At 39.0% G+C, this 144179-nt stretch overlaps 5 protein-coding genes and 3 pseudogenes across 12 annotated transcripts; 5 read left to right on the top strand and 3 right to left on the bottom strand.

Moving 5' to 3' along the window:
* The window catches only part of LOC140851739 (uncharacterized), a 28388-nt pseudogene extending 1275 nt beyond the window's left edge, over positions 1 to 27113 (top strand).
* A 7843-nt stretch (positions 27114 to 34956) lies between these two features.
* On the bottom strand, positions 34957 to 57028 carry LOC105051844 (zinc finger transcription factor YY1). 5 transcript variants are annotated; one of them, XM_073243288.1, is made up of 7 exons: positions 56565 to 57028; positions 56464 to 56487; positions 56324 to 56382; positions 39904 to 40138; positions 39194 to 39283; positions 37333 to 37476; positions 34957 to 35931 (listed from the first exon to the last, which is right to left on the bottom strand). In XM_073243288.1, exons 1-7 carry the CDS (start codon positions 56577 to 56579, stop codon positions 35401 to 35403), a joined length of 1098 nt encoding a protein of 365 aa, XP_073099389.1. In that variant the 5' UTR covers positions 56580 to 57028; the 3' UTR covers positions 34957 to 35400. The 5 variants fall into 5 exon arrangements, with proteins under 5 accessions (XP_073099389.1, XP_073099391.1, XP_073099390.1 ...); XM_073243290.1 differs by having other exon boundaries at positions 39904 to 40103; positions 56565 to 57026; XM_073243289.1 differs by lacking the exon at positions 56464 to 56487 and having other exon boundaries at positions 56565 to 57027.
* Positions 41419 to 48354, bottom strand: LOC140851558 (uncharacterized; annotated as a pseudogene).
* LOC105051843 (heterodimeric geranylgeranyl pyrophosphate synthase large subunit 1, chloroplastic-like) lies at positions 49358 to 51064 on the top strand (annotated as a pseudogene).
* A 2465-nt stretch (positions 57029 to 59493) lies between the features above and the next one.
* Positions 59494 to 73767, top strand: LOC105051907 (ATP-dependent DNA helicase Q-like 4A). The gene is given in 29 exon segments (XM_073243774.1): positions 59494 to 59687; positions 60973 to 61064; positions 61237 to 61389; positions 62046 to 62103; positions 62366 to 62381; positions 62384 to 62811; positions 62918 to 63091; positions 63175 to 63305; positions 63410 to 63782; positions 63862 to 63993; positions 64335 to 64421; positions 64499 to 64626; positions 65392 to 65512; positions 65600 to 65751; positions 65819 to 65954; positions 67659 to 67782; positions 67868 to 67938; positions 68024 to 68092; positions 68194 to 68322; positions 68408 to 68471; positions 68474 to 68565; positions 68688 to 68768; positions 68855 to 69016; positions 69148 to 69203; positions 72337 to 72469; positions 72545 to 72639; positions 72752 to 72829; positions 72902 to 73287; positions 73352 to 73767. Coding segments are annotated over 28 exon segments (3750 nt in total). The 5' UTR covers positions 59494 to 59687; positions 60973 to 61041; the 3' UTR covers positions 73450 to 73767.
* An 11558-nt stretch (positions 73768 to 85325) lies between these two features.
* On the top strand, positions 85326 to 91173 carry LOC105051845 (uncharacterized). The gene is given in 6 exon segments (XM_010932478.4): positions 85326 to 85912; positions 85915 to 86087; positions 86578 to 87045; positions 87199 to 87576; positions 87666 to 87733; positions 90586 to 91173. Coding segments are annotated over 6 exon segments (1740 nt in total). The 5' UTR covers positions 85326 to 85470; the 3' UTR covers positions 90797 to 91173.
* Positions 91174 to 91991: 818 nt separating this feature from the next.
* LOC105051846 (DEAD-box ATP-dependent RNA helicase FANCM) lies at positions 91992 to 124094 on the bottom strand. Of its 3 annotated transcripts, none has more exons than XM_073243435.1 (22): positions 123871 to 124094; positions 123446 to 123791; positions 122836 to 122922; positions 121113 to 121195; positions 120872 to 120986; positions 111298 to 111389; positions 111078 to 111132; positions 110879 to 111000; positions 110611 to 110724; positions 107798 to 107991; positions 105632 to 105762; positions 102983 to 103043; positions 98192 to 98262; positions 97983 to 98032; positions 97743 to 97908; positions 97504 to 97631; positions 97077 to 97412; positions 96934 to 96994; positions 94985 to 96187; positions 94689 to 94743; positions 94460 to 94603; positions 91992 to 93128 (listed from the first exon to the last, which is right to left on the bottom strand). In XM_073243435.1, the coding sequence occupies exons 1-22, from the start codon at positions 123910 to 123912 to the stop codon at positions 92519 to 92521; spliced, it is 4266 nt and encodes a 1421-aa protein (XP_073099536.1). In that variant the 5' UTR covers positions 123913 to 124094; the 3' UTR covers positions 91992 to 92518. The 3 variants fall into 3 exon arrangements, with proteins under 3 accessions (XP_073099536.1, XP_010930781.2, XP_019708189.2); XM_010932479.4 differs by having other exon boundaries at positions 122779 to 122922; positions 123871 to 124093; XM_019852630.3 differs by lacking the exons at positions 122836 to 122922; positions 123446 to 123791; positions 123871 to 124094 and adding an exon at positions 122779 to 122835 and having other exon boundaries at positions 120872 to 120964.
* A 7085-nt stretch (positions 124095 to 131179) lies between these two features.
* On the top strand, positions 131180 to 142384 carry LOC105051847 (protein-tyrosine-phosphatase PTP1). 2 transcript variants are annotated; one of them, XR_833282.3, is made up of 9 exons: positions 131180 to 131550; positions 134918 to 135014; positions 135162 to 135244; positions 135406 to 135543; positions 139547 to 139684; positions 140562 to 140710; positions 140811 to 140947; positions 141425 to 141512; positions 141759 to 141871. XR_833282.3 is itself a non-coding variant. In XM_010932480.3 (9 exons), the coding sequence occupies exons 1-8, from the start codon at positions 131326 to 131328 to the stop codon at positions 141494 to 141496; spliced, it is 1044 nt and encodes a 347-aa protein (XP_010930782.2). In that variant the 5' UTR covers positions 131180 to 131325; the 3' UTR covers positions 141497 to 141512; positions 141759 to 142384. The 2 variants fall into 2 exon arrangements, 1 of the variants encoding a protein (XP_010930782.2); XM_010932480.3 differs by having other exon boundaries at positions 140806 to 140947; positions 141759 to 142384.
* Positions 142385 to 144179: the final 1795 nt, after the last annotated feature.

The following is a 144179-nucleotide window of genomic DNA, read 5'->3' as shown; positions in this document are numbered from 1 at the left end:
AATGAATTTTGGTTTGACTTGGCAGATACTCTGGGACAAATTGAAAAGGGTATTCAGCAACCAGGAAGGTTTTGTCGCTTCTAGACAGGTGGAAATACTTATCCATTCATGGCTGTCATATGCATTGACAAAAAGATCCGTGCCCTGCGGGAGGGAAATGCATTGAAAGCTGTGAATAGTGCAACAGTTATGCTTACAGGGAATGCACATATGATCTTGGCAGAAAAGGGGTAGGCAGAGTTCAAGATAACCTTGGAAACCCGATTCACATTTATTGTGCAGATCAAAAAGGAGTCTTCTGCCAAATCCCATGCCTGCTGACAAGTCCAAGGTGCAAGAAGGTTTATGCATTCAACAAGTATCTGTTACACAAAGTTGTCATGTTTTGAGAAAACAAGCATAAATATCGTCGAGCCAAGCATAAACCTTGTTGTGGTGCAGATGTACAAAACAGAAGCCTTAGAACCATCACCAAGCACATAGGCAAGGGGTTTCATGATTCTAAGGGTTTCATGGCATTATTCTGAGGCTGCAAGTATTCAATAAAAAACAAATCAATTATGCAGTAACCGTAAGTCAAGTCAGAGAAAATCATGCATATCTGTTCCCATAAGTTTTGCAGAAAATATTCTTTATGCAAAAAATCAACTCAGCGGAATCAAAAACACAGGCACCTCATTCTCCTAGATCAGCGGAAGATGCTTGTTTGAATAAATCTGTTGATCTTCAGCTGAAAGAAGGTGGCTTATCTTTGATCATGTCGGGAAGTTGCTTGTGGGGAATCAACCTTGTGGGGAAACAACAATTGACAAGCAGATGCCAGTTGTTAAACATAGAGAGAAGAGTGCATATCAAGGAAGGGATGGGGTCTGTACGAAAGTGGAACTTGCTCATGAGGATACGTGGGATAGTTTTGTGAAAAAAGTTGATCAACAAGAGAAATTGGGGTCTTCTGTTTTTCTTGGTGGCAGTGTCAGAAAACGTTTTAGTTGGGAAGAAAGTGACAGGAATGGAGGTGCTTTGGATTGTCCAACCATTTGTGAGAAAATATGCACATCAGTTCAGGAAAAGAAGTTACATGGAGTGACACAAAACAAGAATTCCTCTGAAGACTCCTGGAGCTTACTGACCCAAAAAGCCAAGAAGTCCTCTGGAGACTCTGGAACTTATTCATAGTAAACCGGGCTTCTCAACATCCGATGCCAGAGCAACAAGTCTTATATCTTTATCCCCAAGAGGGAACTCCATGTTTTAGTATGGATGATAGGTGTAGGCAACAGCTGTTTACTTGTGTAAGCATGCCTGAGGCCATGGAAAGAATTAATATGCAGCAGCAAATGCAATCTTCAGTCTATCAATTGAGCCTCACTGGAGGACATTTTCGTTTTGGCTTAGATGGAAGTACTGCACAAAATGTGAACATTCCAATACAGTGTGTGGAACTCAATCCAGCCCCCAAACAAAGCCCCAGCTTAGCTGAAAAAGTAGTTCAAACAATCTGTGTAAAGGATTCTGAGTTTCACAAGGAGGATAATGCCAGAAGCTCAGGAACTTCAGACTCTCAAATGAGGCAAACTTCTGCATCTGTTTCAATTGAAATGGCGGGCAACAAGTCTAAGAAGATTTCAGAAGTTGAAGCAGTCAAAGTAACTGACATTAATGTTGGAGCAAAGCCAACTAATAGAAATTGCATAGAGTTGCTTGGTCTTGATATTGATGGTAAGGTCCAGAATCATCTGTTTCCAGTTAACCAGATAGAGAATTCTGTATTGAGATTGGAATCAACTTCTGAATGCTTAAAGAACTCAGACTGCCTTGAAAAGCAGTGTGGTGATACTTCAAAAATTGGGGTAGGGCATACACCTGCGGTACGTGAAGATGGTTCAGCAAAAAAGATATGTAAAAAGCCCCCAAAATCGGAAATCAAGGCAGGCAGGCAAAATAACAAAGACAAAAAGTTCGATCCAATGATGTCTTTGGAGGATGAATCTGGAGGCATTTTGTCAAAAGTAAAAACAGATAATAAGATAGCTGGTGTTCAATCAACAACTTGCAAGGATAATGCAGTAGAGGCAAGCTCCGAGATGTCCACCTCTATCATGTTATCCCATTCTACATATGGTGAAAGTGTAGAATTGATGAATATGTTAGATAATAACAAGCTTCCTTCAGAACATTTTGGTGAGGAGAAGTCTGATGAAGATTTACGTTTTGCTAATGGTGAGTCTACAGATGTTGGGGACAACCAAGGTGTTATCAAGGCAAAGAAATCTGAAGTCCGTAGGGAAAATGGGCATAAGAGATGGAGGGTTTCCCAAGTTGATGATGATGATGATCTTCTGATGGCTATTATCATAAATAAATATTACAGGTCTAGCAGTAGGAATTCTGCTTCCAAAGCCAGGTTGTTGAAGTCAAATGCTTTGAGAAAGTTCAAAAGTCGAAAGGGTGGTCATAAATTACTTCCACAAACTGCTGGAAAAGGTGGAAAACACTTTGCTGACGGGAAGCGATTATTCTTAGGAGCAAGAACAGTGTTTTGCAGGTTGATTGAGATGGGTGTCATATCGATAAACAATGTCATCCAATATCGGAATCCAAAGAACAATACAGTGGTAAAGGATGGGCGAGTTACTAGGGATGGAATTCTCTGTAAATGCTGCGGCAAGATCCTCTCTGTATCTGACTTTAAGTTTCATTCAGGTTTCAAGCTACGAAGACCCTCCTTGAATCTTTTCATGGGCTCTGGTAAGCCATACACCCTTTGTCAGCTGCAAGCTTGGTCTATTGAGTACAAGTCTAGGAAAGATAATATGCAAACAATGGAAGCTGTGGAGCTGGATGAAAGCGATGATAGTTGTGTGCTTTGTGGTGATGGTGGTGAACTAATATGCTGTGATAATTGCCCCTCTACCTATCATCAAGCATGCTTGCCCTCACAGGTTTGTTGTATGCCAGTATGTGCATTTGATTAAATTTATTTCATAGTAAAATATTTTATTTGTAACTGTTTTTAATGCTGATTAGGAAGCCATTATTGACTAGCAGTTAATGTATGTCTCCACTTTCCATCATTCAGTTCTGTTAAAAGCATGGTTTAAAGTACTAGTGTATACTGGCTATACCATATTGTATCAGTACTGGTATGCCGTTCGTTACCATACCATGCTGACACATGGTACAACATCTCAGACCTGCTGTGCCAGCACCAGCAGGCATACCATGTGTCTGTAATATCATTCTCGTAGTTTCAACCTCATGTCCTCTATGTTGATTTCAAAACCATTGAATGTGGGACTACACAACCTGTAGATTTGAGGATCATGATTAAATAATTCTGTCAGAATGATAAGTTAATGCATTATCACAGGAACAAGAGGCAATGTTGAATCATCAAATGAAGTGAATGAGCACACTAACTTGATATCGAGAACTATTTAATGAATTGAATGTTGTAGTGGATGACTTTTTTGGTAATATTTCATTGACAAACTAGTGAAGAGAGACATGCCTATGTTGTTCCTCCTGTTGCACATTCATGATTGGTATGAATGTCATCCCTGTCAATGTTATCCTTGATTTGCCTCTATTATTCATTTTATTTGTTGAGAGAGAAGCAACCATCATCATATGTTATCAGTTAGCAGCAGGCCTATATGCAGACCAATCTGCTTTAATCTATTCTTGAATATCTTTAGTTCATACTCTAGTTGATTTCTAAACCATTATTTATTTATGTATTTGTCTGGAACTTCTTAATGGGGCCAGAGAAGTTACCTGAGGTGACATCTTGCTTGAATATTGATTGTTAATTTTTATCGTGACAACTCCAGATATGGCTGAAGTTTTGAAACATGCTCTTCCAAGACCCATTTGAAATGTGTTTTATGAAAAAAAAAGACCCATGTCAGTAAACAGACTTTCTTAGATTTCAGCTCCTAGCCACCCTTAATCCTGTTTCCGAGCATCAATCATGTACCTCTAGTGCAAAGCATTATGTTGCAGAACAAGCTTTAGGTGCTTGCTTCCCTTATGGCAATTGAGTCAGTTAATTTGTTTTGTTCTTATCCATCAGATTGCATAAATGTCTAATTTGCTACCCCTTTTGCCATTTATATCACCTGATGATATCCACCACTCAAGCAATATTTTCGTCCAAACTAAACATAATGCAAACCCCATGAGGCAGTGGAAGAAGTTCTTTCATGCCATGAGGCTGGTTACCTCTAATAAATTAAAAAGAATAGTGGTAACTGGGAAGCACCCAAGACAGCTCTCTCTCTCTCTCTCTCTCTACAAAAACTTGAGGTATGCTATCCACCCACAATCATCTATTATTGCAGCTCTCCACATCAAACCTCCTAGTTCAATTCTGCATGTACCTGTGTTCCACTTTATGACTTATTCTATTACATGGTTTTTGTTTTACTTTTACATATTATTGGTGATAGCTTAATATATTAGGCTAAGTATGCGTTATATTGCAGGGGCTCCTTAGACTCCATTGTATGAAATTTGATCTGTTGAATTCTCCATGTTTTAGGTGTGATTGATTTATTATTATATCTCTTTATGTCTTACTTCAGGAGCTTCCAGAAGGCAGCTGGTATTGCCCTAACTGCAGTTGTGAGATATGCGGGGATGTGGTGAATGCTATGGAGAACTCAAACACCGTGGCTGCTTTAGAATGCTCACTATGTGAATGTAGATGTAAAATGCTTTAACCTTTGGTCTAGTAATTCTTTTATTGAGTATGAACTATACTATTAATTTTTAAACTAATTATATTCTGGATTTTTTAGTAGATGTGTCCATCTTTCCTTCGGTAAAGACATGACCTTATCCAAAATTTGTTGTAATATAAGCAATATGAAGTAAGAAGTGGTTTTGCTGATTTGACTCCAGATATAATATGGTGGCAGTTATTAGTGTATCAACTCAAACTAATTGCTACAATTCATCTCTCCTTATTCAGGTAGCACTCCTGAATATTTACCAACAAAAGTATAACAGGCATGAAATCCTTTTAAGTATAGCATCTTCCATGTTTGAAGTGCCTTCTTTGTTGGCTTGTCTATACAATTTATGCAACATTTCTGACAACTCACCTTCTCCTTAATTGGTTTCCTTCTTTGTTTGATAGCTCACCCAGACAAGCATGTAGGTGTTTCTGTAGGAATCACATGGCATGTGATGCAAGCAGTGCTTATGGCAAGAATGAAACAATAATGTGAGGAGGAGGACACATATGTTGTCGCCTGAGACATTTATGACTCATGCAGGGCCCATCTTATGATGAATTTTGCTCATGAGACCTGCAAGTGGATCAACAGTTCATTTGGGTGATTTGGAGGTAAAACTCGTGAGCATTTGGAAGTTTAGAAGGGAATTATTCTTTATGGGATATTTACATGGACTCTGTTTTAGGGTCACGATAACAGAATCAGATTTATACTGTCTTGGAAGATAAGTTGGTTTTAGTCTAGGATTGAGATTGCGTGTAAAGCTTTATATCAGGTAAAGGGTTAAGATAAATGAAACCTTTGAGAAGGGTAACTTTGACTGGGCAGTAATTCTTTCTGGTGCTAGTAATATGGTTAGATACTTAGATTTCTCCAGCAAGGAGAGTATGATGTAGGGGTGCAATTGAGCCAATTCGAGTCAAGTAGCTGAAAACTCAAGCTCGACTCCACTCAAAATATTCAGGCTCAAAATTCGGCTCAAGATCGGCTGAGCCTTAGTCTTAGTATCCCAAGCTCGAGCTCGGCTTGATGAAAAATAGATAAAACTCAGGATCGAGTTGATCCGACTCGAATATCAATCGAGCCATACTCGAGCTCGAGTTCAAACTCGAAATTGAGCCTTAGCTTATTAATAATATATGTATTAATATATATAGAGAGAGAGTCAGACTAAAATCAGATTGATCGGATTTGGACTCAGATCCGGTCAGGTCAAACTCTATAATAGAGGTTTTACATCAATGATCCAAGCCGTTGAATATGATTTACTACCTCAAAACTATTTACACATAAAAAATCATATGATTTGGAGATCCCTAGCCTATGCATCAAGTAGTCAAAAGTTGGATAGTTGAAATAAAATTGAATTAGATGTATTTTTTGATCACTTGATGTATAGACTAGGGGTCTTCAAATCATATGATTTTTTATATACAAGCAGTTTTGAGGTAGCAAATCACATCTAATAGCTTGGATCATCGATGTAGGACCTCCATTATTTAATTTTGATCTGACCGGATCTGAGCCCAAATTTGGTCGATCTTACCCAAATCTCTCCCTATATATATATATATATATATATATATATATATATATATATATATATATATATATATATATATATATATATATATATATATATATATATAATATATAAATTCGAATAGGCTCATGAGCTTTGAAGTTGAGTATTCTGCACTCAAGCTCGGCTTGAAAAACTATTCGAGTTACTTGAGCTCGATAATAACCGAGTTGATTCGAGCTTGGACTTGAGTCAAGCTTGAGTAGTTCACGAGCAACTCAACTTATTTGCACCTCTCTATGATGTTATAGTATTTTTAACTCAATTTTCTCTATATTTTTAAGGATGCCTTTGTGGCTTCAATGTTCTGATGATTCTCAAAAACTATGTTTAGTGGGTTTGGCTTTTTGGGTCTCCATCTTTGCTTGGTTTCGCCCTGATTTATTGAAATTACTAGTGGCATGCTCTCATATTAGATCCAAAAAAATATGAGAATGCAATATGATCTGGTTGTGGAGTCTCGGCAAGATTTCATCAAAAAGAAGAGTCTTGGCAAGATTAAGTTTGTAAAATCTTAAACGAAGCACAAAATAAAAATTGAAAACATGTTATGGTGAGGATACGGCCATGTAATAAGTTGACAAATTTTGTAAGGGCTATAAAGTATAAATAGATTGAGCAGGACTTGCTGGTTCCAGGTTCTTCATGTTTGTTAAAGCGAGGGGACTGGGCTTGCATCATGATATAAATGTAGGGCTTTGCACCTAACATGATGAGACATGAAGAATTGGGATATAAGGATTTAAAATGAGGCCACTAGGTTCTACGAGGTCTTCTGGATTCCTAATCTTATAGATAGCATTTATTAATTATGTTCCAGCATTTCTATACACATTTTGGTACGTCACTTGAAGTAGCAAAGTGGTTAAAGATTATCCGGGAGAGGTTATGTAGATAGGATCTCTTTGAGATTGATTTATCTCTTCATCAAAGGTGTGTTTTATTTGGATGTGGTACCTTTTATTTATTCATGATTGTTTATTTAATGTAGTTGAATATGACTTTGTTGTGATACATTGAAGATAGCAATTTTTCTTTTAGCAGTCAGAATTTTTTATTGGGTTAGGGAGAACAGTCACTTGAAACTTATCTTCTGTTGATCCTCAGCAAGACGGAAATCCTGGCTATCCTTTAGACTTGTAAGACTTTGTTGATAACCAAGCCTATCAATTACTTATAATGCTATACCAAAAAGTAAGGTTTGCTATACCAGTATGTACTACCCTATATGGCGTGTACCATACCATACCGGTATTGAACCGATGCTCGGTATGGGAGGCATGATGAGACTCGGTACACTGAACCAACTTGCATACTGGATGTACCGGCACTATATCAACATGGTACCAGTATGGAGTCTGATACTAAGATGATGAACCTTACTAAAATATTTTCTTGCAAATATTGGTAGATTTTTTTAGTGACTCCATGGTATAACAGATTAGATTCCTTTTAACATTACATTTTTCATCATGATTTCAATAATTTAGTACTATCATTGCAGATCATACCAAATGCATAAAGGAAATGATTACATATAAAGGGGAAGTGGAATCTGATGCTTGGTTTTGTCGACAAAGTTGCCAACAGGTATGTTTCAGTTAATATTTGAATCTTTTGCTTTCTGAATCATGATAGATAATCAAAAAAAAAAAAAAAAGATCTGAATTTTGTAGACAAGAAAAAGAATTATGATGGAGAGCATTACTAAAACTAGACTATAATTCTCAGAATATAGATACATGCATGTTTCATTTTATATATAACTGAGTCATGATTAATTATAAATATATTAACTCAAATCGAGGTAATACGGTAATCATTTCATCATGCCAAATTGAACATGGGAGTGATATATGATGGTCCACTGTTGGAATGCTGATAAATTTTTGGTCTTAGAAACAAGGATGTTTCAATCATACAATGTTTCAGAAGGAAAAATAAAATAAACTTGGAAGAACATTGTTTCAAATGCATTGGGCATAGCCATGCATAAATATTTGCTCAGATCGACTTGCATGCAGATGCTGCAATCAGGCATGCTGAATGAGCATTCCATGTAGAAATTGTTTAGATCTAAGAAATAACTAGATCAACCAAATGAGCAAGAAGTAGATTATAACTAGGGAAGAAGACAGTTTGGATCTTCGTTGAGCATATAGGTATATGTTGTGTCATCTCTAGAAGCTAGAGGTGGCCTTAAAGATCTGGGTAGTTGAGTAGGAAATAGTGTGAATGACTGTACAATCTTGCAGAAGAACTTAAAGTGCAGGAGTAAATGGAAAAGCAAGGTGGGCACTAGCTGGTATAGGAGGATGAATTCTAAAATGGAGTAACATAGGAAACAGTCACATCCCATACAATAAAAGCATATTGTACATGACCTGCTTAAACAAAAAGGACATACAATTATTCATAACTAAAAGTGGTGATAGTGCAATACAACTATATGATGTCTTACTTGGATGCCGATGAGGCTTCAACTAAGGTCGGAGATTGAATGAGTTGGGTCAAGGAGATCAGTACAAGCCCAACCATGGACCTTCAGACCTCTTCCCCGAATCTAACCAACATAACCTTTAACCCGAGCTCCTCAAGCCAAACCCAACCCAGCCTCAATTTTTTGAGCATGGGTTCAAAATGGGTTGATTCAGATTGGGTCATGTCAGCTGGATCAGTTGGTCAAGTCATCTGTAAATGCTCCCATGCCATATCAATAATTTCTAAAAGTAAAATAAAATGAACTAGGGATGGGAGTATATGAGTATAATGTGGATCTCAGTTTTATATAATTAAACAACACTAGCGAGATCTTGAAAAATGAAGCCGTGTTTAAAATATGTATCTTATATATTTATGTGTTTGGGTTGGGTTTGGTTGCCCGATATCACAGCTCAAACCTAACCCCTTTTGTTTTTTTTTTTTGGAGTCAGGTTGGGATTTTCTATTTTCAACCCGAACTCAACCCAGGTTGGGCCTAAACATGCCTAATACTGTCCTCTTTTTGGTTGGGCTTGATTTGTATTCAGGTTGACCTGCCTAGTTTCCACCCCTAGCTTCAAACAAAAACCAGTTAATGTGCCTCATAAAGACATGCAGCAGATTGCTAAACAACCTGTAGGATTAAAGTTAGTGTTTTAATAATTCTAATGATTTGCTATGCCGGGAAGTGGCAAGCAGATGATTTGAGAAGACTAAGCAAAAAATCTAAAATCAAAAATACTATGTTATACCAAACTTATTCAAATGGAATGCACCCCAACTGACTTTCTATTGACCATACACGATTGCAGCTGCAAGCAGCATGACTGTTCTTTTTGTTGACTGTCTAAAGGTAGTTTGGTTTAGTGACTTATTTTTGATGAAAACATATAATAGTATAATTGTTTTCTTGGAGCAATTTGAGGAGGCTCTGGAAATTTACATATATATAACTCAATCAGGACACACCAAAGGTTAGATTTTAGAAGATAATCTTTCTTGCCCGGTGGTTGTACTTCAATTCGGCTTATGTGGCAGTTCTCTTTTATTTTAGGATGTAGCAGATATTGTCATCCTTCTGGCTGTATCTCCTGGTCCACATTATTTCATGTTGATTCTGTGCTTCTGTTTTCTGCATGTACCTGTCAATGTTTAACATCATCACTTATTTTTGGTTTACAGAGCCTTCTTTCTTTCTTCTTGGTCTTTTCTTTTTCTAAATTGAAGCATATTTTATTCTTGGCGGTGCTGGCAGGTTCATGTGGGCTTACGTTCTCGTGTTGGAGTGACAAACTGTCTTGATAATGGATTCTCTTGGATGATTCTTAGATGTAGTCATGGTGACCATAAAGTTCAGTCGGCACAAAAAATTGCACTGATGGCAGAATGCAACATAAAATTAGCAATTGCCTTGACTATTATGGAGGAGTGCTTTCTACCGATGGTAGATCCAAGAACAGGCATAGACATAATCCCTCATGTCTTGTACAACAGGGGGTGAGATTCTCTTTTCTTCCTTTCCAAGTTATACAATTTATTATTTAGTTTATTTTTTGAACCTGCAACATCTCTATGAGGTTACCTACCTGTCTTGTCAGAATTCATTAAATTTTTTAAGCAATCCAAACGGAATGAGCAGAAAAGATGAAAAATAGAACAGTTCAAATTCTATTTACATGGTACCATAATGCCCTGTGCTTGTCGGACTTTTTTTTTCCTCATCAGAGAAAGCTACAGATCCTTTTTTTTGAGTGGACAGTGTCCTATGTATGCCATAGTGTTAATGGCATCCTGAACCCTTCCACTAAGCATGGAGCTGATTGAGGGAAAGTTTTTGTAGGCAGGTTTCATCCTTTTTTACATTGATTGTCTTATTGACCTTTGTGGGTACTATCCTTTTAATGGATTACCATTATAATTTTGGAAAAGAAGTATGCCACATTTTCTGGACTCGCTCTACATACTGTGAGTGTTTCACCTCAAAAGGATGGCTTAATGATAAACAGATGGTTTAATGTCATGGGAAAATAAAGGATGCAAACACTCTGGGTTATTATGGTGCACTGATACTGCCTAAGAACTAAAGGTACTTTACTAAAAATTGGAGATCATGGTGTATGTGTAGACATGGATATTCATGTGGAAATGAAAGATAGGAGGACCTGGGACAGGTATCTGGTTCTATCATTTGAGGGAATGGAGTCACATGAGGATGCTTCAATCCTGACTTGGGGCCAAACAGCATGGATGAATGAGAGATGCTCCTTAATTGGGAGAATATTTAGGCATAACTGCCATTTATTCAGGGTAATCAGTGTTAGGATTTGATGCCTCGAGATTCGATCCACATTGAGCTCACAGTGAGGTTCGCGACGAAAAACGGAGTCCAACGAGATCAAGATCATCCTAAACGGAGCTCGGACGGAGAAGATACGTGCTTTCGAAGTCGGCACGAGATCCGAGGCAGTAGAGGACCGTCGGTGGCCGGCGGCGCAGCCGCAGGCGGCGGGACGCCGCCAAACGCACGGCAACGCCGGGCCAGGCGCGCAGGGTGCGGCCCGGTCCAAGCGCACAACCCAGCCTAGGCGAGCGCACGGGGCGTTGCCCAGGCCCAGGCGCCCGACGCGGGTGCGGCCCAGGCCCGTGCGCGGACCGGCCCAGGCCCAGGTGTTGCTGGGGCTTGGTTTTCCCAGTCCACGGTTGGGTCTGTGGACCGCGTGGGCGTTTCCAACGCGTTTCGCGCGGTCCACGGCACTATTCCGTGGACCGGCACGCGATCGGAGGGCATGGGTGGCTTGCGGTCTTGATCTAACGATTTGGGAGTTATTTGGATTGGTTTAGGACTCCTAATCGCGATCTAATTGGGTTTAAGCCTTATAAAAAGACCCTGATCAAGTGAAAAGCAGGCGGTGGCCTGGTTTCTCGTGGACACGGGCGTGGAAGGCTTCGTGCGGATACCAAAGACTCTGGGAAGAGAGAGGCGCGAAGCCGTTGAGAGAGGAGCAAGAGGCTCCTGGACAGCGAACGCCGGTCGTTTCAGAGGTTCAGGAGGGCTTTCTAAGAGAGAGAGCTTTTGTGAGGGTGAACTTTCTGTGAGGGAGAAATTAGGTGTACGAGGGTTGAGGGTGAGATCTCTTGTAAAATTTTTTTTTCATAGTTAAGTTTGCGTGCCCCGTGGAGACAAGTCCTTTTGTCGCTGATCCACGTATTTTGATTGTTTTTGTTTTGTTTCTTCTTTCTTCCTGCTGCATCGCGTAGTACCGAAAAGGTCTTGGGAGGGGTGTCCTGGTCAAACATCCACCCAACAAGTGGTATCAGAGCGAGACGGTACAATGACATAGATTGCAGCGGTGGTGAGCAAGACTGAAGATGGAGAAGACAGGAACAATCAAGATGGAGATCAACAAGTTTGATGGAAGGAGTAATTTCTCCTTGTGGCAGGCAAAGGTGAAAGACGTGCTCATCCAACAGAGGTTGATCGAAGCTTTCTTGTGCGAGAAGCCGACCACCATGGAGGTGCGGGATTGGAAACGACTACAAATACAGGCGGTGAGTATCATCCGCATGTACCTGGTGGATGAGATGGTGATCCATGTGCTGAGCGAGACTTCCTCGACGGTGCTGTGGTCGAAACTCGAGGAGCTGTACATGGCGAAGTCTCTCACCAATACTCTTTTCCTCTGAAGGCAGTTCTACCAACTGCGGATGGCTGAGGGACAGTGTGCAGGAGCATCTTAGTTACTTTTAGAAGATTCTCACCGACCTCCTCAGTGTTGGTGATAATGTTGAGGAGAAGACCAGGGTGCTAGTTTTGCTAGCGTCGCTTCTTCCTGCGTACGAGTCCTTGGTGACTGCTCTAGTGGGGAAGAGCACCATCAAGATGGACGAGGTCACCGCGGCGATACTCCAGAACGAGGTTCTCAAGAGGGAGAATCCGGCTTCGAGCACAGGTGGCGGTAGCTCAGCTTTGGTGGCTTTTGGAGGAGCAGGAGGCGGTAGATGGAATGACAGAAGATCGCGACGAGGGCGGTCCAAGTCCAAGAGAGACTTGAGCAAAATTAGATGTTATCGGTGTGAGGAGTTGGGACATCTAGCCAGAGATTGTCCTCAACTCAAAAATCGGACGGTGGCTGCTATAGCGATGGCTGGCAGCAATTCAGATGGAGATGTCCTAAAGATATCTAACGAGGTATCTACTTCTTTTCAACAGTGGATATTAGATTCTGCATGCCCCTATCATGTATGTTGCAGAGAAGAGTAGTTTGACTCTCTGGAGTACAGTGAGGGCACTGTATATCCGTCGGATGGATCGAGCTGTGCGATCTGAGGCATCGGAACGGTCAGCTGGAGGACACGTGACGGTGCAGTGAGGAGATTGGAGGAGGTCCGATATATATCCGATTTCAGACGGAATCTTATCTCACTTAGCAGATTGAATTGGAGAGGCTACAGGATGGTAGCTGGTGGAGGAATCCTGAGGATGCTACGCGGCGATAAGATTGTGCTGGAGGGAAAGAAGAGGAGCAAAGGACATTATTACCTGACGGAGAGTCCAGTGCAAGATGGAGCTTCGGGAGCCAGGTGGAGCCCAGAGCGAGGTGGAGCTCCAGATGGAGGTGGATCGGGCACGAGACAGGAGACTCGGGAGGACGAGAGGCGACGTCGCAAGGTGAAATTCCTATTGCCGCAGGACAATGCCTCGAGCAGGTCTCAGATCAGGAGGAGCACAGCATACGACAGAGATGGGATCGAGCGGTCTGGCTCGACTCCCATATTTGTCCATCCATGATCAGCAGGCGATTGCCCTAGGGTATGGGGGCGAGGAGATCCAGAAGCTCTCGGAGTTAGGAGGAGGCCGAATATCGAGTCAAGGTGGAGATTGTTAAGATTTGACGCTTCGAGATTCAATCCACATTGAGCCTACAGCAAGGTTCGCGATGAAAAACGGAGTCCAACGAGACCAAGATCATCCCAAATGGAGCTCGAACGGAGAATATACGTGCTTTTGAAGTCGACATGAGATCCGAGGCAGCGGAGGACTGTCGGTGGCCGGCGACGGGCCGGCGGAGCGGCGGCGACGCGGTCGCAGGTGGCGGGACGCCGTCCACCGCGCGGACCAGGTGTGCAGGGTGCGGCTCGGTGCGGGGCGCACGGCCTAGGTGCCCGGCACGGGTGCGGCCCAGGCCCCCGCGCGCGGGCCAGCCCAGGCCCAGGCGCCGCTGGGGCTTGGTTTTCTCGGTCCACCGTGGATCGGGTGGTCCACAACCGGATCTGTGGATCGCATGGGCATTTCGCACGGTCCACGGCACTATTCCGTGGACCGACGCACGATCGGAGGGCATGGGTGGCTTGCGGTCTTGATCCAACGGCTTGGGAGTTATTTGGATTGATTTAGGACTCCTAATCGCGATCTAATTAGGTTTAAGCCTTATAAAAAAGCCCTGATCAAGTGAAAAGCAAGTGGTGGCCTGGTTTCTCGTGGACGCGGGCGTGGAAGGCTTTGCACAGATACCAAAGACCCCGTGAAGAGAGAGAGGCGCGAGGCCGCTGAGAGAGGAGTAGGAGGCTTCTGGATAGCGAACGCCGGTCGTTTAAGGGGTTCAGGAGGGCTTCCAAGAGAGAGCTTTTGTGAGGGAGAACTTTCTGTGAGGGAGAAATTGGGTGTACGAGGATTGAGGGTGAGATCTCTTGTAAAATTTTTTTTCATAGTGAAGTTTGCATGTCCTGTAGAGGCAAGCCCTTTTGTGGCTGATCTACGTATTTTGATTGTTTTTGTTTTGTTTCTTCTTTCTTCCTGCTGCATCACGTAGTACCGAAAAGGTCTTAGAAGGTGGTGTCCTGACCAGACATCCACCCAACAGCCAGAAGACCAGCTTTGTTAAGATTAAAATGTTGGGCACCAAAGAGAGCACATGAGCTTGGCAAATCGACAGTGTTAAGGTGATTTGTGCATGATGAAACAAAAAGTTTCAACTTTGAAGTGTATTCAACAGACAGATACTGAAGAAAGATGACCATTTGAGATGGTTGGGTTATGCCATACAGACGTGAGATTGCCCCGGTGAGGTGTGGATATAAGAATCAGATTGAAAACTAAGTAAAAAGAGTAAACTAAAGAAGGTACAAATGGAAGTTCTGCTTGATAAAAATCAAAGAAAATTTTAAGATTTAAAAAGCTGGCACGAGATGTTTTTGTAACTTATATATCTTAATGTGCTTTTATGTTTCTTGAATTTCTAAGATAATTAAGGAAGAAAGGTAAATATGATTTGTATTTTTCAATATAACCTCCCAGAAATGTTCCAGGTTATGTTATCAGCTCCAAAAGTTGATACTGGAGTAGATAAGAGGTAAGAGGTACTATTCTTCTAGGTTGAAACACTGCAGTGACAAAAATGAACTAACTAGTCCAGTTAGTTGTTCTAGATGCCATTGAGTAAACCCTAGTAATTTTTGTTTGGGTCAACGTTAATCATTCATTAGGGGTTTACTGATATAAATTTTCTGTGTATTTTCCATTAAGATGTATCCATCATTTTGATCTTTGATGATTTTTCTTGCATCAAATAGAAGCAAACATCCTTTCACATTTTTGATTATGCTTTGATGAAGCTGACTAGTTCCTTGTGACAAAGGGCTTTCTCAACTGTTGATGGAAGCATGAGGCATCTTGCTATGATTACTATAGTGGACTGCTATCTTATTAGGTTTTGGGTTTTACAATTTATATAATTTTGGCGGTATACCATAAATGCTGGCTTTTTGGAACTTTACAGTTTTGCTGGTGCACCTCTTCATGTATATTTTTTCTGTTAATAATTTTTTTCTTCTTGGTTGTTTAAACAAACGGTCCCACATTAAGTATTCTTTTAAGGTGAGATATCCATGGATACGCTTTCTAATTTATATCATGCTTGCCTTTTTTAACATTCTTTCTTCTTGTGAAAAATTTAACATTTACTGTGATATTGAATGTCAGGTCTGACAGTGCACGTTTGAATCATAAAGGGTTTTATACTGTAGTCTTGGAGAAGAATGATGAGCTTATTTCAGTAGCATGTATCAGGTATTAATTCAATTTATAGGACCAACATCCTTATTAAAGACTGTAGAGGGTTCTCTACAGATTTTGCTCATTGATTTTGGAGGTTGTAAATTGTTTATATAGTAGTTAGGTACTGTATTTTTTATCGAATGAGTGTTATCTACTTTAACAGGTTGCATGTTGCTTGTCTAGAGATAGTAACTATCTTATTATTGAACTAGGATGAGCTTCGAGAAATATTATATCGGTAAATAGAATTTCCATAACTTCTGGATCTGCTTTTTGAGTTTATGGTATCATTGCTTGCTTGCCAAGGAAAAAAAAAAACTACCAGAGTTACCATACAAGAGGATTAAAAGGTTCTATGGAAACCTTCATTAACAAACTTTCAGTTTATTTTCTGAGTAATACCTATTTATTATGCTTGCGACTCCGAAGACTTTGATTTGTGGTTCTTTACTCTTTATTCTGCAATTGATGACTCAATATGTAGAAAGTAACTAAGTTGAAGAGAGCATATTTCATTTTAGTTTCATACCATGACTGTTCTATCTTTCAACAAATGAAATGGTTCATTGCCTGTGTATTGAAGAATAGCTTCCTTGATTATGTGAAGCAGGTGCAGGTATGGGAGCCTATATGGGTACGGGCCAGAGAAGCAGATCTCCTAGATAAATTTAGAATTAGGAAGGCATCTAGGAAGCGGATCACAAAAGTGGTTGAGCACCCTAGGTAAGTAACATTGTCAGTGGGTTGTGGGCATTAAGGAGTAATCAGGTTCTTTGTATAGGGATTGAGCTTCGAAGAATCATGCAGAAGGCAAACCTTATTATAAATCACAATTTAAAGGATCAGAACAAAGTCTTTGTCTTTACATGTGATTAATCAAATAGTTTCAACTTATTCATTAAATTGTGCAATGGATGGAAGGTAGACTGCTCCTGGACCTTGAAAGGAGGAAAAAGACAGGTGGATCTGACCTGCAGATAAAAGGACTATAAGAATAAGTGATTGAAGGTCAAAGTCATGCGAAATGTTCCTTCAAAATTGCTTATGTAAAACATTTAGCTCTGTAAATGTATAATTTGGAAGTTAACGGTCAAAAGAGTTTGCAAGAAGCAGTTGTGGTATATATGGTTGTAAGATATTTATATCCATGTACAAATTGGGAATGTATGTCTTATGGTCCTGAGGAAGTATTAGAGACAATTGAGGAAGAAATGACAAGAGTTGCATCCTGGTTAGTAGAAGATCCAAGGCTGGATTGTGAAATGTCTTGCATTCAAAAGAAACATTCATGGTGATTATGGAAGAGTTGATGTATGTTCTAGCAAACCTTGCACGAAACTTAAAAGTTAAAACTGTATGGGAGATTCACTGCTACATTTGGTTTTTATTGCTAAGAATTTGGGGCGAAGCAGTGAGGAATTTTGTGCCATTGCTTGTGAAAGGAGGTTATTTAAATTGTTAAATAGTTAATTAAAGGGAGAATTAGGGGAAGTAATGTCATAACAGATCAATCTACTAAATTACTAATATAACATATGTGCATGACTGAAGTAAGCAAACTGAAATCCTGGGCAGTATTGAAGATGAATGAGGACTTTCCTTTTGAATTGGCTAGCAACGGATAATTTTTTTATGGATATGTTTTTGTTGGATGGATGTCTAGTCAGGACACCACCTCCCAAGATCTTTTCAGTACGGCGCGATGCAGCAGGAAGAAAAAAAAAAATAATCAAAATACGTGGATCAGTCAAAAAAGAGCTCGCCTCCATGGGGCATGCAAACTTCACTATGAAAAAGAAATTTTACAAGAGGAGATCTCATCCTCAACCCTCGTATACCTAATTTCTCTCTCACAAAAAGTTTCTCCTCACAAAAAACTCTCTCTAGAAAGACCTCCTGAACCCCTGAAGCGGCCGCTGTTCACTGTCCAAGAGCCTCCTGCTCCTTTCACAGCGTCACGCGTCTCCCCTTTTTTCTCCACGGGTTCGGTCTCCCTGAAGCCCGTGCGTGTCCACGGGATCACCAGCCACCACCTGGGTTCTTCCATGAAAAACCAAAACCACCACACAACCTCTCACTATTCCTAGGCCTTTATAGGCTTAAAAAACCCTTGTTAGATTAGTATTAGGAGTCCTAAACCAACCTAATTAAGGCCCCAAGCCATTAGATCATGATCGGGAGTCACCAGATCCATCCGATCGTGATCGGTCCACGAAATAGTACCATGGACCGCACAAAATGCGTGGGAAACGCCCACGCGGTCCACGTGCTGGGCCGTGGACCATCCGATCCATGGTGGATCGGGATATAGGCCCCAGGCGCGGCGCCTGCGCCTGGACCGGCCCGCGCACGCTGGAATGGGACGCGCCCGTGCCAGGTGCCTGAGCTCGGGCTGCGCCCCGCGCGCCTGGCCCGTGCTCTGTCGCACGCTAGGCGGCATCCTGCCTTTTGCGGCCGCACCACCGCTGACCGCCGGCGGTCCTCCGTCGTCTTGGATTTTGTGCAAGCTTCAAAAGCACGTATCTCGGCCATCCGGACTCCGTTTGAGGTGATCTTGATCTCGTTGGACTCCATTTTTCGTCGCGAACCTCGCTGTGGGCTCAATGTGGATCGAATCTTGAGGCATCAAATCCTAACAATCTTCACCTCGACTTGGTATTCGCCCTCCTAACTCTGAGAGCTTCTAGATCTCCTTGCCTCCATGTCTTGGGGCAATCGCCTGCTGATCATGGATGGGCAAACATGAGAGTCGAGCCAGGTCGCTCGATCCCATCTTCGTCGTATGCTGTGCTCCTGATCTGAGATCTATTCGGGGTATCATCCTGCGGCAATAGGAATCTCATCTTGCGACATCGCCTTTCATCCTCCCGAGTCTCTTGTCTCGTGCTCGATCCACGTCCACCTGAAGCTCCACCTCACTCTGGTTTCCACCTGACTCTCGAAGCTCTACCTCGCACTGGACTCCCTGTCAGGTAATAATGTCTTCTGCTCTCTTTCTTTCCCTCCAGCATAATTCTATCGCCGCGTAGCACCCTCAGGATTCCTCCATCAGTTACCGTCCTGCAGTCTCTCGAATCCAGTCTGCTAAGTGAGATAAGATTTCGTCTGAAATCGGATGTATCGGACCTCCAATCTTCTCACTGCACCATCATGTGTTCTCCAGCTGACCGTCTCGATGCCTCTGATCGCACAGCTCGATCCATCCGGCAGATATACAGTGCCCTCATTGTTCTTCAAGAAGTCAAACTACTCCTTTCTGCAACATATATGATGAATGCACGCAGAATATAATATCCACTGCTGGAAAGAAGTAGATACCTCGTCAGATATCTCCAAGATATCTCCCTCTGAATCACTGCTGGCCGTCGCCACGACAGCCACTGTCCGATTTTTGAGTTGAGGGCAATCTCTGGCTAGATGTCCCAACTCCTCACACCAGTAACATCTGGTCTTGCTCAAGTCCCTCCTGGACTTGGACCGCCTTCGTTGCGATCTCCTGTCGCTCCATCTACCGCCTCCTGCTTCTCCAGAAGCCATCAAAACTGAGCTATTGCCACCTGAGCTCGAAGCTGGATTCTCCCTCCTGAGAACATCGTTCTGGAGTATCGCCGCGGTGACCTCGTCTATCTTGATGATGCTTTTCTCCACTAGAAGTGCAGTCACCAAAGACTCATACGAAGGTGGAAGCGACGCTAGCAAAATCAGTGCCTTGATCTTCTCTTCAATATTCTCGCCAACGCTGAGGAGGTCGATGAGGATCTTCTGGAAGTGGCTTAGATGCTCCTGCACGCTCTGTCCCTCAGCCATCCGCAGTTGGTAAAACTGCCTCCAGAAGAAACGAGTGTTGGTGAGAGATTTCACCATGTACAACTTTTCGAGCTTCGATCACAGCACCGTCGGAGAAGTCTCACTCAGCACATGGATTACCACCTCATCCGTCAGGTACATACGGATGGTACTCACCGTCTGCATCTGTAGCCGTTTTTAATCCCGCACCTCCATAATGGTTGGCTTCTCCTCGCACAAGAGAGTATCGATCAACCCCTGTTGGATGAGCACGTCCTTCACCCTTGCCTACCACAAGAAGAAATTGCTCTTTCCATCAAACTTGTTAATCTCCATCTTGATTGTTCCTGTCTTCTCCATCTTTAGTCTTGCTCACCACCACTACAATTTACGTCCTTGTACCGCCTCGCTCTGATACCACTTGTTGGGTGGATGTCTGGCTAGGACACCACCTTCCAAGACTTTTTCGGTATGGCGCGATGCAACAGGAAGAAAGAAGAAATAAAACAAAAATAATCAAAATACGTGAATCAGCCAAAAAACGGCTCGCCTCCACAGAGCATGTAAACTTCACTATGAAAAAGAAATTTTACAAGAGGAGATCTCACCCTCAACCCTCGTACACCCAATTTTTCTCTCACAAAAACTTTCTCCTCACAAAAAACTCTCTCTAAAAAGACCCTCTGAACCCCTGAAGCGACCGTTGTTCGCTGTCCAGGAGCTTCCTGCTCCTCTCACAGCGTCACGCGTCTCCCACTTTTTCTCCACGGGTTCGGTCTCCCTAAAGCCTGTGCGTGTCCACGAGATCACCAGCCACCACCTGGGTTCTTCCATGAAAAACCAAAACCACCGCACAACACCTCTCTCACTGTTCCCAGGCCCTTATAGGCTTAAAAAACCCTTGTTAGATTAGTATTAGGAGTCCTAAACCAACCCAATTAAGGCCCCAAGCCATTGGATCATGATCGGGAGTCACCAGAGCCGTTCGATCGCGATTGGTCCACGGAATAGTACGTGGACCGCGCGAAATGCGTGGGAAATGCCCATGCGGTCCACGCACTGGGCCATGGACCACCCAGTCCATGGTGAATCGGCGTACAGGCCCCAGGCGCGGCGCCTGGGCCCGGGCCACGCCCCGCGCGCGCGCCTGGGCCACGCACCTGCACCGGGTGCCTGGACCTGGGCCGCACCCCGCGCGCCTGGGCCGCGCGCCCTGTGCGCCTGGCCCGCGCGCTGCCGCATGCTGGGCGGCGTCCCGCCTCCTATGGCCGCTCCGCCGTCGCTCCGTTGGCCCGCCACCGGTGGTCCTCCATCGTCTCGAATTCTGTGCAAGCTTCAAAAACACGTATCTCGGCCATCTGGATTCCGTTTGAGGTGATCTTGGTCTTGTTGGATTCTGTTTTTTCGTCGCGAACTTCGCTGTGAGCTCAATGTGGACCGAATCTCGAGGCGTCAAATCCTAACAGTTTTTATTCATTATAGCTGTCATGTCATCACATGAAAATATTTTTGCATCACTTCTGATGTAAACCTGCCACTAACGTGGTAAAGAAAAACCCTGTTAGAGCTCACATGAGAAGCTTGTTTCAGGCGTAATGGGGTGGCATTGGAATGATAAGCGCGATATGGCATTTGAGAATGATGATGATAGGTATACGGACTATTGCTAAAAGATCAAAAAGAAGTCTTCTTTAAATGATGGCAATGACAACTACTTTTAGGATGGATTTTTCCTACCTACCTGGAAAAATGTTGAAAAGCGTATTAACGTGCCATGGATCTACCGGAATAAATTTCAATTTTACAAATTTAGTTGCAAAAGGGGCTTGGCGATTGTTGAGGGAGGAAGGTAACCATTGGCACTAGCAACTAAAGATGGAGCTATGTTGTAACTTTTTGCTAACAGGTAGATGAAGAGTTGTCCTCAAAAGCCTACAGCAAACATGAGCGTGAGTAGTACATGAAATAGTTCAGAAAGAAAATAGATGGCTAGGAAAAACAAGTTAGATGCAATTTAGAGGCCAATGCTCACATAAAATCCAATCAATAGGTAACATTTAGAAGTAGAACCAACATTCTTTACAATTGCATCAATAAGTATGATTGTTGCTTTTTATCATGTGAACAAGGAGAGGGACATTTCTGCAAGATGTGGATCGGGAGTAAAAACCGTAGACATCTCAGGGAAATGAGAGAGAGATGTAGGTGAATGTAAAGGATGAAAGCACCTGAAAAGAAGTAAGACTGACGGTGAGAATAAAGGGAACGGATCATGGTTGGCAGAATCATCCTGAACTACCCAGTTCAGGGTGTGTCAAATCATACCAGTGGCGAACCAAGATAGTTTCGGCTGTTGAAATGAGACATCGGCAAGAACAAGGGGATGGAGAAGGAAAAAGAGGAAAAGAAAGGGGCAGGAAGGAGAGGGGAAGTTTGGAGAGGCCACCGAGGGCCACTAGGACCACCGGAGGGCCACTAAGATGGCTGCCTCTTCTAGATTGAAATAGGGGCACTCCTCCAGCCATCTGGGGGCCTCCACAGCCCTCCAGTAACCACCGCGGGCATCTCCATCTTCTCCCTCTCCTTCCCTCCTCTTTCTCTCCCCCTTCCCTCTCTCTTTTCCTCTCCCCGCTTCTCCCTATCCCCCACTCTCTTTGCTGTATCAGTTCAGGCTCGACAAGGGAGCATACCAAACTGTGCCACTGGCTAACTGGTATGGGCTTCGATATCTGCACAGCCAACCTTAGAGTGGATAGGTAGAAAAATATATGAGTATAAAACTTTCCCATGGTATGTGTAAAACGGAAAACCATTTCCAGGTTTTATTGTGCTAAGTGATTACATTTTGCTTTTAATGAGTAGATGGAACAATGGAACATATGCAATCAAAGATGTATTAAACTGTTGTCAAGTATAGCTTGTGATGGTGATGCTAAAAGGTGGAACATGGTAAGAAGAAGAGTAATCTTTGACGGTAAAGCCTATGTACACATGAGTCTGCATGCAAATCGTGGGTTATCAGATTGGAAAAGGTAAGGAACATGCAAAATCAAGAATATGACGAAATTGTCTTTTAGTAACTTAAATGCATACGAGTTGTGCAGAATATGTTGCAAGATATCACAAAAATCTTCCATAATCAGGACAATCTTGTCTGCACCATTGAAATGAAATCTTTGATGCAGACTGATTACTGCTTATACATTGTACTGGTGACGTCTATAAGCAGGTGGTAAGTTGGAAAAATCATTTGATTACAAAGTGAATCTTGTGTAATCGGCATATAAAGAGTATGGGCATTCCCCTTGGAAAAGCATGTATAAAATTTGAGGTACTGGAGTGCATCAGATCACCAGGTTATCATAGGTTTTTTGTGCTGGAAAATCTGCTGCATTTCAGTTATGCTGTCTTCAGATTATGCATAAACGTTACCAGACATTGCAAGTATGCTAGGTAATCAAGATTCGGAGTCAAAGCATACGAAGAAACTTTTCGCTTTATAATTTAGACATTAGTGCTTGAAACATATGACCAGCTCTACCAGGTCATAAACAACCTGAGAAGAACAAAAGGAAATCTGATTAGGAGTCATGAGGATGCTCAAGGTGATATAACCACTTTGAAGTCCTGCAGTTCTTTCCTGGACCTCCATGCCACATGATACACAAAAACAAAAGAAAAGATGTACGTTAGCCAGGTCAGCAAATTATCAAGTTGATATTGAAGTTGTAGATAAATGGAGAGCATAATGAACTTTGTATTTGCAAGCAACTGGAGGGCACTGCGATGAACCAACTTTTCCTGATATGTAAGTAGTAGTATCGGTAGTATTAGGAAGAAGTACCCGTATTTGTTAACCTTCATTGTTTATCAAATTCGTGCTCCCATCTTGATTTATGTTCTTCAAACTTCTCTCATTTTTCTTAGGAAAATCGTTCAAGTCATATTACAAATTGATTATTATTGGATTTACTGAAGCTCTGGAATTAGTATTTTAGAAGAAAGAAATGGAGGTTGTGGCGGTAGATGAACTCCATGGTGAATGAAGGAACGTTAAGATTGATATTTAGATCTTGTGATGAGGCAGCATGGGAATTCAGGCTTGGAGATTGCTGTTGAGAACCTACAGCAAGGTTTGAAATACCACGGTACAGGGACTTACTAGTCATATCATATCAGTATGGCACTCACTGTGAATTATCTGTTCCTATATCTACTCATGGTTTGCTGATACAAGGTGGTATGACATGATATGATCTGTGGTACAGTGGGTTTTCAAACCTGGACCTGCAGTAAGATGATTTGCCAGGAAAAACTGACTTAATGACCTCAGAATAAAAGGTGCATGATGAGACTGAACAGAATTGTCAAGCAGAAATACATTTTATGTAATTTTTTTTATCGATAATGATAATGATTTAATAAAATATGATGTACAATGGCGTATGATATATGTCCTCTCTATTGATGTAATTGAAATGTTGAGACCATCGAAGTACTTAATTGAAGCATTGTTTTATCATTCCAAGTTTAGTAATAGCATCAAGTCATCAATTTTCAACTGTACCATTCTGTTTTCCAGCAAGTTTCCTTTTATTTAGTAGATTCTTTTGTATTCTGTTAAACTAGTGTCAATGCAGAACATATTTGGCACACTGAAATTTTATTTTGTCTATGTCCAAAGCATATTTCTTGGCAGAGACGCCATCTTTTGCCAATGCAAACTTTACGTTTGTCATGCATCTGGGCTTATTTTTTCGTAAGAACGTCCTTCCAGCTTGTCGGACATAATTAACAACATAGCAGTTAAATGAATCCAGAGTTTCACCATAACCATGGTTATTCATTCAGAATACAAAACACTTCATGTGCACCTATATTTCTCGGCAGGGTGCATGGAGTCATGGTGGCAGAGATGCCTCTCATTGCAACTTGTACCGAGCACCGTCGGCAAGGAATGTGCAGGCGTCTTGTTGGTGTAATTGAAGAGGTATTTAGTTTCTTTCTCAGTTTTCATATATATATATATATATATATATATAGATATAGATATAGATATAGATATATATACATGTGTGTGTGTGTGTGTGTACTGCAACTCTTAACTCATCAGGATAACAATGAAAGAGAGAACATGCTTGGCAAATGTAATGCATCTATAAGTAGCTCTGTGAAATTGAAGCTTTATGAGCTGCCATTTAAGACATTGTGCTTAAACCGTGGCTATTAAATGCCTCCATAAACTATATCTGGATACTTCTGCACACCTTACAAATGTGTTGGACTGGTTTTGCCATGAAGCTGTAATTTGCATCTGTGAAAGACCTGATGGCTGTAGATTTTGTAGGTTTTGGAGTATAATGAATGACAAGTTTTTCACATAAGATCATTTAGAGAAACTCATTTGTATTGTCATGCTTCATAGAGAGCTCTATAGAACGTGCTAATTCATCCCATTATCCAGAACTTAGAGACTTCTGGTTTAACTTCTTCAAAAAACAACTTCCTCAGACTAATTTATCTGTAAAACATAGGCTAATTTCATATTATGTGAGGTCACACTTGCCATTCTTTTGTTCGAGCGATATCAGTTAAACAGTGAAACCTATATAGTTAAGACTATTTTAATTTCTAGTCATTTTCCAATGTGAGTTTACTGTTCTGCACTTGAACATAATCTAGAGATGTTTTTTAAATGCTTGTATCCTGACTTATATGACACTGCAAGAACAGATGCTGAAATCTCTGAAGGTTGAAATGCTGATTTTATCAGCAATTCCGGATTTAGTTGATACATGGACATCAGTTTTTGGTTTTGAACCCATTCAAGATGATGAGAAGAAGCAGCTGCATAATGTCAGCCTTATGACGTTTCCTGGAACTGTACTGTTAAAAAAGATTTTATGTCAAGATACAGCTAAAAAATCAGGTGTGCATTTTTATTTACTAAAAGCTTATGTCGTCTAGGGTTCCCTCCCTAACTCACATGTATCTTTTCTTTCAATAGGGCATTTTTTTTTTATTATTATTTTTCATGCCATGAACATTTCATGAAGTATTCCAATGACTCATGTCATAAGCTTTTCCGGCAATGCAGGGGAGATTAGAGAATTCTATTCGCATCAAGATCAAGCTCAGAATTTGGGGGCTTTTCATGAAAAAACTTTTTAGGAAAACTGCGCAAGTCTTCCAGATATGATGTAACTAATACAGAATGAGAATTGCTGCTACTGGTTTGCCTTGATCTGCCAGTACAAAAACAAGTAAATGGTCTGAAGAAAAATGTACTGGTATCATCTGTTAATAGCCCTTTCTCAACAGCTAGGGATTATGAATACAATGATGCAAGCAATATAAATTCCTGCATTCGAAGGATAAGAACTTTGAATATACATGAGATGGATCTGTATCTTTGACAGAACAAGGTGTTCATGCTCAGATGCCGGTTGCCAATGTTTCATCTCCCACCTATTCCAATTTTATTGCGTTCTGTTTTCCAGTTATGGATAATGAACATCCCCCCAACCCAAGCTTTGACAGAACTTAAGCAATCATAAGACATAGAAATACATCACGGCATGCCAATATTCATATCAAGGACAGTATTGCAGATGTCTCAAACAGAGGATGCACAGTGAATCACTGTGAAGGTGGTGATGGTGAACCTAAAAGCACTATTAAGTGACAGAAGTTACATATGGAACAGTGTGAGACTGGCTGAAAATTTCCTTCGTTGATACTGGGTGAGCTTGATAATACTGGAAGTCTGGAAGTTTTGTAGATGACTCCTCCAGCATATGCAAACATAAAATATGTGGTTCTTCTGGTGAAAGCCTTCCAGTTGCCATTGTATGCATCACAAGGAGCATCAATGTTGATGCTAATGCTGCAAGCCTTTATGCATCACCTCATCAAGAGCATGCAAGTGAGGATACCAATCAAGCAGGGAAAGTTTCATTATCAGGATGTGCTTCCAGATGTCAAACAATGTGTGATATCTGTGGAAAAGGATTTAAGCTTGGAGAAAGAAGTTTTCTAAACTTGTAGGGAGACTATGGAGCGAAATATCTAAGATTAATGAAAATAGTCTTGCAATTCTTGAAAGAATGATTGCATTGGACTCCACAGAAATGAAAGATCTCTCAGTTCTTTGCTGAAGAATAGCAGAAAACTGGTGGAGATTGTTTACCATATTGAGCTTCTTCAGCTGAGATTGTGAGCTTCGACAGAAATGGTTATTAAAAATGTAAATCTCCTGCCCATCTAGGTAAGCCGATGAGGAAATCTCTCAAAATGTAAAAATGCTATTCTTTTTTTTGGCTGGAGAAATATGATGCAAGAAAAGAATTACATGGCATAAATAGCTGCTTTGTACTGAACTAAGAAATTGTTGTTTGAATCTGCATTGTAAGCATTGCCAACATCAAGACAACCTGAGTATTCTGCTGCATTTGTCTTCTTTGTTTGCAAAGGACATTAGAGTTAGATGGTTTATAAGTGTAACAGTATTGACTTTCAGGTTGTTCCCAAGGAACATTCTCTGAATTAGATAATCAGCAACAGCATAATAATCGTGCAGTTTCCAACACTACTGTGAAAAGTTGTACAAGTTTGTGCAAGATTCATGCTATCTGTTGGGGGAGTGGGATGGTGGAGAATCAGTGAGAAAAGTTTGCTTCATTAGGCACTGCTTAATAAGTTTAGAACTAAAAAGGATAACAATGTTTTAAATTCCATTGGACAGAACTATCCTGGTTTTCTCATGGAAGAAGATGCACAGCGGTCCGATCCCATCTTGACACTTGTGATGGGGAATGTTCCAAGACATGTCAGATGGGATGCTAGGATCATGCCAGGATGGTCTGGACCTGGAACTTAGGATGGTACCCAGTTTTAGCATCTTGTAGGATGCCCCAATGGAGTTAAAACCATGATCAAGATTTTCTAAATTTAAAGGTACCTGGTTACACTTCCTTACTGCTGAGTTGGTACTACTGGTGTTATAACACCAGCTTAGCAAATGGATATGGGTTCTAGTGCAGTTTCGTAAATTTAGCAGACATGACAAATTAGAGCTGACCAAGGTACAACCAAATTGAATGGATGCATGACTTCATTAGTAGAATATATATATATATAGCAGACATGACAAATTAGAGCTGACCAAAGTACAACCAAATTGAATGGATGCATGACTTCATTAGTAGAATATATATATATATATATATATATATATATATATATATATAGATATATTTGATGTTAACTGATAAATCAGTTTTCTGATTATGATAGTTGCTTGCTTAGTTATGAATGAGTGGTCTTTCATGGTGTGGCAGGATATGTGAGTACTTTTATTAGAGCTGTTTTCTTTCCTATATAATGTCTCCAATCAGTTTCACATGCAAACACCATGATGGGTCTTGTTCCCTACCATTTTAGCAGCACATCTAGTAGATTGGTTGTATGTGAAATGGTAGGGGACAGGACCTTTCATTGGCTGATCTTGAAGGTTACAATATAAAAGGAAGACTTAAATTTGCGTTGGAATGGTACCCAAGATTGCTGTTGATAGAAATAATTGGTGCACGAAGATCTATAAAGCCGCACCCAAATAGTTGGAAAAAGGCTAGACGTTTGCGATTATGTGATATTTAATAAAGCATTAGTGGCCCAGAAGTTATGGGCAGAAGAAAAATATAAAAATCAAGATCAACCAATTAATTTTGTCAGCTAATTGCAATTAGACCAGCCATCCTCTAGGACAGAAAAATCATATACTTTGCAGGTACAACGACAAAAAAATCATGTAGTGAAATATTTTCAGTGCGTAGCCCGGGCTAGAAAAATCATAAACCGATAGGAGAAGCAACTCAGTTGCTATCATGAATTAAATGTAATGAAATATGACCGTAAAGTACTTCCAGGTATTCGAGTTATCTTCCAAAGTGAACATAGACAGTGATTTGGAGATTATTCACCATCTAAAGGCCATTTACCATGAAAACTTTCATAGGAATGTTCATTGTGGCTGTAGAAACTTTAAATAATCTAGTTGCTTTCGCATTTAGATTGGGGATCACAACAATGACTTAGAAGTCGATTTTGCTACTATACTATTTGAACGTCCATAGTAGCTAATGATTTTGTATTCACTTATTTGAATAGCTATTACTTGCACGATTCAGGATTGTCCGTTAAACCAAAAGATACATCAGATGTCCCGGAAGAGACGTCTCGAGCCAAAATTTGTTATTTATAGAAAACAAATGTGGTGAATTTCATTTAATGATCCAACTGGGTAAAATTATCAAAATAATACTAATTTTAAAATTAATTATCAAAATAATATTATTTTTAAATTATTTATCAAAGTACTGGATCATTGGATCATTAAATGATCCAAAGTACTAGCGGCCACATGAGACGATTCGAAAGTATCTTCATACCGCAGATTTTTATAGAGTATTTAGAGTTTGTAATGTACAACTTGATTAGACCCTCATCACAGCCATGATAGAGCAATGGCATCAGAAGACTCATACTTTTTACCTGCGCGTCGGGAAGGCGATGATCACTTTGCAGGATGTTAGTATTGCTAGTGTTGCTGCAGCTTTGGGTATGGAAGCATTTACATATCGACATCCAGATAGGGTACTCCCCAAGGTAAGAGCCTACTAGCCTGGCGGTGGGAGGTGTTGTAGTAGGAATGGCCCGTTAGATGAGGATGATGCTGGTTTTGAGGACCCAATTGACGGCATACAGTACGACCAGGCTGATCCACTAGGATGCGAGTATGTAACCAGTAACACTGATTTTATATAATAAATGACTATACATTTTTACACAATAATATAGTGATTTTGTTTTGGACAGGTGGAGGACTCGATTGACTGATGCTAGCAATTCGGTACCATACACAGTCATATACCATAGGGATCAATTTGACCAGCAGTACAACGATCAGATGGTGTGGGTGCCCTACACATCGAAGATATTGGCCGCATTGCCTGAGGTATACCGATCATAACAGCATGTATGGAGGACACGCATCCCTCTCATTTGTTTCGACATCGTGAAGATCTATTGTCTAAAGTCTGTAATACGACAGTTCGGCATGCATCAGGACGTCCCCCACCATGCGACACTCGTGATGTTCTCCACAGTTTGGATCGACGAGGGTGACATCGCCATGATTTGGTTCGAGAATATCGAGAGCATATTAACACATGAGAGCGGTGGGAGGATTTGATTGTGGTTAGTCCAACTATGCTCCCCATGATGGATTATTATTATCCATATCTGCAATGGTACAGAAGCATCACTAGGCGATTCATCTTGCCATTGATGAGTGAGCCGTCCAAGATGAGGTTCCGTCCTTTGGACAGCATGATAGACATTGTGGTAAATACATTTTGCTTTTGTCTCAGTTTGTTATATTGTTATTATTATACTTATGAATAATATTTATTTTCTTTTTCATACTGACAATTTCAGAGGATCATGTCGCTATACCATCAAGCAAAGAGCGGCTTCCACTTGGTCATTATTGAGTGCAAAGACCGAGCACTTGCTGATGTTATGGACGGTCTTGTCGATACTATGCAGTCATCTCAGAGGATAGATGAGTTCAGATCGTACTATCGACGGATGATCCACACCTCATCATATGCCCAGCACACCTCATATCCTGACTTTTCGGATTTCGACCTCTTCGTAGATGATGCATCTATATCACAAAGTATGAGCGAGCCCGAAGACACGCCGCATCGATCTGATGAGCAGCACTTCGATCAGCATGGGAGGGCCAGAGACAGAGGTTGTGTCACGCCCCAAACCCGAGACATAACACGGCCATGCTACCGAGGGATGGACCCACGATAACACGAAGCCAAAATTCATCTTCTTAAATATAATAACAGGTGTATCTCAAATAAATGTAATAATAAAGTTCAATTCAATTATTTAATTAAACCAAAATTGGTTCAGAGCATCTAAATCCAGAGATAAAATAATCCAAGTCTTAAAATTCATAATGACTACAATCCATAAACATAAACTGAATTCCTAGAGCAAAATTTCTAAACTTGCTTTGCTAATCTCCAAGTCTGGATTCTCTTTCCTTCGATCCTAGCCTTATTTCTCTGTACATGAAAGAGAAAACAAAAAGAATATGAGCTACACTAGCTCAGTAAGTAGACTTCCGCTTCCTTACCGGATCAAACATAAGTTTTCTATAATAATGCATCATTTAGCAAATAACAATTATTGCAAAAATAAATATTTCATAGAGCATATAATAAAACAAGTTATAAGCTCATCATGCATGCATAAATCATGTATATTTCATAATTATGAATCGTAAATCATTTTCATCATGTATTCATGTCATGTTTCAAAACATTGCTCACAGATATTCGTGCTAAGGTCACTATTATACCCGTGACAGGGCCATGTTTCTTAATCGACATAGTTCTTAATCATGTGCCAACTTTATACCCGCTGGCAGGGCCATGTTTCGTGTGGATGCTAGCTCCGGATGTCGATCTTTCCGAAGAGATTCATTCATAGCCATCTGAGAGCCTTTGAAATCATTATATCTTTTTCTTAAAGCATACATATACATAGATGGAAAAACAATGAAATTCATGCTTCATAATCATGCTATTTTCATAAGACATATTCATGAAATCAATGCTTACAATAAAACATGCTTTTTCATATCACATATGTCGATCCTTATTTTATGAAAAATTATGATTTCATCAATAGCAATTCTTTGCATAAAAACATGATCATTTAAAAATAAATAAGGAGCATAAGATCTACTTACCTCGTTCATCTTAGATCTTCAGACTTCGTTAGAAGAATCAGCTAATCCTATTTAAAATATCAAATCATCGTCAATTTTTATTCCATGCATATAATAAGATTAAATCGTAAGGAAAGAGAACTGTTGTCCGGATGTGTCGGACCATCCAGATACCAGGACAATTCAGGGTCTCTGATCTGAGGGTCAGATTTAAGTGACTTGATCAAGAAATCGTGAAGCACAGATCGAATTAAAGTCAAGATCAATCAATAGGGTTCTTTAATAATAAATTTGAAAGATCTTTGATACGATCAGATGAGGTGGACATATAGCACGGATATCAAAGCAATTTCGGATCATCTTGTTAGAGTCAATATGAACCCCTAAAAGATGAAGGTATGACTCGATATAGGATTCATAGACCCTCTTTTTTTTTAGAGAGAGAAAGTCGGTCATGAGAGAGAAAGTAGAGAGAGAAAGTGGAGAGAGAATCTTCATATCCTTCAAAAGTGGCAATCATGATTGAAATCATCAGAGGTTATATCAGGATGACTTAATATGGATTTACCATGATCTATGTTATCAATTTCGAAGAAGGATCGGATCAGGATCTAATCTACTGCACGAATTTTCGGAGCAGTCTCAGATCATCATATTTTCATCTCAAGTTTATCCTAGGGTCTGTGATGCAATCAGAGAGAGAATGATCCTAGAGAGACGAAATCCATAAAAAGAGATAAGAGGTCTAGAGAGAGAAAATAGGAAGAAAATCTAGAGAGAGAAGGTAGAGAGAGAAAGTTCAATTCTAGAGAGAGAAAGACTTAAGAGAGAAATGAGAGAAACTTTCTCTCACATGTATTTTATTATTATTATTATTATTATTATTATTATTATTATTATTATTTTATATATATATATATTATTTTTATTCTTATTATTTTATATATTTTTCTTTTCTTTTCTTTTTTCTTCTTTTCTTTTCTTTTTTATTATTATTATTATTATAATTATTATTATTTGACTATATTTTTTTTCTTTTCTTTTTCTTCTTCTTCTTCTTTCTTTTTCTTTTTCTTTTTCTTTTTCTTTTTTTTTCTTTTCCTTTTCTTTTTCTTTTCCTTTTTCTTTTCTTTTTCTTTTTCTTTTCCCTCCCGTGGCCTTCTTTGGCCGGAACAGGGGACCTAGAGGTCCCCGTTCCCCACATCGGCCGTTCACGGCCACCCCTTGCCCGGCGGTGGCCGGCGGCAAGGGAGGCCTTCCCTCGAGTTCGGAGGGCCTGTACCGGCGGTCGGGGATGACTGTCGGTGCCGGAAAATCGGAGAAAAGAGGAAACGAAAACAGGGGTTTTCTTTTCCAGCAAAATCCGGCGACCCCGTCGCCGGCAATCATGCCCACAGGCACGGGAAAGAAGGGAGAGAAGAGAGGGAGAGGAGGGAGACCTTACCACAACCTCCGGTGACCCCCAACGGCATGAAATCGCGGCGAGCACAGGTCGAGGGGCCGCGGCTTCAAACGAGAAAATCGGAGAAAAATCTCCGTCAATCGTCGGTGACTGAAGGATCTACCCATAGAGGAGAGAGGGGGTTCTTATAGAGTTCGTCCTAGGGTCTTTTAATGGCCCTAGGACTCCGATTTTTGATCGAAAATGGGGAAGAGGAAGACTCCGATTGGGAGTCTTCCTGCTCTGTTTTTTTTTTTTTTTTTTTTACAGGGCTTAGTGGGCCGGGCTTTCACAGGTTGACTAAGAGTTTTTTGAGGTAGATGCCGGGCACATATTGATAGGCCGAGTACGCCAGCACTTCCCTCCCTTCCGATCGATACCCTGTCGGAGCCATCACGACAACAATCAGAGGTGACATGCATTTACGAGAGACGGACATAGAGGAGACCCCAATATTTTGATATATACGTCTCTCGATAGTTGTAATACTTGTACATATTTTTTTTGCTAAAAAATTTTATAATTATCAACTATTAGATTTTATTATTTTAAAATTAATATTACAAAATTTTTTAATCTGAATGCACATGTTACAATTTTTGTTGGTTGTGCAAAAAATTAATTGTTGAGCTTGATATAGGTTATATGGTTGGATTTTGAGATTGTCCATCATTTCTAAGATATTTTGCTATGTTAATTATAAATAAGGTTGGAAAAATTTAAATTTGTATCTCAGAAAAGTCAAAAATTTTTAAATAGATAAAGATGATTGGAGAATGCCAAACTTAGCATTTCATCAAGTTGGAAATACAAACAATATTTTTTGGAAGTTTTGAAAATTAAATTGAGAGAAAATCAATTTTGGATACGAAGGGATGACCATTAGGTCGTTCTTTTTTGGATGGCACATTTGGCACGAATGTTTTAGAGCTGGCATGCAAAAGGAGACGATCCCTGCACTGGAGGACCACCCATGGGTCGACCTTTGCTGTACCTATGAAAATAAGCGATCGATCCATAGATTGATCCGTGCCAAGTTACCATTGTGTCAGTGGTTAGAGCAGAAGAACATATCAAAATTATTCTATAATAGAGCAACTCTATAAATCGTCTTATCATAAGGTAACTTATAGAATCGTCCTATCATAAAGCAACTCATATAGGCACCTTACGATAGGACGACTGATACTATCGTCCATCTATTTTTCAGCTGATGATGAGATTGATGAGTAAGCATATAAAATCGAGCGACTTTGGTTTAAATAATATTTTGATAAATAATTTAAAAAATATTATTTTAATAATTTTTAAAAAATTAATATTATTTCAGTAAAACATCCCTCTAATAGCCATTGGATTTGTTTCATCCCTCATGTCATTAAAAGCATGCTGGAGAATTATTGCAGATGTACCGGAACGGATGCAACTTTTGTCCTTTTGGCTCTCTGCTGCGCCGCACCTCTCGCTTGGCATGCACACCTAGTTTAAGTTGCAGGCACTTTTGCATTTGAGACATTGTCATTATATCAATTGCTGCGATTAGGCATAATTTTGATTAATTATTGAAGTTCTCTTCAATTAAAATACATGTAACTTTTGGCACGTATCATTTAGTCGTGGCCATGGGCACCAATAGGTCTAGATTGCCATTCGATTCATGAAAGCAAATTGGTCGTATTTGGAGTTCTACAGGATTATGTCTACTTATGGTGAGAAGATCTCCTTGGCAAACCACCACTCATGGCCCACATCCTTGTTCATGCATTTCACCAGGCTGACACGCTGCATCCTTGATGCTAATTGGTTAAAAGGCTTCCTTGTGAAACGAGATCCAAGGCACGAAAGCGTAATAGGGCGTAGCCGTGGGCGGTTAACATCCTCTTTATTGAAGGCCATAGGTTCAGATCCTTCCAAGTTAGCTTCCTCTTGCCCTCACCATTTATGGAGGGGATTAGATTCTTGATGATTTAGGACAACCTCATAACGAATGCATAAAACATTAAAATCCATGCAGCATATCAACTTCATCAAAAAATAGACAACCTCCTAACAAATACCTAAAACATTAAAACCCACTGCTTACATTGCATCACATTCATCACTTAAGAAGCCGTGATACATAACTCAGTTTAGAACTCCTGACTTGAAGGTGAGTCTGGTGTTGATAAAGAACATCAAGCCTCACAGCTGTTTCTGCATATCTTAGCAGAAGGGCCAGCATCTCACCTAAAAGCACGACAAGGACTGCAATTAATACACAAACACACCCAGTCTGCCTGGATATAACTTACACCTGCTATGAATGCTCCCAATCGGGCATCACATTCAACAAGATCTAACCAAAATTCAGTAATACCACAACAACAGTAATACCACAACAACATGACTATTGTGATGCTGCATGACACGAGGTATGGTGGACATCAACTACATCTCAACTGTGTGAACATTCAGAAACATGGCTGGTGTTCATGCAACATATCAGAGACTGCAGTCAAAGAGTTAATCTTCATCCTCTGTCTCCTCATCATCACCATTCACCCCTTGATACCTCCACCCATCCTCTTCAACATTGTCTCGATCTTCCTCTGTCTCTTCACTATCTTCCTCATAAACCTCTTTGCTTGCCCACTGCTTCTTGACAGTGCTAACGTTTGCAGGAGCCAAATTTGAGTCCTTCCGATTCGGCACCTTCGCAGGTGGCATCTTCTGTATGAGATTGGGCTTGCTTCTTTTGTTGTTCTTGCCACCACCACCCTTTGCAATATAAGCATCCTGATCGCTAGCTTCATCCATGGCATGGTCGGCAGCAGGTGCATGCTTGCCATTTTCTTCTGAATTGTGGCCAGGATGTTCCCTTCTCAGATGGAGGTTTAGTTTGTACTCATGAATGTAGGCTTTTCCACAGCCTTCATATGGACAAGCATAGGGACGGTCCGAGGATGCAGAACCATATGCCACCACAGGTGTCTTTGGGGTATTATGGAGCTTATCTGCTGGTGCTGTGTGCTTAATTCCATCAATCACCGAGTTCTGCAAACAGGAATTGGACATACCACGTTATTCCAACTACAGAAATGCAACATCAAAATGTACCATATCTATGTTACAATTGAACTGCATTCAAACACAATGTTCTCCCATGTATTCAATTGCTTCATGAAGTAAAAATCATATTTTTTAATCCTCAAGTCCAAAGAAATCAACATGTGCCCCATGTACAATCAGCTCCACATATGAAGATCGATTTATAGAAAATGATTGGCATTGCGAGGCAATGCAAAGAATTTTTATGATCTTGCTTAGTTGTTGATCAACTTCTACTACAGATCTCTCTCCTCCTAATTTCATGATGCACAAAATAGACAGCCTGTCTGTCAAAAATATGATGTTAATTTCATGATATTTTAACAAGAACATCATCTTCACAAAATTAATAGTATATCAGTATAATTTGATATAATCATGATGCATTTTCAGGTAACTTTTACGGAGTCATGTGAACTATCGTGAGAAAATCTTTGATGTAGTGAATGCTTTATATTGATAGCGGCCAAGCATATAGCAACCTTTGTACATGGACGTCAGTGAACAAAGAAAAATGAAAGCCAAAAAAGAAATGTCATGGATCCAAAAATGCAAGAGAGTATTAAGGCACAATGTAAAAGGTGACTCTTTTCTGATGGCAGAATGATCTAAAGACATTTAGATGATATTTTCCAAGAATAATAGTTGGCTTTGTGTGAATAATATTGATAAATAGATTCCAAGTCGGGCTTGATGGTTTTGCTGAAAGTAGGATAATAGAAGGTCAGAAAACAAGCAAGCAATCAATGCTCAACAGTTTGTCCACTTCAAAGGGGACAAGTTGAGATGGCTTGGCAATGATGGTTTGGAAAGTTTGCTGGTAGTGATACATATTGTTTGCGCTATTATTCCTGGCATACTAGGATTTGTCACTCCAAAGAGACTGAGGTTCAACAAGGCACCTCAATGTAGTAATCAGGACAAGCACATTTGCCATCTGAAAATGAAGGATCCACGAATGTCAAAGGTTGAATGGCATCTAGCAATTCCTACTTGACATTATGGAAGAGTGCATGAACATGTCAATATAACAGATTTATTATGTAGTCATTATTCATTTTACATTTTTTTTTTCATTTTCAGGATACAAAATCTATGAAAGTCAACACATCAATTAGAAGAGAGAATTCAAACAGAAAATCAGGTCAATCTTATGTGTATAAGGACAATGTTATTTTAGTCCAAAGAACCTAAACACTGATTCTTAACAGTTAACAGAATTACAAGGAGGCTTTAACAGCACATGACTATATCTGCAGAACTGTAGCACAAATGACCAAAACAACAAGTTGTAGCATGAGGCTGAAAATGACTAACAAAGAGCTCTCGGTGAAAAAGCAATCTTACCTTTTCATGGTGTGCCTTTATATGACTTTTTAATTTGCATTCATGTGTGTATTTTTTTCCACATTCTGGATAAGGGCAAATATGATAGTTCTCCAGTGAATGCGTTCGCATATGCGCCCTTAAATTAAAATCCAACGAGAAGGCCTGCAATTTACATCATGAGATTACACAAATGAGTTCAAAAGGCAACTTGCCACAGTTATCAATATTTGAGAAGCAAAGATAAAACATGAACCAAACTCAAGTCAAAAATATATTTAAAAACGTGCAAATGAATAAAATGCCAGAAGGATGTACAGTGTCTAAACTATGAGAAAGTTCCAAAATTTGGTGTTCCCAAAGAAATATCTTACCGCATTTAAAAGAATGTGTCTACATCCTTTTTGCAAAGTGCACACTTACGCGCATGCACACCCACCCTTGGAATTAGCTTAACCAATTATTTCCCTCTCCATTTCCATCTCATTGTGGAAGTACCTACTGCTCATGGTCAACAATAATCCTACAGGGAACAGCTCCACAAATAAAGACCCTTTATAGTGAACCCATGGCATGATTACTAGAAGCTATGCCACTGTCATCTTGCAAAATCAATGAATTTCTCTATGGGCCAAAATTTTTTGAAAAGCTACCATTGTATAGCAACTTTAGCATTTGCACAAGAGGAAATAATCAACAAAGTTTAAGAATGTTCTAATCTTGTTGTCAGTTTCAAATGAAGCTCCACTTGCAATTGCAGGTATAATTCTTAAAAGCTATAATTAAAAGCTTCCCCTAATGGAAAAGCATAGCACCTGCAAAATGCTATAATTCTTAAAAGCTTCAATAATATTTTCAATGGCTTCTAGTTATCCTTTTTCTGGTCGCATATTTCTCCTTCCATATACTAAATACTGCTGCCAGAATCACAATATCTACTAACTTTATTCCCCATGGAGAAAACGGAAAACAAAACATAATGCAAAGGTTTTTACAGACTTATGAATATCTGTGGTAGCAATAAGTTCCAAAGACAATTCCTTTATCCAATATAATGATTTAGGGAATTGTATGCTATTTTTTGGATGCATCACAGATTGTATGACTAAGAGCTTCAAGCACAAATTTTATTTTTACAGACTTATGAATATCTGTGGTCGCAATAAGTTCCAAAGACAATTCCTTTATCCAATATAATGATTTAGGAGATTGTAGTTATTTTTTTGGATGCATCACACATTGTATGACTAAGAGCTTCAAGCACAAATTTTCTATTATAGGACAACATTTGAAATTCAAATGTTATCTCCAAGACATTTACAATTCAAATATTATCTTATGTAAGAAATAATTTTTTAATACCACATTGCTCATTAAAACTTACCAAAACATAAATTGAGAAGTTTCAATGTGAGGTTGGCTCAGAACATCTTCATAAAACAAAATTTTAAAGCTTGGTTCCAGCCTTTCTCCTCTCATTTCAATATCATTTTAAATTAACTGGGATGACTTTCATTTGTTAAATCTACATCAAGTCACTTCTGGTCCTCTTTTTTGATCATTTTCTTCATACCGTGACCCAAAATATATATATATTTTTTTTAAAAAATCTAAACTGTTATGTGTTTACTCACTTTCTTATCCTCTCTTTCTTTTCTGATTTTGATATATTTCTTACTCTTCTTAAAAAAAAAAAATCGTCCATAAAACTGTTATTATGATGGTTAAATATGAAGAAAATATCAAATACTAACAGATGGTTAACCATCCCACTATCCAAAATAAGAAAAACCCAAGCAAGAAGCATGGCAAAAATGCAGTATGCATTTTGCACCGCAACAAAAAGAACATGAATAGCATATGGGAATGGACAAGAAACTACCTTACCACAGCCTTCATGAGGACATATAAAATCCCTTTCTCCTGTATGAATAAGAAAATGTCTTTTCAACTTGGAACTATCTAAGAATTTCTGCAAAGCACAAAAATGAATCTTAGAAAGAGTGTGATAATTGACTTGATTGATCATAGGCAATCTCACACTAACTCTTCAATAACAAATATTAGTATTGATTGGTAAAAAGGGGAAACTACAGCAACAAGATATAAGATACAGTAAACGGAAAATATCAAAGCACAAAATGCAAGGAAGTTTTAAAAAAAGAAAAAAATCTTGCATCCTTTGCAACCAATTAAACCACAAAAACAAAGAAGCAGAACATTATCAAACAATATTTGCAGAAAACAAGATTCAAACTTTTTTAAGTCTGAACAGGAGAAGAGAGGCATGTATATTCTTGATAGCTTTATCAAGAATATTGTATCATATTTGCTTGAAGCACCAAAGTAGCTTCATAAAACATATGAACCAAAAACAAAGCAGAGAACAAATACGGGGAGAACCAAAATATCCATATATGTGATTTACAAAAAATAATTCATCAGACATGATAAATTTTATACATTAATGATGAAACATTCAGCCTGCAGTTAGTTGAACTCTTTAACTCATTTGATATAGAGAATTGTGTTGAGTAATGCAAAATGCTTTATATTTCAAAAGTGACATTGAATAATGATGGTGCGCATTACCTTTCCACAGCCTTCAAAATGGCAAACATATTGCCTCTCTCCATGAATGTGAGCATGTTTCCTCAAAGCCCCTGCATCAATGAAAGTTTTCCCACAACCTTCATAGCTGCAAAGGAAAAGAACCTCTGTGGTTGGTTCTGGTTTTGGCTCTTCTGTCTGTGGTTCCTTAGACTTCTCTCTCAGAGCCTTCATCATATCCTCTAGCACATATATGAAAAAATAAAAAAACAGGAAACTAACAGATTTCAATCAAAGCAGTTAAGGCAAGATCGGCGAATGCAGATGCTTAAAAATATGTCTAATACTGTTCTGTTGCATATCGATTGTCAATGAAACAACAAACATGAATACAAGATGGGCAAAGTGTTGCCTTTGCAAAAACATCAACAAATATCTAGAAACACACACCATCAATCATTTTGTTGGCTTCTTATAGCTTATCATTGTCACGCACCAAATCCGGAACATAACACGGCCATGCTACCGAGGGATGGGCCCGTGATAACACAAAGCCAAAATTCATCTTCTTAAATATAATAACAGGTGCATCATAAATAAAGTTCAATTCAAATATTTAATTAAACCAAAACTGGTTTAGAGCATCTAAATCCAAAAATAATCCAAGCCTCAAAATTCATAATAGCTACAATCCATAAACATAAACTGAATTCCTAGTACAAAATTTCCAAGCTTGCTTTGCCGATCCCTAAGCCTGGATTCTCTTTTTACCAGTCCTAGCCTTATTTCTCTGTACATAAAAAAGAAAACAAAAAGAATATGAGCTTCACTAGCTCAGTAAGTAGACTTCCGCTTCCTTACCGAATCAAGCATAAAATTTCTTATGATAATGCATCATTTCACAAATAATAATTATTGTAAAAATAAACATTTCATAGAGCATGTAATAAAACAAGTTATAAGCTTATCATGCATGCATAAATCATGTATATTTCACAATCATGAATCATAAATCATTTTTGTCATGTATTCGTGTCATGTTTCAAAAAAAAAATTGCTCACAGATGTTCGTGCTAAGGTCACTATTATACCCGTGACAGGGCCATGTTTCTTAATCGACAAAGTTCTTAATTCATGTGCCAACTTTATACCAGCTGGTAGGGCCATGTTTCGTGTGGATGCTAGCTCCGGATGTCGACCTTCCCGAAGAAATTCATTCATAGCTATCTGAAAGCCTTTGAAATCTTTGTATCTTTTTCTTAAAACATATATATACATAGATGGAAAAAATAAAATCTCATGCTTCATAATCATGCAACTTTTTATAAAATACATTCATGCAATCAATGCTCATAATAAAACATGCTTTTTCATATCACATATGTTGATCCTTATTTTACGAAAAATATGACTTCATCAATAAGAGATCTTATGCATGAAAAATCATGGAGATTTAAAAATAAGAGGCGTAAGATCTACATACCTCGATCGTCCTAGACCTTTTAATCTTCCTTAAATGAATCAGACAGTCCTATTAAAAATATTAAATCATCATTAAATTTTATTTCATATATTTAATAAAATTACATAATATAAGAAGATGACCAACTTGATAATCAGTCTAATAAATGCCCCCTTCGGCTCTAAATCGATTTAAGATCATAGGTCCCTAGGAGTGGAGAAGATGGCCTAATAGGAAATCCATAGGGCTTCTTAGAGAGAGAAAATTTTTAGAGAGAGAAGGTAGAGAGAGAAAATCCAATTCTAGAGAGAGAAAATATTTAGATTTAAGAGAGAGAGAGATGAGAGAAACTTTCTCTCATAAGTATTATTATTTCTTTTTCTTTTTTTTTTCTTTTTCTTTTTTTTTTCCCGTGGCCTTCTTTGGCCGGAACAGGGGACCTAGAGGTCCTTTGCCTTTGATCGGTCGATCTCGGCCATACCTTGCCCGACGGTGGCCGACGACAAAGGGCGACCCTCCCAAGCTCGGAGAGGCCAAAGCCGGCGGTCGGCGGTGACCGTCGGTGCCAAAAATCAGGGGAAAGGGAGAGGCCGAACAGAGCTTCCTTTTCCGATGAAATCCGACGACTCCTGTCGCCGATAGTCATGCCTACAGGCATGGAAAAGAAGGGAGAGAAGAGAGGAAGAGGAAGAAGGACTTACCTCAGCCTCCGATGACCCCCGCCAGCGAGAAATCGCGGTGAGCACGAGTCGAGTGGCAGCAGCTTCAATCGAAAAAATCGAAGAGAAACACCGATGATCGTCGGTGATTGCTATGTCTTCTCTTAGAGGAGAGGGGAGTTCTTATAGGGCTCATCCTAGGGTCCTTCAATGGCCCTAGGACTTCGATTCCAATCGGAACCGGAGAAGGAGAAGACTCCGATAGAGACTCTTCTTCCCCTTTTTTTTTTCTCTTGGTGGGCTTAGTGGGCTTTAGGCCCAATGGGCCGGGTTATCACATTCTACCCCCCTTAAAAAAAAATTTCGTCCTCGAAATTTAACATACCTTCATTTTCAAATAAGTGTGGATATCTCGTCTTCATATCATCTTCAAGCTCCCAAGTAGCCTCTCTCTCTTCATGATTACTCCAATGAATCTTCACATATGGAATAATGCGCCGTCTTAGAACTTATTCTTTTCGATCAATAATTCGGAGGGAAAATTCTTCATAGGTTAAATCTTCATGAACTTGCAATGGCTCATACTTTATCACATTATTTGGATCAGGTACAAACTTTCTCAGTAATGAAACATGAAAGACATTGTGCACTTTGGATAAATCTGATGGTAAAGCTAATTCGTAAGCAACATCTCCTACTCGATTTAAAATTTTAAAAGGTCCAATATATCGCAGACTCAGCTTGCCATGTCTTCCAAATCTCATGACACCCTTAGTAGGTGATACTTTTAGAAAAACATGCTCACCAACCTGAAATTTTAATTCTCTTCTTTTTCTATCTGCCCAACTCTTCTGTCTATCCTGTGCTGCCTTGAGTCTTCTCTTGATCAGATAAATTTTGTCTCTAGCATCTTAACTAACTCGGGACCTATTAATTTCTTTTCACCCACTTCATCCCAATACAGAGGAGATCTACACTTTCTTCCATATAGGGCTTCATAGGGTGCCATCCGGATACTAGAATGAAAACTATTGTTATATGCAAATTCAATCAGTGTCACATGATTATCCCAATGTCCTCCGAAATCGAAAGCACAAGCTCTTAACATATCCTCAAGAGTTTGAATTGTCCTTTCAGATTGGCCATCGGTCTGGGGATGGAAAGCAGTACTAAGCCTCAATTCTGTCACCAAAGCATCTTGAAAATTTTTCCAAAATCTAGATACGAATCGTGGATCCGATCAGACACAATACTTATTGAAACACCATGTAGGCGTACAATTCCATCAATATACATCGGCTAACTTATCAAGTGGAGTACCAACTCGAAAAGATAGAAAGTGAGCTGATTTAGTAAGCCGATCAACAATCACCCACACTGCATCATTTTTCTTACTGTCCTTAGAAGTCCTGTAATGAAATCGTGATATGTTCTCATTTTCATTCTGGTATCTCTAATGATTTTAGCAAACCAGCAGGTCTTTGATGTTCGGCTTTCACTTGCTGGCATACCAAGCATTGAGATATAAACCGAGCTATCTCCTGCTTCATTCCGTTCCACCAGAAATGTTGTTTTAAATCTCTATACATCTTTGTACTACCGGATGAAAGGAGAAACGAGATTTATGGGCTTCTTCCAAAATTTTCTTCTTTAGTTCAAGATTTCTGATATACATAATCTGTTCCCAAAATAAAGAGTTCCATCTGTATGTAGCCTAAGCTCATTCGTAACCCTTTCTCCATGTCCTTCTTAAACTGACACAAACGAATATCATTCTGTTGGACCGCTTTTATCTGTTCGATCAATGCTGGTTGTACCATTAAATTGGCTAATACATTCTTAACATCGGTACAAGTACTTCAATTTGCAAATCTCAAGATCCCTCAGAATTTATTGCTGAAAGGATAGCAGAGTCATCATATTTGCTGAAACTTCCTACTAAGTGCATCTGCCACCACATTGACTTTTCCAAGATGATATTTAATATTTAGATCATAATCTTTTAATAGTTCAAGCCACCTCTTTGCCTCATATTCAGCTCTTTTTGAGTAAATAAGTATTTTAAGCTTTTATGATCAGTAAAGATTTCACAAGATTCTCCATATAAATAATGTCGTCAAATCTTTAAAGCAAAAATAATAGCTGCTAACTCCAAATCATGTGTCGGATAATTCTGCTCATAGATTTTTAGTTGTCGAGAAGCATAAACTATGACCTTATCGTTCTGCATCAATACACAACCTAATCCCTTCTTGGAAGCATCACTATAAATGCAAATCCTCCATTACTAGATGGTAAAGTAAGAACTGGGACAGATATCAATCGTTGCATCAGATCTTGAAAACTATGCTCATATTCACTGCTCCATTCAAATTTTATTCGTTTCTGAGTTAAGCGGGTTAGAGGAATTGCAATTTGAGAAAATCCTTGACGAATCTTCTATAATAACCAGCCAAGCCTAAAAAGCTTCTAACTTCCGTCACATTAGTCGGACGAGGCCAATTCACCACGGCTTCTATCTTCTTTGGATCGACTGAGATTCCTTCCTTAGATATTACATGGCCGAGAAAGACGACACTATCCAACCAGAACTCACACTTGCTAAGCTTGGCGAAGAGCTTCTCTTCTCTCAAGGTCTGAAACACAATCCTAAATGTCTCTCATGTTCCTCTATATTTTTAGAATAAACTAGGATATCATCAATAAAAACAACAAATTGATCCAGATACGGCTTGAAAATCCTGTTCATCATATCCATAAAAGCAGCCGGTGCATTGGTTAGTCCAAAAGGCATTACTAAAAATTCATAATGGCCATACCTATTCTAAATACAGTCTTAGGTACATCTTTATCTCTAATTCTTAGTTGATAATAGTCTGATCGTAAGTCAATTTTGGAGAAAACTTGTGCACCCTGAAGTTGATCAAATAAGTCATCTATTCGAGGAAGAGGATATTTATTCTTTATGGTTACCTTGTTCAACTCCCGATAGTCAATACATAAACGCATGCTCCCATCTTTCTTTTTCACAAATAACACAGGAGCTCCCCAGAGTGATGTACTTGGTCGGACAAACTTTTTATTCAAAAATTCTTACAGTTGATCCTTTAATTCTCATAATTCTACGGGGCCATCCGATAAGAGGTTTTGATATAGGTCCGGTCCTTGGTGTGATGTCAATTTTAAATTCAACCTCACGACCTGGAGGCAGTCCGGATAGTTCATCTGAAAAAATATCAGAAAATTCCTTGACAATTGGGATATCGTCCAACTTTATCTTTTCCTTCTCGACGTCCACTACATCGACCAAAAATGCTTTGCATCTTTCCTCAAAGCTTTTCTTGTGTTCATGATTGAGATAATACTCAAAGATTGTTTGGGTTCCATATTATGAACTTCGCCTTGAAAGAAGAATTGCGGTTTATCCGGAATTTGAAATACCACTCCTTTTCTAAAACAATCAATATGAGTATGGTACGAAGATAACCAGTTCATCCCAAGAATAATGTCAAAATCATGCATATTTAATTGAATCAAATCTGCTGCTAATTCTTTTTCTTCTATTTGGATTATGCAATTCTTAAAAATAATATTAGCAACAACAATATTTTTAAAAGTATACTAACATATAATGGTTCATTTAGTTTTCCAAGCACACAATTCAAAGAAGTAGCAAACTTGAGAGATATAAAAGAGTGAGAAGAGCCGGAATCGAATAGCACACGAGCATGAATAGAATTGACTGGGATAGTATCTGCACCACTTGATCACTTGCGTTGGCCTCCTGTTGGTTTAAAGCAAACACTCGTGTATTCCCTTTCTGTTTTTGATCGACTGGTTTGTTAGGTCTAGAGTCATCTTTTTTCTTATTTGGGCAATCACGAGCCATATGTCCTTTCTCGCCACATAAGAAGCATGCTCCTATCCTCTTGAGACAAGGTCCATTATGATTTTTTCCACAATAGGAGCAGGATATAGATTCTTTCTTCTTATCAGAGTTATTATTTTTAAAATTTTTCTACTGATTCTTTAGATTTCCTACTGATCTAGGTCTCTTCCTATCTCCTTTTCTAGATCAGCTCTTTTCAATTCAGACCACTTTCAAAGCTCGCTCCAGTACGTCCTTGTAGTTATTTAAAATATGAAAAGACAGACGGGACCGAATTCCATATCTTAGACCTTGTTCGAATCTGTTAGCTTTACTCCTTTCGAACTCCATATATTGGGGGCAGAAGCGGCCTAGCTCATTAAATTTGTTAGCATATTCTAACACTGTCATATCATCCTTTTGCTTTAAGGCTAGAAACTCATTTTCTTTTATCAATCTCATTGTTCCGGGGAAGTATTGATCATAAAATATCTCTTTGAACTCTTCCCAAGTGAGCTGATCATCATTATTCCCATAGGCAGCTTTTATTGCAGTCCACCAAAACTCAGCATTCCCTTTTAACATAGGAACGGCTAATCTGACCTTCACATTCTCAGGGTATTGCAGGGCATCAAACATCTTCTCCATCTCTCGAATTCATGTCTCTGCAGCCATAAGATCAGATCCACCCTCAAATAGAGGTGAGTTGAGCCTTCTGAATCTCTCGTAGTATGACTCCATAGATAATGTAGATCGAGCAGTTTGTGTCTGTTGCTGGATAAGCTGAGCCACCACTTGACATACACCAGCAATATCCGCCTGAGTGGCCGGTGCGTCAGGAGCCCGCTCAACTGGTTGATTGGCAGCTCTCCGTGACGTCAATCTTGCTCCTCTTGTCCTAGCAGCCATATTTGCCAAGATCTCGTCCTCCCTGTCGCTCATCGCTTCCTAATCAAATACTAATATTATTATATTTTTATAACAGAGCTATAGTACAATTAATAATTTAAGTCAGAGTCTAACTATACGTAACCTAACTACCCACTGTTAGGTTTTAAGTTCTACCCATGATTAAACCTATTGCTCTGATACCATAAAATGTCACGCCCCAAATTCGGAACATAACACGACCATGCTACCGAGGGATGGGCCCGCAATAACACGAAGCCAAAATTCATCTTCTTAAATATAATAACAGGTGCATCATAAATAAAGTTCAATTCAAATATTTAATTAAACCAAAACTGATTCAGAGCATCTAAATCCAAAAATAATCCAAGCCTCAAAATTCATAATAGCTACAATCCATAAACATAAAATGAATTCCTAGTACAAAATTTTCAAGCTTGCTTTGCCGATCCCCAAGCCTGGATTCCCTTTTTACCAATCCTAGTCTTATTTCTCTGTACATGAAAAAGAAAACAAAAAGAATATGAGCTTCACTAGGTCAGTAAGTAGACTTCCGCTTCCTTACCGGATCAAGCATAAAATTTTTTATGATAATGCATCATTTCGCAAATAACAATTATGGTGAAAATAAACATTTTATAGAGCATGTAATAAAACAAGTTATAAGCTCATCATGCATGCATAAATCATGTATATTTCACAATCATGAATCATAAATTATTTTTATCATGTATTCGTGTCATGTTTCAAAAAAAAAAATTTGCTCACAGATGTTCGTGCTAAGGTCACTATTATACCCGTGACAGGACCATGTTTCTTAATCGACAGAGTTCTTAATTCATGTGCCAACTTTATACCCGCTGACAGGACCATATTTCGTGTGGATGCTAGCTCCGGATGTCGACCTTCCCGAAGAAATTCATTCATAGCTATCTGAGAGCCTTTGAAATCTTTGTATCTTTTTCGTAAAATATATATATACATAGATGGAAAATAATAAAATCTCATGCTTCATAATCATATAATTTTTTATAAAATATATTCATGCAATCAATGCTCATAATAAAACATGCTTTTTCATATCACATATGCTGATCCTTATTTTACGAAAAATATGACTTCACCAATAAGAGATCTTATGCATGAAAAATCATGAAGATTTAAAAATAAATAAGGGACGTAAGATCTACATACCTCGATCGTCCTAGACCTTTTAATCTTCCTTAAATGAATCAGACAGTCCTATTAAAAATATTAAATCATCATTAAATTTTATTTCATATATTTAATAAAATTACATAATATAAGAAGATGACCGACTTGATAATCAGTCTAATAAATCCTCCCCTCTTCGGCTCTAAATCGATTTAAGATCATAGATCCCTAGGAGTGAAGAAGATGGCCTAATAGGAGATCCATTGGGCTTCTTAAAGAGAGAAAATTTTTAGAGAAGGTAGAGAGAGAAAGTCCAATTCTAGAGAGAGAAAATGATTTAGATTTAAGAGAGAGAGATGAAAAAAACTCTCTCATAAGTCTTTTTTTTTCTTTTCTTTTTCTTTTTCTTTTCTTTTTCTTTTCTTTTCTTTTTCTTTTTCTTTTTTTTTTCCCGTGGCCTTCTTTGGCCGAAACAGGGGACCTAATGGTCCTTTGCCTTTGATCGGCCAATCTCGGCCGTACCTCGCCCGGCAGTGGTCGACGGCAAGGGCCGACCCTCCCGAGCTCGGAGAGGCCAAAGCCGACGGTCGGCGGTGACCGTCAGTGCCAAAAATCAGGGGAAAGGGAGAGACCGAACAGAACTTCCTTTTCCAACGAAATCTGACGACTCCTATCGCCGGCAGTCGTGCCTACAGGCATGGGAAAGAAGAAAGAGAAGAGAGAAAGAGGAAGAAGGACTTACCTCAGCCTTCGATGATCCCCACCGACGAGAAATCACGACGAGCACGAGTCGAGGGGCCACGGCTTCAATCGAAAAAATCGGAGAGGAACACCGACGATCGTCGGTGATTGCTATGTCTTCTCTTAGAGGAAAGGAGGGGGTTCTTATAGGGCTCATCCTAGGGTCCTTCAATGGCCCTAGGACTTCTATTCCAATCGGAACCGGGGAAGGAGAAGACTCCGATCGGGAGTCTTCTCCTTTTTTTTTTTTCTCTCGGTGGGCTTAGTGGGCTTTAGGCCCAACGGGCCGGGTTATCACAATCATGGTTTGAATGCTTGAATAAAAATGGAAAATAAATAACAATAAGCAAGCAGTAATCTATAAACAGTAGAAATCATAGCTAAAACAACCAGAAGAATATATTTTCTTCTAATACTTCCTAAGTAAGGAAATTTGGAAACCATGACTCCATAATTTATCAAAATACTCGTGAGAAGCATAAAGTTAGCATCACCTTTTTTTTCCATTAGGCTTCAAATAAGCGACATTGATGGCTTTAACACACTTCAATTATTAATCCTACCATGTATACCGATAGATTTTAGGGGTTTTTAATGCCTTGTCCATTAGTGAACCGAACTTTAATTTTTAAGCCATATTAACTATTTTTATAACTTCCGATCCATCTTTAATAGGAGTTTAAGTTTCAACCCTTATGACACAAAATTGCCCCCAAATCAAATATGGGAATTAAATTCCAAACGAAACAAAGGAGAAGAAAGCAGCAGAATAAGAAAATGGCTTTCGTATCTCATCTCCTCTGCAATCCAATGGTGGACTCTTCGGCCCATCTCCCTAACCGCTCCTCCTCCCTCTCTCCGTTCCAGCCCCCACCCTCCACCTCCGCTGCCACCTATGGCCACCTAGCCCGCCCGCCCCGAGCGGCCATAAAGGTCCATGCCTCCACCACCGCCAAGCCGGTGGAGTTCGACTTTAAGAAGTACATGCTCCAGAAGGCCAATGTCATGCATCGGGCCCTGGATGCTGTCGTCCCCCTCGACCATCCTGAGCACATCCATAAGACGATGCGCTACTCCCTCCTCGTCGGCGGCAAGCGCATCCACCCCATCCTCTCCCTCACCACCTACGAGCTCATTGGCGGCCGCGAGCGCCAGGCCATCCCCCCCGCCATCGCCATCGAGATAGTCCAAACCAGGTCCCTCATTCACGACGACCTTCCCTACATGGACAACAATGACTTCCGTCATGGCAAGCCCTCCAACCACCGCGTCTTCGACGAGCCCATCGCCATCCTCGCCGGCGACGCCCTCCTCGCCTACGCCTCCTATCCAGCCGACGACCTCGTCCCACCTGCCTGCATCATCCATGCAGTCACCGAGCTCTCCCGTTCCATCGGGCCCAAGGGGTTGGTCGCCCGCCAGATGGTCGACATCAAGTCCATGGGACTGGCAGTCCCCTTTGACCTTGATCAGCTCGAATTCATCCACCTCCACAAGACCACCTTCCTGATGGGGGCCTCGACGATCATAGGAGCGATTGTCGATGGGGGCTCCAATGACTAGATCGAGTTGCAGTGGCAATATGCTAGGCATATTAGAGTGCTGTTGTAAGTGGTGGATGACATCCTCGATGTAACCCAATCATTGAAGGAGTTGGAGAAGACGACCGGAAAGGATCATGTATACATAACTATGCACAATAGCAAATTAATTGTGTATCATATTTATTTAACTATGTAGTAATAAATTAACTATATACCATATTTAGTTAACTATGTATCATGTTAATTAACTGTGCAGTGATAATTTAACTATGTACCATGCATGTATAACTATGTACAATAGCAAATTAACTGTATATCATATTTATTTAACTGCGTGCAGTGTTAATTTAACTGTGTACAATATTAATTTAACCAAATATCGTGTTAATTTAACTATGTACATTGATAAATTAACTATATATTATGTTAATTTAACTATGCACAATGGTAAATTACTTATGTACCACGTTAATATAACTATGTATCATGTATATATAACTGTATATAATAACAAATTAACTATGTACCATATTTATTTAACCGTATATGATGATAAATTAACTGTGTGCCACATTTAGCTAGTTGTATATCATGTTAATTTAACTAATGTGCATTAATAATTTAACTATATACTATGTATATATAAATGTATACAATAACAAATTAACTATGTATCATATTTATTTAACTATGTGCAAGGTTAATTTAACCATGTACCATATTAATTTAACTGTGTACAGTAATAAATTAACTATATACCGTATTAATTTAACTATATACAGTGGCAAATCAACAGTATACCATATTAATTTAACTATATACCATGTATATATTATGGTATATAATAGTAAATTGACTGTGTATCATGTTTATTTAACTGTACACAGTGGTAAATTAACTGTATGTCATGTTTAATTACTTGTGTATTATGTTAATTTAACTATATAATGATAATTTAATTATATATCATATTAATTTAACTGTGTGCAGTGGCAAATTAACTGTATACCAGTTAATTTAACTGTGTACTATATATATAACTGTGTACCATATTTATTTAACTATATATAGTGATAAATTAATTGTGCCATATTTAGTTAACTGTGTATTATGTTAATTTAACCGCATGCAATGGCAATATAACTATGTACCATATATATATATTATGTATAATAGCAAATTAACTGTGTACCGTATTTCTTTAATGTGTACAGTGATAAATTAATTGTATGCCATGTTAATTTAACAGTACAGTGGCAAATTAACTACATGCCATGATACGTGAACTACATTGCAATACTATCGTATCCGTTCATAAGATACTGACCTCTGACCATAGAGATCCTTAATAGCAACCTCTTTCCCATGCCAAGTTTGATGATATAGCAATTCTACACCAAATTCATGACCAATATCTTTTACAATATCATTAGACCTATATAAAGGCATATCTTGAATTTTCTCCTTCATAATATTTAAAACTCACTGCTTTGAAGCCTTAGAGTGAGATCGAACTTGCAACCCTACTCTGCATGTATGTTCATTGTTCATTGTTTTAATTACAAATCTATCTTGATTTCCAAGACGAGAAGCATAAATGCACTATCACATCCTTTATATGCATGCTCAATGGTCACACACTGATGATCATTCTTCACAAATACAAAAATTCTGTAATTTACAATGCAGAAATTATGAATTATATCATGAAAGATTTTGACATCCTTAAATTCTTGACCTACACCCTCTATAGAGTTCTTCCAAGCATCCAACGTGTTCCTTAGACTTAATTTATCTTCAATGGCAGCTCTTGTTTCTTCGACTACTCGAACAAAATTTCTTGAGCTGCCAAACGAGGAAAAATGAGATGAATTGCTCTTCTGACAATTTTTGGAACAATATATATATTCAGCATTTTAGGATGGGCCGCCATCCCTGCAATGTAAAAAGATTACATTTTTCAACATATTACCTCATGTTGATTATCACATTAGGTGATTCAATTTAATTAAGAAAAAAGAATACTAAAATAAACTGCAAATAGATTTTGTGTTACCTCATGTTGATTATCACATTAGACATTAACATCCTTATACATTGTGAGTGTAACGAGCATTCTCGAATTGTTAAGAATATAGAATTTTATATCCATCATTATCGGAGATAAATACTTCCATCTCTCTACTATTTCATTCAAAATATAATTGAGAGCCATGTCTTGTGAAATTGAAATGATATGGACTTCGCTATCATAAGAGCACAGAGCCGCAAAAAAGGAATTTTCAATGTCCTTACAATCAATAACTATTAGAAACCTAGATGAAGTCTTCAAAAAGATAGATTGCTTTCCAAGGATCATCAATAGAAGTTTGTTGCAAGAAGCTCATCCACAAATAGAAAAGATGTAATAACCAAAATTTTAGAAGAAAACCCACTCAACCAACAAATAAGAAAAAAAAGGACCAGCACATGCATTGTGCTGGAAATTAACGTGGAAGGGGGGACACACAAAGAATCCTTTGGGAGTTCTTCTCCAATCCAAAATTCTAAAACCCTTAGGATTAGAGATTAAATCAAACTCCAAGATCCTCCGGTTAGAGGTCTATTTAAAGGCCTCAATCTCTTAATTTTCCCTCACCAAAGATCATCGTTGTTTTGTTCCCTCTTCTCTTCCTATTTTTTCGGCGATTACCTTTGCTTTGGCCATCAAGAACTGGATCAATCTTAGCCGAAGACTAGGTAAATCTCTTCAATTATTTTTTCCTCAATCTTCTATGGGTTATATAAGCTTGAATTTTTGCCGATTTTTTTGTTGAAAATCTCTCGAAAATCCTGATTACCGATTTTTCTTATTCTTTTCACGTTTTGTTCTTAATGTTCCCCCACCATGAGCCACCACCGATCACTGAAACTAGGTCATCAGTCGCCATCGTGGCCTAGCCCTCCAACCACGAGCATCATCGGCTAGGAGGACCTCCTAGCTATAAGAACAAAGGAAAAAAGAGTTCCCTTATTCTGTTAAGAAGAAAGAGGATGCAGGTTAGAGGTGCAATCGAACCGAGCCGAGTCGTGCAGCTGAAAGCTTGACCTCGACTGGAATCAAAATACTTGAGCTCGAAACTCGATTCGAGATCGATCGAGTCTTAACATCCCAAGCTCGAGGTCGGCTCGATTAAAAATAGATAAAACTCAAGATCGACTCAACTCGACTCGAATATCAATCAAGCCATACTCGAGCTCGAAATCAAGCTTCAGCCTACTAATAATACATATATTAAATTATATATTATAAATAAAAATAATATTATTAAATATATATAAACTCGAGTAGGCTCGCGAGTTTTTGAACCAAGTATCCTGCTACTCGAGCTCAACTCGAAAAGCTACTCGAGCTCGACTCAACTACTCGAGCTCGATAATGACTAAATCGAGTCGAGCTCAAGTAGCTCGCGAGCAGCTCAACCTGTTTGCAGCTCTAACACAAATCCTCTGTTTCGAAAAAAAAGAAAAAAGAGAAAAAAAATCTTTCTTCTCTCCCTTCTCTTTTTCCTCTCTAGTATTTTTCTCTCTACCATCTCTTTATTTTCTCTCTCTACTTTCTCTCTTTATGGACTTTCTCTCTCTAAATTTATTTCTCTCTATTTAATGATTGTCTCTCTCTTTAATGATTTTCTTTCTCTATCATGCTAGTTGTCTCTCTCTTTTCTTGGGATTGGTAAAACCAGATGTCCATCTTTTATGATTAGTTTGATCCTATCCGAGAAATCTAATCCGAAAGACACATCCAATTTCGAGTTCAATTTTAAGTGGGATTTTGATTTAAAATTTTATTTTGATCTAGTTATGAATTAGAATTAATGTAAGAATATAATTTTGAATAATAGATTCTGAAGAATCCTCTCAAGATTAATCAATCTGTTCGTTCAATCACTTCGGTGTTCTATGAAAAGTAATGAACCATCTTCTCGAAATATCATATAATTATTTCGAAAGCAAATATCAATCTTTAAATTATACATGATTTATGAAACTATATTTTGAACAAAAAGTAATTCCTAAAATATCATGATTTATTGATTTATTATGGAATATGCATATGTTCAGCGAAATTATGATATCTATATGTTATGTTTGCAAAAGTGCTTGGATATGGATTAGATTTTGTGCTCTCAACCTAGCTATATTCTGCACCCTGCCAATGAGAATTGTGCATTGGACTCTCAACCTACCAATGGGGATTGTGCATTGGACTCTGGATCCTATCAATGAGGAATGTGCATTGGATTTTAGATCCTACAAATAGAGATTATGCATTGGATTTTGGATCCTGTCAATTGAGATTAAGCATTAGTACTTTAAATGAGCTCACTATTTCTGTTTTGGGCCTTACCATAGAGATAAGTGTAGTCATAATTCAAGCTATTGAGTTATATGTACTTTTAATTCGAATCGGATTTATGATTACACATGCATATGAATATTGAAAATATTTAACTTATTTAAATAAGCATGAAATATGTTCTTATATTTATTCATGGCATTGTTTTTTAACATTATATCTTATAATAATATCTGAAATATCTAGTTGAGATATTCATTACTTACTAAACTATCAAGCTCATCACCTCTTTCTTTTGTTTTTCAGATTCAGATGATTGATTACGAACGTAGGCATTTTTGGAAGAGAGTTTTAGTGGCGAGACTGGCACTATCAACTTCGTTGAACTTAGATTTATTTTTATTATTTTTAGTAAAATTTTATTTGATGTAAGATATTTAAATTTAGATACCATTTGGTTCGGTTGATAAATTTAAATTTTTCATTAATACCACTATGATGCATTGGTATCTGTTTGAAATGCTTTATATACTTATGAAAATAGTTTTTTTATAAGTATGCGGCAGTTGCCATGATCTTTGGCTCACAATCTCGGATCGGAGGCGTGACAAAAGATGTTTAGGACTTGAACAAGTCAACAAAATAAGAAGAAAGATTTTTATCATGAAGAAGAGACTTAGGATGATTTATAAAGAAATTAATCCATATCTGAATCTTGGTATCACGATAATATCAACTAAATCAAATGAGATTCAGTAAGACTGAGAAAAACACCTAAATGAGATAACTTCAACTATTTGAGAGGGCCAAGAAGAACATCTAAATGGGGCAACTTCGACAACTGTTATTTCCAATCTTAACCAACGAGATTCTGCAGTGCAATATAACGTCCAGCGGATCAGAGAACTACGGAATAAGACATCCAAAAAGTCTAGAATCAAATGGGATTCGGCAAGACTAAGAAGAACACCTAAATGGGATAACTTTGGCTATTTGAGAAAGACAAGAAAAACATTTAAATGGGACAACTTTGACAACTGTTATTTCCAATCTTAACCAAATAGGATTCTACGATACATTATGATGTCCAGCAAATCAGGAAGCCACAGAATAAGACATCCAAAAAAATCTAAAAACCATGGAATAGAAAACATTCTCAAAAGAGGAGTCCCAGTCAAAGGTAAGTTGGGCATTTTCTATAGTAAAATGGCATCAAAAGAATGTCCTATTATAGTAAGCCTAAAAGGAGGAATCGAGAGTTCGAGTTTTAGTCAACACCGATTTTTTGTTCGAGTGGCATAAAAGGATGACCGGAAATTAAATTACCGTATATTTTATCGCTACCTAATTCAAAAATCCTTTTAGGTTTGCAGATTTGCCAAAAGCTTCGGTAAAAACTTGAGGCCAAGAATCATCCAGTAAACTACCAGTGACAAGATGAAAGATGCTCAATTCCCATGTTCTTCAGCTATCGAACGTTCTTATGACCCAAACTGCTCTCTTAATCATCTGGCTTCTAGAGTGCTCCCAACATTCTATCAAAAATGAGAAATTTGCTAATAGATGGTCCTCTACGTCATCCCAAGGAACCCTAGAAAACTGGTTATTCTGATTAACGTACCCAACCCTGACCTACCCAGAACAAGTTCTATCACTTTGTGAGTCGCACATAGAAACAGAAAAAAGAACACCTTTTTCAGATCCCATTAATCCAGAACGAGAAGATTAAACCTTCATCAATCGATAATACAACTCTAATCCTTATAAATACAGGGTTAAAGATACCTGTAACCCACTTCAAAAGAGAGCACTTGCCACCAGTCGCCACCATGTCTTGCGGAACCCTAGATCATACAGCCCCAAAAGAAATCAATCAGGCACATCAAATCACTCACCAGAGAATCAATTTCTTAGATCATACATACCACATCCCCAAAATTCCGCAAATTCTGCACAATGGCACGCGATCATCCCAAGAAAACCCAAGCCCCTAAACCAAAAACACAAGGAAGAGGCAAGAACGCACCATTCCTTGAACCATCGGACGGCGGGGGTCCGATCTTTGGCGGGCTGGCGCCTCTCAAACATAGAGTGATTCGTCTGGAGATCCATCTCTCTCTCTCCCTCCCTCCCTGTGCTTTCTCTCTTCTCCCCCTCTCTCGCCGACCAGATTAATGGCGGACGGAGGATCGCCGAAGATGCAGGGATAGGGATAGGGTTAGCGTATGGGAAGAGATGGGGAAGAAATAGTTCGTGTGGCGAGCGTTGGACGAGGAGAAGAAATAGAGGAGCTTTGGGGGGTGCGGGAGTCCACGTAAGCGGTGGAATCGACTACTAAGAGTAGGAAGCGTAGGGAGCCCGGTTATGGATGGAAAGGTCGCCATGGATTGATCCCGCTGGCTACTTCCATCTCACCTTTCTCGGGACTCTTTGTTATCTTTGCTACTTGGCTTGATTGACGCAGGGCTCCCATTCTACCAGGTCATGGCCTCTGTGATTAGAAGTGATGCTAAATTGGCTGGGTGCATGGATGCGTTTATGCCTTGGTACAAGGATATGCGGGACGAATGGAGGCACGCAAAAATAAATAAATAAATGTACACACACACACACACACACACACACACACACACACATATATATATATATATATATATATATATATATATATATATATATATATATATATATATATATATATATATATATATATATATATATACACACACGCACACACACATATATATATATATATACATATATACACACACATATATATATATACACACACACACATATATATATATATACACATATATATATATATACACACACACACATATATATATATATACCGTGTAAATTTATTCGGATGAGATTTTTTTTTTTTACAGAAAACTCGATCGCGGAGGAATTCCAATTTATCTGAATTTTTTCAATTTAAGAGAATGAGAGGTAGATCTATCGATAGAAAATATAACTCGATCGTGGATGAGCTACAGTAGATTGTTCAAAGTCGAGGTCATAGAGACTGTAAAGTGCATGCTGGTCTCAGATAGTAAGGATGAGCATGATTCAGTTTGGACCTATTTCATGCTCAAACCTAAGCTGAACCAGTTCTAAATGGTTTGACATTTCTATAAACCAAATCGGATCAATAGAAGATTGAAACCAAACCAAACCAATATAATTTAAATAGTCTGGTTTGGTTTGGTTTACCGGTTCATATTATTATTATTTGTGATTCGTGAAGACTTATTTCTTTTTCACATAAAAGTACCATCAAGAGAATTTATCAAGTAAAATGATTTAAATTGACATAAGATATTGTCACTTAATAAAATAAAATTCTTAAATGAACACCATCATTAAGGATTAAGATAAAGATCTCTGACATATAAAAAAAATAATAATCCAATAAGTAAGTCACTTAGGGTTTAGGGCAAATCAACACAAAATCAAATTGATAAATAACACCATAAATTTAAAATTATTTTCTAATACATTAATACTTCAACATAAACAACATCTTAATCAAAATGACGTCGTTTTATTAAAACTGGTTCAATTCGATTTGAGAGCGATTTTATTTACTGATAAATTAGAACTAATCTAAATCTACTTTTTATATGTCAAAATTCAATCAAGTCAAATTGAATAAAATTTTAAACTAAACCAAACATACGGTTTGGTTCAGTTTCACCGATTTGATTGGTTCAGGTTTAGTTTTTGCTCACCCCTATCAGATGGTCTGGAATAGATCAGCCAAGGATAATCTAAAATAGATCGTCCAAGATTGAGGAGTAAAGAACCTCCACTGATGGAATATATCCAGCAACCTTCATCTTTATCATATATATGTATATCAGATGGGCACCCATCTTCCATAGCACGATTTGAGTCGAGGATGTTGCAGCTAAAATCGAGGTATAGATCTACAAATCCACAACATTAACTATACAAATGAATAGGTATTCTAAAAAGATTACTAGGCTTTTTGCTTATTTCTTCAAAAATCGATCATTGCTTACAAGAAGAGGGAGAAAAAGTGAGAGATAAGGTACCTATCTCTCTTTTTTAACTAATACAAACCTATCAAAACCATGCATTTTAATAAATCTCAATCCCTTGCAAATTCAAATTATCATTTTTTTAAAATTTTATCATTTAAAAATAATCCACATAAATTAGATAAGATACAATTACGAATGAAATAACTCTTTCATCCTCTTTATGATTTTGAATCATTAAATTCTAAAAAAGATCATGACATGCAAGTCTTTTTACATATCGGGCTGGATAAATTTGCTTCAAAACAGCCATTAAAATAGATGGCAAATTGATTAATATTATGAGCAATCTAGTATTACTTCGAACTAACTTGCTAGATCGTGTTCATGGACCATATCATCGGTAATCTTTTACAAATACATTTGATCCACCGACATATTCATTTCATAAAAAAAAAAAGTAAAAATATTTTATTGATAAAAAATTAATATATTTATAAGCACAAGCTGAAAAAAATATTAATTTTCTATCAAAAATTATATTTTTGAGCTCCTATTATGTTGCTTGTGGTTGTCCAGTTTCCACCTCTCGATGATTATTTAGTTCCGTGCTTCCATCTTTTCTTATGGCTTTTCTCTATCTCAAACTCGACTGTTATGTTGTTTAAAAAAATAAATAAATTATATATATATATATTATTATAAAAAATATTAAAAAATAAAAATAGATTTTTTTTTTAATTTTTTTAAAAAAAGTACAAGAAACACAGCCTAATCGTCAGTGTTCAACAAACTCATGCCGACTTCGTATCCAAAGGCTTTCTGGAGTGGACGGTCCAGATCGAAGCGAAGGCCGACTGCCTCCATCCCCTCTTTCTCACGGCAAAGAAAAGAGCAAAATGTCACCATCCCGCGCTAATTCGAAGGCCAAACCCCCCCCCCCCTCCCGCTCTCCCCCAATCCGGCGACCAAAACCCTCACGTCCGCTTCTCCGAATCTTATCACCCATCGATCCCCAAAACCCCCTTCCCGTTCCCATTTCCCTATGCCGATCTCAAATCCGAGCAGTTTCAGCCTCCGTCTCCTCCATTTTTAGGGCTCAGCGGTTATCTGCCACCTCTCCGGCGTCCAGATCGCGGGTATTGATTTCTGCTCTTCTTTCTTCGCAACTCATTAATTCGTATTTCGTAGTTACAAATCCATGGACTGACCTGCGTTGTTTCCGAAAGATTGCAATTTTATGTGTCTCCAGCCATCTGGAGGTAAATGCCGTCTCTTTTAGCTTGTTTTTTGATTGGAATCTCTGGATGGCTTATACATTGTTTTCTTCTGAGTATTGGAAAAAAGAACGCGAGGATCGTGTACATTTTAGTGGAAATGAAGACTACGATGTATATCATGGATTAGAAAAGCAAGAGCCTAAGCTGTAGGGAAGACGCGAGAAGAAATGCCGCGTTGATACTCATTTGTTATAGTCTATCACACTATATATGGTGGATAAGATTTGTTAATATTGAGTGGAAAGGGCCTCAGTTTGACATTTTGAGCGCATCGCTTGTTGATAAATCCTTAAAAGATTTAGAAATATTGGAGTTTGGAACCAGAAGATTGTGCTTGAGGCAAAAACTCATTCGATTGTGGGGTCTTTACTGATGGGGACTACTTGATAGTATACCAACCACTCGGAGATGTCTTTTTTCCAGTCAAAAGGCAAATCAGTTTAAGCTTTTGACTAATTAACCTCCCCTGCCACAGCCCGATGGAGAACGCTTTCATGCTGTTGGTTGGATGGAGGCAAGAATGAGGATATATGGAGATGATAGCTTTTCCTAACCACTTGCCTGGTATCACATGTATATCACCTACAATTTATTAGACAAAATTGGGTCGCAGAACTTGGGGTTATTGCCAGAGGGAGATCATATTCTTTCTGCTAAACTTCAAGGTTATAAAATACAAAGTAACACTGCATATTAAGTTCCGTACAAGGACAACTTTGCAACATGCATACTTCTAGGTTTCAATATGTGGTGTCAAATTTACAATGCAGCTGTGGCACAGCAATGGTGAGCACAGATACATATGGTAACTCGTCATGTTACTTCAAACTATTGCCCGGATAAAACTACATGCCATCAACCACAGATTTATGGAATGATCCATCCTTCTTCAGCTGGTTTTGCCATATGATGTTAATGTAGCAATTTCATAAGCATTCTAGAAAATTGAGTTTTTACACCTCCATCAATCACAAACCCTATTATATAAAGTAGAGTTTGTAGGTCATGCTTGTTGGACATGCCTTTCATGTTTCATAAATATATCATATCTGTTACACAGAATCATAATGAACTTTGATTTCCTCAGACTATGATCATAAATATACATGATTGATTACTGATTTATGAATTCACTATTTTCCAGGTTTTGCTTTCACATATTTGCTGTGATCAGTGAAGTACAACTACATGAAGCATATGAGCATGCTTACTGATGAATAAGGAAGCATTCCCAAGGCATGTTTCATACAATCCAATTTTGGACAATTTTTAATTTGATATTGTCAACATTTTGCTTCTCTTAAGTTCTAGTTTCTTTTTTCCTTTCTTTTTCTTTCCCCTCAATCTTTTACCTGGTATACATTTTACCCTTCCAACAGAGAAACTTCAGTTCAGAATCTGCTTGCAGGAACAAGCCACCTAAGATCAATTGGTTGCATCATGTGGCTACTTTTGAGGATTTCTCTTGTCAAGAGAAATTCTTGAGCTCAAACTTTCTGTTTTCTTTATCATCACAAAAACTCAGACCTGAAGAAAGTGCTGAAGGGATGCTGTGCACGAGGTATAACTGTGTCTTGATGGTCTGATTATTTGAATTCTAACTCTAGAGCATTGAAATATATTTTTCTCCTGATAGTATCTCATAGCTGCTGCAAATGCTGTCATGAAGAGATGTTATATATCAAAAATTTCTGATCAATCATGGCTGCATTATAGATAGCTTTGAGATTTTGGTCCTTATTCTGCAATAATTTCCTATTGGAGGCAAAATTCTATTGACAAATTAGTCAGATTACAGATTAGGAATTTACTGGTTACGACATATCTGTTGTATACAAACATATGTGCATGCATACATATGTTTGTATGTCCATATATTAGTATGTCCATATGCACGTTGAGAAGCAAGGTCAGACAGCAGTTTAACCTGATTTACTTTTGTTGACTTTGCATCATTTTGAGCTGGTTTATTGTGTAATCTAATTTATAGTTCAGTAAATCAACAAGTTAGAAGAAAATCATTGATAGTAAAAAAAAATATTGTCTCTTGATCCTTTGGTACTTTATTACCTGGGGATGAATAGTTGCAATCATTCTGGCTTATTATTCTCAGTAATTATAACTTATCTGCTATGCCGTTTGTTTGGAGTGTAACTTGATCTATATGATATGTATTTTGTTTCTCAACTCTTAATTTGTTTCATATTGCATTGTCAGGTCTATTGCTTGTACTATTCAAGGACCTGAGAGGCTGCAAAGTTTACAAATTGAGAAGGTACACTTAAAGTATCATGACTAAAGAAATTCTCTACTTCTACTGATTACTCCTCACCAAAACTCATGAGACCAACCAATTAAAACTTAACCCTTGAATCATTAAATGGAAGTTGAAATTTCTCCTCAGTTTCATTCTTTTTTTTTTTCTTCTGGTTTTCTTGTGTCTTGGTCTTGTTTCTTGAGCCAGTGAATTTGGTGCAGCTGATGATTCAGTTAGTTTAGCATGTACTCTGATCCCCTTGATCTCAATGTTCTGGCAGGCATGGAAAGCTCTCTGCAAAATCAGGGAACAAGCAAGCAGTATTTAAGACCTGGATTAACTGCTCCAGTGCTGAATCATAATACAGATTGTCGATCAGCTCGAGTTTCAAACTCCTCCAACAATATCAACAATGTTGTTGATTTCCAAAGACCTGGAATGTCATCTCATGAAAGTATCTACCCACATGAAGCATCTGGTGATTTACCATGCAAGTCACTCCTTGGAGGTGATTCATTTATGAGAAATTCTTTCTGGAAGAACAATGATTACAATACAAAGGTTGATGCAAGTTTGATCACGAGGAAACCAGATGTTAGTGGAGCATCAATGCCACACAGTTCTTCTCATATAGGTCCTGAAAATCACCAAACTGTGCATGCTGATAATGATAAGCATGCTAATGATGATTTTCTAGATGCTTTGGATGATGATGAAATTATGGAGGTAGAATTTTTGGTTGTGATTTATTCATTTATTTATTTTATAGACGTAAAGATGGAACATGTGTTTGGATCAGTTTTTGCAGTTCATCAACCAATTTGTGTTTCAGAAAATTGATGTAGACCAAATAGTCATGGAACACTATCAAGCCACTGGAATACCTGAAGTATCAGCATCTAAACATACTCCTTTTACTCCAGTTGGTAGTGGAGGTAATAGAACAGGCCCCAGTGAAAATAGCTTGCCAATGGAACTGTGTGAAATATGCATTCACGGCTTCAAGGTACACCTTTTCATTGTCATTAGTTTTTCTTTAAAGGGAACTATTTTAATCATGATATTCATCTAATATCTGCAATTATGTAGCTGGCTTTTTGCCCAGAGGCAACAACTCATTTGCAGGAGATGAAGGATCAGTTGATTGCAGTATCAAATGAACTTCTTGATAATGCTGCTGAACTTGGTCCTCAACAGTGTGAAAATCTTCGCCAAGAACGGTTTGTCCTATCTTAACATAATGTTGTTTCCATGTTAGACGGAAAAAAAATTATATTTAATAATATATATATATTTTTTGCTCTTCCATGCATTTGTTTGTCAGGTTGCATCTCAATAAACAGATTCAGGTGCTTGAAAAATATCTCCATAGTTTGACTCAAGATGGTGAAACATGGAGATCGCATTTGACAGCCTCAACAGCTACTGCACAGGTCTTTCAACCTGAGACTCCTGTGAACACATTTCCTATAGATCCTGCAAGATTCAATTCCCAGGTTCATATAGGAAACGAACCAGGGAATTCTGGTGCTTGGAGTTCAATGGCATCATTCTCCTATACAGATAGAACAAGTATTCTATCAGCACATGTGGAAAGAGAAATGTTTACTCCAAAGCTCTTTGATGTTAATTACATTGAAGGTTCCAGTGATAAGAGGTGGAAGAGTGAAGATTTTCCATGGACCAAGAAACTCGAGGTGGTTTTCCACAATATATGTCAGTTTATCTGCATGGCCTATGTTCTCTGATGCTTACCCATACTTGACACCTTGCCAGGCCAATAACAGAAAAGTGTTCGGGAATCACTCCTTTCGTCCCAATCAAAGAGAGGTGATTAATGCAACAATGAGTGGACATGATGTTTTTGTTCTGATGCCAACTGGCGGTGGCAAGAGCCTGACATACCAGGTACAAGCATTACCCAAGAAATCAGGCTATCAGAAATAATGTCTCCTGACATTTTCCCCTGTTAAATTTGCTACGAAGCTCTCTTGTAGCTTTCAAAGCCTCATTTGACTAGGTTTCATTGCCGGCTACATATTACTTAGAGATATAAATTAATAACGCCATTTTTTGATGCTTGCAAAATACTATGATAGATTTCATATTTATAGAGCAACTTTCCATCTCATTTTGATTTTTTCTCCCTTCCCTTTGTTGAGTCTAAAGATCAGTTATCTTGAACCCTTCAGATTAAGATAAAGATTTCTAACTTTTCCTACTATAACATAAATTTAGCTGTCATGCAGCTTCCTGCTCTAATCTGTCCTGGAGTAACATTAGTAGTTTCTCCTCTCGTTTCGCTCATCCAGGATCAAATAATGCATCTGTTGCAGGTATTGCACACTTCATTTAGCATGAAAATGTCGTTATATGGTACCTAACTGACTAAATACTTTCTATCTCTGAGCAGGCAAATATTCCTGCTGCTTATCTGAGTGCAAGTATGGAGTGGGCTGAACAACAGGAGATTTTTAGAGAATTGATGTCTGACATCTGTAAATACAAGTTATTATATGTAACTCCAGAAAAAGTTGCCAAGTGAGTTGTGCTTCCATAAGCTAAGGGTTGTTATGCCATGAACTTCAACTCGATACAGTTCTTAACTTGCTATATCAGATAAGATGGTGCATTGATAAACTATAACATAATCATCAAGCCTTGCCCAACTTTTTTATCTCAGCTTTTGAATCCTCATTCACCAAGAGTTTCTAGCTGGGGATAACTGTGATGTCACTTTAAGCTATTCCATTTCCTTTCCCACAATTTCCATCCATATGATCTTAGATTGGCCTCTCCTTTTCCCATGCCTCTATCAAAGATTAGAGGATCCTCATTACTGGAGCCCCCTCAAATCTTTCCTGTACACGCCCATACCATCTTGATCAGTTCTCTGTCATTTGTTGTTATTGGTGTTTCTCCTATGGCTCTTCTTATATGTTCGTTTCTTATTCAAAATTCTGCAGAAAAGCACAACGTTAATGTAACAAGATTATTTCAGTTGCAGAAACTGGTATTTAATTTAAAGAATATTTTCCAGAATAATCTAGAAATAGGGAATTATCTGTAAAAATACACTGGTTCAAGGAAATGCAGCTATATGCTGACATTCATGTATATATGCACGTTTGTATTTGCATTGATGCATGGTGAAGTTACGTGCACTACTCCTAACATTAATGATGTGTGATCTGAATCTGCATTGACTTCGGAAATTTGTTTGGCCTAAAACACTCGGGAATTTCCTGTGTTCCTTAAATTGAAGTGACGGCACTTAACTCAGTTGGAAATATTTGTCTGATACAGGAGTGATGTTTTGTTGAGACACTTGGACAATTTGTACTCACGGGGATCACTTGCTAGAATTGTTATTGATGAAGCTCATTGTGTAAGCCAGTGGGGACATGATTTTAGGCCAGATTATCAGGTTGTGATGAGCAAAGCTTTGTTTTCAGCACCCTTGAGAACCTTTCAAAACTTACCCTGTTCTGACTAAAAATTTGCACTCTATCAGGGGCTTGGTATTTTGAAACAAAAGTACCCAAGTACTCCTGTGCTGGCTCTAACTGCTACAGCAACAGCTAGTGTAAAGGAAGATGTTGTGCAAGCTCTTGGCCTAGTGAATTGCATCATTTTTCAACAAAGTTTTAACCGCCCAAACTTGTGGTGAGTGCCAATTGAGATGCACTGCTGGTGTCTGCTTCATACTGGATGACGGGTTTAATTTTTGCAGGTTTTCTGTGATGCCCAAAACAAAAAAGTGCCTGGAGGACATTGATAAATTCATCAAAGAAAACCATTTTGATGAATGTGGCATTATTTATTGTCTTTCAAGAATGGACTGTGAAAAAGTGGCTGAGAAATTACAGGTTTTTGGCTTTCTTTAGTATGGCACTGCAGGTTATCTTAAGATACCTGTTTAAAAAATTGTTGTGTTGAAAATAAAATATGTGCTGACTTGAATATTTTTTTTCTTTTCCTTTCTTTTTCTCCCCTCCCGACTTTAGTGATTGTTACTGGCTTTCTTGTATCATGAGTCTAATTTATGCTTAATATTATTTCTTGCTTCTTAATATCTGTTAGTTCTTGTTTCTGGTTTAAAGGCTGACCAATATGTTTCTTCAAATTTGCAACTGAAACGTTTGAACCCCCCTCTATACAAATAGCCAGTCAATTTTTCAATGTATTGTATTAACATGTTATTTATTGAACTCAGGATCTAGTGTTGGAGGAAATTCATTAGTTTGCTGTGACACTAATAAATACATTGATTTTGCGATAGAAATCTATTTCCAGTTGGAAGATAGTCTTAAAGGTAATATTCCAAGAAAACTATGATGATATTTTGATTTTGATGAAAGTGGCCGATATGGTGAACCCAGAAAATAGACTTAGATTCTTAGCAAATGCCCAAGGATTCACTGTTAGTTCGGAGAACTCTTTGGTGGCTCCAAAGCAAATTTTGAATTAAGGTGATGAAGTTGTGATGCTGTTGAGGAGGCATATTTATAGGCAAGCTCACACTGTACGGAGAGGAGCTATGTGAAAAAAAATTATTTACCATTGAAATGTCACAATGACAGGAGATGGAAAACACAGTTTAACCTTTAATGGCACCCTCCAGCTAAGATTAAGCAATGATCAAAATAAAAATAAACTTAAACACGAGCTGGATATAGTTAGCCATCTGGCCCTTTTCCCTAACCAGTGTGTGAGAAATCAAAAACTAATCAACAAATTTGTCATTTTCTCTTTTCTAAATTGTTTGCTCATGCAGAAGGATGACAGTGGGGTAAGTTGAAACTTCTTTCACCATTTGAATATATGTGTCATTTAACTTTGACTCAGCACATACTTGCACTCTTAATCCAAAGTTTTGCTCATCTTTGTCTCCTACAGCTTTCATGCCTTAGATAGCCTCACATATTGAGAAGAAACAAATGTGCCCTGAAGCCTTCTCACATATTACAGACATGTTTAAACAGGATATGACAGTGAGGATTCATGATGCAACTAATTTGCGATATGGCCTGTTATTTTGCGGTCAATGAACCATCCTTGTCTTTTTAAACTCGGCTAACCATATGGTTCTTACAGAGACCAAAGAATCACTAAAAAATGGTCAGACTTCCCCTGAGGAAAAAAGATTAGTAAAGAAAACCAACTAGCTTCTGCTTGTCTACTCTACAAAAAATTGTTATACATAGAAATGAAAACTAATGCAGGTGGAGCTCAATATTTTACATACTCTAAACTAAATCATATATGTTCGACTTTAATTGTTACCTTACTAAATCATATATGCTCTTGTTTTGCGATTCTTCTTCATCCTATCAAAGTCCTTTTTTTTCTAAAGATATTGCATGCTTATCTTGCATTTGTTTCTTGTAGAGACCAAGTAAGATTTGCATCTACAAGGTACCATCAAAAAATACATGGTTTTTTGCGTTCTATGCTTGAACCAATGCATATTAAGAATTTTGATAATCTATTACTTCATGTTTTTAGTGAGTGGATTTTCTCTTTGTTAAATGCATCCTTAAAATGAACAAAAAATGTTCCTTGTTTTCTAGGAATATGGACATAAAGCATCGTTTTACCATGGTAGCATGGATCCTCTTCAAAGAACATATGTTCAAAAGCAGTGGAGCAAAGATGAAATCAATATAATATGTGCCACAGTGGCTTTTGGAATGGGTATTCAGCAATTATCATGTTAGGTTTTTGCGCTTTTAGAATGTAGATAAGTCATAGATTTCTCATAGTAATATATGAATTTCAGGTATCAACAAACCTGATGTTCGGTTTGTTATTCACCATTCTCTTCCAAAATCTATTGAAGGTTATCATCAGGTAATCTTGGAAATGCATCTGTAGTGTCTGACTAGTGCGACAAATGCACTTCCAATTACTATATTCTTTTTCTCTTTTCCCCCAGGAATGTGGGCGTGCCGGTAGAGATGGTCAGCGTTCTTCTTGTGTTTTATATTACAACTACAGTGACTATGTAAGCCAGGAGCACTTTTTATTTTTTGTTGATCTAAAAATTTTGTTGCAATAACATATGTTTGATTTGTTATTTGATCTTTTTTTATTGGAAATCTTTAGATTCGGGTCAAGCACATGCTTACTCAGGGAGTAATAGACCAAAGCCCTGTATCCATTGGAACAAGGCGTAATTCTTTAGTTAGCAGTGATAGAGTACTCGAAACAAATATTGAAAATCTTCTTCGCATGGTATCTAAAGATATTCGAATCTTGTTATTATCAAGCATTTGATGAAAAATCAATAATTATTTTTGGTGATATTAACTTTTTACAGGTTAGCTATTGTGAAAATGATATCGATTGCAGACGCCTACTGCAATTGATTCATTTTGGTGAAAAATTGATCCTATGAGGTGCCGAAAGACATGTGATAACTGTTCTAAAATGTTGAGCTGCATTGATAAAGATGTAACTGATATTGCAAAGCAACTGGTCAGGAATATACCTTGTTATCTTTATTAGTGTTTTTGCAGTCAATTTCACTAATAGTTAATATTTCACTATAAATGATATGTGCTAACTGATGCATTATCTTTAAAAATGCCTGCTTGTAGGTTGAGTTAGTGATATCGATGGGCCAAAAGTATTCAACGTCTCACATTCTGGAAGTGTACAGGGGGTCCCTGAGCCAAATTGTATGTATCAACATAAGTGACCAGTTGTGTGTACTTTTGTCTATAATGTCAGTAATCTGACCTGCTTGTTCAATCCTAACGTGTAGGTTAAGAGACACAGACACAATATCTTGGACCTTCATGGGGCTGGAAAACATCTAGCCAAAGGTGAGGCATCCAGAGTGATACGACATTTAGTTATTGAGGATGTTCTTGCTGAAGATGTACGAAAAAGTGATATTTATGGATCTGTTTCTTCTATATTGAAGGTGAGCTAGCACATTAGTTTCACTTGTGACTGCTTTGTGTTACTCAAGTGAAAGAGCTTTTGGTTGTTTTTTCCATCACAGATTTATCAATCATTCATAGCATCTAAATTGTTACAACTCTTGATCTGCAGGTAAATGAATCAAAAGCTCAGAAACTCTGCTCTGGCAGACAACCTGTCATACTGAGGTCGGACTTTTTGTTTTTGCTCTCTGCACTTGTGTTCTTTTCTTTATCCAGTATGCCATTTTTTTTAAATAATAAGAGAAGTAGGTGCCTAGGATTTTCTTTTCTGCTTCCGAAAGATTTATGCTGCGGTTGCCATGAACTTTGGACCTCTTACTCAGAGACTCACTCTGGCAGACGACCTGTCATACTGAGGTCGGACTTTTTGTTTTTGCTCTCTGCGGTAGTGTTCTTTTTCTTTATCCAGTGTCCATTTTTTTAATAATAAGAGAATTAGGTACCTAGGATTTTCTCCTTTTCTGTTTTCGAAAGATTTATGCTGGGGTTGCTATGAACTTTGGACCTCTCACATGGGGAGGAATCCCCTGCATAAAGCTGGTTGGTAAGTAGGTGTCTAGTGTTGCACTTGAACTTTTGCATTTCTAACTTTGACTCTTTTGTTGCAATGAAATGTTGGCCACAGTTTGGTACCTTAATTTTGGGGATGGTGGAAGAAGACTGTCTTACTGATGTTCGTTGGCTTTTCTTTTATCAATATTATAAGTTTTAGGATTGGTCTGTTATGGTCTGTGAGTCAGTGTTGTATGAGAAAATAGTGATGCATGGTGTTGACTTTAAGACGGTGCTCAAGATCGACCAGGCAACAAGGAGGTAGATCACACATCCATTATTTCTTCTTTCAGCTGCTTAAAGAAAGCATTCTGGGCCTTGCCCAACTCTTTCCTACGAAAGGAAAGCATGTCAGATCTGTGGAACCAGAGCATTGTCAGATCCTTTACTTTTAATGGAGATTTGGCTCACTCTAGTTGGGGATCTGAATTTCAACTTCCAATCCAATTATTTTCTATATGAAGTACATTTCTTTTAATTTTGCATGCATTGTTGCACAAAATTGGGTTTTTAAGTTCTGGTTGCATTAGTTTAAGTTGTTTCAAGCATGTCATAGGGCAGTCATTAGGGCAAAAACCTAAAGTAGGTAAATTAATTATACATGGATAAGAAAGCATGTATCCTGAACTAAGAAGATGAATAAATTTTGGGATAAATTACATGAACATCCTCAAATTTAGTCCAATTTCACTCACAACTCCCGACTTTAAAAAGTATCAAATTAGTCATTTAGATTTTTGAGATGTTCCAATTTGATCCTATTGTTTACTTACTAACAAATAGTGTTAGCTTTCCATTTTAATGGAAGAAAATGCCCTTGCTCATATAGGAAGGATCGTTAACAAGGTAGGGATAGAGGTGGAGGGAGCCGTCGTGGAGGGGAAGGGTAGGGTGTAGAGGTTAGCATGGAAGGGGAGGGTGGCATCAAAGGCCTTGTAGATGGGATTGGAGGAGGAAGAAAAGGAGAAAGGGTTAGGGGGAAAGGGAGCGGGAAGGAGGGGTCATTGACGAGGAAGAGATGAAGGTGGAGGGAGAGCGCTCATGGGCGGGCTTAGAGGGGGAGGACGAGGAGGAAGATGAAAAGAAGAAGTGGGTGAAGAGAAAGGAGAGAAGGGAGAAAGAGGAGCTGCCGATAAGAAAGGATGGAGGTGGAGGGAGCCACCACGGAGGAGGGTCATGAGTGGGCTTGGAGGAGAAGAAGTGGGTGAAGAGAAAGGTGAGGGGGAAGGAGGGGTCGTGGGCAGGCTTGGAGAAGAAGGATGAGAGAGAGAAGTGGGTGAGAAGAAAGGAGAAGAGGGGAAGGAGAGGTTGCTAGTGAGGAAGGGCAGAGATGGAGGGAGCCGTGGTGGAGAGGGACATGGGCGGGTTTGGGGGAGGAGGAGGAGGAGAAGTGGGAGAGGACGAAGGGGAGGAGGGGAAGGATGGATCGCTGGTGAGGTGGGCGGAAGTCAAAGAAGTTACCGTGGAGGGGGATGCCTCATGGGCGGGCTTGGAGGAGGAGAAGAAGTAGGTGAGAAGAAATGAGAGGAGGGGGAATGAGGGGTCGCCAGCGAGGAATGGGTGGAGATAGAGGGAGCCGTCATGGAGGAAGATGGTTCATGGGCAGGCTTGGAGGAGAAAGATGATAAGGAGAAGAAGGGGATGAGGAGGAAGAGGAGGATGGGGAAGGAGAGAGGAGAGACGTCGGTGCCAGAGGTGGAGAAAGATCAAAGAGAGCAATCGAAGAAGGAGGGAGGAGATGGGATAAGGGTATTTGATCATTTTATAAATTAATGCTATCATATGATGGTCACATGATATCATTCCGTTAATGGAATAAACGGTACGATTACATTAGAGTATCTCGAAAACTTGAAGGACTAATTTGATACTTTTTAAAGTTGAGGAGTGTAAGTAAAATTGGACTAAAGTTGAGAGAGTGTTCCTGTAATTTATCCTATATTTAAAGTCTTCAACTCGTGTACTAGGGAAAAACGTGCAAAATGGAAGGGCACACAACATTACTTGTACTTTCTCACTGTCATTTAAGCGGTTAGCTTAAGCAGTATATGTGACTGGGTAGTATACCATAAGTGATGACTGCCCTTAAAATTATGTGATCTTTTCTATTAAGCCTAGTGTTTGACAATCTTCTTTCTTGAGAAAATACAATCCATGTAACTAGCCTGATGTATTTGATAAGCTTTCTGTATCTTGAAAAAATCTTGAAATTCTGTCTTCCCTATGTTAAGTATGGCAATCAGGTTTTGCAGTTCCTCATTCCAAGAAATCTGGAAAGTATGCTTTTTCAAAGTTGATTTGCTTTGTTTTATCAAGACTGTAAATACATGGTAAGGAAACAAGACCCAGTTTCTTGAAAGGAAAACGAGGGATTAGTTTTCCAATGCTTTCCCATGTCTCTCTTCATCTGCCATGTAGTTAAAGTCGTCTTTGCTTCCAATGTGCTGTTTAAGGTACATATCATTCACCTATATCGTAATGCCACAGCAATGTTCTGAAAATAATCATAGCAAGCAAATAATGCTTCCTGCTTGTCTATAGGTGAACCTGTTATTCCCAGGGAAGAAGTTTTGATATTAGCAATGATAATCAGGTTAACAACTTTTCTGTTGTTGTAGATGCAATGAAGGTCATCGATGTTTATGATTATTATGTAACTTATATCATTCTGTTGTTTGAAATGATTTGCTGAACTAAACTTTTGGCCAACACAATCTATAACACTAGAAGCTTTGCTACAATGCAGGTTTCCTGCTCCTGCTAGGGCATCCAAAATGAGCAGATCTGAAGTGACACCAGCAAAGGGTTCATTGCTTCCAGAAATGATGAGCACTCCATCAATTGACGCTAATGGTCCATCACAAAATGAAGTAGACTTGGTAATAATATCCACTACATAGTGAATTTAAGTAATGGTTCTGATTTTTTTCCCCTTAAGCGATTTTTGGTTGCAGAATCTGTCAGCCAAACTGTATGCGGCTTTGCGAATGCTTCGAACTGTGCTTGTAAAAGAAGCTGGTGAGGGGGTCATGGCATACCACATATTTGGGTGAGCTGCTTTCCTTTTATTATAAACACCAAACACACAAAACCCACATATCAAATGTCCTTTTATAGCACAGGCCATGCTAATACCTAAAGGATTTCTATTCCAACTCCAGAAATGCCACATTGCAGCAGATTAGCAAGAGAGTTCCAAGAACCAAAGAAGAACTTCTTGAGATCAACGGAATTGGCAAGTAAGGATCTATTCCACTCGAACCACCAATCAGCTAGAAAACATATATATTGAATCAAAAAAATTGATACAGGGCGAAGATACATAAGTATGGAGACCGAGTATTGGAAACCATAGAGTCTACCATCAGAGAGTACCAAAAGGCAAACAGGAACAGTAGTAGCAGCAGCAATGAAAATGCTGATGCAGTAAAGCGGAGAAGACGGTCAACAGGCATTGATTCAGATGTTAATGATGATGTTTTTGTAGAAAGCACTGTACAATCAAAAAAGCGGGTAACAAAGGTTAGGAATGACCAAAAAGGTGCACCTGGTACTGCAAGTATATCAACCTGCAATGACCGCTGCATAGATCTCGATCTGGATGGATATGACATGGAGACTGAGGATTGGAATCCAAAGGCAAAACAAAAGGCTTCAGGTAGAATCCTGCCTCAATGGTCACGACCAGGAAGCAAAGGTAACTGCCCCGTTGATAATCTATTCCAAGAATACACATTTAAGAAGTAGTTGATGTGCGACAGGGTTTCTTGTCCAATTCCTCCTGGTGGATTTCTTCTATAGGCTGGAGAGTGCAACTCCTTGGTTTCTGCATCCTTTTCCATTCAGTCTGCCACCTTAATGCTGCGACTAAAACAGATATGATCTTCCCTACTCTCATCGACAAAAAGGATAAAACATGGACCAGTTGCTTATCTCTGTGGCTAATTGACATTTTTTTGTTTTGTTTTGTTTTGTTTTGTTTTGTTTTTTTTTTGTGCTGTTGACTTGGCTCATATGACTCCTGCAGGAAGCCTCCCTTATTTTTTGTGAGGAATGTTATAATTATCAGAAAGAAGTGTACATATCTATGTTATGTAATGTTTCGACAACTGAATTGGAATGCTACCTTGATGTACATTCTTTCAGAATGAAAGGAGAGTTCTCCATCTGTTTTTTGCCTGCAAAATTTTGTTAGACTCCAATCTACTCATTGGGAGCACTTTCATTCGGGCATCTCAATCTTTGCATCCAAGCCTACTTTTAGAGCTACTGCTGTTAATCATAGACACAAGGTGTTGGGTATAAAATATCCACAGCCGAAGTTCTCAGCAGAATCAGCTCCAGGAGGGCTCCGACCGGACTCCTACGGGAGCCGGGCTCCACCCACGACTCCAACCTCAAGGGGAGCTCCGCTCGAACTCCTACGGGAGCTGGGCTTCGTCGCCAACGTCAGCCGCCGGTAAGATCCGTCCCGGCTCCTACGGGAGTCGGACTCCGCACCTGACCTTAATTGCAGGAGGACTCCGCCCAGGCTTCTACGGGAACCAGGCTTCGATCGCAACATCAACTCCAGGAGGGCTCCGTCTGGACTCCTACGGGAGCCGGGCTCCGCCCACGACTCCAACCCCAAGGGGGACCCCGCCCGGACTCCTACGGGAGCCGGGCTTCGTCGCCAGCGTCAATCGCCGGTAAGATTGTTCGGGCTCCTATGGGAGCCGGACTCCGCACCTGACCTTAATTGCAGGAGGACTCCGCCCGGGCTCCTACGGGAACCGGGCTTCGATCGCAACATCAACTCCAGGAGGGCTTCGCCCGGACTCCTACGGAAGCCGGGCTCTGCCCACGACTCCAACCTCAAGGGGGACTCCGCCCGGACTCCTACGGGAGCCGGGCTTCGTCGCCAACGTCAACCGCTGGTAAGATCCGTCCGGGCTCCTACGGGAGCCGGACTTCGCACCTGACTTTAATTGCAGGACTCCGCCCGGACTCCTACGGGAACCGGGCTCCGACCGCAACATCAACCCCAGGAGGGCTCCGCCCGGACTCCTACGGGAGCTGGACTCCGTCGTCGGCTCCGACCGGTGCCGAACTTCGATCGACGGATCCACATTCACAAGCGCGACGCCGCAACCGCCACGATCCCGCTCCACTTCCTGCGGCAGATTCCGCGCAGCTCCATCACTCCCTGACAAGCCGCAGTAACGATCACAGCACTGCTCCACTTCCTGCGGCAGATTCCGCGCAGCTCCATCACTCCCTGGCAAGCCACGATAACGGCCACAACCCCGCTCCACTTCCTGAGACGGTTACCGCGCGATTCTTTCACCCACTGGCGAGTCGCGACAACGGACGCCGCTCCACTTCCCGCGGCAGGCCCCACGTGGCACACCCCGATGATAGCCACGGGTCCACCCCACTACTCTCTGCAACAAACTCCGCCTGACCCTGGGCAGCCCGCTGCCAGACGGTTACAGATGTCGCTATCAGGCTACCACCCCCTCCGCCTATAAAAGGGAAATCCCAGATACGTTATTCCATAAGCTCTCATCTTTCATCTAAAAACTCTGCTAAATTCTCCGTTCGAGCACTCCATTCTTGTAGAGGCAGAGAACTGACTTGAGTGTCGGAGGGTCTTGCCGGAGCAACCCCACCTCCGGTTTAGACTTCCTTTGCAGGTCCCGACGGCGACCGCGACTTTCTCGACTCCAGCTTCTCCGGCGCAAACGGATTTTTGCATCAACAGGATTGGCGCTAGAGGAAGGGCCCCTGTGTCTTCGCAATACCCTTGTTCTTAAAGGAGCGCTCAACGGATCCACCTCCGGTCATCTCATCCGGCACTCACTCCTCCTTTCCTCATCTGCCCACTCCTCCTTTCCTCATCTGATGCCTTCTCACGAGGCATTCGCACAACTACCTCCGGCTATGGTCGCCGACAAGGAGTGGCCGGACGATCGGCCTCTATCGGATTCCGTCAACACCATTTCGGGGGGATCCCGGCGGGAGGCAACCAACATACCGGCTGTATCCCCCAAGCGGCAAAAGGTTGAAGAACCCATAACCTTTACCGAAGAAGACACCCAGGGAGTCCAATTCCCTCATAACGACGCAGTCGTAGTTTCCTTGAATATAGCAAATTACGACGTCCGTCGCATTCTTGTCGACAACGGAAGTTTGGCCGATATCTTGTTCTACGATACCTTTTCAAGAATGTCCGCTCTTGGCGGTCATCTGAGGCCGATTTGCTCCCCCCTGGTAGGGTTTACCGATGACGCCGTTCCGATGGAAGGAATGATAGCTTTGACTGTGGCCGCGGGTCAATATCCAAAGCAATCCAGGGCTCTGGTGAATTTTTTGGTGGTGAAGGCGCCATCCGCCTACAATGCAATCCTTGGCCGTCCCGGCCTCAATGCTCTCCGAGCTGTCGTTTCGACCTACCATTTGAAGTTGAAGTTCCCCACCAACCAGGGGATCGGAGAGGTCCGGGGAGACCAAGTCCTGGCCAGACACTGCTACAACATCGCCTTGCAAAGAAGCGATCAGGCTGACCCCTGTCCCGTCGATGGACTAGATGCTCGCGATGACCTCATCGAAGAAAGGGGCGGCCCAATCGAAGATCTGGTACCAATCCCTTTGAATGATGGGAACGCGGAGCATGTGGCGCTAATTGGCTCCAACCTGGGGGAGGAGGTGCGGACGTGTCTTATTGATTTTTTACGAAGGAATGCGGACGTTTTCGCTTGGGTTCCAGCAGACATGCCGGGGATTGACACGGAAGTCATGGAGCATCATCTGGCCGTCGATCCAAAGCATCGACCGACGAAAGAAAAAATCCGGAGTCATGCCCCAGAGAGGCAGAAGGCGATAGCCGAGGAAGTGGATAAGCTCCTCAAGGCCGGATTCATTAAGGAAGTCAATTATCCTGATTGGATTTCCAATGTTGTTCTGGTCAAAAAAGCAAACGACAAGTGGAGGATGTGCATAGACTTCAAAAAGCTGAGTAAGGCTTGTCCAAAGGACAGCTACCCCCTTCCCAGAATCGACCAACTGATGGACGCGACCTCAGGCCATGAGCTCCTCACCTTTATGGACGCGTTCTCCGGCTATAATCAAATTAGAATGGCGTCGGAAGATGAAGAAAAGACAGCTTTCATCACCAATCGCGACCTTTACTGTTACAGGGTCATGCCTTTCGGCCTCAAGAATGCGGGCGCAACCTACCAACGGTTGGTGAACAAAATCTTCAAAGAGTAGATCGGCCGAAACATGGAGGTCTACGTGGATGATATGCTCGTAAAAAGCAAGTCTTCCAGAAATCATGTCGCCGACCTCGAGGAGACCTTTGACGCTCTCCGAAAGTATAGAATGAAGCTGAACCCAACTAAATGCACTTTCGGAGTAACCTCAGGAAAGTTCCTGGGCTTCATGGTATCAGGGCGTGGGATTGAGGCCAATCCAGAGAAAATTCGCGCCATCCAGGAGATGACCGTCCCAAAGTCGATCAAAGAGGTTCAGCGCCTCACAGGGAGGATAGCGGCTCTTAATCGCTTCGTCGCGAGGTCGGTCGAATGGTGCTTGCCCTTCTTTCAAACCCTCAAGCAGCCGAAGAACTTCTGTTGGACCCCTGAGTGCCAACAGGCGTTCGAAGAGTTAAGAAGCTACCTTAGCTCACCCCCGCTGTTGGCAAAGCCTGAACCTGGGGAGGAACTATTTTTATACCTAGCGGTCTCTCCCATGGCCCTCGCGGCCGTCCTTGTCAAAGAAGAAACGAAAGTCCAGCGACCAGTCTACTACATTAGCCGCGCGCTGAGGGACGCCGAGATCAGGTACACCAAATTAGAAAAACTGACCTACGCCTTGTTGGTTGCAGCTCGGAGGCTCCGACCCTACTTTCAAGGGCACACCGTGACGCTACTCACCGATCAACCGATCAAGGCAGTTTTGCACCGGGCTGACACCTCCGGAAGAATGGCAAAATGGGCGATCGAGCTCACGAAATTCGACATCAACTACAGACCTAGACCAGCAGTAAGGGCCCAAATACTGGCAGATTTCATAGTAGAGTGCACCATCCCAGAGGAGGCCGAACCTGAGCAAAGCAAAGCTGACGACCTGAAGTCTCAACCGAACTCCCCCAACGAAGAGGCCAATCCCTCCGATCGCTTTTGGACCCTCTATGTGGATGGATCTTCCAACATGTCAGGCGCAGGTGCAGGCATGATCTTGGTCAGTCCGGAGGGAGTCATCGCGGAGTACGCTCTGCATTTCGAGTTCCCCGCAACAAACAATGGAGCAGAATATGAAGCTCTGATCGCAGGACTAAGGATCGCCAGAGAGCTGGGAATAAGTCAGCTCCGGGTGCACAGTGACTCTCAACTGGTGGTGGGGCAAGTCAGCGAGAGTTACGAAGCGCGGGAGGACAGTATGGCCAGATACCTTGAGAAGGTAAAGGAGCTCACCCTCGCCTTCAGTAGCTTCAACATTAGACAGATTCCAAGGCTGGAGAATACCAGAGCCGATCTTCTCTCCAAGCTGGCGACATCGGCTCCGACCGAATTGCCCAAAGGCATCCTCCTTGAAGTTCTAAAACATCCGAATACAGAAGAATCGTGGCCTGTAATGGAGATCGACCACGAGCCCAGCTGGGTCGACCCGCTGATAACCTATCTTAGAGATGGAGTTCTCCCTCAGGATGCGAAGGAGGCTCAGAAGCTCCGAAATCAAGCCTCCCGGTACATCCTTTATGAGGGCAAATTGTACAAAAGATCATACTCCTTGCCCCTCTTGAAATGTCTCCGGCCCTTGGAAGCTGACTACGTCTTGTGGGAAGTACATGAGGGGATTTGCGAAAACTATTTGGGGGCTAGATCTTTATCCCACAAGCTGCTCCGCCAGGGATATTACTGGCCAACGATGCATCGTGATTCGATTGAATATATCAAAAAGTGTGATCGATGCCAGAGATACGCCAACATCCAGAGACAGCCCACCACCGAGCTCGCACCCTTGAGCGCCCCATGGCCTTTTGCGCAATGGGGGATGGATATCCTTGGCCCTTTTCCCATGGCATCTGGGCAAAGGAAGTTCCTCCTCGTAGCGATCGACTACTTCACCAAATAGGTTGAAGCCGAACCACTAGCAAAAATCACGGAAGCAAAAGTACAAGATTTCGTCTGAAAATCGATCGTGTGTAGGTTCGGTCTGCCTAGAACCCTAATCACTGATAATGGACGATAATTTACGAGAGCGAAATTCACCGAATTCTGTGAAGATCTAAACATCTCCCACAACTTCACATCAGTAGCCCATCCCCAGGCGAACGGCGAAGCTGAGGTGACCAACAGAACCCTTTTGCACGGGATTAAGACAAGGCTTGAAAAAGTGAAGGAAACTTGGGCGGACGAACTTTATCATGTGTTGTGGGCGTATCGAACTACTCAGAGGCTACCTACGGGGGAGACCCCTTTCGCTTTAGCCTTCGATACGGAAGCCGTCATCCCCATCGAGCTTAAACTCCCGTCAGCACGAGTCGTGGCGTTCGACGAACATCAAAGTTCGCAAGGTCTTAGAGCCAACCTCGACCTACTGGAAGAAAGACGGGGATAGCTCAGGTTCGGATGGCAGCCTACAGACAGAAGGTTGCTCGATGTTACAACGCCCGGGTTAAGAACAAAGCCTTTGGAGCGGGAGATCTAGTGCTTCGACGAGCCGCTGTCTCGCAACCTCAGGACCGAGGAAAACTCGTCCCAAACTGGGAGGGACCGTATGAAGTCAAAGAAGTAGTCCGGCCCGGAACTTATTATCTTAAGGAACTCGGAGGAGCCGACCTCCCGCGACCGTGGAGCTCGAAAAACTTGCGGATGTACTACCAGTAACTTCATTTTAATTGAAAATCACATACCTATATGACCTTGGACAATGCAAACAAACTGGAAACCTCATCCCGACAAGGTCGAAGGCCCGGTTCCATTTAGACCGGATGGAGGGAGAGGCCTTACAGTGCCCTAATGTGCCCCCACAGCCATGTCAGGAACAGGAGGAGAACCTCGTCCTGACATGAGCAAGGTCGAAGGCCTGGTTTCATTTAGACCGGATGGGGGGAGAGGCCCTACAACGCCCATATGCGCCCCCACAGCCCTGTTAGGGACAGGAGGAGAACCTCGCCCTAACTTGAGCAAGGTCGAAGGTCCGGTTCCGTTTAGACCGGATGGGGGGAGAGGCCTTACAGCGCCCTAACGTGCCCCCACAGCCATGTCAGGAACAGGAGGAGAACCTCGTCCTGACATGAGCAAAGTCAAAGGCCCGATTCTTTTAGACCGGATGGGGGGAGAGGCCTTACAGCGCCCTAATGTGCCCCCACAGCCGTGTCAGAAACAGGAGGAGAACCTCGTCCTGACATAAGCAAAGTCAAAGGCCCGGTTCTTTTAGACCGGATGGGGGGAGAGGCCTTACAGCGCCCTAACGCGCCCCCACAGTCGGGCCGGGAACGAGAGGAGAACCTCGCCCTGGCTCGAGCAAAGTGGAAGGCCTGGACTCCTACGGGAGTCGGGCTCCGTCTACGATGCCAAGGAAGACTCCACCCGGACTCCTACGGGAGCCGGGCTCCGTCCACGACGCCAAGGAAGACTCCACCCAGACTCCTACGGGAGCCGGGCTCCGTCCACGACGCCAAGGAAGACTCCACCCGGCTCCTATGGGAGCCGGGCTCCGTCCATGACGCCAAGGAAGACTCCACCCGAACTCCTACGGGAGCCGGGCTCCGTCCGCGACGTCAAGGAAGACTCCACCCGGACTCCTACGGGAGTCGGGCTCCGTCCACGACGCCAAGGAAGACTCCACCCGGACTCCTACGGGAGCCGGGCTCCGCCCACGACTCCAATCACAGGAGGGTTCCGTCCGGACTCCCACGGGAGCCGAACTTCGTCTTGACTTCAGCGGAGAAAAATTCCGAGCGAAAAGGAAAAAGAAAGGCAACGGATCATGACAGCTACGATTGGAAAACGAACAGCGGTCGAGGTACAGAAAACTCTGTCACCGCAAGGACTGGGGCTCCCCATCGGAAGTCCCAGCTTTTGAGGAAGTTGTCGACACAAAATAAGACAACTTACTTAGGGTGACAGAAGCTCGGACCCCCGAATCCAAGCCCTAGGAGGGACCCCAGGCCCGAATGGCCCCAAGCGAGCCTGCAGCCATTGACGGAAAAATGACAACCGGATATCATCGAACGACGTAAAAATCGAAAAGGAGCTCGGCAAATAACAATCCAACATGAATAAAAGAGGTCGTCGATGACCTTAGGACGACGTGAAAAAGAAAAGAAGAAAAGGAGGAAGAGAGAAGAAAGAAGAATAAAGAAGTTCGATAGACGACTATTCGATGCAAGATGCAGATGAGGTAACAAAATCTCCTTTTCATTTTTCAACCAACAAGGTGTACGTTACAAGACCCGGTGGGCCAGAAAAAAAAAATAATAAATACATCATCGACGACATCGAGAACACGGTTTGGAAGGGATACGCCGGAAGCCGCTTCAAGCTGCAAACTTCTCTTCCCATTTCGTGTCCAATGCGTGTGGCGGGCCTATCGGCTTTCGCCCCACCTTGCTTCGCCCCACCTCCGAAGTCCCAACCTCAGGGGGAAAAGGATGGGATAGATTCCCGGGGGCGGTAAGGGCAACGGCAGCGGCGACGAAGACCTGTTTCAAGAAGAACCGGAGTCACCCTGGGGGCAACGGTGGCGCCAGAGATATGCGTCATCACCGAATACTCCGTGGTAGCCACCGTCCAAAACGCTCCGGCAAGGTCGGCATGCGCTACTTCCACCGCCCCCGCAACAAGTTTTACTGCCCCACCGTCGACGTCGACCGCTTCTGGTCCCTCGGCCCCGACGGCATCAAGGATCCCGCCACAGCTTGTGACGACAGCTCTGTCCTCTTGACCGGTATCACCCCGCCTTGCTACTCTGAAATTCTCGGGTAGAATATCTTTATCGGTGGCCCCCGTTATTAAACCCCTGTTGTTGAAGGAATTCTTCCTTGAGCCCCCTTTGAAACGACGGGGATCCTCAGCGGCCACTTGATGACCGGAGAACTCACCGACCGCTGTTCTCCTCCTCGCCTTCCTCCAAGCCCTAGACATCCCTTCGAGGATGGCCTCCGGGGTGGAGGACATGACGTGGGAACACCTTAGAGAAGAATCGAGGGGTTGAAGACGGCAAGGACCGGTGCGGAGGAAGTGGCTGAGTAGCTAGGCTCTCAGACGAAAGAAAGATGCCGTCCTCTCGGCAGGATGAAGCCCCGAAGGAAGAGTAGGGGGTTTAAATAGCCAACGGATCTTAGCGCAGTTATGGTGGCGGGTGTCCCTAGGCCAATTGGTGCATGCCACGTGTCCCGCATGTCCCACTCGCCGCTATCGAGGATTGACTGTTCGCAAATTTTCGTAGCGCGACGCTTGGGATCATGTTTCGGCGGGAGTTCCGAAAAGACTCTTCAGATCGCCTTAACCAGAAAAAGGGCTCTGACGTGCGCACATTAAATGCCAACATATCCAAGGGCGGTTATGCGCAGGATTCGAGGGGACGGTTTCGGCTGTGCCCATCTCTCTGTACTTCCTTCGTTCGAAATTCAAACTCGAAAGTAGGGGGACTGGTGTTGGGTATAAAATACCCATAGCCGAAGTCCTCAGCAGAATCAGCTCCAGGAGGGCTCCGACCGGACTCCTACGGGAGCCGGGCTCCGCCCACAACTCCAACCTCAAGGGGGGCTCCGCCCGGACTCCTACGGGAGCCGGGCTTCGTCGCCAACGTCAGCCGCCGGTAAGATCCGTCCGGGCTCCTACGGGAGCCGGACTCCGCACCTGATCTTAATTGCAGGAGGACTCCGCCCGGGCTCCTACGGGAACTGGGCTCCGATCGCAACATCAACTCCAGGAGGGCTCCGCCCGGACTCCTACGGGAGCCGGGCTCCGCCCACGACTCCAACCCCAAGGGGGACCCCGCCCGGACTCCTACAGGAGCCAGGCTTCGTCGCCAGCGTCAACCATCGGTAAGATCCGTCCGGGCTCCTACGGGAGCCGGACTCCGCACCTGACCTTAATTGCAGGAGGACTCCGCCCGGGCTCCTACGGGAACCGGGCTCCGATCGCAACATCAACTCCAGGAGGGCTCCGTCCGGACTCCTACGGGAGCCGGGCTCCGCCCACGACTCCAACCTCAAGGGGGACTCCGCCCGGACTCCTACGGGAGCCGGGCTTCGTCGCCAACGTCAACCGCCGGTAAGATCCGTCCAGGCTCCTACGGGAGCCGGACTCTGCACCTGACTTTAATTGCAGGAGGACTCCGCCCGGACTCCTACGGGAACCGGGCTCCGACCGCAACATCAACCCCAGGAGGGCTCCGCCCGGACTCCTACGAGAGCCGGACTCCGTCGTCGGCTCTGACCGGTGCCGAACTTCGGCCGACGGATCCGCATTCACAAGCGCGACGCCGCAACCGCCACGATCCCGCTCCACTTCCTGCGGCAGATTCCGCGCAGCTCTATCACTCCCTGACAAGCTGCAGTAACGATCACAGCACTGCTCCACTTCCTGCGGCAGATTCCGCGCAGCTCCATCACTCCCTGGCAAGCCACGATAACGGCCACAACCCCGCTCCACTTCCTGAGATGGTTACCGCACGATTCTTCCACCCACTGGCGAGTCGCGACAACGGACGCCGCTTCACTTCCCGCGGCAGGCCCCACGTGGCACACCCCGATGATAACCACGGGTCCACCCCACTACTCTCTGCAACAAACTCCGCCTGATCCTGGGCAGCTCGCTGCCAGACGGTTACAGATGTCGCTATCAGGCTACCGCCCCCTCCGCCTATAAAAGGGAAACCCCAGATACGTTATTCCATAAGTTCTCATCTTTCATCTAAAAACTCTGCTAAATTCTCCGTTCGAGCACTCCATTCTTGTTGAGGCAGAGAATTGACTTGAGCGTCGGAGGGTCTTGCCGGAGCAACCCCACCTCCGGTTTAGACTTCCTTTGCAGGTCCCGGCGGCGACCGCGACTTCCTCGACTCCAACTTCTCCGGCGCAAACGGATTTTTGCACCAACACAAGGTTAACATTTTTTTTTTCCTCTTGTGAACACATGTTGGCTATGAATTGTTTTTTGCCACAGGCTGAAAGAGAACATTTGATTTGTAGGATTGAGAGGATGGTAATCAGGGATTACTTTGGTCCTTGGAAGATAACATTTTGGGGTGGGTCGGCACAGTTGCTAATTTCCTACCGGACCGGACTCGGACCAATTTATAGCCGCGACCACCTTTTGGATTTTGAATGTGGACCTGCTCTACTAGGTCAAAACTTTGGTCCGAGTAACAACAGAGTTGGGCTCCAAGGTTGACATGGACTCTGTCCAACCCAGAATTGATCTAATTTCCAAAAGAATAAAAACCTTGAGGTCACCAGAAAAGAGTACCGACAAAACATGCAACGCTGGAAAGATCATCTAATGACAAGTGACAGCCCACAATGTTATTGCCTGCAGACAAATCGAGCCTCAGGCTCACATGCTTCCCTCTAACCATGGGCGGCTTGGGGATGTTCCCAGGTCTCCATCCATCTGATGATGGATTGATACTAAGTGGTGGTTTTTTGCCCATTGGAACGTTCATAGGTAGGGGTGCACGGACGGTGGGCTGGGCTAGAAGTGAGTCGGAGTTCGGGTTACACTAGTGAGGACTAGACTCAAGCTGGGCCTCAGAGCTGACCACCTGGCACGCCCGCCAGTCTCTGATCCACAGGTTGAGCTCAGGTCAATACAAAATATAACTTGCACAGGCCAGGCCTCAATATATTTCAAATATTTGCTGTTATTGATTTTTTTTTCATAAAAAAATAATCATATCTTTTTATTTGATTTTGCTTTTTTTTTATAACAAAATAATACGTCGGTGGATGGTAGCTTAAACTAATTGGCCGATGCTTAATATACGTGCATAACTAGCTTATAATCTATATGCGATGTATGTGATGCATCCCACTGATGACAACCATTCTCTCTCTAATCCCAGCAAGCATCTCCACGCCCGCTCTCCTCTCATCCGCCACCAATAACTCCGACTGGAGGCGAAAGATCTTCCTCTTCTACATCCACCGTGCATCCGTTCTTCTTGATAACCTCGAGAGCGAAACGGCAGTGCGAGAAGTCGTAGAAAATGCACACATTGTGGTAGGATATATTTATCTTCGCAAACCCGACCTGGGCATCATCCAATGCTCCGTCTCCTCTTTCGTTGCGCACGACGACACTTCAGATGGAGCTTCAATCTTTCGGCATGATCTTTCTTTCTACTCTCGCAAGAGGGACGAAGAAAGAAGTACACCCGGAGCTGAAAGAAAACCAGAGAGGTTAAACACATGAGAGATCGTGGCTTCAAAAAAAAAAAAATAAACACGTGGAATAGAGATTGATGTTTCCATATATATATATATATATATATATATATATATATATATATATAATCTAAGTAAATATTTCAAATAAAATAGAAAATACAATCTTTTCTTCTAAAATTAATAATAGAATTTTCTAATAATTTTATTACTTTATATTTTTAAAAAACTACGGCACGGCCCATGTTTTACCGCCAAAATGTGGGCCCACACGTTATGGTCCCGGAGGCCAGAGTACCGGCCGATAATTTTCAATATATATATATATATCATATGGCAATAAGATTCAAGAATCGCTTCCCTCCCTTCGTCCCTGAGTGGGCCCTCTCCCCACCAAAACCCTAGCCCAAACCCTAAACCCTGATCCTCTATTCCTCTTCTTCTTCATCTCCGAAACTCTCCTTGTCTTCATGAACGCTGCCGCCGCTGCAGCGAGCAATGCAAAAGCTCTGGCGTGGAGCCTCCGGCCCCGCACCCGTCCGCACCACCACCGGATGGCTTGAGAAGAATGCCACTCCGGCTTTCCTTCCCTCCGTTCCCGTGATCAGGTTTCCGATGCCCGTCTTCCACCTCCGCGCTCCCCCCTTCGCCGGCCCTTCAGTCCACCGACTGAATCTCCCGCACAGGGCCCCCAGGATTGCTTGTTGCCGTGGTCCTGAAAGCGTTCTCCAGTCGAAGCGCGCGTGGTCCCCGCTCTTGAGACAGGCTCGGGAATCGTGCTCTGCCGCCTGGTTGCACGGCGAAAGGGCGAGGGGCTTGGCCGAAGGTTTGAGGAATCGTGAGAAAGGTGGAATCTTGGATGGGTCTCGTGAGGAGGAGGAGGAGGTCGTGGAAGGGAAGAGGAAGTCTCATGAACCACAGCAGCAGCAGCAGCAGTCTGGAGGGTGATCAACAGAGTGGTGGAGAGGAGGCAGAGAGGTGGAGAGTCTAATGGTACGCCAGTGGGAAATCTCGAGCTTTTGATGATTCCTGGGGTCGGACCTCGGAATCTTAGGAAGCTGGTGGATAACGGTTTCAATGGTGTTTCCCAACTTAAACAGCTTTACAGGGACAAGGTAATTTAATGAAATTGCTTGAAAAATCTTATTGATCTGCATAATTTCTTGAGCTTGCTAAAATCATGCCTGAGTTGAGAAATAGTTCTGCTTAATTTTATGTAGGATGATGTAAACATATGAGTTATTATCTGGTTATATGTATGGTCATTACTCGTCAGCATGTGTTGTTTTTTCCTCAGTTTAATAGCAGTCAATAGTCGTTATGATATTATCTCCCTTTAAATGCATTTATAATGGAATTACACTTTTCATGTCAAGATGTTGAGTTATTATCGATTTCTTTGTTCTTTTCTAAAGATTGGACGGGTTTGGAGGGCCAGTTGGTTCTAGATCTATATGAAAGACTCTCATATTTGTCCTAGATGTTATTTTGAAATCTTAAGTACGAGTTGAATCTGGTTCTTGTGTTTACTAGATGTTGTTACCGGAATGATGCTATTAATTCTAAAATGTGTTGACTAATTTTTTCTCCATTTTATACATGCAGTTCTTTGGAAAGTCTAGCGAGAAGATGGTTGAATTCTTGCGTAGCTCGGTAGGGATTATCCATAAAAACCATGCAGAGAGTATAACTTCTTTCATCAAGGAGAGTGTGGATGGAGAGTTGGAAGTGGAAAGCCCTAACTCTGAGATTAAGCCTATGCAGAAGAAAAGGCTGACTTTTTGTGTTGAGGGAAACATTAGTGTAGGAAAGACCACTTTCCTGCAAAGAATAGCTAATGAAACACTTGAATTACGTGATCTCGTGGAAATTGTACCAGAGCCTATCTCGAAGTGGCAGGATGTCGGTCCTGACCACTTCAATATACTGGATGCTTTCTATGCGGAACCACAGAGGTATGCCTACACCTTTCAAAATTATGTGTTTGTAACAAGGGTCATGCAGGAAAGACAGTCCGCTGCTGGAATCAAACCCCTAAGACTCATGGAAAGGAGTGTTTTCAGTGATCAAATGGTATGCATCTCGTTCTTGGTCACCATGTTAATTTATTTTTTCACATTGAATACAGCTATGAGTAAAATTGTCCCATTCTTACCGTCTGTAATCTGCTTCACTTTCAGTTTAGCTGTTATTGAACTCTTTTAAAGATTGGAGCATAAATGACAGGTTTTTGTCCGAGCTGTTCATGAAGCCAAGTGGATGAATGAAATGGAAATTAGCATCTATAACTCATGGTTTGATCCTGTTGTATCTTGTCTGCCGGGACTTATCCCTGATGGATTCATTTACCTTAGAGCTAGCCCTGATACTTGTCACAAGAGAATGATGCTACGTAAGAGGGCAGAGGAAGGTGGTGTTAGCCTTGATTATCTTAGGGACTTGCATGAAAAACATGAGAGCTGGCTATTTCCCTTTCAAAGTGGAAATCATGGTGTACTGTCAGTTAGTCAGTTACCCATGCATGTGGACAGCTCCTTACATCCTGATATAAGAGAGCGTGTATTCTATTTAGAAGGCAACCATATGCATTCGAGTATTCAGAAGGTAACTTTGTGAAGAGATACTTTTACCGAAACCTTTACTATTAAATTCTCTATTGATTTTATGGATGGGTTATTTTTGTCCATGATCAGGTTCCTGCTCTGGTGTTGGATTGTGAGCCCAACATTGACTTTAGCAAAGATATTGAAGCAAAAAGGCAGTAAGTTTGCAATTATCCTCTTGAGCCTTTCTACTTGTGTACTGCTGAAGCCAAATGTGTCTCCAACAACTACTTAATTCTGACTCGGTTATTCTTTATCTTTCTTTTAAACACATAATTTGTTGTTGCTACTGTTACATATCTCTTTTTAACTTTTTCTTTATCTTTGGTTTTTATTTTTTATTTTTTTGGTTGTTGAAGATTATTTAAATGATAATGGAAATGGTAGCAGTGACTTTGCTTTATGTATCATTGGACCATAAGTGAAAACCTAGCTGTAGTGGTTTGTTCAATTGGTGGTAAACTAATAGTTAATCTTCCTAATTAACTTTTTTTCCTAATGGGTTTTAGTTACTGATAATTTTATTTTGACGATTAAAACATCTTGGTCGTGTGTACCAGTACGTTCTTGTAATCAAGTAATATAGAGTCCTAGGATGTATGATGTCAGTATTGAATAGTTAAGAGTATCTCTTAAATCTGTATTCCTTGGCAATGATATTGCTGTGGTCGGTTTTTTGTCATTCTTCACAGATATATATGCATTGTTTGATTCTTTTCAAATGGATGATAGGGCTCATGATTATGCTTTTTATGTTTTTGTGAAATTTCATTGCACAACCAAACATCTGGCATCATGGAACCACGACTTCTAATTTAAAGCACACAATTATGCTTTTTATATTTTTGTGAAATTTCATTGCACAACCAAACTTCTGGCATCATGGAACCATGACTTCTAATTTAAAGCATGATATAAAATCATGAAATACAATAGATGGCAGATCTACGTGCACCCCTAGTGCGCTTGTGTGATAGTCAAGCATTGCTTTTATTATCTTGCTGCTAGTTGGGTGCATGCCCTCGAAATAATCATAATACTGAATAGTTGGACTCGCAGCTGTATTTTGTGGCTTAATGTCTGATTGCTAGTTGGTGTCACTGAGAAGTTACAAGATAATCATAAGAGCGGGGCATGCTTTATCAATAGGATTTCTTGATAATAAACGTGGGCATTAAGATGAAGATAGCAGAGGTGTGGAATGTCAATATGTAAGTATGTTGGCTGATCTATGGATGCACCTACGGGCTGTTTGGTTGCCTTGTAGATGATCGCATTTGTAGATGTAGTTGTTACTAGAAATGCTGCATTTGTGTTTGCACGTGTCTGTTTAGCTAGCTAGCACATGGAAACTACACTTGCAGTTCTTATGTTTGGTTGTTTAATATGGATAGAGTGTGATCACCCTGAAACTGACATGGTAAGATGTCCTCCAGTGATGTTATTATATCATATTATCATATTATATAATTATTACAATATTATACTGTAATATGATTGTGATCTAATATAATTTGTAATATTATACTAGAAGATATAATATAATATATATAACATAATATAGTAGATTATCTTATATAAGATAATAATATGATATCTTATAATATAATTTAATATAATATAACAAAGCAAAATGTGACATAACATAATATAAAAAAGATAATATGACATAATATAGTATAGTATAGTATATTGTATGGTATAATGAATATGAGAACAACATCAATTCATATAATTATTGTATTATTTTGTTTTAATTATTGATCAGTATCGACATATTAAAATTATTATATTATATTACTATATTAATATTATATATAACATACATATTACTATATGATATTATGATATTAGATAATATTTTTATCATATAAGAACTGTTATAATAAGAATTATAATAATATCATGATATTTTTGTTATTATTACAATCATAGCAATATTGCAATCACATGACCATGTAGGGCAAGGGAGGTGGTGATAGCCCTTAAAAGCTGCATCGAGGGCTTGCATCTGGAGATGCAGCCATTTTTGATGCATCTCTAGATGCAGCAAAAGGGCCTTGGGTGTAACCCAGTTATCTGCATTTGGTTCAGTTGTAGGCAACCAAACACCTGATATTCCTGGTTGTAACTGGGATGCAGCATCTGAGGCAAGATGAGGCAACCAAACTGTGTGCATTTGCTGCTTGCCAATTGGACTTTAGTTTAATATATTATTAGGAAATAATATGATAGGATATACGGATTGGAATACATGTCATTAAAAGGTTGACTCGTAACTTGAGAATAGTAGAAATGGGAATTGATTTGATGAAATAATAGTATAATTACATTAAATGGGTGCAATGAAATTTAGAAGTTGCCATGAGGATCGAGATGGTGATATCATTGGTATGGTTAAGGTTCAAGAAGCCCTCCACAGAGGGGCATAAGTGTGGGACAAAATGTCTGCAAGTGAATACAAAGGAACTTGCGCTTTTTGTTGGTAGTCAATATCTTGCAGATTATGATTTTAAAGCATTTACCGATATCTTAAAAAAGTTGTGAGTGTTGGCTTTCATTCCCTAATAAAATGTCTTGCAGTATAAAGCCTGATCTATATCTGGCTGTTTCGTCTGACATTAACAGTTTTGTGAAGTTTTGGATACATCAGCTGGCAGGGCCAACTTGCGCTGGAAGTAAATTGTCAACGGGCATGTCCCGGAGATGAATCATCAACTTTTATTGGATCATGCTAAAAAATTACGCCATGAAAGTTGTGCAATGTGAACTTTTGCTTGATTTGGCTTGACTTGCTGGATAAAATGGATGCTTACCACCTAATACAAGTTTGGACTTTGGTGTCCTAATAATCTACTTGATTTCAGGTGCCGTACAGGGCAAATAATGTGTTATTTCTTGTTATAATATGGCATTTTGTTTACATTCGACTTCAGATGCTGATGGCCAATCGATACTCTGATGACCCCTAATTCATTTGCACTGATGTCTCTCAATCATTTCTGTTAAGGTATGCTCACCAGGTTGCTGAATTCTTTGAGTATGTGAAAAGAAAGAAAGCAGAGGCCTCTCCTGAAGCTGGTTCCGATGGGAAGAATACGACTCAGCAGATATTGACTCCCCGTGAAGGTAGTTTGTGGATTCCCGGAGGTGGCCATATTTCTGAGTCAGCTCTGAAATCTCTCGATTTAAGGAGAGCCATGTCGTTCACGTCGAGCTAACTCCCATATCACAAGTTCTGCCAAGTTTTGTCACTGATATGCTCGTGCTTCCGGTGAGTGAGATGAAGGCTGCCAAGTTTATTGCGCTTTCCCGGTGCTGTTTGACCCATATAGAGCAAGCTTTGTATATACACCGTACTGTACTAACGTGTGCTCGTGTGTGTTGGAATGAACCGTTTTGTTCCATGGGCTGCATGTCCTACGGAATTGTCTCAAGTTGATTTGATTTTGGGCCAACTGCTCGAGTCTAGCGGCCTTTGCTTGTAATGGGCCCGATAGACTTGGTGCTAGCTTGCCTTGCTGTTCACCTATTGTCTGTCAAAAATTCTATATACCCTTGTATAGAGTACGAAACTAATCTATCCGTTTATCGTTTATCCGATTGGTCTCATTAGCTTCTAATGGTATATTAGCAATGAGTACGTGTACTGCATATAAGAAAGTTCGAAGAATTTGGATCAAGAGATAGAACGTATGGATTAGATAAAGAGTGTTGTTTATTTTAAGGTTTAAGTCCAATTAGTTGGGGAAGTGCAGACGAGATGGATAGAGTTTTTTTTTTTTTTTTGGGGTGAAAAAATAGAGTTTGATGAGGATAAGAGATGGCTTTTTTTCAGGAGGCTGAGGAATTCAGGATGGTTAACGATATTCAGATTATAAAATTTGACAGAATTAAATACATATTTTTCTCATTTAATGGTATAGAATAGGAAATTATATTATATGTTATTAGCATTTGTTGAGTATGTGAGAAAGGGCTAATCTGTGAAAACATCCCTATAACTGACTTTTCACCTGGCCTACAGTTTAACAACCTCAACCCTATTTAGAGTTTTGAGATGTGAAACATGGCTAAAGTCATAACAATAAGAAGGTCCGCTCAAGCGTAATTTTAATTTTAATCTTCAGTGCTATCATCTTTTTGCCAGACAAACTAAAGAGTAGGCTATACAATTAGAAACGTGCCAATTAGGTCGTATGAACAAAAATGGACTCTTTCATGTTGCCAAGCAATTTTATGTGCATGAAATGGTTGTGTTAATGCGGGTTGAATTTGCGATCTTGAAAATTCTCTGATTAAGATGCGAAGGATTCGATGGCCTGGCCACTTTGCTGTAAAAGTTTGAAGTTTTTATCCAATCAAGTTACGTAGACATTTACACATGCATTCAAACAATGTCAAGTCTTTCACAAATTTTACCATAGGGGATTAAATCATCCCCGCTTTTGTTACTTTTCTTGCTGCAAAATTGGCATTTACAAGCTCTAGTACTGTACACTTCAATTTGTTGCGACTGCATCATCTATCCCATATACATGCATTTCGGCACTCAATTTGACACCCGTGAACACAATCTTTCGGTAAATCTGGCTACTAAACCAGACCCTTAATAAATAGTCACAGTCCAGGAAGTTTCATATTGGGTCCTGAGATGTTCAATGCATCCAGTATGAATGCAACTCTTCATGTCCGTATTAGTTAAGCAGTTAAATATTAAACAGATCTCTGTCGGAGATATACCTTCATCAGTGCCTTGATCTGTGGATTAGTGCCCACCATTAAATGCCTCTGTCTTTAATCTTCATACAACTGTTATGATTTGTCTGACAATTCCAATCTCCTGTCTGATTCAGAGCTCAAAGCAAAACGTAAACCATATGACTGATACATCACTTGCCTATAATCAACCAATCATTTAGAGAACTGGTAAAAGCAATCATTCAAATTCCTAAATCAAATGATGGAGAACTCAGGTAGTTCACGCCAGGATCCTCCTTGATTCCCGCAGGATACTTGGGCATTGATGCTGGTATGCTATTAATTGATAATCCAGACCTGTACCTTAAGAGTTCAGTAGCCTGTGCCTCAACTGCATCAAGATCAAGACTCTGATAGAAATCATCATCACATGAAGGGTCATTATTATTTTCAGTGCTCCCAGGGTGACAACAAGGTAATGCTTTGCCTGAATACTCTAATTGAGTTTCATGGTCCAGTTGGAGCTTTCTAACTGTAATTGAGCCAGTATTTTGAAAGCTCAACTTTCTTTTTCTGCATTCCATTTTACTCGAGAATTCTTTTTGGACGCTGCTTCCTTCACCTTGCAAACTTATTGGCCCAGCCTGCCCCGAGTCTAATTGGCGTGTCACAGAATTCCTAACAATGGAATGATTTGTTGATTGCAGGCCATTTCTAGGAGTATGTAGAGAACTATGTATTTTTTCTGATGAACAGCTTCCACTTTCAGCCATTCTGGAAGAAATAGAATCATGAGGCGTGGCCAAACATCTAGGCGGAATTTCTACAGGTGACTGAGTAAGCAAAGAACGCCTGCATAAAAATTAACATCATCGTAATACAAATAAAAAATACATAGCTGAAAAAAATAAATTAAGTAAAATGTATAAGTGAAGTGATGTGATCCGTGAGTCACCAACTAAAGATAGTTACATAATATAGCAGGGAAACTAAAATATCACAATAAACAAATAATTCCTCCACTACATTTTTTTTCCTTTTTTTTGGTACAAAAAAAGAAAAAGTACCCTCGATGCATCCTCCCTCCCTCTCAAGAGTCTTTGCAAGTTCCCAAACAAGACTGTCCTAAACATCCCAATCGTACTGGATTAGAACTTCAGACTACATTCTATGATGAGGTTGTTGATTTTACCACGACTTGAGACATTTTTAGCTGCACTTCTACAATACAAGCATCACTTAATACCTGAGAAATTTACATGCACATCCATGCACCCCGCATGCCCCCACCCCACCCCAAAACCAAAACACACACACACACACACACACCAAAAAAAAAAAAAGAAAAAGAAAAAGGAAACACTGACATGAAATGATATATAAAATAGAAGTGGATGATGCTTCTTCCTTTTCATTTCTTTCCTTCTTTTTACACAAACATCTCGCAAGGCCTTATTTATGCTAATACAGCAACTTATATGATAGTCGAGCATTAAAAGGTAACCTCAATCTGACTTATCTAGGATGCCTTCTGCATGCTTACAGTTTAAAATTTGAACCTCAAGCTAATGCAATGAGGCTTCCATAAAGTGGCTTTCAAAGTGCATAGCTCCATTTCGATAACATGCAGAAATCTTGTTATCATCTCCAACTTGCTGAAAGAGGACAGATGGGGTTCCTACAGTTTTTCCAAGTGAACTTTTGAAACATGAAAGGGTAACATCTTAACAAGAAAATCTGTGTACTTAAAAACAATCAGTTGTTAGTAATTGCAACAGGCCCTCGGAGCAGCAATGACAGGTCAAACAGGGCATGGTTGGCCTGTGCGATAATATATGAAAGAATGCGGGAAGAAAAACTAGGGATGAACATATTATTGTCCCACGTCAACTATTTTAATACCCATACACATGAAATTTCAGAATATTAGTATGGCCAAACTGTTCAACAAATGTTACCATCATGATCTTTGTTCGGGAGAGGCAACTATCACTACCACGTCAATTAGCTTAAGCTAATACCTTATCCTAAGATGTTCCAAATTGGCCTAAGCTTGAATATTTTAACAACCTGCTCTCATGGATGATCATGGGGATTTTCTCAAAAATCAATCTTTGGAAAACAAAATTACTAGGTGATAGCATTGGGAATTGTTATACGAACAAAAGGCCATTTATCCTTACCTATAAAAGACCATCATGTCACTTCCACTATTTTCTGCTTGAGTCCTTGATTCGGTAGGGTTTGTCCTATCATCTATGAAACTTTCATCATATTCATCCTCATTATCTTCCTCATCCTCTGAAACTTCCGCATCCTCGGATACCCTGAAGAAACATAAATATTAAGACCATCTTTCCTTCTCCCTCCTATCCTTAATGTTGTAATAAGTAAAATGATAAATAGTCTTACTCGGCTTCCTCGTCAATGAAGAAATTGGAGCATCTCTTTGCCTTCTCCTTTTTACCTAAATGAAGAAGATCACAGCGTCATCATATTAAATGAAAAACAATTTATAATACAGCTCTGCTATGTATAAGCTTCATAGTGTATAGACTAGTAGATGCAAACCACAGCTTAAATAGCCACCTTAGGCATTATGGAACCGATAAAATCCTCCTATGAATTAACAAGCAGTATATCGCAAAACCATCGATATTCAAACATAAAACACAAAGCAGTGCTTGATGAATATAAATTTCTATCACCTTTTTTACACTCCATCTGGTCTGGATTGGTCCTGGTACTGGGTCCACAGTTGCATGCCATAGAGCAATTATATTTTTCTTTCAAAGTTGTGCAAGGCAGATCTTTGATTTTGTCCTTGTACTTGCACAACCTTCTATACTTCGGAGCTTGCTCAACTGATTTTGAGGCCCCTCCAGAATCTAACTGCCAATTCTCACTGGTGCTTGCTTGATTTGCTAGAGGAGTCTTTATTTCTTCATTTTTAGGAGAGACTAATAAATTTCCTTTCATTTCAGTTCTGGGCACACTATCCTGCATGTTTCCCAAATTACTTATATCTAAACTTAATTTTTTTGATGACAAGCTGGAGAACTTGATGTCAGGTGAAGTAGGACATGGTGTGTGCAATTCATTCTTTCCTGGAGCATTAAATAGAATTGCTGAGCATGAAACCACATCCCTAAGGTCTTTCTTTTCACATACCTTTGCAGATTCATACTCTGGCATGAACCTACCACCTATAGTCTTCTCTACTTTAGAAGAACAATGGTTGATCTTAACCATTGGAGACTCTGGAACGATGCCTTCCTCAATAAAATGACTTAGTCTGGGACTCAGCTCCATCTCTCTCAAAGTTCCTCTTGAGTCACCCACTAATGAAGCATGAATAACATTTTCAGTATCACCGGGTGTCTCAGCAGCACTGTCTTCTGAATTCACAATATCTCGTTTAGGAACTGGGTTCTGAAGCATATATTTCTCACACTCATGCTGTGTTTGCACATAATATCTGGGTGAATTAGGTGCTGAAGTTCTTCCATTCCCTATGGACCTCAACCCAGTGAAACCTGCTGCTTCTGCAGAATCTTTTAACTCCATATCTAGAATACCTTCGTTTACTGCTGATGGCTTAGTCATAGCTTCGTTCCTCATGCTAATTTGAAGTTCACTATTGTTCTCATTTGTCATAACATTAGAAATTATAGTTCCTTTATGTGTAAGGGCAGGTACAGATGCAATATATACACTGCCTGCAGCATTCACAGTCACAAAATGCCCTCCAAAGAGAAAATGGTGAATAGGGGGCACCTGGGCAGTTACATCAGGAATAAGCTCATCCTTACTCTCTGAAGTCTCTCTAAATGATCCTTCAGCATTGGAAATTTTCTCTTGAAACAATGCTTCTGGAACATTATATATAGCAGCATTGACATTTGTGGAATCTGCAAATGCATAAAGCAATTACATTGGGTCACATCAAACATGTATGCATGTAAAATTTGCTGGTAGTTTTTCAATAAAATCAATGTGTTACAGAAACTACAAGACATTAACCTATCACAGATGTCTGTAGCTTCAATAAGCACATGTTAACACCATTTCTTCTGTTTGTGCATGCAAGTATATATTGGCACCCTTACTATATTCTACCATTAATACTTACATGATCACATTATTACAAGTACTTAAATAGCTGTAGGTTAATGCTTACACAATTACCGCCCAACCTTTGTATTAGCACTAATATTAAATTCAGTACCAAGAATATTATTAGCATTAACATTATTATAATAATATCCCTGTAAATATGGGCCTAAGAAAGGGTTCAAACTAGGCATAAAAAGATTGGGGGAGCTTGGTAGGCATTTCAACCCTGAAACCTTTAGTGCATACCAAAAATACAGGGCTGGACATATGGGCACCTAAAGGCCTTAGTGCCCATCCTCATAAAGGACAACGAAGCCATTAAAAAACAGTAATGTTGATACAGAAAGACTTAGCTTTAAAATTAAGGATAAGGGGAGAAGAGATTTAAAATCTGCAATATGAATAATACTAATATACTAAGACATAATTTTATATTCCAAGCATTGATGGACCTTCACTTTCCATAGAATAGTCTAACATGTAAACGAATTAATTATTTGTCAAGAAGCAGTCATGACAATTCCATGATAAAGATGAATACCTTGCTCAATATTATCCTGTGCAGTGGTGACACCAGCAAGTGACTGGCTTGAGGTCTCAACCTAGATGTGAATTCAAAGATCATGTCATTTTCACTACTTAACCAATAAGCTATATTATGAGCATAACAGAATAAGGTCATACCTCCACCAAGCAAGCCTTCTTAGCTTTGGAAAATGATATTCCTTGAAGATGCTGCATAATATCAATTAACATCTCTGTTGTTCTGAATGAATGTCTTACTTTATGTACTCTGGAAGGGAAAGCCTGGAAGTTGGGAAAGGCAATAAGGGATGGTCTCCATGTATCCTCCTTAGATGGGAGAAAGTACCTAGCAAGTAAATCATTCTCTCCATTGGATACTCGTCTCAAATATGGTGATTGATGTGTTGCATCACCTTTCACTTTTCTCCCTCGAGGAATAAACTGCTTTATTGACAATTCAACAAACTGAACTTCTGGTTTACAACTATGTGGAACCTATATAACATGCATTAATATCAGTGATTCAAAGATAAGAAATAGACCACTGAAAGGAACTTTAAAAGCATGCTTAGTGCAATTGCCTCACCATCCTAGGACTAGGATGGAAATCAAAACTCCTGATTCCACCATTATGCATGTGCTTCCTTATGGCTTTGCTGCTTGCTTGTTTTTTCAAATATCCCTTCAGCTCAGATCCTTCACAAGCTAGAACTAGTACTGCCAGTCAAGGAAACTGCTAGAACTAGTATGCAAGTATTGATGCCAAACAAATCTTTTACGAGATACTATCCTGATAGATTTCAACTGTGCAAACAAAAAGGATATCAACTTGCCCTTCATGCTTCCTTCCAGTCCTTCCCATGCGCTGGATCATTCTCAAAGGTGAGACATTGGCATCAAAGCAAATCACAAGATCGACTTCCATGATATCCAGACCTTCTTCTCCAATTGATGTTGCAACAATAACATTGTATCCTCCAGTTCGAAACTTCTGTTGAAAAATGGAAAAAAAAATCAAAATTAATGCAGATACTCAAAATTTCCATGTGGGGACTTGTCAAATACCTGTAAGACAGCTTGTTGCACTTTCTGGGACTGTCCTTTCAAAACTTTTCCTGTAAAAGGTTGAGCAATTTGAAGAAAGACATTAAGGAAAAAAATGACCATATTCTGAAGCAAACTGGTCATGAAACAAGCTATTATACCAAGTGGCAGGGCAGAAATTTCAGAGAGAATTTAAAGTAGAGAAAACAAACAGTAAAAAAAGAACAAACCTGAGCTTTGACCAATAAATTCAGTAGCTCTAACTAAGTCTCCAATGTTGGATAATGAATCCATTATATCTCTGAGATAATTCACAAGCATCAGTTTTGATCCATCCCACTCTACTAACATAATGGAAATAGACATACAAACAGGGCAACAATTCAAGCAAACAATTACATAGTAAACAAATGATCACGAATTTACTATGAAGAGATTTCTTTATGGTCATCCACAGACAATTAAGATAAAGTCCAATTAGGCAATGTTGAGTTTGGCTAGAGCATTTGACACAAGCATGTTGTAAAATGTTACTACATCGTGAACCTTGAGAGCTTTAACAACAATAATGACAAAGATCAGACCTTATAATGAGGCACAACCAAAGGCTAGCATCCACATCAGTTTTATATGCACACATTAAAAACAATTATGACCATTGGCTAGTGAGTAAAGTGTCAGAAACAATGTTCAGAACCTGATGACCCAACCGAACTACTGCAGTGGTGAGGGCACAAGTTCCCAGTTCGTCTAAGGTCAACTACAAGCCAACTAGTCCTATGCTTGGTTCCCTTTTTCTCCCCTCTATAGGATGAGCTATCCCATCTTTCTCTTGGTCTGGCTCTTAGCCCTCCCCCTCCAAACAGAAAGCCACCTAGTAGAAGAGGAAGAAGATTGTATCTGGATATGGTTCGCATGTTCTCATGGGATTTAGCACCGGCATCTCTGCTCACCCATAAGATCCAGCATACTTAGCTCCCTCACCACGCGATCTGATGGCCCCAAATATCTCGCCGTCAAAAGAGATATGCCAGCCTAGTTCCCTCCCTGTGAGATCTGGCACGCCCAACTTCACTCATGTGAGATCTGGCCGCCCCTACCTCCATCCTACAAGATACGATTGCCCATGCCTCCATCCCCATGGGATCTGGTGGTTCTGCCTCCATTCCATCAGATCTAGCCTACCACAAATGGTTGCCACCAGCCCTGAATCTATAATCTGCTACCTTCATCTTTCCAAGTGATAGTCGAACAAAGATAGAGAAGAAAGGGGGAGGTGGAGGTGGTGATTGAAGGGTTCCTTCTGTTTCTTTTTGAAGTCTTTAATAATCTAGCGGGATAGAACATATAAACTGCCTGGTCAGGGTGGTTCAACCATCACACAGCTCGGCTCAGTGATTTAAAGTGTGATAGTATTTTAAGCAGATTTGGAGGTGCAAGTTTTGGTATCACCTGACCCGCCAAACCTTGTGGGTGATCAACCGACCTCATCAGCCTATTATGGACTCTAAATATTTTGGTTACAACACAGAAGATTTTACTTTAACTGATTTATGTACCTGTTTTGTCAAGGTGTGCACTGCAGGTGCCAATAAGCTAGTAGTGCTTCAATATAATGTCAAAATTAGAATTTAGAGTCAATGAATTTCTCATGTAAAAGGTGACATTTGCAAATATATCACATAGATCTCACATTACTGTTCTACTCCTGGTGAAAAAAGTGCGAGAGGCCACATATCAGCTACTAAGTCAATTTCTTCTGGTTAGAACTAAGCAAGAGGCTAATTTCCAGTCCAGGACACCTCAAATTATCTCCAAGAAATCATTTTTTTGATTTTTCTTTCAATTTCCTCAGCATAAAACTGAAACCGGTCATGATTATTTGAGGCATTCTGATATCAAAATGTGGTCAGCTATGAAGCACTAGGCTAAGTTAAAATGTCTCCAAGGGACAAGTAAATAGATTTTTACGACTAGCACATCAACCATGCAACATTAAGGTTTCTCCATGTGATTTGTGTGTCATAGGTTTGAAACACAAAACAACCTCTTTACACGCAAGGGTAAGGCAGCATACTTCTGACCCTAAACCTGGTAGTGGTGAGAGCATCATGCACTAGGATGCCCCTTTTAGCTGTGGAACTGACATCAATCCTAGATAGCTGTTGAATTCATGACAAATGCAAATTTAGACATGAGAAGGACCTACCATAAAATGTAAAATGCAAATAGGTGGATGGCAAACCTATCTTCTCTGTTGCAATTTAAGCTCATGAAAAAAGCAACCCTCCAAATTCCACATGACTTGGAAAGAACATAGGGGCATGTTTGGTTGGGGTAATTAAGATATGGAATAGGAATCGCAATGGATGACTCCTATTCCAACTATTTGATTGGAGGGAGTCCCATTCCGATTTTCATTCCAGAGAAGAATGGGAATGATCCATTCCTTCCGTAACCGAATCTGGACTCATCCCAATGGAGTCAAATCTCATTCCACTGGAATGAGATAATAAAAAAAAAGAGTCAACTGCAACGACGAACTCGATGATCTCCTCAGGAGGCGCCTCCCAGAGGAGGGAGTCGCAAGAGGTGTCCCAGCCAAGGAGCATCTCAGCGGCATTGAGGCGGGGGGGAAGGCCATCGTTCATGATGGAGGTGGCCGCCGCAATCGGAGAAGCTCCCGCCCTTCCTCCTTCCACTGGGGTTTTGCAGCTTTCCATGACCAGATCGAACAAGAGAGTAGGAAGGAGAAGAAAAATGAATTCTTGCCACCAGAATGAGGGATTTTCCTTCTTGCTTTGGGGAGAAGGGGGTTCAGGTCGTCGATTCCTCATCGTCGTCGTCGAGCGCCAGCAAGACGGCACAGAATCTAGTGACCTGCGTCTACCAAACGCAACTCGATGGCCGGGCTTGCTTGATCACGGTGACATGGAGCAAGAACCTGATGGGCCGGGGGCTTAGCATTTGGATAGATGATTCTGCCAACCAGAGTCTCTGCAAGGTGGATATAAAGCCGTGGCTGTTCTCAAAGAGGAAAGGCTTGAAGAGCTTGGAGGTGGAGAATAGCAAGGTGGACATCTTCTGGGACCTCTCTGCTACCAAATTTGGATCCATGCCCGAGCCATTGGAAGGTTTATATGTTGTAGTAGTCTTTGATCTTATTTTAATTTTTTTTAAAAAATCAAAGATATTATTATTATGTTTAATTTTTATTTAATATCAATTTTTAAAATAATTAATTTTTAAAAATTTTAATTAAGAATAAAAATAAAAATTTAGGTTGACTCCAATTCCTATCTTTGTATGAACCAAACAACAACAATGGGAATCATCCATTCCGATTCTGATTCCGATCGCAAACTAAACACTTCGGATGATTTGGCTATTCCTATTCCAATTCCAATCCATTCCGATTCTGATTCCAATTGCGAACCAAACACCCCCTAGATGAAAAGAGATGGCAAGGCTTAATACATGGAGCTAGATTTATCTCTAATACAAAAATTATAAGTCAAAAGGTCAAGTAGAGAAATAGTGACATCATGAGCTAGCATTCAATTTAGTAAAAAAAATTACTCAGAACATCAAAGATGCTATTCCCAAACATTTAGAAACCTTTGTGCTATAGAGTAACAAATGAACTGGTAAGTATGAATCCACAATGGAATAGTTGAATCTGAATAAATGCAGTTAAAACTCATTGAATCAAATTCTATGTTTTAATTGGAAAAGCTTTAGGGCATCCGATATTGTATAACCTCTTTTTGACTGGGGATCAAGTTCCAGAATGTCCTTTATAATCATAGCTATGATTACAATATGCACATACTTCCTGCACATTTGATTTAACAGCAAGGAAAGCAAGCATCTACTTTAGCTCTACACATTTGTTCAGAATTGGATAATATATGGTTTGTTGGTTATAGCAAGGAAATTAGAAAACAACTCTCACAGCAATTTTTTTTTTCCAATTGTTATGAGAATTCATACCCTGTATCACAAAGAATAACTAGCATCAAATTCTTCAAATGTTCTTGGGTTGGAACTTTAAAGGATAGCGGGTATACAATCCCCTCACCCTCAATACAACTATATAACTTAACAACCAAGAATAGCAAATTGTTCTGAAATAGGGTGAGGGAGATGAGCTGGTCTGAACTAGGCTAAACCGTGATGAACTGATTGGTTCCACTCAGTTTCGGGCCATACTGCCTGGTTCACATGGGCCAAAAGTCGCATCTCTATAAATCTCCCAACTCATTCTTTTTCTCTCTAGATCATGATCTGACCCCCTTGCCTCTCTCTTTCTCTCTTGCCTCTACCGATCCAAATCCCCTCATATGGTCGATCATCCTCAATCACGTCGGACCTAGTGTTGACCTTGTCAAGCTCGTCCCCACTATGGCTCTTGACTGCCACAACCTTAGCACCAACAATGCAAGCTCACCGCACCCAACATTGCCCTCGACTGCCTCCACTTCCATAGCTCCAACTATCCACCACCACCATCTTCTTAGCACCAGCATATGTAACATGCGCGGATATGGCACAGTATCGCATCACACCAACCAGGTACCTAGTGGTGCAGGTCAGCATACCAATTCCACCAACATTAATAATAACATGCATTCTGTTCTATCAACCTTGAGAATCTGAATTGTATGCATTTCAGTTAAATAACATGCATATTGTTTGCAACACTAGGAAGTTCATTAAGATTTGCAACTATTATTTAAACTTGTCTAAACAAGCTTTGTCCATGAAAGCCCTTGATATCCTTCTATGCAATATCTATACACAACACCCCAGCCCCGGTACTCCCCTAACTAATCACCATATTATCATACACCACTTGTCTGTTGACATAACATGCAACAAGCATAATAAAATAATAATGTCATATTGGTTTATTTGTAATTGATATATATATATATATATATATATATTTGATGTAATGACTAAGTAGAAACTACAAAATTTGGAAAAACAAGTAAAAGAAAAGAAAAGGATAATCTTACTTCACACTCCCTCTAAAGTTAGAGAAGATGATAACCCTTGAGTCCATTGGATCTTTTGTTTCTGCATTAGAAAAGGACAATAAGCAAATAAGTAGTACAAAATGCTCTCCAAGTGGCACATTACAACTGAGAAGAGATAATAATAACACTACAGTTCGGACCATGATAGTATTGTAAAGTAGATGCTCATCGTTCAAAAATTAAGAGGGAAGTGAGCAACTTCGACCTTAATCACCTTCCCCTTTCTCATTCAGGTCACCTTATAGATCGATAGATCACCCACAAGGGAGTACACTTGTGAAAATATGCATGCAAATAGACAAAGTTCTGATATAGGAACAAGCAATTTTCCTAACATAGTGCTTTTGTTACCTCAATTTTATTCCCAACAAGAACTAAGATATAGATGGTAATATCTGACATAGGACTAAGTGGGTAAGTATGTGAGCTATACTTATAGAAATATTGCATAATCATCAAAAACAAATGCATTATAGGGAAAATTATATAAAACCATACAACCAAACTATTATACAAATCAGAATATTGAGTAGTGAAGAATGCAAATAGGCAAAGGCTGCACCATAGAGATGAAATAATGAGAGGACGTAAACATTCGGAAAAAAAGAGATAATTGGTTTATATTTTGTGAAGAAAGTTTTGAAAGTTACATTGATTATAAAGCAACAAGTAGCCATTAAAGATGTTTTATACTAACTTAGCCACATCAAGTCAAAGGGTCAGAGAAGAGAAAACTAAGATAAGCATGGGAAAAGAAAAGGGAAAGTTCTTAATGTTTGTAACGTTCAACACATTGATTATGGATAGGAACCCATGAGTTACAATTAAATAAGCCAATTTATAGACGGGCCATCTTCTGGAGCTCACGTTTCAAGAATATGAACAAAAAGCATAGTTGCAAAAACCAGATCAAACTGGCTAGTCTGACAAGAAAACGAGCAAACCAGACACTAGACTAGTCTGATTTTGATACAAGACAGGAAATGGGGTTGAACTGGATGAGAACCAGAGACTTGCCAATTTTCTATAAAAACCAGTTATCCAGGCGACAATAGGTGAATAGATCAGCCAAATTTTGAGACAAGAAACATATAAGTCACAATTTGAGCACATAATCTCATGTTTATTCATCAGATCCTCGACCACCATGACAAAATTTGACTCTTGATAAATTATCGATGGATGTGAACTATAACCATGAACGTGTCATTATCCCCTATTTTAATAATGAATTTTTTCAATAAAATAGAAAATTAACAATTCTTTTTCTCTTGGACACAAAATTAAAGAAAAAATATATTTCATTTTATACATGTGGATATTATTAAAGTAAATTTAAAAACAAAAATATCAATAATTTTTTATATTTTCTTACATTATGTACAACCTTAACTCTTTTTAAAAACTAGATGAATTGTATAAAAGAGTAGTTTGGAACGTAAATCAATGTATTCTAAAGGGTAATATTCAATTCAGAAACTTCTAAATAGTTTTCACTAAAAAAAGAAAAAATTATAAATATTTATGCATATTTTACAATATTCAATTATATTTAGTATTTTTATTTTTTTATTTTTTTTAATTATAACCCTATTCAACTGATTGACCTAGTGGTTGGACCAATGACCTAGTGAACCAGACCTTGGCCAAGTCATCACCAATCTGGTTTTCATCACTATGGTGAAGAGTGTACTATATTATCCAAATAAAGCTAGGGATCAAACAATTGCCAAAAAGAAGAACAGAGGTTATATACTGATACTTCAAAAGGATATCAAATTATAGAACCTTATGAGAAGGGGTATCTCAACAGGCAATATTAGATGGACTAGAAACTAGAACTGAGAGGAGTACTGAATTTCATGCCAAAGTTACAGATATGAAGGGAGTTATTTCAGGAAGAGATCCTAGATTCCATTGGCATCTATCCAATGAAATGCACACACTGCTGATCTGAACAATGCTAAATTACAGGTCCATACCAGTACCTACTGTAAAATCAAGGAGACCTTGCCAAGGCCACTGAATATCTCAGTGCCAATTAGCAAGGAAGCAATCAAAGATGGCTGAAACAATTCAACCACATCATTTCTATGGCTAAAATTGGCTGCATGAGTATCTATATGTATATAGATCTAAGATATAAATATGGCTATAACTTATATGGATAATGAATGTTTTTTACAATTTTTTTCTGGACGTACAGATATTACATGAATAATATTATCTGCATATGGATACTGGGGGAACAAACAGATACCAAAATTAAATATGGAAATGGATATCAACATATCATGAAAGATGGTTCCTTCCTATTCTGGATATATACAGGCTTCAGTTCTGATTATATGAGTAGTCTCACATGGCTAGTATTTAAGATTTATTTTCTATGACACATCATCTTAATTTATCACACCATATTTATTATATATATGGCTCACTTACATTTGAAACAAATATAGATCTTGCAAATATATGAGTTACATCCATGCTGCTCTAAAGAAAGCTTGGAGATCACCAATGTACAATGCATTTTTTGACAAAAGATGCAGGTAGAAAGGCATGCTCAACAAGAACAAGAAATGACATAGAAGTACCAAAGAAAGTGAAGACTGTCAGATCACATACTAAAATGATCAATCAGAATCTCTATCATTTTCATTAATTTTGGATTTGGAGCACCAAGTGACAAGCTCTGCTGCATCAAGAGTTTTGCTTTCATTACAGTTTCATTCCTAGACATAAGCCGTGCAAATGACCTGCAAGGGAAAAGAATGTTCCCATTAACATCTGACATTTCTGTAATCCTACAAGAAAATCTAAGGCAACCTATGAGCTCAACATACAATATTTCTTTAAGTTGTTAGTCGAACTTTTAGTTGATTATTTACCATAGAATGGTACAGTGTATTCTATGAGGACAAGAAGATCACTCTCACTGTTTCAAATAATCAGATATGTCATCCATCTCAATTCAACAAACCAAGTGGACTGCAGCTATACTTTAGTTATACAGCAAAGTGCATCAAACTTCAAACTAGTCAAGAAGAAGATTTCCATTCCAAAAGAAGGTAAAATTAGTCACAAGTTCAAATTTTTTGATAAGGAAATGCCAAATACCTAGAAAAATACTATCATACTAGTAAGTTGTTCAAAAGTAGGTGATGTACAAATGTATAGCAACTACCGCGAAGTTATACTTGAGACAAACTGAAAGAATGGGAGAGCATGATGGAACCAAAAATCAAATGAGAAGAAACTTGGCTCCATGCAATGAAGGTTAACTGGTACTCCGTGTCTAGGCATATGGTACAAAAAGACTACCATAAAGAGAAAGACTACACCTTTTTTTAATATCGAGCAGCAGAAGACAGGCTTTGAAATATAATGTGCAAAAACAAAAATATAATAAATATTTATAGCAAAATTTCTATTTCCTAGTATTAGCAATGAAGCATCTCCATAAAAGCAGATTATTAACATCATGTGTTTCCTTTTAGATAGATAAGCTTTACCATTTAATTTCTGATATGTTAGTTAAAGCTTAGATTTACTTGCACAAGGTTTGCATGAACATTTACATGTTAGTATACATCTTTGTTGCCAGAATTGGGAGTGGGCATAAGGAAGGAAACATTTAAAAACAATTTAAGGAAGCTCTTAGGAAGTGGAAGTGGGTTCAAGATTCAAGGGAGATTTCAAAGATGGTAAGTCATCCTAGGTAGAAGATTCCAGGTACTAAAATATGCATTTAATACAATTATGACTAAACTATTTCTAATCCTATTAATGTTTTTTATTTCACTTAAAAATAAACATAATACACAATCTTTAGAAAAGGTTCTATAAAGCCTCGACAACATACCCCCCTACCTGAATATAATTTTATGGGTTTGGCACATATTTTCAGAAAAGAAACTAATTGTGGGGCAATACTTTTATTATACATCCTGCCATGTTGGCCTCATTCCACCACAAGTGTACTGTCCACAAATATGTCAAAAGAATCCTAAAATTTGGTAATTGTCTGACTTTTGCCTAGTTTGAAATTTAAAATGGTAGATCAAACAAGTTATTCAAGAAAATCATAAGATAAACGAATGTGCCACTTCAAATAAGCATTTGATCCCTTTAACTCAGAATCCTCAGGTTCAAATCGAACCATTTAACCAGACATATGGATACAATAAATTAGTGTAAAATCAATTGAGTTTGGGCAGGTCCAGTGCATGAGAATCAACACCATTACTATGATCGAGTACTATAATGACAAAGGTGCATGTAAAACAATAGCATAAACATGAGACCCTGCACCAGAAATGCTACAACATGGTAAATATTATCTAGCACAGTACCTATGAGAACTTTGAACCTTGATACGGTCATCCATTATCTCTCACATTATTGTTAGTGCATAATGAAGAGAAAACTAGAGTAAAAGAAAAAAAAAAAAAAAAAAAAAGGACTATGCACTAATCATTTGGAAAGCTAAACACAGAACAATGATCATATAGGCTAAAAAAGAACAGCCCAGTGCATGAGGCTCCCACCATTATGGGTTCTGTCGGATGTTTGCAGCCTTACCCCGACATGCGGAGAGGCAATATCTGTGTTTCAAAATCATGACCTTCAGGTCAAAATGGAGCAACCTTATTGTTGCACCAAGGCTCATCCTCAACCTCAACTATCATCTAGGTTCAGCATAAAAAATTTAAAATTATGAACTGTAACAAACAGCAAAAGCACGACAGTGGAATCAAGGCAAAATACTGCTAGAAAAGCACATGCACATACCCTTGACACAACTTTTCCTCCAGCATCTCATATGCCGGTCTGATACCATGGCTTGATAGTAACTTCCTTATGTGATAAAGGGTAATCAGGACTCCAAAAAATGCTTCTACTTCTCCATATTTTGCTTGAGGAAGACTTGATGGAGGTGCTTGCCGAAACTTATCCCTTATATTTAGTAATTCACATGGGCTCAACTGGCAATAATCAACAATAATGTAAACAAAAGCAAAAAGACAAGCTCATGTTATGCATACAGCAGCTAAGATATATAAAGTGATATAAACAAATAAATGCGTATGTTTGGCTCATCTTGCAGTAATGAGAATTGATATTAGATGAAAATTATGTAGATCCTTCTCATCTCAATAACTCTAATTCAAGTATATATTCCCAAAAGATATGCTCAACTCAACTAAGCCAAATGTATAGAGTATATATACTGCCCGATGTAACAGTGATAATGCAGAAGGTAAAGAAAGCCAAAAGGCACTATTGCTTCATTTAAATATCCTTTTGAGGATATGAAACAAACAAGAGAAGGAAAACTACAACAATATGCATACAGAACACTTTTCTATGATGGATAGGATGAAGAAAAAAGAATGTGGTGGTTGTAAGAAGTATGCTGTATTACTAAGCAATCACAAGCGGCAACATGATGGGTATGCATGCATTAGCAAAGGAAGCACATGTAACCTAATTTCACAAGGCTGCAATGAGAAGGCCTCATTAAGAATACAGATAGACAGGTCCCCATGCACAGATCCACAAGCATATTGCAGAACAAAGTTGAGAAGTCCATTAGTTCATGGAAATCAAGACCATCACATGTGATATTCAATTGAGGATTATAAAATCAACTATGATAAATTCCAACTTATTCCAATTTCCAAAGCTCAATTCCTAGTTACTCAATATTTCCACATTTCCTTTTTTATATGTCCGGAACTTGAGATATGATCTGCTCAAAACATTAAGGCAAGAAGAGCAAGTTTAGGTCTGCACAGCTGCTTAACTATTAATTTTGGAAGTGTTTTCAGAACTATACATTCATTGGTGAATGTTATTTGACATGTACAGACTAACATCTGCCCCAAAGTTAGGCATTTCCAAAATCCATCTTTAAGATTTGTGCTCGCCAATATAATTTCCACATCAAAAGCATGGTAATTTACTATGCGGTAGAGACTACTGAATTCTGCTTCTGATTTGCACTTGCATGGTTATGCTTACTCTAATTGTTCCATGCTGGCCTGCATGACAATGATATATTTTCTAAATTTCAGTGCAGTTCCTGATTTGCAAACATCCAAGAGTCAAACCTGTAACAAATGTGTGACATCATGTGAAGTTCTAACATCAGGAATTTCAATTTGACAAACAAAATGCATCTCATTCCACTGAAGTGACTCTAAGCTGCATGGCCAGCCACTCCCGTAGTTTGAGTTGATTATTTATCATGTTCAAAGTCAAAAGGATAGCTGTAGTTTGGGTGGGGGGCTGGTGATGCCGGTCAGCAGTCATGGGCTCCTCTCAAATTCCAATAAATTCAGCTCCTGCATCTGAAAGAGTGCCAGTTCTTTTGAATACCCAATAAATTCTAGTTCCTCCTTGATAATTTAGAGATTAATTTTGATTAAACAAATAAAAAAAGGTCGCATTATCTCCTTTTTAGTTCAAGTTTATCCAATTCCCTGCTCCAATCATGGTCCAACTATCTCCTAGAATTTCTCCAAGTTCCAGCACCTCTCTATCTCAAACAAGGATACTATGACTTGGCCTTGCTCTCTTTGACTTTTAGGTCTCTGATTCTTGTTCTATTGCAAGGATTTAAAGGCAACTCTTGTTTTCAGTCCCTTTTCCTTTTCTATTATTAACACAACAATATTACATACTGATTATTTTTATTTTATAATATCAAAGGCGAGGCAAATTTTATGTTCTGAGTTGTGAAGTTCTTGCTCTTTCAAAATTACTTTCTCATTACAAGGAATCAAGGAGAACTTTTATTCATGTCTTATTCCCCTTCTATTTACAAGATGTTCTACTTAGTTTTTTTTTATGTTATTTCTATCATACTATACATTTTACATGCTTTACTTTGATCACATGCCATTTGCATTCCTTTTCCAACTTCTGCTGATTATATATACATTTTTAACTCATTTAATACTAGAATAGTGACTTTTTATCATTTCTGCATTTGCTAAATTTTAAGTTATATGCCTTAAGAACTTATATCTCAAAAAATAATATTTCTAAAACTGGCATATGAAGCATGTGTTTCTTAATATTTCAACAGATTCTTTTCAAAATTTTAGTCAATGATGTTCTTTCACTGTTGAAGTTATGTTATATCAAATTCTCTGGTTAACATAATACTATAATAGTTAATTACTCTAAATGTGAAAATTATTACTTTTGACAACAGAATTATCATTTCATTAAAGTATATTGTCTGCCCCCAAGGGTGGAACCAGGATTTTCAGCCCCAAAATGAAAAAATAAATCCTGGTTTTTCCTTTGCATTTCAGGTAGCTAGCTAGCTAATTAAGACCTTCCATATATATATATATATATATAGATTGCCATGTCAAAACTGTGTCAGGCATATAACAGAAGGCAAACTGGAACATTCCTTTCCGCAGCTAGACTATAATAATGGAAAACATTTTTCACAAATCTCACCTGGCTAAAGCAAGTTGAATCCAGCAGAATGGAAATGCAAAGCAAGCACAATGCCAACTGTAGAAGAAATTTGAAAAAACTACTTCTGCAAATAGCAAAAGATTGCATAATATTCATTAACATACTGTTGCATAATCCCTGCTATGAAGCACCCCATTGGCACATAATCGAGCTATGTATGGCCTTATAACTTCCAGCAACAGATTACTGATTCCAATTGCATCCTCACCCATTGGAACCTGGCCATATTACAAGTGGAGTTAGTAGCATTTCATGATGATAAAGTGATGCATGTAAACATGAGAGGAGGGAGGGGGGAGAGAGAGAGAGAGAGAGAGAGAGAGAGAGAGGACATATGAATGCTTAGTTGTAGAAAAAAAATTTCTCATATACCTGTATCAATTCAAGTTTCCTGTTGTGCACATATGGGCTGACATCATGATCACTTTCATTACGATATTCCAAATTTGAAATGCATAAGTTATCAATGACATTTTGAATCGCACGCTGTTTTGCTGGTTAACCAGGATAGAGCATGGATATCAGACACATCATACAACCATGCAAATTTAGGGAGAGACAGAAAACTTACATCCTGGTGTTGCTGTCAAAGCTAGAATCCTTAGCTGCACAGGTACAGCCATCAACTGCATGCACAAAACATAGAGAAGATTAGGGTATGTTTACAACATCCACAAATCCACCAACATGATTTGAAGAGCCTGTAAGCAGCATAGGATGGGCAAAGCAAGCAATGCTAGAATGATTTAGTGCTTAAAAAATAAATGGACAACTGGTATCAGAAAACATGCCTCACGAACTGCAACGCAGTAAGAATAATTTCCTGTAGCTCTATGAGCTTCGTCAATCACCAAACAGACAAGTTGCTTCACCAAGCATATGCCTGACAGACCACAATGCAAAGTGTCAAATAAGAGACATGCCTAATGAATTATAAGACAAAAATTTTCTAAAGCTTGGCGAGCTTCATAAATCAAGAACAAAGAAACTGTTTTACCAAGCATCACATGCCAGACAGATACCACAATATAATGCATTACAACAGAGACGCCCACAATCATAAAATCAGTAAATCTGCTTCCAGCAAATGAATATCCAACATGACAGTCAAGAGAGAGCATATCTTCTGGTTTGTAACAGCCTGCAATTAAATTCAAGCTATGCCTTATAAGTAAGAGGGTGTGTATTTCAGAAAGTATGGCCCTAAGCAGACTGGGATGGAGGAAAGGATTCATGTAGCCAATCCTAACTTGTTTGGGATGAAGGCTTAGTTGAGCTGAGTTAAAAATTTGTAAGAGGGGCATGTATCCATCTTAGTGCCTCTACAAATGAGATCAAAAATTAGAAGTTCCAACTAGAATACTGGTTATGGTGCAGGACAATATGCATAAATGTCCTAAATTTTTAAGTGAACTTGATATACTCCCACAATCTAATCAATATCAAGGTTTTAAAACCCGTGGAATGGGACTGTCTTAGTTTTCCCATGGAACGGGACGCGCCGTTGTCCCGCCTCATCTTGACACTTGGAATAGAGAATATCTCAAGACGTCCCAATCAAGACACTAGGACACTAACGGATGGCCCTGCCCTGACAAATAGGATAGTACCCCGTCTCAGTATCCCACGGGACGTTCCGTTGGGACATGAATCCTTGATTAGTATAACATATGTGAGACACCTAAGAATCATACCGGTGCATGCCTTGGCAGCCAAGTGTTTGCTTAAGCACCAAGCTATGCACTTGGAAAACCACCTGTCCTGAAGGCCCGAAAAGCACAAGGCACCTGTGATGTTGGGTTGTCCAACCACCTCAGCACCCACCCATGACAACCTTAGCCAGAGTAACCATCTCCCCAAATTGTAGTAAGCAGAAATATAGTTTTTTATGTGAATATCAATTTCATATTTATGTGGGAATCAATTGCCAGCAGCTGCCATGTATCGGTGCTGCTAGCTGGTAAAGGTGATACTAGTGTTTATGGTCATACTTGATCACTTTTTGTTTACCTAATTATAATTTGATTTTGCCCATACATTCTAATAGCAATTACTTATGGCAAGCAGTTAGAGCTCAATGACCACTCAATCAAACATACAGCCCAAAAGGTAGGTCTGAAAACAAATAGAGTTTCACAATGATCTTGAGGTAGAAGTGAATCCATTGGTTGATATCATAGTCACAATATTCACCAAATTTTTTTAAATTCACAAGTTATTGGTGACATGTGCTGGCCAAACGGTTCGTGAATAATTGCTGGTGCGTGAACATGTCATGAGTAATTCATTAGATTCATGATATTAATGAATAATTTGCATATCCGATAATTATTCATCACTCAATTGATGATTACACTCCACCTCTGCAAGACAACGACAGTATGCACTACATTTCGATGTTTGAGGGAGTACTGGAGTAGGGACAGCTCCGGGATTCTGGAAAAGAAAGTTGGGTTTGACTTGGCTAGTTTTTATTCTAAAAGGAAACCACATGTCATCCCCTTGTTCCTACCCTCTCCTGTTTCTCTTTGCTTTCTTTCCCCATCCCACACTGGTTTCTTTCATCTCTATGTTTGTCTTCTTGCCCTTTCTACAGTCCATGGGAAGAGTCACACTCACATGTTCTGATGTTCAAGGGAGACGTGACTACATTTTGGCCTTAACAAAACTGCAATCTATCCCATGATACTACTTTCTTTGCCTATTCATTTTAGTTGTTTGAAAGAACCAAAACTATTCTGGCAAAACCGGAATTCATTGTTAGAAATAATATAATGGTTTAATCATTTTATCTAGTTAACCAGCCTCCAATTATAGGAAGTATAATAAAATATTAGCAAGGTAGTGAAGCCTATTCTCTGCATTCACTTGATCTGGAAGGTTGGAGCATTTTTCTGATTTCTTTCAAAGAATTTCTAGCTTTATTTTAGAAAAGGTAAGCTTCATATTCTTGTCTTATCTAAAAGTTCTGATATCCAGCATATTTCTATTCTCATTCTAGTCTTTCTTGAATACCAATTGTGCATATGTTGTAATGTTGGATGGTTTTACGAACATGTCACTTGCATACATTTCTTTACAACATTGCTTTGTCTAATTAATAATTGTTCCTTTATTTTTGATTTAATTCTTGCTTTTGGAATCTGACAATTTGGGATTTATTGATGAAATAAATTGATTAAGAATCTGGACTATTAGACTTTGTAGTGTACTTGTATGCTATGACTATGAGTTTATCCTTTTAAGCCAAAATTTAGTGGGATAAATTTCAAGTTGTTGTTGATTAGTTCGACCACTCTCTATACATGCTACACGAGTTGCCAGCAATGAGAAACATGATAATTTGATTGTTTGGTCTGTCTCACAAATTTTCGCATATCTTCAGGTTTTCATTGATAATGTTGTTTTAATTTGTATAGAAAAATGCCAAGAGAAAGAGATGAGTTATGGGAACAATGAAAGATGAAGGACCTAAAGTTAGATGCAAATTTTGCCTTGAAGCTTTTGTCAGTAGAGTGAACAGAATGAGAGATCATTTTTCTAGAATAACCTCCAAAGATGTTCGGCCATGTCCAAAAGGTCCCGATGCAGTGTATGAATTTGCCTGCACTAATAGGTGTAAGAGAGTTTGAGGCTAAAAACAAAAAGCAAAACTTTCTGAAGTTTGAAAGTCAAGTGGGAGTTCTTCAGGGTCTGCACACAAATAGAAGTTGGAAATTTGGAAGAAGTTCTATCTAGCCAAAAGATCATTACTTCTATGGCTGAAATATCAGAGAAAGAGTGGCTGACAAAGCAATAGTTGAATGCATAGTTGATGATAATTTCACATTCAACATATTGTGATCTCCATATTTTCCAGCAGCCTGTGCAGCAACTGTAAAAGTAGGGCAAGGATATGAACCTCTAAACAGTGAGGTAAGCACAAGGTTACTAGAAGAGTTGAAGAATGAAGCTGATTAGAATGTGCAATCTATCAAAAAATCATGGAAATTTTCTGGTTGTACTATAATGTCAGATTCATAGACTGATAAAAGAAATAGGCCATATCTAAACTTATCATCAGCTTCTCCTAAAAGTGTCATATTATTAAAGTCCTTATGTACCATTGGGGAAAAAAAGGAAGCATAGTGTATTTTTATTTCATATCTTCTATTACTATGAAATTGGACCGGAGAATGTAATTCAATTTACGATGGATGATGCATCAAATGATATAGTTGCAGCGAATATGATAGCTGAAAAGCATCCACACAGTTTCAAGATCAATTGTGCAACCCATTGTATCAATCTAATGTTTAAAGAGTTTCTTGAGTATGTTTCTACTATATTAGAAGGTACTGTTGATTGATATTTCTATATCCCTTGATTTGTGTCTACAAATCAGGGATTGTAATTTCTGTATTTCCATATCTAAAATAGGAGATATTTGTCATTGTTTTGTTTCCTATTGTAATTGATTCGAGAAATCTGTATAATCCTAAATAGAAAATATATAAAATCCTGTTTAGAAAATATATCATTAGAAGATCAATAGGTTCATTGTACCTAGACCTTTATTGTTCTATATATAGAGCCTCTTGTAACATGAAAGATATACAAGCAATTCTGATTATCAACAATCTTAAGTTGGTATCAGAGCCTTTGTCAAAATCCGGTGGACCCACTATCCTCTGTTGAAAAGCTTCTAGTCAATCGGATCTCTTTGCCGTGTATCTTTTCGGCAAGCCCCGATAACACTGTCTCTGTTCCCTCCTTACGTTCCTGCCCCTGTTTTAGTTTTCGCTGTTCTGCCGCTGTTTTTGATCATCATCTCGTCATAGGATCTGTTCAGTAAAATCATTCTCTCATGGCTTCCGCATCAGATTTGAAGAAGGGCCTTATTTCCTTTACTTTCTCTTCTCCGGAGGCAGCATCCAGAGTTGGTTTCCAAACAGTCTCAGAATCTTCAGCCTTTATCTCTAACACGGCTAACCGTGGAGGCCAAGGCCGTGATCGTAGTGGTGGTAGAGAGGGTCGTGGATCTAGTAATCGCCCTTAATGTTCCTTTTGTAATCGCTTGAGCCATACTCGAGACCGGTGCTATTCTTTGCATGGTTTCTCAGAGAAATCAGCTAATGTGATACAATCTCAGGCATCGGATATTGAGAGTGACAATCAGAATTTTTTATTAGACAATGAATACAAGGAGTATCTTCAGTTTAAAGCAGCCCAACAAGCTTCATCTTCAGCTACCGTTGCCCATACTGGTAATTCTACGGTTTGCCTCTCTCTTTCTTCGTCTGGTGGATCCTGAATTTTGGATTCTGGTGCTTCTGATCACATAACTGATAATCCTTCTCTTTCTCGAAATTATCATCTTTCAAGACACCACATTACATCACCCTCGCCAATGGCTCTAAAGCTAAAGCCACTGGCATTGGTCAAGCTACACCTCTTCCTTCTTTATCTTTAAATTTTGTTCTTTTTATATCAAATTATCTTTTTAATTTAATTTCTATTAATCAACTTACTCGCACTCTTGACTGCTCTATAACCTTTACTGTTGATTCTTTTCTTATACAGGATTGAAGTACAGGACAGACGATTGGCGTAGGATCTGAATCACAAGGACTTTATTATCTGCAACCTCCATCCTCTACCATATGTGCTGTCACAGAGTCTCCTAATCTCCTTCACAGTCGTCTGGGTCATCTGAGTCTAAATAAGCTAAGAAAGATGATCCCTCATCTCTCTTATTTGCAGTCTTTAGAGTGTGAGTCGTGTCAGCTTGAAAAACATGTTCGGACATCCTTTCCAAGCAAGATAAATAATCGAACAGAATCTCCTTTTGACATCGTTCATTCTGATATTTGGGGTCCTAGTCATGTCAGTTCTATCTTAAAATATAGATACTTTATTACTTTCATTGATGATTTTTCAAGGTATACTTAAAAATTCTTAATGAAAGATCATTCAGAGTTGTTTACTATTTTTCAAAACTTTTGTAATGAAATTCAAACTCAGTTTGGGCACCCTTTTCGCATTTTGTGTAGTGATAATGCAAAAGAGTATTTTTCTGCTCCCTTCAATTCTTTCATGGCATGATTCATCAGTCCACCTATCCACATACTCCACAACAAAATGGCATAGCAGAAAAAAAACATCGTCATATTATTGAGACAGCTCATACTCTTTTGTTACATGCTAATGTACCCTTAAAGTTTTAGGGTGATGCTATCCTCACCATTGGTTACTTGATAAATCGAATGCCATCATCTATTTTAAATAACCAAGTACCTCATTCTCTTTTGTTTCCTAAGGACCCTCTTTACATTATTCCCCCTCATATTTTTGGTTCTACTTATTTTTTGTATGATCTTTCTTCAGGTCTTGACAAACTGTTTGTCCGTGCTATTAAATACATTTTTCTTGATTACTCTCGAGTTCAGAAGGGATATCGGTATTATTCTCCTTCCACACATCGATTTTACATGTCCGCAGATGTCACCTTCTTTGAGGACACACCTTATTTCAGCTCATCGATAGAGTCTGAATCCATCTCTCAGCTCTTACCGATTTTCTACCTTGGTATGCCAATATCTATTTCTCCCGAACCTTTCGCTCCGCCTACTCAGCTAATACATTTCTCACCACGCCCACTTATCACTTATCAGCATCGACCACAACCTGAGATTTCGGAGACTATTTCCACTCAAAATTCATGTGATTCATTTCCTGCTCCAGCGTCTCCACCTACCCCAGGCCTACCTGAGCATTCCATTGACTGGCCTGTAGCTCTCCGTAAAGGTGTACGCTCTACTCGTAATCCTCATCCTATTTATAATTTTTTGAACTATCATCGTTTATCTTCATCCCATTATGTTTTTGTTTCAGCCTTGTCTTCCGTTTCTATTCCTAAAACTGTCTAGGAAGTACTTTCCCATCCAGGATGGCATCAGGCAATGATTGATGAGATGGCAGCCTTAGAATCTAATAACATATGAACTCTTGTTTCTTCCCCTCCTGAAAAATCTATAGTTGGTTGTCGATGGATTTTTACTATTAAAGTAGGCCCTGATGGACAGGTTGATCATTTGAAAGCACGTCTTGTGGCTAAGGGCTATACTCAGATCTTTGATCTTGATTATGGAGACACATTCTCTCCTATTGCTAAGATGGCATCTGTCTGACTCTTCTTATCAATGGCTGCCATGAACCATTGGCCTCTATATCAGCTGGACATCAAAAATACCTTTCTACACGATGCCTTGGAGGAAAAAGTTTATATGGAGCAACCACCTGGATTTGTTGCTCAGGGAGAGACGAGTTTGGTTTGCAGGTTACACAAATCACTATATAGCCTTAAGTAGCCACCTCGGACATGATTTGGAAGATTTAGTAAAGTCATACAGTAATCTGGCATGGTCCGTAGTGAGGCAGATCACTCTGTATTTTATAAACATTCATCCTCTAATCTATACATCTACCTTGTGGTCTATGTGGATAATATTGTCATTACAGGTGATGATCATGACGGTATCAAAAGCCTCAAGCAGCACTTGTTTCAACACTTTCAAACTAAGGATTTGGACCAGTTGCAGTACTTCCTTGGAATTGAAGAAGCCTAATCAAAAACAGGCATCGCCATCTCTCAAAAAAAGTATGCCCTTGACATTCTGGAAGAGACTGGGATGCTAGATTGTAAACCAATCGATACTCCTATGGATCCAAATGTGAAACTTCTACCAAATCAGGAGGAGCCCTATTTAGACCCAGGCAGGTATCAGAGACTAATGAAAAATCACCATGATCAGACCAGACATATCCTTCGCTATTAGTGTTGTAAGTCAGTTTCTTAGCTCTTCTTGTGACAGTCATTGAGATGCAGTGGTTTAGATCTTGAGACATATTAAGGGTTCTCCCAGAAGAGGGTTGATTTATGAAAATAGAGGCCACAAAGATATTGTTACATATACATATGCAGATTGGGCAGGATCTCCTAGTAATAGAAGATCGACTTCTGGGTACTGTGTTCTTACTGGGGGCAGTCTCATCTCATGAAAAAGCAAAAAGCAGAATGTGGTTGCTAGATCAAGTGCAGAAGCAGAATATCGATCTATGGCCCTTACTACATATGAACTTATATGGTTAAGACAACTACTTCAAGAATTGAAGTTTTGCAAGGTAGGCTCTATGAAACTCATTTGTGATAATCAAGCAACCTTGCATATTGCTTCCAATCCAATCTTCCATGAGCGGACTAAACATATAGAGATTGACTGCCATTTCATCCGAGAAAAGATCATCTCTGGAGAAATCACTACCTCGTTTATGAATTCTAACGATCGACTAGCAGATATCTTCACCAAATCACTTCGGGATCCGAGGGTAACATACCTATGTAACAATCTTGATGCATATGACATACACACACCAGCTTGAGGGAGAGTGTTGATTGATATCTCTATATCCCTTGAATTGTGTCTACAAATCAGGGATTGTAATTTATGTATTTCCATATCTAGAGTAGGAGATATTTGTCATTGTTTTGTTTTCTATTGTAATTGATTCGAAAAATCTGTATAATCCTAAACAGAAAATATATCAAATCCTATTTAAAAAATATATCATTAGGAGATCAATAGATTCATTGTACCTAGACCTTTATTGCTCTATATATAGAGCCTCTTGTAACATAAAAGATATACAAGCAATTCTGATTATCAATAGTCTTAAGTGGTGCAAGAAAATTGATGAAATTTATATATGGATGCCAACATGTCATGGGCTACTTGAGATTTCACACAAATGGACATAAGCTGAAAAGATTTGGCACTATAAGATTTGCTACATATTTCCTATGCCTTTAATCCATCATGAAAGAAGAGCAAGGCCCTCGATATATGGTTGTGGGGGGATCTATCTCAAAGTAGAAGTACAGAAGGTGCAAATGTACAGCACACGATACAAGGGAGTAAGGAAAAGAGCTTTTACATGCCTGGAGCCTCTTTCCAAAGTGTTGAGACTTGAGTGGTAGATAGTGATGGTTCCACATTATGCTGCATATATTATGCCATGCACAAAGCAAAAGAAACAAGCAAAGAGGTTTCCAAGGGAGAAAATGAAAAGTATTTGTCATTGTGGAAGACCATCGATGATAGATGGAACAATCTCTATATTATCACTTTTATGCAGCAACGTCTTATTTGAGCCCTCATTTATTTCATGAGAATTCAAAGAATGGTGATGACCCATGAAGAAAGACTGAAAATAGCAGAAGAGTGAGAAGCTAACCTTCCTTGGATTTGGACAGCTTTGGAGTTATGGCAATAGGGGCTCTTCATGTGCCTCACGCAAGTAATTATTGTCTTGTTCATTTGTTTTCAATTATATCTGACAAATGTATAAATACCATATAAATATGTGAATATGTTATTGATATTGTTCTTATATTTGTAATAAGACTCTCTGGGATGTGGAGCAGTTCAGGTCCTATTTTCCAAATTTGGCTATCAAGATTTTAAGCCAACCTTGTAGTTGTTTGGCATGTGAAAGAAATTGGATGCCTTTGGGGGGCGCACACACAAAAAAGAAGAATTGTTTGGAACCTAAGATGTTACAACGTTTAGTGTTTGTGAGGGTGAATAATCAACTAAAGAAAAACATGGCAGAGAAGAGAAGGCTGATTCCATAAATTCAATGCTTATATAGATGATTTTGAAGGACATGATATTGAAGAACACAATGGGAGAGTCATGAAGGAGAAAGCAAGGAAGTTGAAGTTGATACCCACCAGGATGCATCTGAGTTTACTCTTGAAGGATAGCTTTAAGTTCAAAATTATCTTGCATGTTTTGTTTTGGACAATCACTGTGATGTGATTTGTTATAGACTTGGAGCTATGCTATTTGAGACTTTTTGGATGTTTTCAATCAATATGGATCATATTAATTATGCTTATAAATATATATCCTGTTGCTATATTCACAAATATTTAATTTGTTAAAAATTTAAATATCCCAAATTTTTCTCATATTATTTTGCCAAATTTGCCATTTTTTTTCTGAGTTTCAAATTTCTCAACCATGATGGATTATTCCTGCATGCCAAACTTCTGACCATGGTTGATATAATGTCAGTCTAATATGTGAGGATGAGGATTTTACAGACATTAAAAGCTCCAAGCTTCCATTACAGATGATTCTGAGTTCATATACAGACAGTAAGGCAAGAGAAAAAGCCATATAAGCCATGTTAACCACAAGCTAGGTACAAGAAAAAGAATCATATGTGGTATTCCCAATACATGATGAGCTCTTAAATATACAGACCATGCAAGGCAATTAAATACACCGGACCAAAAAGCAAACGAAACTAACTAATTACCAGATTTTATATCCTTTTCAAGCACCTGCGGAGTGACAAAGAAAACTCTCATGGACTTCCAAAAACCTGATCGCTTTAGAGGACTCATCTGACCTGTCATATCAATTGTCCACTCCTGCAATCAGTTTAATCTATCCTTTTCAAACCATTCATGAAGGAGAAAAATGATGGATGTGCGTAGGTCTACGGGTTTAATATGCATATATGAGTAAAGAAACCAACAACACAATGTTTTTGATACCTGTGGTATCCCAACAATATTATGGCATGCCTCAATTTGTTGCATGACAAGAGGTCGTGAAGGTGCGGCAAAAACAATTTTACCTGTCAATTTTCCAGTAACATATACCAAAACATAATCAGCTCAAAAGTTGATCAAAAAAACACTTTAAGTGATCAGCAAACTTCACAGAAATAAGAGAGCACTAAAAAAATAAGATAAATAATTGGGTAGCAGAGTGAATAAAGAATGAAGAACAAATCATGGAGTCACCAATTGTTGCTGCTTGAAGATCAAAAAATGAATAAGTTTCCATGAGAAAATAGAAAATTCCAAATATTAAACAATGATTCAACTTTAAATCAAAAAATTAGACCAGACAAGTACCATGCGAGGCAAAATACAAAATAATACATGCTGATCCTTTGAACTAGATGAGACAATTTGGTGTGCATAAACGTACTGCGTTATCAAGCATTATTATTCTATCTTTCCCCTATGCACCTAGATAATAACATAATTACTGTCAAGAAGTATCATCCTAACTGCTTACAATTAGGCTTTATGAATCTCTCTTCAATATTTAATAATATATTAAATACAAAATGCATCTGAAAGAGAGAAGATTGAAACAGGATAAAACATTCAAAATCTGCAACAGCACACATCTGTGAGGCACGCTAATAATGGCCATCTGATTTTTGACTTAACATGTATAATTAAACAGGGGATATATCCTTGATTTATTACTTGTGTATATAATTTTGTGCTCAGAAGCCTACTCCACTAAAATATATTTGCCACTTCAAAGTTATACGTAGATGAAAGTCACCACCAAATTAACCAATTCACACTAAGAAATAATTGACATACGAGTAGGGGTGGCAATTGGGTTGGAATGGGCTGGATACAAGTTGGCTCAAACATCTGTTAGCTCAAACCTAACCCATTTATTAAATGGGTCAAAAATCTAGATCCGGACCTGACCTTTTTATTAAACAAGTAGCCTAACCCAACATACATAGCCCATTTTATAAACATGTTGACTATGATTAAACAGGTCTTAAACCAGTTAAATGGGTTTTAAATAAGTTAAGTAGGTCTTAAATGGATTGACCTTCATGACCTGATCCAACTACTGAACAGGTTGAAATGGGTTAATGGATCAGGACTCTAAACATGAACTCAACCTGCTTAACAAACAAGTTATGCTCAACCTGCTTAACAAACAAGTTATGTCAGGTCAACTCCTTTATGAATTGAACCTGTTTATGCCAAAACTAATCCCACTTAAAGAGGGTTGGTTGCAAGTCAGGTTGGTGCGTTGGATCATATATTGCCACCCCTACGTACATGCTAACCCTAAACAATTATGAGAAAGCTTGATGGTTAATATCAAGAGTCTCTATCTTGGTACTGGGCCCCGCACCAATGCCAATCTGTTACTGTGTCGGTAAGGAGCCAGATTGGCAAACCAAGTGTCAATACGCCTCCCATACCACATACAGACACCCAACCGGTACAGTACCATACAGAAAACTTTGGAAATGATTGAGCTACAGGCATCTCAAAGCAAATTTCTGAGTCATCTATATTCAGTTCCAAGAAGGAAACACATATATTAGGAAGTGATAACAAAATATACAAACTAAGCAGACAAGATGTAGATATAAAGCAGGTAGTTTACCATCTGGAAACCATCGAAAGTAGTTATACATCGCGACAGCAGCAATAAGAGTTTTACCCAGTCCTGTAGGCAATGCTACCAGTGTGTTTGAAAAAAGAGCACTCTTAGCAATGGAAAGCTGGTAATCCCGAAGAGGTACATTAACTGCAACAAGTGGGTGAAAGGAAAGAAAGTTAACTAGTAACATTTTCTTTGAATGAGGAATCAGGTAGAGATCTTGTTAATGCCTGATGCAAATTTAGGTTGCGCAAAAGCAAGTGATGAATAATGAGATTAAAGAAAGATAACAATTTGATTATACAATAACCTTTTAATTATAACCCCACGTTAAGCAGTCATTGTGGCTGGACAAATTAAAAGCTCAAAAGCCCTCCGCTCATCAACACATACAATCATATCTTGCAACATTCATTGTTATATACATTTCCTTTTGCTGTGTCATTTGATTGTCCTAAAACACTCTTGCACCCGACAAAACAGATGTAAAAGGACGATATTTGGTACTGAATTGCCCCAGAATTTTCCGGTAATAACATTCCAGAAGATCCAATATTCGATATTAAATTGCAACATAATCCTATTTCGGTTTCAATAAGGAGAAAATATGAAGGGATACGAAGAAAAAGAAAATCCTATCCAAAGATATTGACGTCCAGGGAATGGATACCTGGATAAATCCATGTTTTGGCGGCTTCAAGATCAATCTCAACCCCACCCGGCTCATTGCCGCCCCCAAGATCGCCACTTCTCCCAGGATCAGGGGTTGCATTCTTCTCCTGAATCTTGGATCTGAGGAAACCCTCGTCTGCCTTCCTACGCTTGGTAAAGGAGTCCACGAACCTATCGAGAGTGGATTGCCGGCCTTTGCCATCGGACTTGACAGGCTTAGGGCAAGCTCGGGCGGCGGCGGGGACAGCGGCTGTGGTTGGAAGGGCGGGATCTTGATGATTGGAAGTGGAGGCGCCTTGGCAAGCGGAGTCAATTTCTCGGACGGCCGCCTCCCAATCGAACTCCTGCGAGGAAAATGGTGAGATCGTGGAAGGGAGGCAAGAAGTAGGGTTTATGGAGAGAGAGAGATGGACAGGAGCTCACGTCGTTGTCGAAGTCGTCGATGGGGACGGATGGCGAAGCCATCGACCCCCCACTCTACTCCCTCTCTCTTATCGTCTCCTTCGTATCTTCTTCTCCATCGATAGAGAGTGGATCGGGTTCGGTCCTTGTTTTGAATGGGGAGGGACGGAAAATGATGAATTCTTGGCGGCAAAAACGTTGTAAATTCTTTGATCCCTTCTCTCCGTACGGCGGTCGATCATCGCCAGGGGTGCAAATAGATCGAGTCGGACTGGATCTTGTGTGGTGTGACCCGGGCGATCTGATTTGTTGATCAGATCTTAATATTGAATTCAGATCCAATCTAATATAGAATTGGGGCAGATCGGATCAAATTTATAATAAAAAATTTTATCTCAATAAATCATTAACATCAGATTAAACTGAGCCAGCCCAATTCAAAAATTTTGGATCCATTTCACATCCGGATCAAGTTCGATTTAGATCCTCGTATTCAAACACTTAAACAGCCTTGAAGAAAAATAGAATGGTCTCATATAAAAAATAAGCAAATAAATTATAATAGAGAGTAGGTTCGTATTTAGGCACTTGAATAATCTTATTAGAAGTTATAAGAGAAAGAACATCGTGCAGAATGATATAGTCTATTCTACTATCACAAGTAGCACAGTCTTAAAAAAAAAAAAATGTGAACTTTAAAACATTACACTATAAGCCAAGTAACTAAAATGAGACTATCAGAGGCAATAATTCGATGGAGCTATTTGATATCAGGGTGGGCTAAAAATTACTTTGTTGCTTGATAAGAATGGTGTTAAAAAAAAAATTTAACTCATAGTCATTCGCCGTTAATAATGGGTTAAAATATCCTAAATTATAAGAACAAGTATTTTATTAGATCTTCCACTAGACAACTTTCAACTATCTAAAATCCAAATTAACCTATTTAGGTCGGGTCGGCTCAGCTTGAGTTGCAAAATATAAGATCCAAATTGGCTCAGAAAACTAAATGAATCTGGTCGAATTAAAATACAGTAAATCCAGATTCAATCTGAAAAATGAAATAGATCCAATTTTAGGATCCAACCCGGCTCCATGGATCTATTAAAGCGGATTAGATCACATCTAAATAGATCTAGTTATAACTCAACCCGATCCATTTGTAAACTCAATCATTCCTAATAAAAAGGTCTATAAAAAAATAAAAATATCAATACAAGTTACGACTTATGAGCCTAGGTTAAAATTGGTCTAATATTGATACATCTATGAATATAAATCTTTATTTTTGAACAGAATCCAGCTTCTTTTATTATCATATTTTTCAATAAATATCAATATAGATATTTATATTCATATTTTTTTGAATAAATATTTATATACTTGATTTTCAAATTAAACCTATCTTTAGTACAACATAGGATTGATCCAATCCAAAATATCATGAATAAACCATTAGGCCCCCTAAAACCCTCGTCTATGGTCTATTTCTCTCATCACAAATGCACTCCAATGGAACCCATCCATGTTTACACATGCACACTTAAATAAAACCATCAATATTTAATTTCTATCATGTTTTCTCTAAGAGATTATTTGCTAAGTAACACTTTCCTGCTATGTTACCTTGGTATTCTCTTAACTAACTCGATTTCTCTTCCACCCTTCTCTTATCATATGTCCCTCCCAATACACTTCTTATTTGCTCTTCATCCCATACCAAATTGTAGCACCACTATATAAAAAATCTAAGATACATCCCATAACAAATCTTATTCATCCTAGATATTAATCCTATGACATGCATGGATTGCCTTTAGTGTTCTATGTTTGGTCCTTTTATGCTTATCAAAAGGTTTAATTACACTTCAAGGTCCCCTAAAACTACCCAAAATAACATCCTCACAATAATTAGCCTTTATCATTATATTTTTTTCTCCCTCCTAAAAAATCTCAACCTTCTGTTCCCTTTCATATCACCAATTCAAGAAGATGGGAGACATGATCCTATGCCTCCATTTAGCACCTCTCATTGCATTTAAAGTAACTTCTCTCACTACTTAAAAAAAATATACTTTTCTATAATCTTAACCAATCACCTTTTTGTTTATTTTCTCTCTACCTTCAACCAATAGGACCATACAATATCAAATATATCTTTATTTTAGTCCTTGGTCATACCTATCAAACTAACTTCTCTCATCTCTACAAAATCCAATCTTTAATTCCTTGAGCAACATAGCAAACACATCCTCTTTTTGAAACTCAACCATCCATCTTCTCATCCCTACCTCTTCCTTACTAACCAATAAAATCATGCCACCTCAAGTGTATTCTCACATCTAGAATTTACAAGTGGCAATCCTAGTTATCAAACCAACTCCTCTGCTTTCTACGTTATTTCATGCCTTAATTTTTATGAAAATATAATAAATATACCCTTCTGCCATCCTAATCCTTGATTCATGTCATATTAATAATTTATTGTTAACCCCAAAACCCAAAAGAAGAAAGTTATCTAATCTCCTAATCTTAGTTGCTAAATTCAGATCAACCCCTTTACTCATTCAATTTTAATTTTAGAATACCCCATCATCCCTTATAAGTATCCTCTCCGATGTCCCAGAATTAAAGTAAAAAATAGTTTAGAATGCATGTATATATTAGTAAATCCTGGGATAACTTCTATCATTTTGATATCACGAAATCTTCACTCTCTTCTTTCATTTTTTTTCTTTTTCTTCTAACTTTGTGAACCCTAAACTCTAACTAGACAACAATCAATCAAACAACACCTATTAATATCGACCTCTATAATGAAAATTTGAAAAGTCATAAATTCAATAGTTGAAGGAATAGGATGTAGGTAAGAATAGTTCTCTTTTTTCTTTTGATTTGATAGAGAAAATGTAAGAGATCGCTATACCACATGGCAGATAGTTTGATTGGTTAGTTTGGAGACCATCTAATACTTTTAAGATCAATGCTCAAGATATTTATAAGTCTCTAACCACTCAAATTAGTCAATAACTTCAATTCATTATGATTAGGTGTGGAAGGTTTCTACTGCTTCATAAGTGAAACTATTTTGGTGGCAAATTTATTAGAGCCAACTTCGATGCAAAGTAATTACAGCTCAATGGTATATTTTTAATCAAAATGCAGTTTGATTTAATTTATGCAATCAACAAGAGGATGTTGAGCATACTCTCCTAGCTGGCCAAAAATATTTAGATGTTAGCATTGTCACATTATAAAATTCTTCTATATATCATGGTATCATTACTCCATTGGATTATCTAGTTGGCAAAAATCCTCCACGAGACTAGAATCTAGCTCTACTATGCTGATTATTGTGAAATGTAATAAATTTTTATGTATTTTTTGATTAGCTTTCTCTATAACAAATTTGTTTGATTTTTCAACTAGACATCTTGCTTTTATGAGTTTGTTTTATCCAAATCTTATTTACATTTCTTTTTATGGCATTGAGGCATTGCCAGTATGACAAATGCTTTTTCATATTTCATTAATTTTAGTCCACCTTATGTGGAGTAGTTAAGGTCAATTTTGATGATTTGATAAGAGAATATATTGCAGGAGTAAGATTTATTATCAAAGACAATGTTTGGTTATGTGTTATTTACTGACCATACTTTAAATCCACAACAATTTCTAAAGTTGAATTACATACAACTTAGGATAGTCTCTCAATTACTATTTACATTTATGGGTTCAGCATTGCATCCCAAAAAGTCTAATCAAAGTGGTTTTGGACTGATTGGATTGGCGATTTGTATCACGATCAAAATTTTGAATCTTGAAAGATGGTAAGTAATATGATCAGATGGCTATAGAGTATCAATTATTTTTTTTTAAATAATTAGTTACAAAATATAGCAACAACTGTCTAAAGTCACATTTGTACGTAAGCAATGGCAGAAAAAATAACAAATCATTCAAACTATAATAAAATTAGTTGAAGACTTGTGCGTTGCGCGGAGCCGAATGTACGAAAATAATTTTTCTTTTAGATCTGATCAGATTGAAAAATAATATTCATTTAAATTCTTAAGATCACTTTATATTCTCAACTACCTATAAAAACAGACTTTAATTGTAAGAATATAATGATATCATACATTAATAACATAATTTAATGTAAAAATGTATTCTTTTCAGGTGGCACAACAAAATTCATTTGAGAAGCTGAATTGATAACACTCTAATACTCCTTCACAGAGTATTATTATTATTATATATATATATATATATATATATATATATATGATAAGATAAGAGGAATAACATAAGTAGAAAAAGCCCAATGAAGCTCGTAGCTGAAATAATGATGTGTGCTTTTATAATAGTAGCTTACTTAAGCAAGAGATGTAGAATCATCGTTGGAGTACTATATAATATAACAATTGATATATATTAGAAAGAAGATAGAGATGAAGTAAGTGAACAAAAATTTTCTTTTAGCCTATCTATAAAGAAATCAAAGCATAGATGAGTAAAAGTGCCATATTATATATGTTTAGAGATAATAATTTAACAAACAATAGAGGTAGTATAAGAGATAAAAGATGATAATATATATATTCAGATTTGATAGTAAATCAATTCTACAGTAGAAGATAGTAAATCAAATAAGCAGTACGCAATATAATTGGAGCAATATCAAGATACTTTATGATCTAACAAGATAGAGAAGTTGAGAGAACTCATATCTTACTTTGAAACAACGAATCCAGTGCAAGGTTCCAAGTTGCATATATTATATTGACAAACTCTATTATCCAAATAAAATTCATAGCAAACCAAAGAAACAATGAAAAACAACCACATCATCTATATTTTTCTTAAAGTAGAGGATACAAATAAGAAGCAGTACAAATAGAAGTCCCATATTAATAGAGGAGAGAGATAGAAGTATTTTTACAAACCAAATTGAAGTAAAATTGCGTAATAAAGAGACATCTCACATGGTGTGGATCAATGTATTTGTTCGAAATATAACTAATTTCTGAAACGTATATCCTTAGGAGTATATAGATACAATAAGATATGTGAGAGCTAAATAACCATCATATGACACAACATGGTATGCATAAAATATTACTCAAGTGATTAGCATGATTGTGATGAAAAGTAATAGATTATAAGAGATAAGGATGAAGAGCCTACAATGGATGTGAGAACCTAATTTTCAAAACCATGATAGCCATAGTAGATTTGCAAACAATAACAATTATATATGATATACTATCCAAAGAGTCCAAAACCATGAGAAATAGGAGCAACCATGACCGCAGTACAACAAATAAAATCTTCGATGATGGGATTTTAGTGATGCCTGGCAAAATTTATCACTATAACTATTCTCTAGTAACAATTTTAACAAATATTACAAAAGATATCTAATATTGTAAAGTATCAGTAAAAATTTAATAATGCCATATAAAATAATCCCATAAACATCTATTTGAATGAGCTATTTATAGTAGGAATCTAACACATTTTATTATCTAGATCAGCAACCTAATTTGCTACACGATAAATATGCAAAACAATCATTGTTGAATTAGTTTGTAGCCGACAATCCAAATCCCTAACTAAATGAAGATGTGAATGGTGATATACAGAGGGATTAGTAAGCCACGAAATGGTTATAGTAGAATCATGTTATAGATAAATAATGGATATATCTAACTCACGTATTACAGCTGCTGCACACAACCAAGCTACCATTAATTCAACAAAAGTAACTAATAAAGATGATAACAACTTTCATAAAAAAGATAATAATAACTTACCACCTATTAGCAAGGCTTAGCAAAATGATCTTTTATGACGTATATAATAGCTGCTTTAATAGAGTGCATTAAAGCATCAAGATTAATCTTAATTGCCCCAAAGGGAGGAGATAGTTACGGGACCAATACTAACAAAGATAAAAAAGGTTTCACGAAAAGAACAACTACCCTACTACATATATAGAGCACTTTTACTAAAAAAAATATTCTACTGAAGTGATTATTTTCATGAAATAAACAACCACCCAATATCTTGATTGACTTGTATAGTTATTTAAGAATATTTATTTATGCAAAAATAATCTACTGAAGTAATTGTTGAAGAATCTTGCCATTGGTGATGGTGTGAAATAATGCCCATGACTTGCATTCACTGAATAAACGATGATGTTCAAATGTGATGCCTAAAGGATGGATTGCTTGAAGATCGTTTGCTCAAATGACGGATTTTGCATTTACTGGAGCAACGTGCAGAGGTGGTTTGCACAATAACTGGCACCTTCTTTTATAGGATCATGTGCCTAACAAGATTTATACAAGGCCTCATATATAAAACGATTACGTTCAACAGAGCTTACATGTATATGTAAAAAGAGTTACATAAAATTTGAACAAAAGTCGGCAAAAAAATCCATTGATTCAGATCCAGTCATCCGCAAGCATCCCTTACACGTAAAACTTTGAGAATTTTTTTTTTTAAGAAGATAAAATATTAAAATTTAATACTGATGCTAGGGGTGGCAAATGGATCAGATCAGATCATAAATGGATCAGGTCGTAAGCGAATCGAATCAGAAAATAATCAATCAAAATCTGATCTGTTTATTAAATGGATCAAAAATTCAAATATGAATTTGATCCGTTTATTAAACAGTTAATTTGATCCGATCTATTTAATCTATTTATTAAATAAGTTAAATTAGATTAAACGGATTAAATAGGTTAAACGGGTTAAATAGGTTAAACGGGTCAAGTTAAATGGATCAGAAACAGGTTAAACGAATCTTAAATGGATTAAACAGATTGGGTTAAATGGGTTAAAAATAGATTAAACTGGTTAAATGAGTTATCTGACTCAATCCAATCTAAATATTAAATGGATTAAATAGATTAAGCAAATCAGATATCTAAAATTTATATTTGATTTAATTATTAAATATATTAAATGAATCGATTTATTTATGATTTAAATTTATTCAATTTAAATTTATTTATAATAAATTGAATATAAATTAAATTGATGAATTGGATCGTATTTTATCAGTTCTAACTGCTGCAATATCACGATAACGGTGATGGGAATAGTTTATCTAAGAGCTTTCGTCATTAATTATAAATTTACGATAACATCAGACAGGAAAATAGTTTGAGACAAACAACAATCAACTCAAAAGTTAACGCACTTATCATGTACACGTGGATCCATGGTCTCTCACATGTTTCAAAGACGGTGTCCGCATTCTCGGTGCGATAAAATAACAAGAAAAAGGAGGCAGACAGAGAAAGCGGGGAGTGAGGCTTCCGCTTGACTCGCGCTCCACTTCCCAGACCCCGGATTCGAAGCCATTCTTTCGCTCTGGAGAGGCAAAAAAGGGAGACTTCACTCCGAAGCGAGACGGGGAACTCCACGGGCCGCGGCACACGGCGGAGATCGGCGATGGCCGCAGCATCCGCGGGCGCATCTCTTCCATCCTCCTCCACCTCCTTGGGCGTCGGTGGCGCAGGCGCCGCGGCTTTCAATCCCTTCGATCTCTCCTCCGATCCGCCGCCGCCGCTCGTCCTCTCGCGCGACCAGCTGAAGTACTGCTCCGAAGCCCTCGCCTTCTTCAAGAAGAAGCTCAAAAACCCCGCCAAGATCAGCCAGGAATTCGATCGGTTGCAGGTATTTTTTTCCCTTAAATTCATACTTTTTGCCCTTTCTCCCATTTAGGGTTTGTAGGTGCCAAATCGCTCAATTTAAAAGTTCCTTTGAACTATTTCTTTATCGGAACGACTTTTGTTAATTCATGTTCAACCTACTGCAACCCTTCTCCTTTAGCCGGGATTGGGACTGGCTGTGTCCAAAACATAGGCTTAGTCGAGTTGTGTTGACTCTCTATCGGAACGACTTGTTTTTTTGTTCTTGAAAAGCTCGTGGTTGTTTTACCAAAAAAAGAAAGCCCATGGTTGCTGAAATTTCATTAACCAACATGTGATCGGATAACCACACTTCGAAAACTATTTTACTGTTTCCTTTTGAATATTGGATAACAGTTTTAGATCATATGCGTTCAGTGATCGAATTGGCACCCAAAAGGCAGTGACTTTACAAGAATTGGTTGATTCCTGTTTCAACTTCTGAGAACGTCGATCCTTTAATCACCTTGTTCCCACAGTTTGGGGTTTACATAACATCATACTGTTTTGTATGGATGTCATATGCATACCTGCTCATACTTCTGTTTATTGGATCCTTCTGGCTAATTTTAATATATCCCACGAATCTTGGTTAATGCATGGGCAGTTTTAGGGTTTAATGCCTCCGCTTGCATCCTTGTGATGTTGCAAATTGCTCAAGCAGCCATTTTAAGCTCTTCGATTGTGAGAATCATGAGAAAAGAGAAATGTTAGCAGCACTCATCTGATATGATTATTACTTATACACCTATAGTGGGGCCCTGTCATTGCTTTGTACTTGTAGATGAAAATCTTCATTTGCACCATAGATGTACTATGCAGTGGAACTTTTCCTTTTCAAGATATGGAAGAACTTTACACAACACCATTAGGCATTCTTAGAGCCATAGGTCCCATATTTTTCATGTTACTTATGCGTTACATAAGCATACAATTTTATTTGGCCATGGAAGCAAGCTTAATAGCTTTAAGATGTCGTCCTCACTCTAATAACATTTATAAGGAAAGATATGAAGATATTTAGATGTTTCTTTCCTAGTGCTTCTTATTTCCACGCCAGTGAAATTGTGAGCAACTATCTGATTCTGGGTATCGTTGTTGATGCTCTGTGTTTTGATTAGATATGAAAGGTGATTATTTTGATCCTGAGCTGGATATGCTTATGTGCATAAAATGGTCTAATATTTCTTTCAATGATTCAAACCTTTTTATGCTTGTGGCTTAAAATTTCATACTGTCATGTGAGTGGACTATGATTTGAACAACTGCAATGGGCCCCAGGCTAGACCTAGTACTTGCTTAGAAGAGACATGATGTAGGGAAGAATAGATAAAGGCAGTTGGTAACCATTGATCAGATTTAAAAAATTTGATAATGGACAGAAAATAAAATAATATGTTGAAGAATCATAGCAAGGGAGAAAGGAGATAAAATACGGCTTCTTTGAAGGAATGGTGGAGGGTCCAAGCAAAATGAAGGCCTGAAGGGAGCTCTATAATCAGTTGAGGTGTAAATTTAGTGGTGCCAGATGATCAAAGGATGCAAGCAATGATGTGTTAGGAATCAAATACTTAAGTCTTGCAGAAATTCATGAACAGAGGTACTTGTACAAGAGGGAAATATCAGCATGAGTTTTGGCAAGTTTTTGGATAGACATAAGCATGTATATTTGAGTTTGTTAATATTGCTTTCTGATTCAATGCTGCAAAAGGTAAGAGAGTCAAGTTCGATCAGGTATCTGGTGTGGGGAGTGCATGATTGCAGCATTGTTTCCCAAATCTTTGTTTATCGCAACCAATCTCAGTACTTTTATAAAGTGGAAAGCCATTTGATCAAGCTTTTTCTGATCCAAATTTTTAAAATAAAAGTTAGTGTAAGTGGAGATGCTGGAATGATGTTCTTATGCCATGTCCTATATGGTTTTCTCAATTTGGGGGATGTGGTACATTTGACTTACAGATTCGTAAGCTTTATTTACAATTTAAAGTCTTTGAGATTCACTATGTGGGATTTGGGAGCACGACTTTATATTCTGAGGCACTAAAAGACTTGAGGGAACATATCTCATATTCATTTTGGTGAAAATTCAGGAAAAATTGAATAGAAAATCTGAAGTAGCTTTTTGAAATTAAAGTGATCTTAAGTAGCTTTTTGAAATTAGAGTGAAGTTAATCTTCCAGTGGAATTTGTGATCCCTAGAGGGCATAGCCAGAGGTGCATTACTTTTGCATTACATTGTGTAGAGGGAGGTTGTTCTCTAGTTGGAATAAAAGTTCCATTACGTGAGTCTTGTTTTTTGTGGTGTTGCTCCATCCACTATTTAATTGCCTTTTATTTGCTTTCCTGCAGCTTTGATAATCTTGTTGAGGTAGCGGAGTTGTTCCACCTGCCGTTTTCTTGCTTTTTATTTACTTTCTCTTGCTTTTTTCCATAATCCTGTTTAGGTAGTGAAGTTGCCAATCTCTATTCTCCCATGCTACCTAGCTTTTGTTTCTCTGGAGGAAGTAGAATTGTTGGAAGATAAAGGATGTTTGAAGATGATTTACCCGAACTTGAATATCTTAAGGATCTTATTTTGTAATGAATATAATTTTAATATTTATAAATATATTTCTTATTGAACTAAAGCCTAACGTCCAAACTTCTAAATTTTGGCCAGTCAATCTAACAATAAATTCTTGTATTCTGAAATAAATTACTTAAACTGAGTTGTGTCAATTGCACCAACCATTAGTTAACCATTCTTCAAAAGCTTTTTACCTTCCATAAAATGGATGGGTGCATCACAATATTCATGTCATTTTGGATGTTAACCTATGGATACTTATGGTGTACAAATACAGAGGTCCATGAGAATACTAAGTACCTCATGTAAGCATAATTAGGGAGTAAATTTTAATTTTATTCAGATTATCTTGATTTATTACTTTATTTTAAAGAAAACATTTATGCAGTCTAATTCCTTGGGAGTCTTGCATAAAATGTTAACTCCTTGGGGCTGGGGCTGGCAGCTTGCCTAAAGTCTCCTTGACATTTTGGTGTGGATATCACTAAGAAATTGCTGCTGTGTAATTGTACATCTTCATCGTATTTTAGTGATGCTTAAGTAATGCAAACTGCATTTTCCCCTTTCCTTTTTAAGTGAAATGGATGAGCACTATTGATTCCTTCAATTTCTCTACAAGTCCGTGTCTGATGATATGTTCCTTGAAGTTTGCAATTCTTTACAAGTGTTTTTATCTTTCTGGATGTATCTTGCTCTTGATGTAGGCACTTTGTAATTCTTTTTCTTCCCTTTTCTTTCTCTCTCATGGATATTTGATGATGTTGGATGAACATGCTTCTGTTCCCAGGAGATGAGGTTGTCAAAGGATGAGATGGTAGGGAGATGCGGGGTAGCTCTTCAAGATGCCAATTTGAACAAAAATCGCTATATAGATGTCCTGCCATGTAATTTCAATTATACTTTCATGTTTCTTGATGAATAGTTTGAATTCATTTTAGAAAATCAAACATTATCACATTTCTCTGCAGCGAGCATCTTCGGAGTTATTGGTATACAAATGGCTTGATTTTTGTTTTCTCCTCTCTCTTCAGTTGATGACACCAGGGTTGTTCTTAATTCAAGTAGGGACAATAAATCATTGGGAAATGACTATATCAATGCAAGCTTTGTTAAGGTACAATTTGCTATCTTGTTCTATGCATTTTGGCGGTATAACAATTTGCTTGCTCTGTGTTTAACTTTTAAAGAGCTATTTGTTTTTTGTTTTGTGATTGACCAATAGTGCATAATATGCAAAATTAACATTTTTCTCAACCCCATCACATCCCTGTGTAGATTGCTTCTGGTGGAAGAGTTTCACGATTCATTGCCACCCAGGGTCCACTTCCAGAGACCTTTGAAGATTTCTGGGAGATGATAATTCAGTATCGCTGCCCTGTGATTGTGATGCTCACTCTTGTTGATAATCCCAAGGTACATGAAGCTGTGTTTTTTCACTGTGTTATGAAAGATGCAGTGAATCACTTGAATGTTGTTGGATTACAACTTTAGTCTGCTATTAGTGGTAGCCATTGCACGGTTAAAATTTGACTTATAATTGGATGTACTTCTATGGTAGAGTTTCTTTTATTCTATTTTTATTTTTTGAGGGTTTTCTCCAAAAAGAGGGGTTGGGGGCTCTTCCCTCATTTTGCGAGAGACGTGCCTTGGAGTTATTGATACTGACAAGACGAAGCCATTCAAAACCTATGGTATAACCACTATTGGATTGCTACTGGGTTTGCACTTTTGCATGTCCTTCAATCTACAATAATCTTTGTACCGTGTTAGTATGAAGTCAAAAGAACTTGCGTATTGGTCATTGATAGAAGTATAGGTGGCATGACTAATCTTAGTAACTCAGTGGATGCTTACATGTAGACTGTTCATTGAGCTATTTACTTAAATGTCACAAGATGTGGCATTGCTACTGATTTGCCTGAGTGAGGACTAATATTGGCTGATTTATTTATAGTCACATTTTCCTTTTAAATCTGAACGATGAGGCATCACATGTACCTTAATTAAAGATTTTCTGCAGTCATTTCCTATATCTAACTTTGAATATTTTTTGAACAAATTTTTAGTTTTAGGTCTGAAGGGTAATTATAGAATGCCTAGTTGTATGAATGAAGAATATGAAATTGATAGAAATCTTGATCATCTAATTATGATGTATGAACATAAGTTTGTAAAGAAAAGACTTTAAGTATTGTATCGTTCAGCATGTTGGTACCCCTTCATGAAGGTGCATGAAGACCAAGTCACACGAAGTGATGATGAATCCTATGTGCAGCCTTCATGTAAATCCTTTTAGGGCTATTCTTCTACATGTTGGACGTACTGTTTGGTAACAATTATGACTTAGTATTTTGTAACAGAGGGTAAATAAAGAAGGGGTAAGCCATCATCAAGAAACTCAAATTGAAGAATTACCAGTACATAAAAAGATAACAAAAAAATGAAAAAATAAATCTTTGGTGCACATACTTAATTGCCATTACAAGCTGTAGGAGACCTCTAACGTGTATGCTACATTTACTCTAGAAACTTGTTTATCTGCCTGTCTACAAACTATTACGAGCTTGTTGGTATCAAAAGCCATCACCACCAAATTTCTGAACAACTTAAAATTTGAATGATTCTATGCCCTTTTGCCACTTTACACTTGCATTTTAATAGTATTGTTATAAAATGATATTAAATAAACGTATCGTATGATGCATTTAGACAATGATATTTTATCGGTGACTCCTGAATGATGGTCCCTAGGATTGCTACTTTTTTGCTCTCGCATGTTATCTACCCTTGCTCATGCTTCAAATTTTTGTTGTTGCACTTTTATTCATGTTTGGAGTTCTTGAAAACTTAATACTTGAGTAATGATACTCCATATATGCATGTGCTACCATTGGATGTGAAGGACGTGGTCAGCCTTTTGATGTGATATTATGCAATTATATAATATGTAAGTACAAACATGGTCACTTTTTTTGATAAATCACCATGAGAGAATAGATATCATACATAATATAAGAGAAATATGCTTGCTAGGAGACATGGAGACCATGAAAGCACACGACCCTTGGACAATTACTACCCTAGCCACTACAATCTGCACGTCTATCTAGAGCTCGCATAGCTCCAAGCCTCCAGTACCACGTGCCCAAGGGATGCACTACAAGATAAGTTTGTCTCACAAGTTTTGCCTCTTTCTCTCTCACACTATATCCCGACGGAGAAATCCTAGCCTTAACACCTCTCTTTCTCCCCTCCCTTGGTGTTAGAATATGTAGGTTAGGATCATGGATGGCTCAACTAGGGGCCCTCCCCTCCTTATCTATAAAAGAGGGGATGCCTCCTTTATCGAGTCCTAACAGTGCTTGGCCAAGGTGAGGTAGCGTCCTATTTTGATGCTTGTTATCTAGAGTCTTGGACAGTGTCGAAGTCTAGAAGGGAGAGAGAGAAGGGGCACTGGCCCCCAAGAATCGCCCTTTTTTAGATATGGGTGCATCCCTAGCATCCCATGTTTGGAATCCTAGAAGGTAGGAGCGTCAGTTTAGCAGCCACTCCCTCTTCCTCCAGGCTCACCGCACCCAGGGTGCCAAATTGGCAGGGCAGCAGCCACCTGCCCTGGTTAACTGCTTCCTCACTTCAACCTGATCCATGTAACTTTAGGGTTGACTCAGGTGTAGTCTTACTTGATCTGCTCTAGCTGAATCCCTATATTTAGACTATTTCTCTAGCTCAATCTCTTCTCCAATTAAATTTGGATTTTTTTTGGGTCTAATTTGTGAGAGAATAATCAACTAGAATCTTATTCTTGTTGACCTGGTGGCAAATGACATATGCTAGATGAGTTTTCGAGATAGAATAACTCGGGTTCCCATTCATCAAAGACTTGCCACTTCAGGTCTGCTTAATCACCGATCATCTACATGGTTTTTCATGGGGATGTAGAACCCATTTTGCATTATTAAATCTCTTGATGAATAGGATGAAACTAGTTAGTCTCTTTGTTCATGCAGAAGATGTCTTGCAATTTTGCCCTCCAGTGTCCTTGTATGCAAGGTTTTAAATTTCGTGGAACGGGGATGTCTCGGTTTTTGCATAGAATGGGATGCGCCACCATCACCTCGTCTCGACATTTGGGATAGGGAATGTCCTAAGATGTCCTGATTGTGATGCTGGGATGCTAATGGGATGGTCATGTCTCAACACATGGGATAGTATCCCATCCTGATGTCCTATGGGACGTCTTGCTGGGATTTGAATCCTTACTTTATGATCCTTGAGTACAGTACTATCAGATCCTTAGCCATATGGTTCTTGGCTCATTAAAATTCTAGATTGTGTCAACATCCTTTTAGAAAATAATTAATTATTGAATAATAATTTTGTAAAATAATTGTTTTCAAAATCTTTCTAGTGACTGCTTGATCGGATATGATATGTCTAACCATGTCTTTATTCTAGTATGGACCCTATGCTATAATGATGGTTTCCATGCTGGGTAGCTTGACCCTTACTCATATTCGAACATGGTAAACCACTTTGCTATCTATCAAGGACAAAATCTAGGGTGTCGTGGTCAACGTAGGTTTGGCTGCGAATTTACTGGGTCTCTGAATATGGTAAGGCATCCCGTCCTTTAGGTCAAGGGATTACTTGAAAGCTTGTGCACTTAGTTCACACATCGACTCCTGACCATATTTTGCATAGTGGATTGCTAGTCTTGACCATTTCGTGTGATGGCACACCTAGATGTCAGTCTGAGTTTTGAACTCAATATTACTACTCATATAGGCAACTTTAGAAGCATGATGCTTAACCTCACCTATAGCTGTGAACAAGTGTTAACTACATAGGAATGTCTAGTCTTCCCTTTGGAAAGTACCATATCCACTTGGATAAACCCCTATAATACTCGTGGGCTCTTTTTTGGCTCTATAGCCAATTTGTGACATATACGCTCTACTGTGTATGACTGTATGGATAAGAGATAGACATGATTTCTCCAATATTCTTAGTGTTAAATATGCAAATGGCTTTTAGAGTGTACTCTCACAACCAATTTGATGTGCATATGATGATATTCTTGCCACATTATTGAAATCAAAGCAGTTTATATTTTATCAGAGAGTTTTTGTCTACTGACTATGATTTTAAGTTCCTCTATTTTATGCTAGTGCAACTTTTGTACCAGTTCCATTCTTCAGTTGGAATCAATGTCATTTTCGTAACATAGTTTCATGATGACCTTGTACAAATCTAATTGCTGTGCATAATCACTTTTGATTGCCTTGGTGCTCTATATATGGTATCAACATTCCTTTTTTCCCTTATTTGGTTAGGGCATCTTGCAGTTTCAATGTCACTAATTGTTGTTATTAGGTTCTAGAAATCAAACAGTTATCTCATTTCCAAATAATGGCAGATGATGAAAAAATGTGCTGATTATTTTCAATCGGAGAATGGTCTGAGAGAATTTGGAAAAACAAGCATTTTCACTGAGAGTACAATAATCAGTAAGTCTTCATTAGTGCTGCGTTGCTTGGAGGTGAAGCACAAAGAGGTAATGAATTCAAGGAAAATTTCATGCTATGTTTTTTTTTTTAAAAATACTTCTAAGTTTTAACTGTAGTTGTAAATATTTGTACAAATAAAGTTGCATTTTTATTAAATATTAGCATCATTCATCAGTTGTTGCTTTATTAGAAGCCATGAAGAGATAATTTGTTCTAAATAAAATAGGTGGTGGCTACAATACATGCATATGGATATAAGACTATCTATGTGTAGAAATTTTTATTTTTAGTGGGTGGGTGCATGTGTATCTGTGTTAAAAATGTGTCCTTATGCTTTTTCTTTCTTTCTTTCTTTCTTTTTTTTTTTTAATGCGTGTGCATGCAGGAGTTGGTACCAGGCATTAGTGGTATACTAAATTTCTAATGGTACAGAAAAAGGCCTAAATTGTTTTTTCCCATTGTTGCATAGACGGAAGATGTGTTGTGCTATTGCTTTTCATGGCACCAAATGTCTTCTTTGTCAAGGCTTGCCTTTTGGACGTTAGTTCTGTGCAATGATCTCATTTAAACTATTCAGAGGGTTCTGAGATCATCACTGTTTCTGGGTTCATGAGCTTGAGGTGTTTGGAATCTAGTATTAGATGGTATATTCACAGGGGCATGTGTCTTAGCTGAGACATAGAAGTTATAAGTGAATCTTTTTTTAAATTTCATTTGGTTCATATTTAGTGTGCAAACTTACTTTATTTAATGAAATCTTCATCTGCTTAATCATAATAATATACTCGCATAAATATTTTATATACATACAAATGTATGTGTTCACATCTCTAGCGGTGGTCTTAGTTTGGTTTTGATATTCCTGTTTTTATCGGAAGCCCTTTGCCTTTATATAAAGTTCAGTTGCCTGTTCTTTCCTTGTAGTCAAAGGAGTCTGCCCGGCCTGTTCTTCATATTCAGTACCCTGAGTGGCCTGATCATGGGGTGCCTGATGATACCGCCTCTGTTCGGGAAATTCTGAAGAGGATATATCATGTCCCGCCTGATCTGGGCCCTATAGTTGTGCACTGCAGGTTTAAACTTTAAATTGATACGCTCTACTTCATCATCCCAGCATGCTTATTCTCATAATATCCCCATCTGATATGGTCATGTTCTTTTTGCTCAGTGCAGGTATTGGAAGGACTGGTACATATTGTGCAATTCACAATACCATCCAAAGGATCCTCATCGGTGATATATCTTCGTTAGATCTTGTTAAAACTGTTGCTGATTTCAGATCTCAGCGGATAGGGATGGTTCAGACAATGGTATCTCTTTTTCTTGTTTTTATATTTATTTTAGTTGATTTTTTCAAAATGTTATGTTAGGTTGGTGTTACATGATAGAATTAGGGGTAGTTCAATAAGAAATGATCATATTATGTAAAGAAAAGGAAAACATATTATAAAACTGATCTTTGAAACATTTGTCTTTTGAGTGGGAATTTGATGTTTTTTCCTAAATATCTTGCATTATGACATTGAAAAAAATTGTTTGAAAGGTTAAAATTTATTATATGAGACTGAAGATACTAAAATCCTTAGACATGGGTGGCTTATGCAAATAAGAAAAATTTGAGAACTGATTCTGAATAACATTTTTTTAACCTATGTTTTTTAAACTGCTAAAACAGCAAATACTTATGAGAAAATTGTTGAGTCTAAAACTAAAGTATACCACATTGTGAAACACTCGTTATTGACTTTCAAAATGGCTGAAAATTTTCTTTTGTTTAATGATTTCAGGAGCAGTTTTTCTTTTGCTATGCTGCAATTGTTGATGAACTAGAAGAGCTTGTGTTAAAGTCCAATCAATGAGAAAGACCTTTCAAGGGTAGGTTACATTCTTATAAATATTTTCATATTGCATGGAGTATTATTTACGCATTTTTGGCATGTGTGTAAACATTCACAAGCACCTGCCTGCCTGCTTGCTTGCATGGCGAAGCAGATCCGGATCTTGTAAACCACCAGACATCTGCTTCGTATGAGGGTAGTTTACATTGTTACAGTCTTCTTCATGGAAAAAAGTTGTAATATGCTAATGATGCTGTTTTCTCTAACTTTGCATTCGATGCAGAGATTATGAAGTTTGGCAATCTATTACCTCATCAAATGTTAGAAGGCAGTTACTGCAGGAATATGCCTGTATCAGAATTTGAATATGTACTCTTCGTGGCCTTTACAGTGCTGCTGCTCAGATGCAGCAAGGCAATGAAAGTGAACTATAGTGATCAGTGAAGACGCAAGCCCCAAACAATTTCCTAAATTCAAGGGTACATGAAGCTTAACCCTCATGATTACGAGTCAGTTACATTTTGCTATCACATTCTCATTTCTAAAGCCAGTTGATTCTCCGTTAGTGGCATCTCCTTTTGAAGAAATCAAGCAACTGCAAAGACATATTTATCACTTAACAACATTTCATAGTGTTTTATTGACATGTATCAAAAGATTCCCAAACCCGAGATTCTTCCATTTTTATGACAAGAGAACAGTGGGATCATTTAGCTTGAGTACATGGTGTTTCCGAGAGTTCTGTTGCTTGATTATATTAATTTTTATATCTCTAGAGATATTGAAGGTTCCTTTTGCTACCAGCAAGATAAAAAGACCTTGAACCGGCAGCGTAGCAGCCTTCTTGGTCTATGATGGACTCATGTAGTAATTGATGTTCATTGATGGAATCCCTTTTTGTTCTCCGAATGCCTTTCTCTGCCTTTTGTCTAAGATCAAGTGCGTGGATTTTTTTTTGTTTATTTTTAATCAGAGCTTATTGAAGTTTCTCTTATTATTTGGTATCGGCCGTATGTTTCTTTGGCTACTCTAATTCTATTAAATTTTATTCCAGGACTTTGTTATCTTGTGCATGTTGCCGAGTCGAGCAACTCGGACCAATCTGTTTCTTGGAAAAATGCTGGTCTGAGTAATTCACCAGATATAATTAATATGTTTTATGATAATAGTAAATCAAGTCTTTGAACTTAAGAACACCCAACTTTTAAATGTTAGATCTCTATGGATACCCCATACGTCTTTTCACAGGTTTCATGATTAATTGGGTCAACTGGTGATTGAATGGCGAGCCCACCTATTTAATTCTTTCTCCACTTCAGCTTGATGAGTATGATAAAATTCCATGCGTAGGGGAACGTTGCCTTTTCAGGAGGCTCCTACGAATGGAAAGGGTGCTGAATATGAGTGTAAACAGAGTAGCTGACCCAAAATTAAAGTTAAAAAAAAGGGGAGGAAAGGAAGTTAGAAAGCAACGCGTAGGGGGGAACCGTTTGTACAAGGGAGAATCCTATCCAAAGACACCTGGACGGCCTCTGCATAAAGACTGACTTGTTATATTAAACTCTTATCCGGATGGCACCCGGTTAGATCGAGACGATGTCCCTTGGAGCTACCGCCCCTCTTGTTACCCGATGCAAACTTTCGGAAGGTCACTTTCTTGACTTCCTCCGGACAGTGCCACATGAGCCTGATTAGAACACAAGAAACCTTCACAAAGTAATACGTCTCCCGTTCTTTTAAGTTTGTGGCAGTATTAACCTCCACCAAGCGACGGCTTCATGTGATGTTCTCCAGGTCAACTAAATGGTCCCTAATCCAAAGGAAAAAAAAGTTACAATGGCCTTTCTTTCCGAATTGGTGGTAGTTATGAATTCACGGAGCCTAATTCCAGTGTCTTGCCTCGCATACCAAAGACGGAAAATATCAACCTAGTAGATTGATAACACTTGGTGCTGGCTTCACCAGACACAAGAAGACTTCAACCAGCCAGATAAATTTAAATTACGGTCTGGGCAATCTATGGCTTTTCTGGTCTTTAAAAGAGCAATATCCTGAGCTATTTGATCGATCACAGCCTAAAATACTTAACAAATGAAAACTCAACAGCTTCGGACTGTTTCAACTTTTCCATTGAACGTTCAAAGAGTCGACAATCCAGTATATGATGCATGTTGCTTTTGATGTCGATATGGTTTGTGAATATTCTAATATTTGACTTTGGATGCGTAAGAGGTGTGGATAAAACATGAAAGCTGTATATGTTCTTCTTTAATTTGCGGGGAGCACCACGTGTTCAGATGACAATTTATTTGTGATCTGAGAGATTATTAGTTGTCGCGTAAGTTCTTATTTTCAGTTTTGCGACATGTTTAATCCAGTCTTGTGGTGAGACAGTTCAAGTCGTTGTAGTTTAAAAATGAAAATAGCTTTGTGAAGGAATTTTTTTTTTTTTTTTTAGAAACTATGTGAAGTTTGTATGCAAATGACAAATGTAGACTAGAGGATCCATCTTCGAGATGAGGAATGTTAAATGCATGCTGAAGTTATTATTGTGAATATAGATCTTAAGTGGTAGAGATGGCTTTTGATGGAACCTAGTGACAAATTAGGATGCGAATGCATTACTCCAGGCACATTGCTGATGTGATTTGATGGGAGGGTCTAGAGGGAGACTTGGGTAAGAGCAAGTATATCACATTCCTGC

The sequence above is a fragment of the Elaeis guineensis genome, chromosome 9 (genome assembly GCF_000442705.2).
Source record: "Elaeis guineensis isolate ETL-2024a chromosome 9, EG11, whole genome shotgun sequence".
NCBI lineage: Eukaryota > Viridiplantae > Streptophyta > Magnoliopsida > Arecales > Arecaceae > Elaeis > Elaeis guineensis.
The sequence above is the reverse complement of the archived record's forward strand: the minus strand, read 5'-3'. Positions and strand labels throughout refer to the sequence as shown.

What these genes read in the sequence shown, in the direction of transcription:
- LOC105051844 (XM_073243287.1), bottom strand. Translation starts at nt 56,650, where the DNA reads ATGGATCTCCAGACGAATCACTCTATGTTTGAGAGGCGCCAGCCCGCC. An exon ending in GTCCGATGGTTCAAGGAATG is followed by an intron (nt 56,383 to 56,564) that starts GTGCGTTCTTGC and finishes TGTATGATCTAG; the next exon opens with GGTTCCGCAAGACATGGTGG. An exon ending in ATTTTGAAGGCTGTGGAAAG is followed by an intron (nt 39,284 to 39,903) that starts GTAATGCGCACC and finishes TGTGCTTTGCAG; the next exon opens with AAATTCTTAGATAGTTCCAA.
- LOC105051846 (XM_010932479.4), bottom strand. Translation starts at nt 123,912, where the DNA reads ATGGCTTCGCCATCCGTCCCCATCGACGACTTCGACAACGAC. An exon ending in TTTGACAGCAACACCAGGAT is followed by an intron (nt 111,001 to 111,077) that starts GTAAGTTTTCTG and finishes CTGGTTAACCAG; the next exon opens with CAAAACAGCGTGCGATTCAA. An exon ending in ATTTATTGGTCAAAGCTCAG is followed by an intron (nt 98,033 to 98,191) that starts GTTTGTTCTTTT and finishes AACCTTTTACAG; the next exon opens with GAAAAGTTTTGAAAGGACAG.
- LOC105051847 (XM_010932480.3), top strand. Translation starts at nt 131,326, where the DNA reads ATGGCCGCAGCATCCGCGGGCGCATCTCTTCCATCCTCCTCCACCTCC. An exon ending in AGGAATTCGATCGGTTGCAG is followed by an intron (nt 131,551 to 134,917) that starts GTATTTTTTTCC and finishes TTCTGTTCCCAG; the next exon opens with GAGATGAGGTTGTCAAAGGA. An exon ending in CTATATAGATGTCCTGCCAT is followed by an intron (nt 135,015 to 135,161) that starts GTAATTTCAATT and finishes CTCTCTCTTCAG; the next exon opens with TTGATGACACCAGGGTTGTT.